The sequence below is a fragment of the Nyctereutes procyonoides genome, unplaced genomic scaffold, assembly GCF_905146905.1.
Source record: "Nyctereutes procyonoides isolate TBG_1078 unplaced genomic scaffold, NYPRO_anot_genome, whole genome shotgun sequence".
Classification (NCBI taxonomy): Eukaryota; Metazoa; Chordata; class Mammalia; order Carnivora; family Canidae; genus Nyctereutes; species Nyctereutes procyonoides.
In genome coordinates, this window is record NW_026575047.1 from 6,242,813 (window position 1) to 6,386,991 (window position 144,179).

General features: G+C 42.0%; 1 protein-coding gene across 1 annotated transcript; it reads right to left on the bottom strand.

The window, feature by feature from the left end:
* Positions 1–32,767: 32,767 nt before the first annotated feature.
* Positions 32,768–92,665, bottom strand: DHX15 (DEAH-box helicase 15). The gene is made up of 14 exons (XM_055326245.1): positions 92,474–92,665; positions 84,462–84,897; positions 80,153–80,346; positions 63,234–63,393; positions 60,660–60,878; positions 55,551–55,718; positions 47,950–48,036; positions 46,746–46,895; positions 46,239–46,347; positions 45,540–45,731; positions 42,503–42,625; positions 37,198–37,388; positions 34,565–34,734; positions 32,768–33,339 (listed from the first exon to the last, which is right to left on the bottom strand). Exons 1-14 carry the CDS (start codon positions 92,542–92,544, stop codon positions 33,222–33,224), a joined length of 2,388 nt encoding a protein of 795 aa, XP_055182220.1. The 5' UTR covers positions 92,545–92,665; the 3' UTR covers positions 32,768–33,221.
* Positions 92,666–144,179: the final 51,514 nt, after the last annotated feature.

The window sequence follows — 144,179 nt, forward strand, 5'->3', positions numbered from 1 at the left end:
GGAAACTGAGGCTCAGACGCCCAACCCCCTCCAACCCACCGCTAGTAAAAGGCAGAGCTGGGTCTTGAACCAGACTTCTGGCTCGGGGCTTCTCTTTTCCTGAAAATTTGTGTCTCCCATCTCCAAACACACAGGGAAACAAATGTTTGGATCCACTGAGCAGGCCCGGGACCCCCGGAGACAGGCGGAGGCGGGCGGGGGTGGGGGCGAGGTAGAAACAGGTGGAAAGAATCTCCTCTGGGCAACAAACAGGAAAACATTTGTATAAATGAAGTCTGGCCTCCAGCCACAAACGTTTGGCTCCCTTCAAATCTCTAGCTCTTCCCCTTTAAACAGGGAAGGCCCAAGGAGGGCCACCTGGATAGACTTCTGATAGGAGGACACCCCCAACCCCCTTTGCCCAGCTCAGTGCTCTCCCAGGGCCGCCCTGTCACCCCAAAAGGCCTCTTCCTCGGTAGGTTTTTGCTCACCTGGCATTAGCACAGTGACGTGGAGGCTTGTTTGCGGAGTTCCCAACAACATAAAAACAAGCCACCCCCCTCCTGCCCCCGCTGGGGCCCAGAACAGATGCAGACAACCCCACGGGAGGCAGAGACAGCCAGAGGCTAGTTGAGGAAAGATCACCCCAGCCACCTCGCCAACTTCTTGCCGGGCAGCGTTCGGAGGTCTGAGGATGGAAACCCGAAGCAAAGCTCTTGATTTCTAAGTCCACGGGGGTTGGTTCTCTCCAGACAAACCAAACTCTTCCGCGTGCAATCCTGTCGTATTGCCACGTCACAATTTGTCACACCAAAAATGTGTGAAGTGTTGAACTGGGATCCTGCCACTAAGGAGGGGAGCCTTTATTCATACACCCTGTCCCCCACCCCAGAAATAAGTCTTGCATTAATCTCGTATTGGAAACGGGTTATAACGGTCCAGACGATGCTCTGGGGTGTCTCCTTGGTTATAAACGAGGAGCATTAACGGTCTCGTCCCACTAGAGTTTCATTTAGCGAATGATGGTGGCTCCGCCCTGCAGATGCGAGAGGCCAAATTGTCGTGGATCGTGTGGATTAAAAAAAAAGTGATCGTTTTGGCTAAAACTGCAGCGAGGAAGCAGATGCGGTACACAGAGGAAGTAGGTTTCATTCAGTCTCCTTCCTTGACGAAAATAAACTCTGCTAATCTGTCTTATTTCTAAAAGCCCCCTGCATCCAAAGGCATGCGTTCCTCCCGAGGCAAAGTGAAAACCAGGGTCCTTCCTGCCTTCAAGAAGGTGCCAGTCCCCACAAACTGTGGTCTGACCTACCCTTTTTCCTACTCGCCAGTTTGTCTCCGGAATTGTCAAAAATCTTCCATCCTCTCCTGGAAAGGAGAGTTGCCCTGGGGAGAGAGGGAAATTAGGAAGTAGTGAGAGGGGGCAGAGGGCAGAGGAATGGCCAGACAGCGAAAAGTGCAGAAAGGCAAGGGCGGAAGGAAGGGGCACAGCCTGGGGGCGACAAGAAACTACAGCAGAGGGACACCTGGGTGGCTCAGTGGTTGGGGTCTGCCTTGGGCTCAGGGAGTGACCCCGGAGTCCCGGGATTAAGTCGTGAATCAGGTTCCCCACAGAGAGCCTGCTTCCCCTCTGCCTGTGTCTCTGCTTCTCTGTGTCTCATAAATAAATAAATAAATAAATCTTTTAAAAAAAAAAGAAAAGAAAAGGGAGGCCTGGGGGGCTCAGTGGTTGAGCGCCTGCCTTCGGCCCAGGGCGTGGTCCTGGAGTCCCAGGATCGAGTCCCGCATTGGGCTCCCTGCACGGGGCCTGCTTCTCCCTCTGCTGTGTCTGGCTCTCTGTGGCAGAGACAAAGAATTTTTAAAAAATAAAAAAAAAGAAAAGAAAAGCTACAGCAGAAAGGAACCAGGAGGTCCTGGTAACAAGCAGGTCCTGCGTGCTGGTGGCACGTCCACCCTGGGGTCGGTGCGGGACACCCTTTCGGGGTGCGGGCTTCCCTGCGACAGGACCGCAGGGCCATGTGTGGGGCAGGGAGCAGTGGCAGGGAAGTTAGAGAAGCGAGAGCAGCGAGCGGTGGGGGTGTGATGGGTGCCACTGTGGGCACCCGGAGCTCAGTACTGCTTGGGAACCCCTGCGAGTGGCAGGGACCGCGCACGACTGTCACCCGGTCAAGGGCCGGGGTGGAGGGGGACGCTGGGTGTTGACCCTCTGGCTCCTCCTCGGCCAAAGGCTGCTCCCGGGCTGTGCTCCCTCTGAACAAGCTGTGGCGGGCACGGACGGAGGGGCCGGGCAGGGGACCCGCAGGCAGAGGGATGCCAAGGCCGGGCTGAGGAGCTGGGGCCGTGGACCTGGAAATGGTTAAGCGCTGTGGGGACAAGGGTGAGGCACCAAAAGCATCTGCTACCCACACATTAACTCATTTCATTCCAAAAAAAAAAAGAAAAAAAAACCTTGTGAAGTGGGAACTATTACATTTCCACTTTCCCCCAGAGAACACAGCCTAGGAGAGTAAGAAGTGGCATCTGTTGTTTGTCCCCAGTTACCATCAGCTCCCTCTTGCTGGAACGCCCCCCCCCTGCTTTTCCTTGGAGAAACATTCCTTCCCCGCCCCCGCCCCTCCAGGCTGTGACCTAACTGCCTCCATCCACGTACCTGCCTGTGACCCGGGCTGTCCCGCTGAGAGCTCTCCCCCAGGCGGCCCCAGGAGCTGTAGGGCAGGAGGCGCGCTCTTCCTGCTGGGAGAGCAAAGCCAGGAAGATGTAAGCCTGCAGCTCTTCCAGGCCGTGTTCCTCCCACGAGAAGGAACCCAACCGCCTGAGCCTGCAGCCAGCCCAGAGGAAAGCCAGCCTGAAGATCCAGCCCCGACAGGAGGCACCACAGGTTCCCGACGTACATCTTTGGAGCAACTGGATCCAGCCCAACCTGAAGCTGGACACCTCCCTGGCCTTTCCAAGTTCATGAGCCAGTAAGCGCCTCTTGAAGCATACGCCAGGTGGAGCTGCGTTCATGGAAGCTAAGCACCTTGGCCAAGATCACGCATCTAACGAGTGTGGAGCAATACTCAAACCCAAGGAACCCTAATTGCATTCGGCGCCACGGCACATGTTCTGAGCCATCACGCTCAACGGAGCATCTGCCACAGGGCAGAGCTCAGAGCCACATCCTCCTTCTCGTTCCTTGACCCTCGCTGGGGGCCTCTTTCCTTCCAGAAGCAGCTGCCGACGATAAGGAAGGGATCGAGGTGCATCTCGGTTTTATTTGAATGGTTTGTCCCATCGAATCGTTAAAAGTGCAGCCTCGTCATAATGACGGTCACTTGCAGAAAGTCTGCAGTAGAAGTGAAAGAAAGTTTTAAAAGAAAAAGAAATAGGGGCACCTGGGTGGCTCCGCGGCTGAGCATCTGCCTTCAGCTCAGGGCATGAGACCCCGGGGTCCCGGGATCGAGCCCCGCATCGGGCTCTCTGCATGGAGCCTGCTTCTCTCTCTGCCTGGGTCTCTGCCTCTCTCTCTGTCTCTCATGAAGAAATAAATACAATCTTTTAAAAAATAAAGAAAGAAAAAGAAATAGAGAATTAGGCCTTCCCTCAGATTTTTGGTGGCTGGTGAGTGTATTTAGGGACAACTGTGTTAGCCAAGCCTTGTGGTTGCAGGGGACAAAAACCCCACTTCCCTGGCTAAAGCAGGAGAGAGAGAGAGAGAGAGAGAGAGGAGAGAGAGAGTCTTGCTGGCTTACGGAACCGAAGAGACCGAGGGTAGGGCCGTCTCCAGGCAATGCTAGATCAATGCAAGGCTCAAACAGCACCAACATTTTCTCGGCTTCGCTTGCCAAGCCTTCTCTCGCTTGACCTTTGTCGGGTCCCACGCAGAGACTCCAGCAGCACCTGGCTCGCCTCTTCCCCTTACCTGCCCACGGATGCCCCTCTCTCCCAACGGCCCTCGCAGAAACCCGGAGGCGGCACATCCCTGGCTCTGCCTGGGTCTTGGGCCATCCTTGCACTGGACAGTGGGATGCCCCGGTCCGACCGGCCAGACTTGAGTCACATGTCGGTGGAGTCAACACTCCCAAAGCAGGTAGACTGTGAGGCGAGAGAAGATGCGGGCCCCCAGAGGAAAATTGGGGCACAATCTGGTAATCGCCTATTTCTGGAAGAGTAACGATTGGCTGTCGAGCAGCCGAAAGTGGCTGTGATCCACACTGATCGACATTACAGGGGACCCCTGACCTCTCCCTTGTCCTTGAAGACCTCGAACCCTGTTCAGGGGAATGTGACGCCCCACAGAGAACAACAGAGAAAATTCACGGTAGCGAATGAACTTGACGGCAGGCTCTCCTTCGCAGGCAGCACCGTTCACTTCAATACTTGCAGCAGATAAGTCTGAGGTAACTTATATAATTACTGGGATGGGCCAGAGAATTGGGTTTAGATGCTACAAATAGGAACAAAGCAGCCAGAAAAAGAAGCTTGCGTGACAGGAGGGAGTGGACACCCCTCGCTCTACCACCCGCTGCCCTGGAAAACCAAGACGGCTTGGCCACCTCGTTGGCCAGACGTGCGCTCGCCCGCTCAGCGGCCCATGCGCTGCTGGCCTCCGCAGGCCCGTGCGGAGCGGCGTGCTCGCTCGGGGGCCTCAGGTGCAGGCGTGACCTTACCTGCCGCGGAGTCCGGGAAGGGTCTTCAGCTTCCTGGCCTCCAAGCCCCGAGGGGTCAGGTAGGAGGTGCTGCGGCGGGCGGTGGGTGCGTTCGTTTACGGTACGGGCCGCAGAGCAGATTAGAGGGGTCCAGGGGGAAGGAGCCCAGAAGGATGGGACTCGGGGTCCAATCACCTGTCACACCCTGGGTCAGGGTGCCCAAGTTTGTCTGACTTGGGCTCTGACTGCAAAGTCAGAGGCTCTAGATGCCAGAGGGCAGGACGTCCACAGGCGCCGGACACTCAGACCCCCGGCGACCCCCGGGGACCCCCGGACTGTAGGGACATTTGAGGGCTTGGTGGCACATGGTGTTTGTCTGGGGGAGCCAATCAGGAGGAAGCCTGCACCACGCTGTGTGAAGAATGACCCTGACACTCCGTCCCCTTCCACACCCACAGGCCGTGTTTCTTTGACTTAAAGACTTCCACTTGTCTCCACTTCCACTCTGTCACCCTAGGCCCGTCCACTGTCCTCTCTCGCCAGGACCTTACAGGAGACTCCTGACAGGTGCGTCTGCATCCATTCTTGCCCTACCCCCACCCCTGCCCCAACCAGCCATCCTTCCCCCCCTGCAAACGGGATCATCTTTCCATTTGCTTCCCCTCGGTGATCGTGGCTTCCCCTCGGTGGCTTCCCTTGCTCGTTGGGTCAAAGCCCAAATCTGTAAAACGACCCTTCCAACTCCCTCCAGCCTAGCCACCCACAGCTGACCCAGGTCTGGCACAGTTTTCTAGGATCTCATGTGGCCTACGAAACCACAAGGCCCATCGGCGTCACCATCCAGTCCTACCATGTACCTCTCCAATGTCATCCTAAGTCACATTCTCCTGGGACGCCTGGGTGGTCCCTGGATCGAGGCCTGCATCCGTTTCCCCGCGGGGAGCCCGCGTCTCCCTCCGCCTGTGTCTCTGCCTCTGTGTGTCTCTCAGGAATAAATAAATTTAAAAAATCCTTTTTAAAAAAATCAAATAAAATAAGTCCTTTTCTCCTCTACTCCTTCTCTCGGTCTCTCAGCACAAACGCCCAAGTGCCACAGACATCAGACTCCTCCACCGGAGTGTCGCTTTGCCCTCCCCGCCCCCACCCCGTTGTTCCATGTGCCTCGAATGCCTTTTCTATCCTTTCTGCCTGGCAAAGACCTTCTCAAAGTCTAGCTTGGAAGTCACCTTTTTGGGAGACAGGCCTTTGTCACAGCCCCAAGAGGAAACGCCCCATGTGTCTCTTCTCCCCGTTTCCACCGTTCCTCCAGTCCATTTCCCACCAGCCAGTCTCATTTGCTTTGATTTCCCCCACCTAGCACAGCACCTGCTCGATAAAAGTTGACTGAACAAGGCAAAATAAACTTAAAAAAAAAAAAGCAATCCCCTACACAGAAAGCAGTAATAAAGAAAATGTGCTCTACTAGCACCTTGAGACCTCAATTAATGTGCTTTTCTCCTCGCGAATCCTTGCTTCCAAGCAAACAGAACCTGACAGCCTGAATTAAATCATTTATCTTTCTAGTTCTCTGCCTTGGCTCTCACGCTGGTGGAAGAGCCCTGATATTTCATAAGAAAATGCCAAAAACAAAGGCTACGGCCCAGCACCTTGGCTTTATCAGCTTGCCAAGCCCGTCCGCAGGCCGACAGGAGAGGGGCTCCTCTCCCCGTCCCTCGCGCACCTAGGCTCATCTCAAAGCCCCATTTCTGTCTTCGGTCAGGTTGGTTTGGGCCCAGGAACCCCAAAGGGGCCGCCTCTGCGAGCGCCCCAGCCCCGCTGCGGGGCCCGTGCAGGGATCACACACCTGCTACTGCCTTCTAGACCGGAGCACGAGTCTTCCGCTGAACGTGATGTTCTGGTGCCTTCTGATGGGCTGTGGTGCCTTGTGATGCAGGGTGACCCACGGGTCCTTAACCTCGGGCCGGTGAGGAAACAAGACTATCTCCACTCGGCGCCCCCTCCCATATAATTAAATACCTGGATGAAGTTTTCTCCGGTTCCGCGTTCGGAGCCAAACAGCGCTTGTTTGCATTCCATCATCATATACAAACACCCGCAGGCCAGGACGGTTTAGCTTGGCCGTGCTGTCGCCAGACCCTTAAATCGGGGCCGCCGGAATGGCATTTACGGCCTCAGAAGGGCCTCCGGTTGTGAAGCCTGCAGTGTTTATTTTTCTTTAAATAACAAAAACACCCTGGTTACCGGCCACCGCCTGGCAAGGGGGAACCCGGCCCCAGCCACTCTGTAGGTGGCTGCTCTAGGGCTCCAGTGTCTTTTCTCTCTGCCCCTTTGTCTCGGAGCAGCTGAGTAGTCGCCAAGACGGGGGCCTGGGGTGGCTTCTATGGGTTCTTCCCACTGAGCTCCTGCCAGGGTTGCCCTCGGGGGACCATGCACAGCGACCACCCGGGGGCCTGGTCACCCGCAGCTCCTGGCCCGCTCCTGGGTGAGGATGAGGCTCCCAGCCCGGGCCCCACAGTTGGTGATGAGGCTCCGGGTTACACAGGCCCAGCTGGGGGGCTGCCTCCTGGGATGCTGGGCCCTCCGGGGGCAGATGACTTGGCCCCTCTGGGCCCTGGATTCCTTACCTGTGCAACCGCGGTGACAACACCTATCTGGCAGGTCTGCCGGAGGATTAAATTGTGTAATTGGTGACAGGGGCTGAGTGTAAAAGTATTCAGTAAGCGTCAACTTAACTGCGACCGGCCCAGAGGCCTCCTGTGCCGAAGCAGGACGGTGACAGGACCGAAACCGAGCCCACCTCCCCCACTCCCTGGAAAGGGTACCTCGTCCACTCTACTGTTTCGCTATTTTTTTGTAATAAACGACTTTTCTTGGTGTTACTGCGTTGCTATGCAAAGTAACGCGTGTTTGCTTAAAGGGTGAAAGAGAGGAAGGGAGGCAGGGGGGCCCCTGGGTGGCTCAGCGGTTGAGCATCTGCCTTCGGCTGAGGGTGTGACCCCGGGGTCCCTGGGTGAGTCCCGCATCGGGCTCCCCGCAGGGAGCTGCTTCTCCCTCTGCCTGTGTCTCTGCTCCTCTCTCTGTGTCTCATGAATAAATAAAATCTTTTTTAAAAACCCAAAAAACAAAAAGCCAAGGAATGGAGGAAAGAAAGAACAAAACAAAATGAGAAAAGTCGCTGTGTCCCCGGGAGATCACGCGGCCCTGTGGTCGGTGTACCTGCAGCCATACATACACACCCACTAGAAACACTGGAATCGTGCTGCACGCATTTTCTGACCTTGTATTTTCAGAAAAATACAAGTGACGTGACACCTCACAGAGACAAGGGGGCCCACACAGAAATAAGCAAAGAGAGCGGCTCTTCCTCATTAGGCTCCTACTGTGTACCACCCCCCCCACCACGTGGTGCCCTAGCTCATTAATTTCCGCAGCACTTTGACACAGACTCTTAACCTGATTCACAGGCGAGGGCCCCGAGCACCGAGCGTGTCATTTACCCGCGTCGCACAGTCAGCATACGGGGATGCGAGGCGGAGAGCCGGCAGCCTGGGAGCGCGGCCTACACACCTCGGGCCTCACGGGTTCATCCTGACACGCCATCCGATGGCCTGACCTTTCCCCCCACTTAGCACATCGGGGATGCCTGTCCGGGCGGTGCATGCCTTAGCCCGGCTTTCCTGGCGGCCTCGTGGCATTCCGCTGTCTACGCTCGCGTCCATCCTGCAGGTGGCAAAGGCGAGGCTTGGGCGCACGGGAGACTGGCAGACGGTCAGGGAACCCACCGCAGCTGCCGGGGCCTGGGCCCTGTGCCCCTGACGAGGCTCCCTCCCAGGGCGACACGGAGCACCTGCCACACGCACACACGTGCTCGTCCCGGGAGGGTGGGAGACCACCTCGTCCGTCCGCCGCGCTGCCCGGCCGGTGGAGCCCAGCGGCAAACGGTAAGCGAACGCGTGACCCAGACCATCCGAGATTTTGATAAGTGACAGAAAAAGAGTTCCAGCCTCTGATCTGAAGACCGGAAGCAGCAGTGAGAATCTAGAAAGACAGGGCGCCTGCGTGGCTCAGGGGATGAGCGTCTGCCCTTGGCTCAGGGCGTGACCCCGGGGTCCCGGGATCGAGTCCCCCATCGGGCTTTCCGCGGGGAGCTGCCTCTCCCTCTGCCTGCGTCTCTGCCTCTCTCTGTGTCTCATAAATAGAATATCAAGGGGAAAAAATTTTAGAAAGACCGAAGAGGTAAGACTGGAGGTGACCCCCGTGACAAGCAGGAGGGAGTCACACCGTCATCTAGTCGGATTTATCTAAATCTCTTCACACAAAACCAAACCCAACCAAACCCCAGGGAACGGGCCCCAGAAGTATGTTTACAAAGTCCCGGGTCCTGGGTGGCGCAGCGGTTTGGCGCCTGCCTTTGGCCTAGGGCACGATCCTGGAGACCCAGGATCGAATCCCACGTCAGGCTCCCAGTGCATGGAGCCTGCTTCTCCCTCTGCCTGTGTCTCTGCCTCTCTCTCTGTGTGTGTGACTATCATAAATAAATAAAAATTAAAAAAAAAAAAAAACAAAGTCCCCATAAAGAACACGGGTGAGAGGGCGTGGAGGCTGGGGGCGATCCTGGCTCTGCCCTCCTGTGGCCTCAGGCAGGCCTCAGTCTCCTGGTCTGCAAAATGGGCTTGGGACACTTCCCTTCAGGCAGGGCTGCTGGGAACAGGAAATGGAATAACCCGGTAGGGGACCTGCCTGACGGGGGAGGGGGGGGAACGGTGGGGCAGAGGGGGAAACCTGGGCCCGGTGGGGACCTGCCTGAGGAGGGGACAGTGGGCCTCATGGGGACCTGCCTGAGGAGGGGACAGTGGGCCTCATGGGGACCTGCCTGGCGGGAGGGGGGACGGTGAGCCCCATGGGGACCTGCCCAAGAGGCGGGGGGACAGTGGGCCCTGTGGGGACCTGGCCAAAGGGGGAAACTGGGCCCCATGGGGACCTACCTGAGGGGAGACAGTGGACCCTGTGGGGACTTGGGCCCTGTGCGGACCTGCCTGAGGGGGAGATGGTGGGCCCCATGGGAACCTTTCTGGGTGGGGGACCTCGGCTCCATGGGAACCTGCCAGAGGTGGGGGACAGCGGGCCCGATGAGGGGGACCTGGGCCCCGTGCGGACCTGCCCGAGGGGGAGATGGTGGGCCCCGTGGGAACCTGTCTGGGGGGGGGAACTGGGCCCCGTGGGAACCTGCCAGAGGTGGGGGACAGTGGGCCTGATGGGGGGGACCTGGGCCCCGCGGGGACCTGCCCGAGGGGACCCTGTAGGGATCGCTGACGTTGACACCCACTGTTAGGAGGCCTGGCTGCTGAGAGGGCCGCGTAGGCGGAGAGCTCAGGGGCTCGGACTCCCATCTCACGATCCGGGAGGTCGGGGAGCCCCAAGGTCAGCAGCTGGTTAAGTGGCCGAGCTGGGTCTGGCCCGAATCCTCACTGCTCCTCCGGCCGCCGGGTCCTTCCCACCCGGGGGGTGAACACCCATGGTCTGGGTGCTCGAGGTGGCACTGGGGTCCCAGGAGCCTCGGCAGGTGCAGGTGCACGGGGCCTGCAGAGTCGCGTCACCTCCCCCACAGTGGCCAGAAACAGGGAGGGCCAGGGGGGGCCTCTGTGGGGGCCAGGTGGGGGGCTCCCACGGGGCCTCCGGCTCCTGGACACAGAAGGCCGCGGGGGGAGCTCCCACCCCTCCAAGGCCCTGGTGTTTCTACCTCCTTCCTCTACTTCCCGGGGCCAGCGATTTCCCGTGAAAGGCCCCGGTGTCTTCCCGAGTCCTCGGAGGGGGGCCCTCCAGCCAGGCCGGCTCCACTCCCCGGCCTTCACCCTCCCGGGCCAACCAAGCCAGCACTTTGTTCGCTGGGATTTTTAAGAGCCTTGCAGACACAGAGATCCTTTTAGCTTTTAACATATTTAATAATTTATCGTTTATCTGAGGTTTCTGTAAACGTGCCCCTCAGATGGGGCCTCTGCACGTCCGGCTTCTAATTTGCAGCTACCTGACGGTTTCTCGGAGGCCGGGCCTGGCCTCGCCTCTGCAGCCCCGGGGCCCCCTGGCCCCGCTCCCCGCTCCCCTGCTCGCCGGCCTGCGCCCCACACGTGCCAGGGACACGCCGTTGCTTTCCCCGGCGCCGGGTCTTTCCTTAAACAGGTTTGCCCTTCAGCCTGCCATTAACCAGTCTCTTCCTCCTTTGAAAAACTCTCTCTTTTAAATTTCATCATTCAGTTTTTTCCTCGGGGATTTTACCCTTTATTAAGAAGTCAAAACCAATTTTGGAGCAATCAGAGATACCAAATAGTCTCATGAATCTTTTGTATCCTTCGCGGCTCCTGGCACGGGGCGGGCACCCGGCGGGGACGCGGCACACGCGTGGGAGCCCGGGCGGTGTGCAAGCTGGGTGCACAGGGGTGGAAGCGGGCTGCACGGCTGGGGTGCGGGCTTCACCCCCCCCCGCCCCGGGAGCTGGGGGGCCTCGCGCGTGCCGCTCCATGCTCTGTGCCTCGGCTTCCTCGGCACGCGTGGGAGGCAGAGTCGTGCCGCTGTCCTCCTACCGGCATCCAAGGCTTCTGGCCAGCAGGTGCTCCCGCACAGGCCGCGCTCTCGGTGAGCGGCGACTTTTGTCATCACCGGCTGCTCTTTGCCTAACTTACGTCCTTCGAGATGAACATCAGCCTGTGAGTTGGGGAATCGCACCGCCCCTCCAGATGAAGACCCACGCGTGACAAAGTTAGGGGGGCGGGCCTGCCCTTGGTTGTCCGCCCAGGCTTTCAGCCGCGTGGCGTGGGGAGGACCCCTCGTGGGCCCCAGAGTCACCCTGTCCCTTCGGCGCCACCTCGAGGGCGGCATCTGTGAAATGGGGACGGTGCTTGGGCGTTTTCTGAGAAAAGAACCCACGGTTCCGTCCTAAAGTCCATCGTCTCCATCCGAGCAGTCTCTCCACTCGTGTCCGTCCAGAGCAAACTGCCACACGCGGCTCACAGCAGCGGCTGCTGCGCCATCGGGTCCCTGAGGGACGGTGGACTCGGGTGGCAGAGGCAGAAAGGCCCGCTGGGGCCAAGTGCGCTGCTCAGTGGTCCCCGTGCTCGGTGTGGGCCCCAGGCCTGGGCAAGGGCCAGCCCACCTCCCCGCCTACTGCCCCCCATAACCTGCCCGCTGCCCCCCTCAAGCAACTGCGTGAGCTCCGCAGTAGCCCCGAGGCACCGAGGCCAGCCTGCCCGGGACCACACACCCGGGACGAGAAACAGAGGGAACCCCATTTTCTCGGACTCTTCCAGGCCGGCCCCAGGTTCCCAGGAGAGGGCAGCACTCAGCTTCGCCTGGCGGAAGGGAAGGCTGCACACACCTGGAACGCAGACACGAACAAGGTGGTGGGTCACGTGCATCTTCCCCCAGAAAGGAGCACAGGTTCGGGCCTCCCTTTCCTAAAGGAGGTCCCAGGTCCTGGGGAGTGCTCTGTAAAAAGACTCGAGAATCACATAGGTCCATGAAACAGGGCCTTCAATTTTCTCTCTGAAATACAAAGTGTGCAGAAACTAAAGGTTCTGAGAAGTCCTGCAGGGAAGAAACCTGTTTGACGCGTTCAGCCCTCTCTGACATCAGGGTCGTCATATGCAGAGCGTGTCTATTAATATTCGCTTTGTTTCTGTAAATAAAGAACATAATGAAAGAGAAAAAAAAATAAAACCTTACGCACTTGAATAAGGAATTGCCACAGATGCCTCAGGACAGAGGAAAATGCGTCCAAGCGAGATACTCACGGCAAGTCTGAGTTACGAAACAACAGAACCCGAACTACAAAGAGCCCCAAAGTCTTTCGGCGTTCAGGGTGACCCCCCCCAAATAATCCAGAGGACAAAACCAAATGGCAACCACGTTGTTTTGCACCGTGGGGCACAAACTGTATTGTATGAGTTCGTGCGCAGAGCTAAGACCTTGAGCACGGGATGCAAGTTTATTCATGAGGTTGCTATGTTCACCAACACGGTCAGAGGTTTTGCTGCAGCTTGACGTTTGAATGACCTAGAAAAGTATAGTCCAGGGGGCGCCTGGGCGGCTCAGTGGCTGAGCGGCTGCCTTCGGCCCAGGGCGTGATCCTGGAGACCCGGGATCGAGTCCCGCGTCGGGGTCCCTGCATGGAGCCTGCATCTCCCTCTGCCTGTGTCTCTGCCTCTCTCTCTCTCTGTGTCTCTCATAAATAAATAAATAAATAAATAAATAAATAAATAAATAAAAATTAAAAGCCCTAGAGAGCTGAAACGCCACCTTCCTGAGCGACGGTCCACCAGCCGCCGCGGCCGGTGCTCTGCTCTGTCCTGGATCTTCAGGAGCCTGGGGAGGGAGGTACTTCAGGTACAGATGGGACAGTGAAGGCGCTGGCCTCGGGAAAGTTAAGAAACTCACCCTAAATAATACAAGAGCTCTGCTCCATCCGTCTCTGACAGCTGTAAGGAGTAGGAAACTTCTTTTTTTGTAAGATTTTATTTATTTGAGGGAGACAGAGAGGACGCACACACGAGCAGGGGCAGAGGGAGAAGCAGGCTGGGCAGGGAGCCCGACGCGGGACTCGATCCCAGGACCCCGGGGCCATGGCCTGAGCCGAAGGCAGACGCTTCGCCGATGGGGCCCGACTAGGAAACTCTTAAACTCTTTAGGGGAAAGGTCCACCAAACGTGCTAGAGATAAAATCGAAAAGAAAATGGAAAGGTGGTTGTGGGGGCAACGGGCCACAGCTCAGATTCTGCCTAAGAGAGAATAAAGGTTGTAGGTTATGGAGAATTTTCATCAAAACGTGCTCTCCCTCTGGCTGCAGTCACGTCACGGCTGCGGCCCGAATAGGAAACAGAGGGAGGGGGCGTCCGGGTGGCTCAGTGCGTTAAGGGGCCTGGATCTCGAGCCCCGCATGCACTCCGCTTGGCCCCCTCCCTGTGCTCCTCCCCCTCCCGGCTCACACTCTCTGTCAAATAAATAAATTAATAACATTTTTAAAAAACAAAACAGTGGTACATGGGGGGCTCAGCGGTTGAGCATCTGCCTTCGGCTCAAGTCGTGATCCCGGGGTCCTGGGATCAAGTCCTGCATCGGGCTCCCTGCGTGGAGCCTGCTTCTCCCTCTGCCTGTGTCTCTGCCTCTCTGTGTGTCTCATGATTAAATAAATAAAATCTTTAAAAAAGAGAGAGAGCATGTTCACAATGCCAAAGACTTTCCCCCATAAGTGAGCACAGCTACCCCCCGACGATGCCCCCGACGTCCGTCACTGGAGGGCACTGATGCCATGGGCTTGGCCCCTGCTAGGGGGCCAGGCAGTGCCGCGGGCACAGCCCTAACATATGTAAGCGCTGTGGGGTTTACAGGCTACGTTTACCCCCATGCTCATTTCATCACGAGCACAGATGCTTTTCCCTGGGGAGCAAACGGGGCCAAATCAATCGATGAGCAATTAATATTTATCAGGCAGCACCGATGTGCGGGGGCATCGGGCCTCCTCGCCGCTCCCCGGGCAGCGCCCCTCGGGGCTGTAGGTCGCCCCTGCACACCAGCAGCCGCGCCGCAGCGCTTGGGCCAACGCGGCAAGCGGCGCCACTGGGGAGGACGGACGGGCGGACAGGGATGGACGGACGGGCTGCAGTTGGTTAGGTGGCGCCGTGCAGGGGACCTGCGGGGTCACCCCCTCCTTGCCCCATCCCGGACACGCGACCGACCGCGGGCCAGGCCGACCTGCCGTGGCTACCAGGGAGTAGGTGACTTGCTGCCGGTTTGTTGAGGGCTGGAGGCGATGTTCACTCCAAAGCAGGAGCTCTGGAGGGCGGAGGGTGGGGGGGCAATTGCAGGGGAGAGGGCCACGGGGAAGGGAGCACCGGGCACGTCGCCAAGGCAGAAAAATGTTGCCAAGGCAGAAAAACAGATGCATCCGAAATCTCACCTGGTCCCCAAGGGACTCAAGGCTACCAGGCCTTTCCCATCGGGCATAAGGTGCGGGTGTGGACAGAAGCGGGGGGTGGGGAGCTGGGGGTTCTGGGGGTTGGTGCGCGGGGTGGGGGCAGGACACCCGCCCTAGACCAGGGACTGGGTGCGGTCACCACAGGCGTGCTGTCATCCGGTAGCCACAGCACACTCCCTGGTGCTGCCCACACTCGTACCCCCACTTCACGGATGAGGGAACAGAACTGAGGTCGCAGGTCACCCGGGATCAAGGCCACGGCTCGCAGACCCCGGGGCAGGCCGTGATCGGCGAACTGCCCGGCTCCACCATGGGGCGCTGGGACGCTGCTGCAGGCCACCCTCCGTGCTGTTGCAGAAGGGCAGAGGTCAACCCTCATTCTGCAGACACGACGTGGGCGCAGCAGGGACGCTTCTCCCAGAATCAGGGCCAGGCCTGATGCCCGCCCCCCCAGCCCATCCCCGGGACACCCGTCGCCGGAGGGGACGGGGGCGACAGGTAAGGGCGCTCTAGGACTCCGCCGTGTTTCCAGGTCGCCCAGCCTCTCCTGAGCTCCTCCCGACACGGCTGCGTAGGGACAGCTCTGGTGCTGTCGGCTTTGTCGTCCTCGCCCATTTGAACTTCTCCGAGGAAAAGTCAAGGGAAGGGGGTTTGGCGTGAAGAAGGGACATCGAGCTCGACGGGTTCACGTAAGGAACCGGCCTCCAGATCCGTAGGCAACGGGTCAGCAAGACACAGGCTCCCGGAGGAGGACCCCCCGATGGGAGAGGACTTGCAAATCCCACCCGACGATAAAACAGGGGCTCGCCTACAGCTCCTCGGGGCTGCGTCCGGAGGGTCCCCCCCAATGGGAGGCTGCAGAAAGGACACTGCCGGGACCCGCTGCTTTGGGAGGCCAGACCCGGTGACGCCCAGTACCGCGTGCATAATGTGGCACAACGGAACGGCATCCCATCACAGTCTCCCGCTCTTCCAGAAAGTTCTACGAGGTGCCTGACCCAGGGGCTTCTACTACGTCGTGGAACGTGACTGCAGAGACGGTGTCCCATCAGGCTCCCGCTCCTCCAGAAGGGGCTACAGTTCACGTTGGCTCTAACCGACTGGTCGGTCAAAGGCAGGCCTGCGAGCCTCCCACGCGCCCCCTCTGCGTGTGCAGCTACTGCCCAAGCGCTGAGCAGCCTCCTCCCCACGACTTCTACGCTGCCCGGTCGAGAAACGTTCAGTCCTCGGTGAGCGGATGGATTATCCACCAAGGGCCACTGCGGAGGCGCCACAGGTGAACCGCGTGACAAGAATCCCGTTGTATTTGGGAGAACCACTGCTGTAAGTTTGAAACACAGGTTTTCAATTCTCCCTGTTTTCTTTGGGTTTTATGGTGTCAAGACTTCCCTCTAAGTCTCTACCCATGTCAAGGTAACCTTTGTGTGTGGTGTAGAGTGAGGGTCCAGCTTCATTCTCTCCTGGGGTTATCCGGTTCTCCCAAGGCCATTCACCGAAGAGATTATTCCTTCCCTAAGTGCGTGTTCTTGGCATCCTTGCCCCAAATCAGCTGACTGTGTACGGGTGTGGGTTTACGTCTAGACTCCGTTCTGTTCCACTGAAGTGGGAGAAAATACCCGCAAAACCGTGATCTGATAAGGGGTTGGTAAATAAAATATAAAGAATCTACACAAGTCAGTAGCAAAAAGAATTAAAAAAAAAAAAAGAAAATCCAACTTAAAAATGGACAAAGGACCTGAATAGATTTTTTTTTTTTTACCAAAGAAGACATACAAATGGCCAATAGGTGCATAAAAAGGTGCTTAGTGTCACTGATCACCAAGGAAATGCACATCAAAGCCAGAACAAGGGACCGCCTCGCACCTGTCAGGACGGCTACTATGAAAAAGACAGGAGGTAACAAATGTCGGCAAGGATGTGGAGAGAGGGGGGCCCTTGGACACTGCTGATGGGCGTGTACGCGGCACAGCCATTATGGGGAACAGAGGTGGCCCCTCAAAGACGGGATCCGGCCATCCTGCGCCCGGGTGTTACCTGAAGGACAGGAAATCGGTATTTCGCAGTGGTCTCCGCAGCCCCCTGTACACCGGGCTTCGTTCACAGCAGCCAAGACACGCAACAGTCGAAGCGCCCTTCCGCGAATGCCTGGACAAAGAATACGTGGTACCGACACACACGCGCACACACAATACACACAAAGGAATAGTGTTCAGGCGTAAAAAAGGAAATTCTACCAATTGTGACAATACGGATGAATCTGGGGAGGATGATGCTCAGTGAAATAAGCCGGAGAAAGCCAAAGGTAAGTATGGTGTCACTTACATGCGGAAACTAAAAAAAAAAAAAAAAAAAATCCTACTTTATAGAAATACAGAATAGAAGGGTGGTTGCCAGGGACCTGGGGGAAGGGAAATGGGGTGACACAGGTCAAAGGCTACAAACTTCAGTTCTTTAATAAATATTTTATTTATTTATTCGTGAGAGACACGCAGAGAGAGGCAGAGACCCAGGCAGAGGGAGAAGCAGGCTCCCCTGGGGAACCCGATGAGGGACTCGATCCCGGGACCCCGGGGTCATGACCTGAGCTGGAGGCAGACGCTCAACCGCGCGGCCACCCGGGCACCCCTCAATGGTTCTGGTCTAAGAGCTAGTTCTCCGGATCTAATGTACATCTTGGTGACTACGGGTGGCCCAGGGAGGTGACCATTTTCAAGAGCCAGCCTTTTCCCAACCGGTCGGTTCCAATCCTGGGAAGGAGTGCTTCTGCTTCTACGGGATCAACGACGTTTGTTCACCTTGTTCCGACAAGGGTGCGCATGTCCTGGGTGCTCCCCTCGTGCCGGGCAATGTGCTCAACTCCTTCAATCCCATAACACTATTCCCATTTTAAAGACAAGGAACAGGTACTGTGGGCTCAGCTGCCGGAGTCACCCCGTGTGATCAGGGTCTGAGGGAGCAGGAACCCCTTCTCCTGCAGTCGCAGAGGCCACCCGCCACCCCGTCTGGACCACAGGGATTGGCTCAGGGGCGGGTACAGGTCCCACGGGTGCAGCCTGAGGCGAGAGCTCCTGGGAAGAACCACTATCTTTACAATGAGGCGGCTGGCCACGAAGTCGGGATCCGGGGGACCCCCAAGGAGAGTGCAAGAGTGCAAAGCCAACAGGGGAAGGCGGGGCGGGGAGAAGGGTCCTGAGTCCCAAAGCCATCATCTGAGCCCTGCCTGAAGTCATTCCCTGTTCTCTTGCGCCCTAGGAGCCACCATATGGCAGTCCCCTCAGACCGTAGGAGTCGGGCTTTCTGTCCTCTACAAAGATGTCTGTAAGTGAATTTCTTACCACAATCCTTTTTTTCTGGATACCTGTCATTGCACTAGTGTTTGATGCGAACCTAGTAGGTGTCTGGGGGCAAGACTGGATTTCTGGGGGAGATGAACAGGTCTGACAGTCCCTGCCCCCCAGGAACTTCCAGCCACACCGGGAGGGATATGCCCACCCTGTGTACCCTGCCTCCACCAAAAGCTGGACAGTCAGAGCTGCCACAGGCGGTGGGTATGCGCCCAGGGCGAAGAGGGCTAGTAGCTGCTGGGGAAGGACCGGGCTGAGCCGTCTGGGGAGGGGAGGACGGGCTGAGGTGGGGAGTGCCATGAGCAGCTGCTCAGATGCCAGGGGAGCACCCGTGGAGTGAACCAACCGGCGAGGGGAGAGCCGAGGGCTGATTTCCAGTTCGAGTTTCCCTAAAAGCAGACCCTGAGATGACCATTCAGTGCGTGGGTTTTATTTGGGATGTGATCCCTGAGGATACTGAGAGGGGCGGGGAAGGGAAGGAAGCCAATACCAGGGCCGCTGGAGGCCTGTCCCGGGAACCACTGCGGGACAGCGTGCAACACGCTTGAGAGGCAGTCACCTGCAAACCTCCCACCGCAGCGACTCAAAGGGGCTTCTGGGGCCACCGCTCAAGCCTGCCCGCCGCCGCCGGGCAGCCACGAAGGCCTTGGGTAGCCAGGCAGGCACCGGAGCTGGTCCCACAGGCCTGCGAGTCACCAATGCAACTGCCTCGGCATCACCCAGGCCAGCCAGGATTTCTCTGCCCCTGGGGGTACCACAAGACCTGTTAAGTGGCCTGCTGAAGGCTGGAAGTTTGAGGCCAGATGGCAACGGGAGAAGGAATGTTCTGAAAGGGGGCACTATTTTCTCAAACTCCAGAGCCCAGGGAATGTTTCCACGGTCCCACGGCCAAGGCAAGGATGATCTCCCCAGCACCCTCCCAGCTCTGATCTCTGAGAGATTAGGATGAAACAAATCTGCTCCTCCTGGGAAGCCCCGGGGAACCACCGGGCTCACCTTTGCCCTCTGCCCAGCACAGTGGCCCGAATCCCCACAATCATGGTTTTAAAAAGCTGCTGGTCTTGGACCAGGCACTTTGTTTTTCTCATTTGCAATGTAGAATTAATGCCAATTTCTTGCTGGCAACCTGCTGTGTGTTTGAAGCATTCTGTCATTTAAGCAGAGTGCCCTCGTTTTATTGAAAGATTTGAGGGAGAAATACACAAACTACACTAGGAATATAGATGAAGTGGGAATACCATTTAGGAAGCCTTTACGTTAGAGGAGTCCTGTCACAAACAACATCTTTCCTTCCTTCACTCAATCAGCAGATATTTCAGGGAGCCCCTGCTTTGTGCAGGTAAAGTGAGTAAAGCCAAGACTCTGCTCTTCTGTATATATGTAAATTAAAGTACGCGTTTATGGTCAGGTTGTGATCAGTGCTATGGAAAAAAAAAATTAAGCAGGGGAAAAGAGAGATACGAGAGCATGTTATTTGAAATAAATAGGTCCCTCTGGGTAGGTGGCATACGAGTACACAGAGACCTAGGAAGGCAAAGATGAGGAAGGAAGCCATGTGGGTATCTGGGGAAGGGCATTTTAGAAAAAGGGAACCAGGGGCGCCTGTGTAGCTCAGTTGGTTAAGCATCTGCCTTGGGCTCAGGTCATCATCCAGGGACCTGAAATCGAGCCTCGTGTCAGGAGTCTGCTTCTCCTGTGCCCCGCCTCCCCCCAACTTGCGATCTCTTGCTCTCTTTCCCTCTCAAATAAATAGGTAATCTTAAAAAAAAAAAAAAAAAAAAAGGAAACCAGAAAGCACGGCCATACTGCCTCTATAACTTCCACATGAAAACACGTGATTCAGGCTGTATTAGTTTCCGACTGCTGCTGTGACAAGCTATTGCAAATTCAGCGGCATAAAACAAAAAACAGATTTATTATCTTACATCTGGAGGTCAGAGGTCCAAGACGGGTCTTAGAGGCTAAAATCATGGTGTCAACACATGTGCATTCCTTCTGTAGGCTCTAGAGGTTCTCCTTGCCTCGTCTAGCTTCTAGAAGCCCCTTGCTGCACCAAATTGATGGGAAGTCACACAGCTGTGCGAGTGGTGGGAGCCAGCACCACAATGCCCACCCTCTCACACTGCACCGTAAGGCCCACATTGGGACCGACGGGCCCAGATAATCATTTATTTGAAATGTGCCTTCACCTTCCCAAGCCCTGAGCCACGTTACCCAAGGGAATATTTTAAGAAGGGAGAAGCAGGCTGGGGACAGCTGGAGGCCGTTAGGGAGGCATAACTGGGGTGGAGGTGCTTCCGTAGCCCAGTGTTTTCATTCCCGAAGTGCTTACCCTGTCCTCGTAAAGGTCCCGGGCTCATTCCTGGTGGCTTATTTAAGGAATGCTCTCTGGCATAACTTACCTGAGGTTTATGGGGAATCTGCGTGGAAGGGCAAGAAAATTAGAACTGGAAGAGGAAACAGGATCCTGGGACTGGACGTGAGAACTTGGGCCAGGTGCTTCTCAAACTTGTGTCGAGGTTGGGTTTGCCTCACTGCGAACGGAAACCCTCTTTTCCGGCTCCACCTGCTACATATAGGTCCTAGTCGTTTACAAATAAAACACAGTAATAATCTTTCGGGAACCTGATCAACCTCGGGACTATGTTCTTTTAAGTACGTTACATACTTTTATACTTGATACACATGGACGAGGTAGATGCTAATACGGTCCCCGTTTTAGACGGCAAAACGAAAAGGGTAAGTAATTTCCTCAGTGGACCCAGGATGGAATGCAAGTCTGTCTGGCCAACAAGAGCCCCGTGATGTTAGGTTAGTGGAAACAGGGCATGACTGAAACATATCCTTGAAGGATCTGGATCTACTTTTTTTTTCCATTATGAGTTCAAAGGAGTTCATGTCATACTTAACTCACAGCTGCGCCTCTACCGTAAGCCTTGATTGGTTTCGGCCTACAGGTCCGACAGCACAGAACCAAGTAAAACTGGGGTGTGTCTCAGTCGGGACAGGCTAAGTCACACCGCAAGGACACGGTCCCCAGACCTCAGAGGCTTCTACGACACAGGGTTATTTCTTGTTCATCTCCAGCTGAGGTCATCCGGGCACTCCGCTCTGGGTCCCCTCGCTCTGGAAGTAAGCTGTGGCCAAGGGAGAGGGCACACGGGAAATGCACACTGGCTGCGCTCTTACTGCCTCCACGCAGGTGTGCCCGTCACCTCTGCTCCACCCCACCAGCTGAAGCAAGTCACATGGCCATACCTAACTTCAAGGGTGAAAAATCGACCACAGGGCTTGAAACCAAAAATGCCCGGAGAACTGCACTCGTGACTACTACAGGGATCTAACAGTTTACAAAGCATCTGTCACCAGTGACTACCCAACTTCATTCTCACCATAACCAAGACAGCAATTAATTAAATGTGATTATTTCAATTATAAGGCATCAACAAAACACCAAAAACAAGACAAAACTGGCGAAAATGCAGTCTAAACAGTTTGGACAACTCTGCCTGCTGCTCGGAGCGCCTGGAGTCTATGGAATAGGAAGTGTGAGCAGACTCAGCTTATCATCTGAAGAGTTGCCTGCCTCTTCAAGTCTGTGCGTCGTCTATAACAAGTGGGATTCTCTCTTGATAGGGATTTTCTGTAAAAAATCTGAATGAAGGCCAACTGTATCAATTCTCAGCTTAAAAATTAGGATCTTCCAATGCTGAAGGTGACAATGGCCATTCCCCCCAATCCCTTGAAATAGCCCAACATGCATAACATCTCCCCTACCTGGGGAGATTTAATTTGAATTATATAGTGATTTTCACCTTAAGGAGTCTGATCCCTGGGTGGAAGACAAGACTGCTTTATCCCTCTCTAAAAGAGGGAATGAAAAGAGGCTCAGCAACCAAGTAACTAGGACAGTGAGCAAGGAAGGAGCTCAGGATCCCCATCTCCTCATGTCAGGCTTCAGGGGGAAAGAAAATAAATAGAGATGGCTTATCAACCGCACTTAATTATGCCAATATAACCCAAGTGAGATTTGCTAAAGGACAGGAAATCGGCTGGCCCAAGTATGTTAATATGTCAGGGAGAGTTTACTAAACTTTCACTCATCTGATTCCATCAATTAATATTTATCTTTTCTACATCTGTACAAATAATTCATTAGGCAGTACAGTGAAGGGACCTCAATCCTTTCTCTTGATTAAAGATGAAGGAGAAGGAGTGGCCAACTTCCACATCCAACAATTCTAGAGACCGATAACCTGAAAGCTTCCTACAACAATACCTGAAAATGTGGAAGACAATAAACATAACAAGAGATTTTATTTATTTACTTAAGTAGGCTGCATGCCCAGTGTGGAGCCCAGTGTGGAACCTGAATTCAACACCTGAGCTGAGATGAAGAGCTGGACCAGAGATCAAGAGTTGGGCGCTGGACTGACTGAGCCCCACCAGGCGCCTCTCACAGGATGTTTCAAAATGCACAGCTGGGCCTATTAGGAAATAGGGGAAATCTCTGGTGTGGAGATGGGAGGACAGGACTGAAGATGATGCTGTGGCTGGGTGCACTCTGACATTTGCTAAACTTGGCAAGACAAGGACAGGAGGGAGGGAGCTAGGAAGGGAAATACTGCTCAACTTCTACATAAAGAAAGCCTGAGCCTTCAAGAGACCATGGCCCGAGTGGCACAGAGATAGGACAACGAAGGTCCACTTCACACTGGCTTGGAGGGGGGTGAGGTGGGTTATGGGGAGAACATGGCTGGAGAGATAGTCAATGGGGCTTTGGGGTCTGCTCCCCTCACCCTTCACCTCCATCACCAAAGTTTAAAACCCAGCTTTCACTAGTCCTAGACCTTGGGCAAGTTACATTAACTTCACAGGGCCTCATTTTCCTTGGCTAGGCTGTCGTGAAAAATGGGTGTAAATTTAGTGCATGTTCAGTGCTTAACTAGCACAGGACCTATACGTGAAAGTTGTGTTCAAAACATGGTAAGGCAAATCCAACTGTATGTGAAATGTTTTTCTTCCAGAGTTCAACACAGTTTTCCTTAAGGAAGTCAAGAAATGGTATGCATTACCCGAAAGTTTAATGAAAAATGAAATAAACTTGATCTTTACTTACAAAGGGCCAAGATCTTATAAGCCATATGAGATCCTAATCAAATGGTTTGGAAGAAACAATTGTATGAAATTAGCAAAGGTTTAAAACTTACTCCATGGTTAAATCACTAAAATAATGCACACACACAAGTTTTGATAACTATTATCCACATTCCCTTAATGCCACCGGCATAATTCAAAAGCCATTCTTGTTTATTTGAGGAAAACAGGAAATCATGTGCAATTAAAAGCCACCATGTCTGCAACTGCATCTGAGGGGAAATGCCCTGACTTGGAATGCAGAGACAAAATAACAAACTGAATGACCTTGAAGAGAATTTGGTTATCTCGGGGCCTTGGTTTTCTTTGAAAATGAGGGTTAAAATCAAGGACTTCTGAGGCCCCTTCCAGCACTTTCTTTGATTCTATGACAGCTGTTGCAATTGCAACAGAAACTAACTACCCATTTGGCCTTCCCATTCCACAGAAACAAAACACAGTATCATTTTAAGAGTCAAAGAGTCAAATTCTTGATTTGAATTTTAAAGTGCTACATGACTGCTAAGGTTAAAACTCCTCTTTCAGAAATCGAAAAGGTTGAATCATCAGAGGATAAAACCCATCACCAATGCAAACCAAAGTGGATTTTCAACCTAGTAGAAAATTTGAATTGACAAAGCATGCAAAAATTAGCTCAAATAGCTGCAGCCTTGCTCTATGAGTATTCAGGCAAATGCTTAGTGGTTTAAGTGTTTATTGTTTATGCTGCAGGAAGCAATGAGGCTGGAAGCGTGAATGTGATATGCCCAGAAACTAGAATCTTCACTCAACAGGGAAGGAGTCTTCTTCAAGGAAAAAATAACACAACTAAAAAATGACAAATTCTTAATCAGAATTGTTTAATTTTTTCCACAAAGGATGGGGGGTGGCAGGGAAGGGGTGATGCGTGGGGGTAAATCTCCAACTGTCAATCACTGTTTGCAAATTTCCAATTTCTTACAGTCACTGGATTTACATACATTTGTTGGTGATGTCTCCTTCTCCGTGTACACAGTGAAAGACATTGTCCAAAATAAATTTTGATATAAAGTGGAACTTAGAAAGAAAAATCACTTAAGAAATCAAATCTTATATAATGGAAATACTTTAAACCACAGCATTCACACATTTGACTGTGGATCCCAAATGCTTATCTACACAGAGGCAACGCAATTAAACTGCCTTCACTCAAAATGGTGTCAGAAGGCAACTACCCTATTTACCAGCCACTGATAAGTTATGACAACACTATTTCATAGCCTGTCACTGTATTGCTTTTAACCCCCCGGCTCTAGGATTCAGGATTTCCTCAACACTAAGGACTTATCTCAAATATTTTAGTGCAGAACAGTAAGAAAAAAAAATCCGGGGGGCAATGCCATATTCAGAAACCAGATAATGACTTGGAAGTAAAAGAGGGATGGGCTCTGGAAGTGATGAACTGCCACTCGTTTCCCTAGGCTTTCTATTTTTTAAATCAAGAGTGAAACTTTGAACACTAACTTAAAAAGATAAATCTAGTAGGCCTAGAGATTGGGTGGGAAATCCTGTAAGCCATGAAAAACTTTTAGGTCATTATTAGTCTTTGTATTATCCAGATCTAACTTAGTAATAATAAACATGAACATATGATTGATGGAGTTTATATCTGCTAGCCAGATAAGTCTGGCAAAAATGCCTAACATTCCCTTCCATAAAGTAAATGAATTTTGAAAAAGTAATTCTCTAGATCTACCTACACAAAAGCTATCAGTATTAAAAGCACTCAGTATTACTTTTTAATACGGAATATATAACAAACGAAGTTCCTTATTTATGCCATTTTTTATTTTCCCCCTCTTATGAGACTGACAAAAATGCTACAGAAGAAAAATAACCGTTAAATGCCAAATAGTTCAAAACTCTTCTGAAGTCTGAACACCTGGCTCTCCTGTCTGCCTACTGGTGCCAAAACCCTTGTCATGAGACTAAAAAGAAAGATCCAAATGAGTACGGCCGTCCCCTGGAAACTTAAACTAGATGTTTAGAGAGTGCATGATGCCAAGTTCATCTTGTAGACCAATAGTTCTTTGGTCATTTATCTGTAATCAAATAACAACTTCAAAAGACTAAAGCACAATTTTTAAAACCCTGTGAACAGACACTACACTCTGCCAATTTGTAATACAATACAAATTATCCATAACAAACTTGTGGTTCCTTTCAATACATTCTTTCTTTTGAATACTTCCTGCAAGCATCCCCTAGAATGTAATCAGGGAAGGAAAACATTCAGGTTACTCAGATCTGCTTGTCTCAGTCACAGCAGTATTGATGTTTATACAGGGCAATCTCTTTCCAAGTGACTTTAAAAACAAGACCAATCTCTGGAAGGAGGTCACAATAACTATTTCAAGTACTAGGTAAAGGATGGACCCACGAAGTACCTATTTAAATCCTATTTTTAACAGTGGAATAGGAAAACCTGTCAATTATGGGCATCCACAGGACCAAATGCTATATATTATTTCATTTAGTGAACCAAACCCTTTGGGCAAATTATTATAATCAAGCCTCTGCTTACAAATGAGGAAGCAGGCTAGGTAAATCACAAATCTACAATCTCACTGCCAGATAAGGGCAGAGAAAGGTTTGAAACCTACTGACTAGAAAAAGAAAAAATAAAATGTGATTGGTCTATTTACAAAATTTGTTACATCACATTCTTGCCCCAGTCCATTGCATACCCTTTTAACAATCTGGTTTTTAGCCTAATGGGTGAAAAAAAAAAACAAAAAAACTAGTAGGGAGTCATAAGTTCTACTACTACCATTAAGAAGGGAACATACAGGGAAACCTGGGTGGCTCAGGGGTTGAGGGTCTGCCTTCTGCTCAGGGTGTGATCTCTCAGGGTCCTAGGACTGAGTCCTACATCAGGCTCCCTGCATGGAGCCTGCTTCTCCCTCGGCCTGTGTCTCTCATGAATAAATAAATCTTTTTAATAAATTAAAAAAAACCACACACACATAAGAAAGCAAACATGAAAGCCACAGCAGTTTTAAGTATATGCTGAAAAGTGATTGCATACCAGGCCTAGGGTTAGATACTAAGGACACAGAGACGTGCAACATAGCTCTAGCCCTTAAGGAACTCTCAGCCTAGCAGAGAAAAACAGCCCCAAATACTTAAACTCAAAGTACAGAAATCAGAAAGATGATCCATCCTCACAATGGCTCCAAGTCTTGGGGAACAGCAGTTTAGTATGAATGAAAGCAGGAGGAAATAACATGATTCGCTTTGGTTTGGAAATATTTTTTTTAAATCTTTTTTTTATTTTTTTTTATTTTTAATTTAATTTTATTTATTTATGATAGTCACAGAGAGAGAGAGAGAGAGAGAGGCAGAGACACAGGCAGAGGGAGAAGCAGGCTCCATGCACCGGGAGCCCGATGTGGGATTCGATCCCGGGTCTCCAGGATCGCGCCCTGGGCCAAAGGCAGGCGCCGAACCGCTGCGCCACCCAGGGATCCCTGGTTTGGAAATATTTCTAATCCCAAAACTCAACAAGTGACTTCTGGATTATTTTCAGACTTCACTTCAGATTATGTTCCCTGATCCATTCTAAAAACACAAGAAACGGTTGCACTGAAAATCCACACTACAATAAACAAGTCGGTCACCAACTACAAGTATCCTCCTCAGACCCTTATAGTACCACTTAAGGAAGATGAGGGATAAAGTTCCCTTCCCATTTTCTTACCAACATTGAACAAAAATGGAAAACTACCCACCTTGGTTACAAATGTGCCTAATACATGATATGGATAATGCTCTAAACTTATGATTCATAAGCATCACAATCTTATGACCATGCGGCCAATCAAGGACTCCGACGAGGCTTTATATATCTTAGCTCCCCAAGCTATACAGCTTGGGGAAAACACTTTTAGTTCAGGGGCCCTCAGGCAAAATGAGGAATAGCCAGTCCTGCTGTTAAGTGGCCATGTGACCTTGGTCCTCGGTTCGCCCCTCACTGCCTTCCAAAAAAGGAAATAGTGAAATATACTGCAGAGTTCTAAGGTTCAGTTCTGATTAAAGGACTCTGAAGATTTCCTAGGAAGCATTTTTAAAAGTTGCTATTGATTGCTTTTCCTTTCCTCCACCAGGCCCCATCATTTCTACTGCCTTTAGTTCTTGATGGAAAACATGACCAAAACTATCCAAGAGCCATCAATTCGTGTCAAAGTCCTCCATACCAAACAATACTTATATACTTCTCCATACTAATAAAACAAAAAAGGGGAAATGTATTCTTACCCAACAAATAAAATTATCTTGTACCAAAACTGACATGAGATCCTGATCATAACACTACTTGAAGGAGACAACTCTAACGTAGTTGGCCATTGCTTTCAGTACAAAGTCCTATGTTTCTCTAAGGTAACTAAATGTCTCCAGAAGGCAAGTGCAGAAAGACATTCAAAGCTTAAAAAAATACCTTTAACAATCATCAGTCCAGCCCCCCTCTTAAATGTAAAAAGGTACATAATAAAACAATTAAATATATTAATTATAGAAAATTTCATTACTATAATTAATCTTGGTTATGAGTGATTACACAAAACAGCCCAATATAAAGCTTTAACGATTTTTAAGTTATTCTACAAAATAGTCCTGTGTGTTTTTATACCAGGGAGAACTGAGACTGTACAACTAAGGAGCAAATATAATAAAGCAGTGTCACAATACACTATCCCGATTCAGAGATGAAATTCTAATCATTTGATACAATTTACTGCAGGAGTTTACCACTCCTTAAAAACTGTGTTTCCCTTTTAAAGAATGTTAGCAACTAGTAAGTAAATCCTCCCTATGAATCAAAGACTAGGTTCTTTGAGAAGACACTAAATAGAACTAGTAATATAAAGCTGAAATACTCCCTATCATCTAACCTTAGTAATTCCACTTCTTTATATAATCTAAAATAAAACACATACCTCTGTAAGCATTAAATTTTCATTCATTAAGGGTTTTAAAATAAGTCACTCCCTGAAATTGAGAGCATGCCTCATTTCACTCTGACCGGGTCTCAGATTTGCCTGGGACAAAATTTCAATTGCTTAACAATTCATAAGAAAAACAAACATGGGGATGCCTGGGTGGCTCAGTGGTTGAGCGTCTGCTCAGGTCCTGATCCTGGAGTCCCGGGGTCGAGTCCCACATCGGGCTCCTTGCAAGGAGCCTGCTTCTCCCTCTGCCTGTGTCTCTGTCTCTCATGAATATTTTTTTTAAATCTTAAAAAAAAAAAACAAAAAAACCCAAAAACGTATGAGCTGAAATGAATGTAATTCTTAGCAAGGACATCACGACTAGTACTGTGTATAGAATATTCACCAATGCTACTAACCAAACATCACAGAGAAGCACAAGGCATGAGGAAAATTCATGGATACTAGATGAATATATAGGGACAGCTATCAAGAATTCATTTTGTTTTTTTAAAGATTTGAGAGACAAAGAGCGCGCGCGCACACGTGCGCATATGCACATGAAGGGCGCATGAGCAGGAGGAAAAAGAGAGAAAGGAAGAATCCCAAGCAGGTGCCATGCTCAGGAAGACAACTAGCAAGAAGCCCGACTCAAGGCTCAATCTCATGACCCTCGGCTCATGACGTGATGCCCAAATCAAGACGGATGCTTAACCAACTGAGCCCCGCAGCAGGCTCCCATCAACCATTCTAATGGCAAGATCTTAAACACTTGACCACTGTTCTCCAGGCCTTTGTTCCCACACTGCAGCAGTGCAGCCTTCTCCGTTTTTCACTCCCAGGGTAGAGACCAGAGGAGGAGCCTGAGAAGTCAAATTCACACAATATACACCTGTCCCTCAGGCCTGAACTTGATCCCCTGCACTCTCCACAAAAGGTCATTTGAATTGAGGCCCCTTGGCTGACCTAATCTAAGGAAATCTCTTCCTCATTTCCAAGGCTAACGTGAATCACCAACCTTGGCCTCAACCCCAGTCTCTTAAAACATTAGTTGAAATTTTGACTAAAAACATGTTAACGCGGTCTCTTTCTTTAAAAAAGTATCCCCTCTCCTTGATCCTAACCATGCAACTTCTTGTAAAAAGTAGCCTGCGAAGTATTTTCTACTTCAAAACCCTCTCAACAACAAAGTTATTTAAATGTGGTTTTCTCAAGTTTATGCCTTCTTGAGTTTCCCAACAGGTTCCATTTACTACAACCTATAATTACAAATGAAGACCCTATAAGTAATAGCAAGCATCTTTTAAATTGTAATAAAAGAGGCCAACATATTAACAAAATAAAATGTAAGACACTTGCCAAACCTAATCAACTCCCAGGTTGAGCTAACTTATTAGCACACAAATGATGACAGAGGTGGCCACAGAGAACAGAACTGCTTTTGCTAAGTGAGGTTCAAATACCCTAGAAATGAGCAATTATCAAGTCCAAGCTAGAGAATTCAGTTCAGCAAAACTGGAAAGTTCCCATCATCTAGCCAGGGTATACCAAGAAAAGTAATTAGAAGTCACCATGGCAACAAATTCCCAATAAATGCATTTGTCTTGGCAATGCAAGATAAACCACTTGACCACTTGTGCAATAGTTTATCTACAGGACCATTTTGTCCATAGGCCCAGTACTAGCACACCACTAAAAATGCCTGGGAACACAATTCCTCCCCTACTTTCTCTAATATAGAAATTGTAAAATTCAAATCCTTGTTTAAATATGTACATACTAAATCTGTCAACTTAAAAACTGCATTTGAAACAATGTGTATGTTAGTTTCACAGTACAAGAATTCTAAAACTATGAGAAAACATGTACTTGAGATACTCCTTTCCCAATTATTTAGGAAACAATTTTTACGTCTAGAATTTTTTATTTTTATTTATTTATTTTTAAAGATTTTATTTATTTATTCATAGAGACACACGGGGGGGGGGGCAGAGGCACAGGCAGAGGGAGAAGCAGGCTCCACGCAGGGAGCCCGATGTGGGACTTGATCCAGGGTCCCCAGGATCAAACCCTGGGCTGCAGGCGGCGCTAAACCACTGCGCCACCGGGGCTGCCCTGTCTAGAATTTTTAAAATGTTATTTAATGGGCGATATAGAGATGCATTTAAAAGCATGAGGTGAGGTCTCCAAAGATGAACATGTCCACGGTGTGAGGGTCTTTCCTCAGCCCTGAGCCACATCCAAAACTATCACCTAATAATTGGATGCCTTAAATTTATGGTAAGATTAATGTGAGCCAAAAGTATGCTGTGGTTATTTGAGTGGTTAATGTAACCATAAGCTGCATTAAAGAAGTGATGTCATGTCTGGTCCCCTGGGAAATACAAGTTCCACCTCACTCTGCCCACTTTAGACCACACTACTTGACTACAAGCCATAGAATCTCCAGCAGAGGTTTATCAGAGATGTCCAGGCTATCTAGAAACCGTATCAAAGAGACGGGTAAGGGACAGGCTATTCAGCCTAAATGGCATTGTGCAGTAAAACAATTATCCTTATTAAACTTTGTTCTAGAAGCGAGAATCAGAAACAATTAGTCACAGAGAAAGAAATTTTAGCTCGGCATTTCTACAACTATTAAAATGTCTTTGAAAGTAATGGTTTTCTTTAAAATATCTGAGCAGAGGGGATGGCCATTAAAATCATTCAGAAGAGAATCTCAGGATATTTGTGTTACCTTATAAACCTGAAATTCTAGGACTAAGCCATATGCTGTTTTGTGGACTGTGGCTAAGTGGGCTGACTGTAGAGTATACTTTACTGTCCCATTCCCCTTGAGTTGTGTTCATTTCCTCAACTTGTAGTGAAAGGCCTTCCTTTCTTATGCTACGTTCACAACAAAAAACAGCTCAACTATTCTAAGAGGTAAGGAGAGGTCTTCAGAAAATCTGTTTTTCTGAATATTAAGGAGAAAATTTTAGGGATCCCTGGGTGGCACAGCGGTTTGGTGCCTGCCTTTGGCCCAGGGCGCGATCCTGGAGACCCGGGATTGAATCCCACGTCGGACTCCCGGTGCATGGAGCCTGCTTCTCCCTCTGTGTCTCTGCCTCTCTGTGTGTGTGTGTGTGTGACTGTCATAAATAAATTAAAAAATTAAAAAATTAAAATAAAAAAAAATTTTAAATTTAGCTTTCTTGTTCTACACCACTGAGGATTCATTTGATAGTTTTAGCCACCTGTGTAAACAAGGGAAATTGTGACCACGTTTTGTATTCTGTTGCCAAACCTGTAACGAAGGGGTGAGGGTACACAAATTACAGAAGCCATATCTTTGCCAATTACATCAATGCTTAAGACTCACAGCTTTGGTCAGATGTGGCCAGCCTTGCAAAAACTAACGGGAGAGTGGGCACAATGACAGTTTGCTCTGCTGTCTGCCATGTAGCCACTCACACTGCACACTCATCACTTACAAGATGGAAAAGTGTACTACTCGCTGTTCCTAGAAACTTGGCCAAATGCCAAACTTCCTCCTTTACATCTTTTTTAAGTTTCTCTTTAAGAAAATCTAATGGTTTAATTTAGGATTTTAAAAAGCACAAGATTAAACAACAAATACGCTAAAATGCGATCTATTTAAAACTAGATAGTCAGAATATAAAAAATATGCAACTGGAAAAAATGCAACATAATACTTTGGCGAAAGCTACCTATTTAGGGGAAACAGTCTGACCAAGTGCCTAGGCTTTCTGAACATACTCTAAAAATATCCTAGCAGACAATTTGCCGATACTGAGAGTAGGATAAATTTTTAACCAACTTAAATGCAACTCAAAATATTATGTCAACATGTAAATTATTCCATAGGAAAAACACTAGGCCCTTACAGAAGTGTATTAACTCCTAAGCCACTAGCATCATTTAATAACACCTATCTTATATTAAAAAGTATACAGCCTGAAAAACTCTTATTAGCCCAATTAACTCCCTTAAACCACATGATAAATGCTTTAATATATTTAAATTCCAACTAAACACACTTACAAATTTCCTTTAACATTTAAATATTTGTAAAAGGAGGGGGGAGTAAAAGAGGGGAGTCCAGACATTTCGGAGTACAGTATTTAGTCTTCAAGTGAAAGGAACTGATTACAGGCCCCTTGCAGGGTCACACCAAACACCTCATTTGCTGTTAAAAAAAAGGGTTTTAACTTGTCTACTGCCTGTTACAGGAAACAGGAAAGTCAAGTTCACATCTTAACATACTTTGCTAATTACTTTGTACACTGGATAAAATATCCCACTGAGAGTTTAGAAAAACTAAGATCTACAATATAACATCATTCCTTACTATTTAATACAAATAAACATTTGTTTCAGAGGGTAGGGTGTTTAGGTTTCTCTAAGCATAATAAAAAGATCTGCTAAAAAAGTGGTAACAAATCAGCCTTACAAAATGAACTTTAAGACAAAGAGAAAACTATTCTACCAGTATTCTGTCCTGAGAGCCAATATTGAATGAAAACTATGCATTTTTATCCCATTAGGTTACACCCTAATTAACCTAACCAAGTGTCCTGCCATGTTCTTAAAAATATTGTTTTAATAACTATTTCATCTAAGGAGTAGCCTTTGTGGAAAGATGTTAAATATGTAATCATAGTATACTTACAATAAAAAAAAAAGCCCCACATTTGGGAAGAAGCCATATTTAAAGAGATTAGAACAAAGATATCAAAGTGCTTTGGCTGAAATTAGTATAAATAGACTTTATTGAAGTCAGTGCCTCTGTACTGAGACAGAAGATTGTGTCTACATAAGCACAAGTTGTAACATTTCACAACTTCTAAAAGGAATGTCAACAATTACAACGATCATGCATACCATGGTCGATAATCACATTTTAGAAGCATTTTCAACCATTTCTAAAGAAATGCTTATAACATTGTTATATATAGAACTACTTTCAATAAACTGCAAAACATTGATCGACTTTTCCAGTATGAGCTACAGTGTCAACACAAAAGGGAGGCATAAATGTTTAATTTATGAAATCAGAATGGAATATTTACTGTAAAGAAAAATTAAAAAGCTTTCAAATAAAGGCCATTATTGAACCAACGTGAAGAGCACAACTTGAACTTTTCAGTTCATTCATCTTTTAAAGCTGTCCTCTGAATAACTTCAGTTCTAAGCACTGAATTCAGTACTGTGAATATTCCTTGGATTGAAGTTTGGCAATGATGCGGTCCAACTGTCTCTTTGCTTCACACTGTGGGAAATTGCTCATGTCATAATATTGAGGGGCAATTTTCACCAACCTGTCCAGAAGGGGGGGAAAAATTACCAAATTAACAATTAAAGACTGGAGTTGCTAATAGGATAAGAATTACTCATTAATATACTGATGAACAAAGGCAAATCTATGAATCCAAATCAACATTACAATTGCAAATGCCTAATCCATATAAACACCGCTTTCAGAAATGCATTAGTTTAGTAAGCTGTAAATTTTCTGATGTTGGACTTTCTGTAACTAAAAAAAAAAAAAACAAAAAAAAACCTTCAAGATAAATTCTTAAAAAAAAAAAAAACCCTTTCTTTACACTAATGTAAAGATATTAAAATAAGGTTATTAATTTCTTTAATGACCCTATTTTGACCAACCTCCCCAAGGTTGTATTAATACAGGTTCTAAGTGAGAAATATCTTTGTATTCAAATGATTGGATCTTCTCATTTTCCAAGTTTAATAACTATAAATATACATCTATACCCCAAAGAATTCACTTGACTGAATCTTTTTAAATGTTTAGCCATAGAATTTTTTCTCCAAAAAGCATTTAAGATAAAATGGTAATGTCCTACACAAGTGTCAAGTCATAAATCTGTGTAGGAAAGAAGCCTCACACTATCTAGCAAGTGACAACAACTAAAATAAGTGCTTTCAGCCCACCATTCTTGGCTGATGTCCCTCATCCTAAGTTACGGAATGGATTTTGGCAAAACCACCACCAACCAACCAACCAAAACAAAAAACAAGACACACAAAAGGGGAGGAGTGGTAATTTTGCTTAAGATAACACAATCAGTTCCAGTAACAATTTGTAAATCAAATATGCTACGACACAAGATGTGTAGCTTTTATGTTTGCTTAACTCTGTCTAAAGCATCAACATATAAAAATAAATAGTTCAGAGCTAATGATAAATGGGACAAATTCATTTCTAGTACAGTACCAGGAGACTTGAGTTGATCACAACAACAAGAGAATAGCTCCAAAGATACTCTTTGATTCTAGTCAACTACAATTTTATATTTGACTTCAAATCCTGCCCATGCCCATACCAACAATCCCACTATCCTCTTAGCAAAGATTTAAAGAGATCAACCATACCATCAGGTCGAAGCCCCATGCCTAAACCCTGGAGCACATATTCTGAGCTGATGATAACATTAACTTCAGGACATGACTACTGAAACAAAATCAGATTCCATTCTGAGCAAAATGTTAACAAAAACCTTTAGAACAAAGGGTGGTGCTTACCATTCTGGCTTGATATCTGTACACGTCCGGATGTAATTCTTTGTCGTAAGAACAAACTCATTATAAAGCACCCATTCAGGCTTGTGGTCAAGAACAGTAGAGGGATGCAACTGAACCACCTGGTTATCTTTCACAGTTAAGTAATGCCCTGTTCGTTCTAAATGTGCCACCTGAAACCAAAACCCAGTAAAATTAATACAATGCTTTTGATGTGCTAGTCATAAAGCAAAAGTGGTATAAAGCTACTATAATTAGGAACAGAGAAGCTTCATCTTTTGCTTTTTATTCAATGGCTACACTTATTTACAACTGCCTGATAAAAGCAGGGATAAGCAAACTCCTGCAGGCCAAATCCAGCTCACTGCTTGTATTTGTTAAAGGCCTGTCAGACAAACATGCTCTATACATCTTTACAGAATGGGGAAGGGGGGGGCGCCTGGCAAAAGAAAAATATCTGGTCACGAGTAAAAATCACGTAATTCAAATGTCAGGGTTCCTAAGTAGAGTTTCACTGGAGGGACACCTCGATGGCTCAGTGGTTAAGTGTCTGCCTTCGGCTCAGCACATGATCCTGGAGTCCTGGGATGAAGTCCCACATCGGGCTCCCTGCATGGAGCCTGCTTCTCCCTCTGCCTGTGTCTCTGCCTCTCTGTGTGTCTCTCATGAATAAATAATAAAAATCTTTAAAAAATAAAGTTTCACTGGAACCCAGGGAGCCCATTTGCCCATGGCCACTTTTGCACTGCAAGGGGAGGCAGAGCTAAGTGGTTTCAGAGTGACTGAATGGGTCCACAGAGCCTTATATATGCACTATCCAGTCCTTCCTGCCTTAGACCATCTAGAGTAGGTTCTTTAGTGCTAGGTGACAAACTGTGTAGTAGATGAACAATTACTAAAACATTCACAATTAAGATAGAAAAAATAAAGCAAAAAGGGGTGAAAAGCAAATGGTAGTCTACGAAAAAATATATAAAAAGAATAGAGGGGACAAAGGTGCACATGCTTCGTGCCTGTATTTCTTCTATCTGTAATCAAATATGTCTACCTAATATTTAATTAGCAAACACTGAAACAGATGATATGCCCTTTCCAATTCTAGAACTAGATAGTAATATGAAGAATGTGTGTCAATGATAGAAATGAGTAACCATTAATAACAGAAAATGAACTCAGTTTCCTTTAAAAAATATTCACTAAGTACCTAATTAATAGGTGCCAGGTACTACAGTGCATGCCCTGTTTCTAACAAATTTAATCTTCAGAGAAGTAGAAATCCATGTTTGAATATGGTTTTGTCAATGTTTTTTGAACTACAAGCAAATTTAAGAATATGTCAAAAAGCCACTATATACTAATACATATTATATATTAAGAATAAAGTGTCTAGAATGAATTTTCATACCTAGCTCTATTATTTTCCTAACTTTAATGAATGAGATCTTATATGAGATGCCATAATAAAAATTCTTACTGTTACTATGATTTCAACTACAGACTATGCACCAATCAATTCTTATTTTGATTTTGAGCATTTGGGTCCGTTCTATTTATTCAGCTCATTTGGCCTTAAGGCAGGCTACATCTTGCTTAAAAGACATAGCCAAAATAGAAAATGAAAAAACAAGCAGGAGATAGAAGAGATAATTAAAATCAATCCAATCCCAAGTAATGGATAGATTGGTTTTCAATTTTTACCAGTAGAGAATGAGTTTAAAACATAATTTAAAATCTCTTAAACACTTTGTTTACCTGACAAGCTATATATACTTCAATTAGCACTGTCCCCACGACAACACACTTAAAACTAAATAAAACATTTTAAATTATTTTTCATCATTATCACTTAAAGGACATTTTTGGCTTTTGCAGTACCCAGGTGTCTGTTATGTATTTCCATGATCATTCTACAGCACTGTGAATGAAATAGTTATCTCAATACTTGATTTTTTTGGGAGTCTTTAGTTGCTATATAAAGACAAAAGTGAACTGCACTTCTTGGATCCACCCAGACAACTGCAATGTTTTAGCACGATTTATAACTGTATCTCTCCAGTTACCACCTAGATTCACAGAAATGTTTCAATATTTTAAAATCAAAAGCCAAAAACTGAAATTTACGCTGAAGAAATAGCTGTTAATCCCACCTGAAAATGGCTAACATATCATTTGGTATAATAAAGACTCTTAATTAAAAAATAACTACAAATTGATTTCTACATAACTGAATTACTAACTTTGTCATTTAATAAATTAATCTGTTACTCATTAGACACATAAAATTAGTATATTATATTAATTCACTTGAGAATCTGGACATAACATATAAAGTCAATATTCAGAGGCATTCTTTCTTTTTTTTTAAATATTTAATTTATTTATTCATGAGAATACACAGGGAGGAGAGAGAGGAGAAAGGCAGAGACACAGGCAGAGGGAGAAGCAGGCTCCATGCAAGGAGCCTGACATGGGATTCGATCCCGGGTCTCCAGCATCAGGCCCTGGGCTGTAGGCGGCGCTAAACTGCTGAGCGACCAGGGCTGCCCTAACTTGTTTTTAAGTAGATTTGAAGGGTTGTTATAGAAAGCAAATATGATGTAAACATTTAATTACACATGCATATGTTATCCACATACCTGCATAAAATACCCAGTAACCAAAGCTTTCCTTATATTAATATAATAGTCCCTGCTTGTAAAGTCAGTACTTCGACGAGGCAAATTAAATCTGTCCATAATTCGCGATAGCTGCTGGCGTACGTTATCTGCTGACATCAGGGACCTGTAGTTAATGAAGTTGTCATAACACCACTGAACCGATTCATGATCTACAAAGTTGGAGGGAGGGGGGAAAAAGAGGGGATATGAATCATCCAAATAGGTATATTATCTAATTAAAAAGAAAAATCATTATTAAGAGTAAAACAACCCAGAAAGAATTATCCACATCAGTGTTATAAAAGAATCACAATGTTATCAACTTTCTTAAAAATCTGTAGTGAAGTTCAAAATCAGAAACAGCACTAAGGTTTCTGGCTACTGGATTTTGTGATTTTGAATAAACTATTTTGAATCAATGAAGTTAGGTTATTACTCATGAAAATCTACATGGATGCTTCTAGTATAGTCTAACAGACAGGGGTGGGTTGAGGCAATTTGATAAAATGCCATGTCTGCCTCATTTTCATAGAAAGTACACCTTAGATTAAGATTACCAAATACAATTTATGAGTTATAAGACTGAACTCAAAGGACTACTGTAATTTTTATTTAATTACTCCTGGGCTAGGGCACCAAACCTGAAGGGTTTAAAGGTTTTACTGCAACCTATGTGTCTCTTAGTGGTGGACGAACAAGACTTAAAATACAAGTGGTTAAGTGCATTCCTTAATCCTCACCTATTTTTTTTTTTAACTCATCCCTCTTCCACCTCCCCTCTGGTAACTATCCATTTGCTCTCTGTAGTTAAGAGTCTTTTTATTGATTTGACCTTATTTTTTTTCCCCTTTGTTGTTTCTTGAATTCTACAAGAGTGAAATCATACGGTGTCTTTCTCTGACTTACTGCACTTGGCATTATACTTTCTAGCTCAGTCCTTTGTCGCAAATGGCAACATTCCACTTTTTTTTATAGCTCAGTAATATTCCATCATATACATACATACACACATTTATACATACACACACCACCTCTTTATTCATTCATCAATTAACAGACACTTGAGTGGCTTCCCCATCTTGGCTATTGTAAAATACTGCTGCTATAAACATAGGGATGCATGTATCCTATTGAATAGTGATGAGCACAGGATGATGTTTGGAAGTGTTGAATTACTATATTGAACATTAATACAACAATTAATACAACACTGTATCTCAACTAACGGGAATTAAAACAAAAAATATCAAATAAAGAGCTATATTATAAAAGTAAAAAACAAAATAAAAAATAAAATACAGGGATCCCTGAGTGGCGCAGCGGTTTGGCGCCTGCCTTTGGCCCAGGGCGCGATCCTGGAGACCCGGGATCGAATCCCATATCGGGCTCCCGGTGCATGGAGCCTTGCTTTTCCCTCTGCCTGTGTCTCTGCCTCTCTCTCTCTCTCTCTCTGTGACTATCATAAATAAATAAATTTAAAAAAATTAAAAAAAAAATAAAATAAAATACAAGTGGCATAGTTTATAGGGATGTCTGGAATCCCCACTCATGTTTAATAAACAAGACTTGCTAATTATTATTAATAAACAAAGCTAACACTTCAAGTAATTTCACTGCATGTATTTATTATCAAAGGGATATTTTTCTCCACTGATGAATAATACTTGCGAAGCTTCCAACCAATCCACTGTGTGCTCATTTAAGCAAAGAGCTCAAACTGCAGCAAAATATAAAATATTATACAATGACATTTTTATGTCCTGGAGAGTCACAATGGAAAACTTCATTATTTACTTCACAGGCCTTTTGATAAATAAACCTAAGAGGGTTATGTGAAATTGGGGGTTGGAGCAGGGGGAGGACCTTAAAATCAGAACGATGTTGATCCTTCCGCAGCTTCTGGAATATACATTGATCTTTGGCACACTCTTTTCGCTTTAGTTCTACGATAATACCAATTATAACATACAACCTTTTCTCACTTGATTTTCAAAGGAATAACAACTGTATTAATAAATGTTTGTCCATTACAAAATGCAGCCACATTTCAGAAAAGGCAAGTGGGTAGGTGAGGTAGTAAAACGGATCTTTAAACTGAAGAACTGATGTGTTCAAGTCAATTAAATAACTGATCTAGAATGAGTAGTAGTATTTAAGACAAAGCACCAAATATCTTCTGGAGATAACTCAAAGAGAAAAAAGTGTGTTTTAGAGGCATCCTCGCTTATGCTGGTGCAATGTACAGAGCTGAAAGGCAATGGAAATGTCCACGCTGAGACAGTAAGAAAGGGGGCCCTTTGAAAAGGGCAGCTGATTTGCAGACTCTGATCTGGAGTATAGCTTTCCTGAGGGTTCTAAATTTCAGAATTCATACCCTAAAGAGTAACAAAATGGCAATTTTAAGTTGTCAAGATAAACAAACACTATCTGGTAGTTCTACTGTATTTTCTAAATTTGTGAGAAATTTGGTAAATGGGAGAAATAAAATCTAAAAATGGAAATATTTTCGTACAAGAAAGCTGGCTATAGATTTCTTACCAATACAGCAAAACTACTTTTAAGATCTAAGGTCAAACCAGTTCAGGGTGAAATCAGGCAGATACACAGAGCAATCAAGGTGTTGCAAAACAACTTAAATATAGCTGTTTCTCAAAGGTGTGATTTCAGGGATGCCTGGGTGGCTCAGTAGGTTGGATATCCGATTCTTGATTTTCAGCTCAGGTCTTGATCTGAGAACGTGAGATTGAGCCCCAAGGTGGATTCCAAGCTGAGTGGGGAGGAGTCTGCTTAAGATTCTCCCTCTCTCTCTGCTCATGCGTGCACGTGTGTGCTCTCTGAAATAAATCCTTCTTTAAAGTGTTATTTCAACATATGAATTTTAGCTTTTCTATGTAATCAACTATTGTCTCTTAATGAAATAGTTCCTCTTGACCAATATCTGAATAAGTTAATTTTTCAAACACATTTAATGTTTCAATTAATAACATAACACAGCATCACTTAAAAATCATTAGTGAAAACATTCCAAATTCAATAAATGGATATTAAATGTCCAAATATTACAGGGAGATCTGGAAGTCTGATACTTTTAAATGACTCCCCTTATTTAAGATGACAGGCAATAATTAAAGGCTAATCCTTTGACTAATGGGGACACTTCTATCAAATGTTCAGTCATTTGATTTCCTTTGACCTTATTTATTACAAGTATATAGAATAAAATAATAAAACATAAGAAGCATGTAGCAGGAAGACAAGGATCAAGCATCTAGGGAATGGATGTTACCACTCTTAACTCACTCTCTCTGCTAGTCCTATTAACACGTGGCTGTGCCATTTATCAAAACTTAAAACAAATTAACACAATCTCCTAATTTACAGAACATTAAAATTTCTTGTGACACATACATGGCAAAAAACCATGCTGATCCTTTAGAAATCTTTAATTCCTACTTAAAACAGTATCTTAAAGATATCAAAGGATTTTAAGAACTAAGATGGACGTGAATCCTTCTCAAGGCCTTCTCCTCTGCAGCCATTCCCACTGTCAGTTAATTATGTGCCTGGTGCTCAGCTCAACCACCACAATACAGTGTGGCACAAATAGGAATATAGCATATTTCTTGGGACAGATCTAACCTATCAGGAATAGTCTTTAACATTATGTGTTATCAATACATTGAACACAAGAGGGATAAAATGTTCTCAAGTAAGCTGTGTAGTGGCCTTTTTGCTTCTTCACCAGATATTTATCAATTCTATTCAACTCATGACACAGTTGATATGTAAGCCACAGACATGCAGCACGCACGCTGGCAGCTATGCCTTTTGTTCCACTCTGCAGTACTTTTGGATTCTGAGATAAATAAATTCATCTCCACCCCAAAAGAGATGTGTTAAAATGACCAGACTATTTTAGGAGTATAAACAAAAGTTTTAGGAGATAACAAATGGCAATGCTATAGTAAATTAGGAAACCATTTTCTTATTGGCAGAAACCATACACTTTACTGACTGTGAACTCCACATTTTTGGTAAAGTGTGATGATGTAAGGCTATCGTTACTTGATTACATATCTAAGAGGTTAACCTACTGATATGTAGAAATCAAACATTTTCAAAACTTGGAATTATTGTTGCAATTATTTCTCCATTTTTTCTTTAATTGAAGTTCTCTCTCATTTAACTTTTATAAATGGTGGATTCCAATAATAGCATCTGGCAATAACTTCATTATGACTGTATTTCCTTATTTTCAAACGACTGGAAAATGTTTTTCATGTCACTAAATATTCTCCAAAAGCATGATTTAAATCTAGAACAGGGCGCCCGGGTGGCTCAGCCAGTTAAGCGTCTGCCTTCAGCTCAGGTCATGATCACAGGGTCCTGGGATGGAGCCTGGAATAGTATTTCATCATGTGGCTATAGCAAAAATTCTAAACCATCTTTTTACTGGTGGGCATTAAGGTAATTCCCTCCCACCCTTTTTTACTATCATAAATAATTCTGGGATGAAATCTTTAATTATATCTGTGTGCACAGGATACTGGAAGATCACAGATTATTCATAGATTATTTCTGAGTCACAGGGTCTGAACTTAACTTTCTCAGTAACATAAAATCTACTGCTTTTCACAAAGACCACATCAATTTATAGTTCCACCTCTCGTGTAGGACTGTTTCACTAAACCCACTCCTACATAGCTAAGGACTACTTTGCCCTAACCTCTGCCAATTTTGTAGGTGAGAAAATGGTACCCCTAGATAATAATGCTCTTGAACTACAAGTAGAGTTGACATTCCTCCTCATGTTTACAGACCACTTGAAGCCTGACTGAGAACACTGATTCACATCTACAGCCCATTTTTCTATTTTCTTAGTTTTATATTTAAGAGCTACTTATTAGTAAAATTACTAAACAGCAAAGATTCTATAAATAATACAAAACTAAACACACAAAACGAATGAAAATAAACAGTGAAACAAAGTATATACAAATCTGTGTATTAGTCGTAAATATTATACTGGTATTTTGTTTTTAATGCTCTCCATTTTCCAGCTTTCTATAATAGGTATTTTCCCCACTGATTATAAGAGTAAACAACTTTGAAAAAGACAGACAATTTCCATTTTAAATGCTAGTCAGGAGTTTTTCCTCAAGTACCTCTGGGTTTCTAATGTAAAGTTGTCACAGATAATAAATGAAAGTGAGATGAAGAAACATCTTATATACTGCAAGTGACATTTAGACAAAAGAGTGCCTTCAATCTAATTTATACTTACTTTGTTTAAAAGCGTGGTAGACATTCAGCAGTGTCAGATGATCTCCATCTATGTGGGCAAATCTCATCTTGGCTTCATCTGCGGCTTTCTTGGCCTCCGTGGGGCGAACAAAACACTGTGGGACTAAACAAGGTTGGTATGGGCCCAACACAAACGCCCATATCGATGAGTCACGCATTCACAGATAGAGGAACAAGGCCTAGCTAGGTCAGTTCACAGAGCATAGGGCAGGGCAGGATGGCCTCCAACTGCATCTTGGACTGTTTACTACCTTGATTTGGTACATCAACACCTAACCACATCTGTAAGACAAGAGGGTTTCAAAGCTACAGAGTACCTGATGATTTTAACTAGATCTAAAAGTAGGCATCAAACAGCTATTCTGAAGGCCATCAAGATACTAGAAATAGAAAGCTCAACTTATTTCAAAAACCAGTGCCGATAGCTCTACCAATAACCAGAATTATGGTGTCAATAGCCTTTAAGCTAAATGTAATTTTTCAAAAGGCCATCCACTGAATCCACTGAATGGCTATGGAAGTTATGAAGCTGTATCTGCCCACTGCAGGGCTAAAAACAACTTTCTAACCAGTCTATTGCCACATTTCTACTGTAATTTTTTCCCTAATACTATGGCTATTACCAACTGGTGGGTATCACTATTAGCACCGGTGAGCAGAAGCATATGGAAACATAAAAAATATCATGAAATGTTGGGTTTTGATGATAGCAGTAGTGGTGGAAGGTTAAACCGCCTTTGAATTAAGAAAATTCAAAAAGGCTGGGGAAATTCAGCCTACTTTTCCAGCATTTTAATAAAAAAGATTAGAAAATGACGTCCCAAGTTTAAAAAAAAAAAAACTGTTATTTGGTTATTTGAATCAAAACCTCAATATAAAAACCAAATCCAATATTTAAAAGTTGACAATTAGTCTGAAACAGTCATTATTTCAAGGGTCATCAAAATATGTAACTACAGTATTTGTTTAGAGCCTCGATGTTAATTCACATAAAATTTTAAGTTGTTACAAAGCGTGCACTACATTTTTAAAATACAACTTTCCTTAATTCACTTTAGCAATTCCATAGTCATAAAAGCAGTATGAAAGTAAAAATACTTAACAGCTTGGGACTTTGTCAACACATTTTTAAAGCTCTTAAAACCTTTTCAATATAAAAAAGTATAAATGAATCAGTCCAGATAGAAGATAATGGGAATAATCAACAACAAGATCAAATACAGTATCAAATTACTTTCCCATACAGTTTCCCCTTTAAAAGATACCAAAGAAGCCAAATAGAGACAATGACACATGATCACAATAAATATTAATTAAATGTCTTGCTTAATGTAATTGAAGCAAGGTAATTCATGAAAGTACAGAAACCTCTCAAAGATACGAAAGTAAAAGTGAACTAGCTCCCAGAATTAACAGTGGGAATAAGTAGCACTCTATAAGGCCCCTGATTTGCACTATTTATATCAGGACCTGAAAATGTCAAAAACTATTTAAATGAAAAACAAAACAGTGTAAGCTTGGCAAACTGTTTTTGTTCCGTGACTTCTTCCTCACCTTTTAATACCTGCCCCCCACAAGTGCCTTGCTTAATAATCACTAAACATAAATGTCCATTCTCTTGATGTGCTAATAAACTCCTGTGTTGTACAGAGCTCCTTATTACAAATAAGAGATATAGGTGGAAGATTTCAACTGCGTCACAATGACCAGTTTTTTAAAGAACTAGTAATATAGACTCAACGATGGTAATTATATAGTATGCCTGATAAGAGAAACTGGAAGAATAAAAACTGAGCAGATAACAAATAAATATGCAATCTGTTAACCCTTGCCCCACACTTTCTCTACAAACTAAAATCTTGGGTAAGTACCAACTGGGAGCATCTAACAAAAACATGTAAGAAAGGCAGACAACAACCTACCACCACCTCCGCAAGTGAGACTACAATTTTATTAAAATGATTCGATACTGCCCTGCCCATCTGCTCTGAGTCTGATCAGTCATAACTCTGCAAAAAAACATTTTTAGCTAGTTCTTAAATAAAAAATTCACACCATTAAAACATATCATACATCTAAACTAAGCCAAAATTTTATATTTATAAAATTTTTCAATTTATCTTTTAATTCCATGTAAGATTTTGAATTATTTGAGGCATTAGGTTATAATTATAGACTAATAAACCACTCTGAAACTGAAGTAATTCTCCCCAGTACTGGAACTAGTAGTATAGTATAGAGTACTTTGGTCATCAGTAAAAATATAAAATGTCTTCTATTTTTTAGCTGTAAGAATCAGTGTAAAGCTCTTAACCATATTTCTTCTTTTTGGAAAATCTAATTTCCAAGTTATAATTCATTGGTGGATACGCTTTACTGCTACTAAAAACAGCATTATTTGTTAACCTTAATGCTCCAATTTCCGAAATCAGCAATATTATCTATTAGGTGTCTTTCACGTATCAAGTGTTTTCTGCCATTGTAAAAGAATTATGAACTGATGAGATTTTAAACCTAAACTTACACATTACTACTTCTATTTATTTGATACTAAGTTTGAAATTCACATTTGCTCAACTGCCACTAGAATATATTATTTATATGTGTAGGAAAAGTTCAATTTAAATGATAGTTTGGGTTTGTCCCAGGCTCACTTAATAGTGCCAAGTACTAGAACAAAGTTCTTCTTGTACTTTCAGTAATAAACCGCACAACTGATGAACCTACCAAAGAACTGTTACAATTGTGTTCAGACTTGTTCTTTTCTTATTGCAATTTTTATTCGCACTCAAGAGAGCCAATGTTTTTACTATATTTTGTGCACAAGCAATTACTTTACTTTTGTAAATACTGTATCTTTATAAATCTATTTACAAGATATTTAGGAAACAAAATGAGCTCCTCAAAACCACCTATAAAATCTACTATCATACTAAATAATAAAAAACAAAACCAAATGTGAAGTCCACCCAAACTGTGAAGAGCTGGGCTTTTTTTAGTTCCTTTCCCTCTATTACCTGACAACATAGCAGTAATAGATAGGACCTCATTAGAACAGTTGTAGTCACAACTTGCAATAACCATTTTAGCGAGCTGTGGATCTAGAGGAAACTCTGCCATCATGGATCCCAATTCAGTCAGATCTCCATCATCATTTAAAGCAGCCAGGTAATTCAAAAGTTCTAAGGCTCTCATCAGAGTTTCAGGAGCTGAGGGAAAAGGCAATCTATTAGACAAACTGCTTTAACAAGCAAAAAGGTGATAAAGTACAAACTATTATAAGCAATCTCATTTTTCATTCTTCAGTGGACCAAACTCAAAACTGTCATCAAATTCAGTTAGAGTTCTAGCAAACAACAATTCATATAAATTTGCAGTATTTTCCTGCACAGTAGTTAAAACTGTCATTTTCCTAAATAAATTAATTCCTAACAAAAAGAAAAATTAGAAATTTCTCATTTTCCTGCTGGGTCAGTAATTCCCAGGATAATTTAGTTACTCTGAGGAAAGATAAAAATTAAAAAAAAACAAAAAACAAAAAAACTTTCTCATATAGTTGTCATTCTTATTAGTTTTAATACTAACATATAGGACTTTTCTTGATGCATACTACAAGAAAAAGTAAAGGGTGTGTGTGTGTGTGTGTGTGTGATAAGATGTAGAGATAGTGAATTTTGGTTAAAAGGCTTGCTAAAATATGGTTTGAGAATTCATACCTGGTGGATCCATAAAGTCAAAATGCACCAAATCATCAATACCAAGCTTCTTCAATTGTAACACAACTGATCCTAAATTAGAACGCAAAATCTCAGGATAGGTGTTATCCTAGCAAAAAACAAAAGTGTTTATTGTTAAACATGCCTTAATCCCCTTGCTCCAGAAAACAAAACATACCTGTTCTCTGCCTCTTTAGCTATTTACTTTGGCATTACTTCTAAACCACTGATCCACAGAAGAATACTGGTGGAATATTCCAGAAAGGAATCAGACACCTTCTGTGAACTATCTTTACAGGGTTGAAAGTGTTACTGCGAACTGTTCACTTCAACTTAAAATTTTAACAGAGACCTGTATTGGTAGATTACACCATAAATCTCACTCAGGGAAAACGTAAGGAGCTTATGGTGCCAAAAGGCAAGATGAAGTAAATAAAGCAATTTTCTTCTGGTTACAAATTCAACTTAACCTTCCAAACACAGGAAGGATACAGCAAAACCTCTTACCTGCATTTCTGTTTTATAAGCTTTCTCTGTATAAAGTCTGAAGCATTTCCCAGGTCTTGTACGCCCAGCTCGACCAGCCCTCTGCTGAGCTGAAGCTTTACTAATGGCTGTTACCAAAAGAGACTCAACTCTGATTCGAGGATTGTACACCTATAAGAATGAAAATAATGTAAGAATTTTTCCTTCAGTTAACCACAAAACTGTAATCTGTATGCAAAGTCCACAGCTAATCTCAAAATAAACAAAGCAGTATATTGATGAAGGCTGCACATCAGAGACAGAAACTGAGAACTGGTTGTGCCTTAACTTTCTTTCAGATATTCTGAAACAATCATTCTGAAGACTCAAGCTAACATGGAAAGGTTATCTATTACACACAAAGCTTACATCATCTTCACTCTTCTTAATTAAAAGCTTACATCATCTTTACTCCTCCTAACTGAAAATTAATTTCAGTTCTACCAGCTTTACCTTGCTTTTTTAGAGTGGATCAACAGTGTTGAAGGCTTTTGCCTGTAAAGAACCTGTCAATTTCGATACCTGATGTTCAGTGTGAACATCAAGAAAAATATTTTGAACTCAGTTCAGAAGTCAGTTACACACTGCCAGTTTAAAGTGAAAAATTTCCATCAGAAACATAAATACTGCATGCAACAAATTCTCCCAATTATACCCATAAAATGTAACCAAATGTAATTTTAAAAATCTGTGAATCATACAACATCACCAGTTATTTCCTGAGTAGTCACTTCCTCTGGCCAAAGTGCTTGGTATTCAGCACTGCTCAACTAGAAGATAATGTTAAAACCTTTTCAGATACTATGCCCAACACATAATAGAAACTCTAATCTTACTGGGTGATCAACTTACAAGAATGACAATCCTGCCCTCTTATTACTACTCTCATACTCCTTAAATGAACACAGAAACCTAAACACTTCCAACTGCTACAGAGAAACAAACCCCAAAGCACCCTTAAAAAAAAAAAAAAGCGCCTAGAATTAAACATTATACATGGGTTTAATACAGGATAGTCAGCTAAGAACAGAAAGGGTTCATATCACCAAAGTCTGAAAACAAAACACAAGACAACAGGAAAATAATTCTAAAAAGTAAATTCTAGTCACTGAACAAGTACACAGTATGTACTCTTAAGCTAACACCAATTTAATAAAGTAAACAACTAAAGTATTAAAGTATGTACCTTTTGTTTTGCAAATCCAGGATCAATCACAAATACCACACCATCTATTGTCAGAGAGGTCTCTGCAATGTTAGTTGAAACAACTACCTGTTAAGAAATAAACAGTATATAAATTATATTATAAATGAAGTAAAATTGAAAAGAACCGTCAGGGTAGCCATGACCTTTCACTAATGAATTTCAAACCAGTAAGTAAACTAGAAATAAGGTTTCATCCTCAATGGCCAATGCAACGCAATACAAATTAATATTTAAGATCTTAATTCAAAATCTCATTTAGTCCATCATATCAAATTCTTTTTTCAAAGAAAGCTATTATTTCAGGTTATCACTCAATCACATATGTTTTCATTACTTAAACAGAAAGATAGCATCAAGAGAAAAATATCGATGAAACAGTATAATAGCTTGCTTTACATGTCTTGCTGACAGAACACTACTTTGGTTATTATCCAAAGTCCACAAAGCACGTATATCTTTTGGTATTTTCTGGCAGTATTTACAAAGGGAACTTTGTATCACCAAAACTAAACATTTAAAACAAAATGGCACAGGAGGGCATAGGGGGACAAAATCTTAAGTTATAATCTAAGAAGCATGGGCACATCATCAGAATCAAATGCAGATGTTTTAGAAAGTATACAATTTCAAAGAAGATGTCACTGCATTCAAAGCAACTGTTAATCATTTGAACCTTTTACTGCCAGGGAAAAACGTTTCAAGTATTTACATACTAATATGATCCCTTGTTTTTTTCTTTACATAAGCGTATGATCTATGTTAGATCTATTTTAGGAAACTGGCTGGGGTTTGAGAATAACATGTCACATAATTTTTCTTATTTAACAATAAGAAAATGGGATTCTTGTTAGATTGTTTTTCCCCCAGAACCTTTGATTTTTCAGGAACAGAAAACTGCCATTAAATGAAAATGCCTGTATATGCAAGCAGAGGACAAAAAAGATGAATCAGATACAGGGCCTGCTCTTGCAGCCTGTGAAGGAAGATTACACACGCATAGTGTAAATGACACCATAGACTCACCCTGAGACTTAAAAAGGGTTTACTTTCACAGTTAAGACCAAGGAAACTTACCATTTAAGTGAGTTGTCTAGAGTAAGGTGAAATCTACCACAAGAGAGAAGGGAACAAGAACACTAGGAGTAGAAGATTCAGCTTAAACTATGACATGTAGGCAAAAAAGCCCATAGGCACATCTGAGAAATGAAAAGGACTCATACCACCAGGAAATCCTGGAGGTTTTGAAAATTTACTAGAGACCTATTGACAGGTTAATATTTTAGAATCATTCACACATCTAAAACCAAAAATCCTTCCTTTTTTGTCTTGTGTAGTTGCAAAGACTGGTAACTAGCAAATGATAAGGAACGCAGGTCATCTGATGTTACTCAAATACAGTTTTCAGTACATTTAGATGGCACGCACATGGCTCAAAAATTAGAACCAAAGCAAACATAAACAAGGCTATGAGGGGATCCCTGGGTGGCTCCGTGGTTTGGCACCTGCCTTCGGCCCAGGGCCTGGAGACCTGGAATCAAGTCCCACATCGGGGTTCCTGCACGGAGCCTGCTTCTCCCTCTGCCTGTGTCTCTGCCTCTCTTTCTCTGTCTCTCAGGAATAAATGAATAAAATCTTAAAAACAAAAAACAAGGCTATGAAATTGACAGGTGAATTTGAATAAATATCCTGAGTTTAATATTCTTCTACAAAGTCAAGTACGTTGACCTGGAAGGAGCAATGAATTTAGAAGTCAGTGACAGAGCCTGGAAGCCAACCTAAGTAGCTAAAGGTTTTAACACTCCCAAATCTCCATTTGCTTTTATAATTCCTGAATATTCATCTAGCTAAGACAAAGCTGTTAACAAAATTAGGCAATAAAGGGAGAAAGTCCTTATAAACCTATTACTGAACCAGTGACATGCTTGTGATTATATAAAAGGTCTTATGGTTTTCTGGAATTCTGGGGTGATATTATAATAGTTTTGGATATAGATTTAGAGCAGTGGAGGAAATAAAAAAATTACATTTCACATGTTTCTTCTAAAACAGAATACAGGGCAGTCCCAGGGGCACAGCAGTTTAAGCGCTGCCTGCAGCCCAGGGCGTGATCCTGGAGACCCTGGATCGAGTCCCATGTCAGGCTCTCTGCATGGAGCCTGCTTCTCCCTCTGTCTATGTCTCTGCCTCTCATTCTCTCTCTGTGTTTCTATGAATAAATAAAATCTTTAAAAAAAAATAAAATAAAAAATAAAACAGAATACAGTTAGTATGGAAAAATTTCTTGTTATGATCAATTCTTCAGAATTTAAAAATAATTTTTTATAAGATTTTATTTGAAAGAAAGAGAGCACAAGCAGGGGAAGTGGCAAAGGGAGAGGAAGAAGCAGGCTCCCCCATGAGCAGGGAATCTGACTCCAGGATCCCCAAATCATGACCTCAGTCGAAGGGAGGCTTTTAATCAACTGAGCCACCCAGGCACCCGTAAAGTAATTTTTCTTTAGAAAATAATTTCACTTGGTGTGCATGCGTCTTTGGCTATGTCTGTGTGGCAAATAATGTAATACTTACAAGAACTGTGGATTTAAGAATCACAGGATTATGCCAAGCTGGCAAACCCCATGTCCTTATCGATAGTCTACTGCCAACCAGAAGTCAAACTCCAAAACAGAAGTGTTTATTAAAAAAAAAAAAAAAAAAAAAAAGACCTTTGAGAAGCTTTCTTCCAAGGACTAAAAGTAAGTTGATTAAAAAGCTTTAAGGTAATAAAAGCTTTTTGAATGGGACTTATCTGCCATACTGATTTATTAAAGTACTATGAAAAAAAAGGCAGGGCTCGTAAACCATGGGAGGTAGGTTTGGGGACAAAAGGGGAAAACTCCTATAACAAACTGTAGGACTTTCAAGGATGCTTCTTCTAATGACTTTACTACTAAAGCTGGAGAGTTAATTCTAGCTATGGCTAAAGAAAACATATATATATAATATATATATGGTTTGGCACCTGCCAATCATATATATGATGCGCAAGAACAAATACATGAGATGATAAAAAGTTATCTAGCTTCCTCGAAACCTTAGTAGTAGACTAATGCAAGCCCTAAGTGTGTTCTAGATGTAGGTTGCATATGATCTAATTAGGAACTGGTCAGAACACAAAGTGATCCTGAATTTGGTCAGGGGATCTACATATGACACATGGGAATATACACAAATGATACAAGCTTTCTAGACTGTAACATGGAAATAAGTGTTCTTAAAAAGTGTTTAAGCTTCATTCACCAAGCAATTATTTCAGGTAAATAATCCCTAAATATAGAATAAATATAGAATATAGAATAAATATAGAATCCCTAAATACCTGTGGAAAAAGTCTGACATCACTACCAATTTTATGTTTTTAAATGTTAAGTGTGTTAAGATTAACTTCGTCTAGATATCCCCTTCCCCCTCAATAACATGCCTTGCAATGAAATCCACTTTGATTGATTTCAATAATTCCACTCAGAACTAGTAGAAGTGAGAGTACCCTAAGTTACTCTATTTGAATTCTATTTGGACACAATAATGCACTTAGGTTCAACTAGTTTGGATTTTCAGTCCCCAGGGAATTCTGTGGGGGTTGCCAATTCAGTAAGGACATTAACTTCTTTATCTGTCCACATCCCAGCAGTACCACACTAAGTTATCTTCAGTTAGTGGATCATTAAGCCTCTCTTTAAAACTATAGAACCATCTCCACAAGGGCCATTTCTCTTTTTTATTGAGCAGTGTATGCTTTGAGCCATGTTAATTAGTAAACTGTAAGATAAGCTACAGAAAAAATCAGCTATTTGTATGGATAAAATTAATGAAACCTAAATAAAATCAAAGAGTAGTTCCTGGATTTTAATAACATCAAATCTATAAAATAGCAATTCTAAGTCTTAGTAAAAAAAAATGCATATGAGTAAATTTATTGAGTAAACTTTAACGCTTATAACAAAAGCATAGCTTGAACTTAAACTCAAATATCTGAATAAATGTCAAGCATGATCAAAACAAGCAAAATAATCTACACTCACAAAAACACATGCATTCTCAACCTTTCTTGATCATTAAAAATTCGAAACTATTCACCAGTAGTGCTGTGTTAGAAGCCCACATAAAAGGAACTCAGTAACTATTTGTAAGAGGAATGCTAGTTGGGATCCCTGGATGGCGCAGCGGTTTAGCGCCTGCCTTTGGCCCAGGGCGCGATCCCAGAGCCTCGGGATCGAATCCCACGTCGGGCTCCGGGCGCATGGAGCCTGCTTCTCCCTCTGCCTGTGTCTCTGCCTCTCTCTCTCTCTCTCTGTGACTATCATAAATAAATTAAAAAAAAAAAAAAAAAAGGAATGCTAGTTAAATCCCCCATGCCCACTAAAACTTTACCCTTAATATAGCCTACATTTTAAAACTTTAATACGAAAAGGTGCTTTTGTTAGTTTTACAACTGTATTAGGCCCTATTTTGCATAAATTAATACAACGAGTAAGACAACAACAAATAAGGCACTACTTTACAAAGGGTGTCCAAATATAAATACAGAATTACACTTATTTTGGTGGAAATTAAAACTCTATTAAATATTCTTTTTGTTTCCAAACGTTTTAACTTCTTACATTCTACTCTATGCTAGCTATTATCCTTGTATTAGAACAAATTTAACAAAAAAATGAATCAAATCCTATTTGGTTTTACACAACTGGAAGCAGACCATAAATCCCTAAATGTTCCTTTGTATTTTTAAATCAATTGTGAATATCAACCAGTGACAGTTTAACACTTGTGAATGAAAGCGCCATTCTAATAACTGGCAGTGAATTCAGGACAGAAGCAGCAAGCCTGGCCTCTAGTCCTTTATTTTATAATATAAACGGGATTTTATCAAAGTTGCAGCATTTAAAAAAAAGACAACAGGAAAATAGCAACTGACTGCCAGTTCTTCCTATTCCAGCAGAGAGCCACTCTCCTTTCACAGGACTTAAATCGTCCCTTCCTCCTTCCACACAGTCTCTCAACCCTTCTGAGGACTCTAACCCAGTCAGTCCGCCTGTAGGTCACCTGCTCCTCTGAAACTACCAGTTAGCGCCTGGCTAGAGTGTATTTTCTGCTCTCTCTGGTCCTATCTTCTTCCAGGCAGCTTCCCTGTTGTCTAGCATCAAAAACTTGAATGGATGAGTGAATCCTGCTCTGTGCACTAGGCTTCATAAAAACGTTCATTTTTCCTTCAACATGCCAGGCTTCAAAGCGTTTTTTTTTTTCGCATAATGAGAATGACACACCAACTGCCAAGGAAGTCCTCCCTCCCTCTCTTTGGGTCACAGGTGCATGTGTGTATGCACGCACGCTAGAGACAGTTCTTCTCAGACTCTAAGATGAAGTTGATTCATGCCAAGAGAGAACATGATTTCCCAGCAAGAGGTCATGTAGTTTTAGCTGAATGAAACACTGTCAATAAAGCAGCACTGTGGCCCTAGGATGGGTTCCCAAGGTAAGCCCTGCCCTGGGAACTCCAGCGGTTCGCTCGTCATCTCTGGCCATCAAGCATACATATATCCAACTATTGCCGAGTCACTCTTTCCAGTAAGACAAAATTCTCGTCAATATTCTTAGGATTTATAAGAACACAAAAAGCAATACAGTTAAATAAATTCTATTCCCCATGGGCTTAAGCTGTAGATTCTACAAAATGTATCACACATTGGACTGGCACCAGACTGAATCTAAATTTCCAATAAACTAATAATTAACAGAGCAAAGAATTCAGATGTGAAATACATTTCAGTAAATTCAGGCCATACTTCTCAAGGAAGCCTAAAAATGGAATGAAAAGAGCTATGTGAAAAGACACAAATATGGAAAATCTTGCTATACGCCAAATTTACTCAATGGTTAAAAAAATCAGCTTAAAATTAAAACAAATGTAGATATCCAAAGTATACATGATTTCAAGAAAAATTATCTGCCTCCACTCTACTCTTTACTATGGAAATGTTTAAGAAATCCACAACTTTATTTACATACATCCACTAATACAGAATTAAGCTAAGAATTCCACAGAAAATCAGAATTCTTCAGTCAACAAATTAACTTTAAAATTGTATACTAAAGCCATCACCTAAAATTTCAACTTTTCTCCAAAGTTCAGAATGCACATAAAGTTAACAGGGGAAAATGTTTTAACACGTTCTAGAGACAACACAGAGACAACACTATGACAAAAATAGTTGGAAAGTCCAACATAATGAAGCTATGACCAAACTGTTTTTGAAAAGTCAAAGTCATACTCACTACTCTTGTTGATCTATGAAATATTCAGAACCTGATTTTTTTTCCCCTATCAATCTCTTGATAATTTATATTCCACTAGGCTGGTGTTGTATATCCCTTCACTAAGCTTCTTCAATTTCAAAAATGTATTTGGTTCATTTAACTTTTACACAGCCATGTAAAGAAATAATTAGCCCTGATATATTTAAGTATCTTTTTATAATGTGTAATTTTTCTATAATCATGATAAACATTAGCAAAAAGATTGAAATAAAAAGCCTAAAAAAGTTGTGAGAGTCTGTTAGTCCTGAATTTAGAAAGAAGAAAGCAATTAATTCTAAATCTGACCAACAAGTAAATCATACATAAGTAATATTTCAAGTAACACTTTTTTTTTTACATGAATATACTCCAGGAACTGATAGTAGTTACCCTGAGGGATTAGTTTATTTTACATATATTAGTACCCTGTACACACAAATCGTGATCCTTGAAGATAATCCCCTAAGGTGATGATGGTAAATTATACCTATTTTTAAAAATCAAAACTTTAAGATTAAGAATCTTACTAAAATTCATATGCAGCTACTATTTAACCTAATGATTGACTCCACTATACTGTTTTTCAAACCTTTTCAGACAGTGTAATTTTATTTTTGAAGATCTAGTAAGAACATTGCTCTTAAAAAAATAGAAGTGTAACTGTTCAGTTTCAAATTACAACTCAGATCCCCTTCCCAGAAGGGAGCCCAGAAACAGGTCTGGAAAACCCTTGTCCCTTCCTATGCCAAGCAGACACCTATACTCATAGAAACCACCTATTTAGGCAACATGATGAGTGCTACTGTTATCAGAGATCTCTGTAGTCAATATTTCATACCTGTAAGACATGACATTTGGTTAGGTCCTTAAGGAAAATTCTAGGCAGAAGCCAAACCACTTTAGAAAGAACACAGTGCTTAGCTTTTGCCAAGTGACTTAATGGAGAGAAAGACAACACTTGGCCATCTCCTGCTTTTCTTGACCCATCATAACCAACCACCCGTTTACTAAGAGGGGCTTCCTGTGGGGACGGGAAACAGTGCATGCTCTTACTTAAGGTCAAAAGATACACAAAATTATACCAAAATATGTTTTCTATTTACTTTTTAAATACAGATTATTTTGTAGTGTGCAACACAGATCGCCATCACACATAACAGTCCTTAATAATTCGATATAGCTTCTTTTCTCATAGACAGTTCTTTCGGTATTAATGCAATGTTTACACAGAATATCTCTAGGCTAACCTTTCTTCCAATTGCTCCATTCTGCTTTTTTGGAGGCGGAGGCTCAAAAATGCGTTGCTGTTGCTGAGGAGGAAGTGTAGAATATAATGGAATGATTTTAATGTCACCAACTTCAGGGCCCAGATCATCAACCTCACGCTTTATTCTCTTACAGGCTTCATCAATTTCCTACAAAATACAAGTCTGAGTGTAAAAACAAAACACATACACACTAAAACATTCAAGTATTTATCATAATCCTAGTTCTATGCAGTTTACTTTGAACTTGGTAAGTCAAAACTCGGTAAACTTCATCGGGATTTCCAAAACTATCATTGAAATTTTTATTTCTGTACTCAAATAAATAGACACAACTAATCTCATTGGCATTCTACACTTTTTCTTCTAGTCAAACGTCCTAATTAATTCTCAACAAATTGTACTAAAATTGAAATTTCTCACCCAGGAATATTTAACTGCACTCATAACCTTTTAAATTTTCACAATCTAAAAGAAATTGATGTGCTAGATATTTTAAATAAGCCAATTAGGCTTTAATGTCACGTATCACTAATGTAATTATATGGAAGATTTGCTTCATTGTGCCTAATGAGAACAAACACCTTTACAGTATCAACATAGATATTTAAGAAGTAGGCTAACCCAAATAACTCAGAGGATCTTCAAAAATTTCCCAACCACAGAAAATAATTCTAACACATTTGCATTCATCTCTAGGTTTTAAAGAGAGGACACACAATGAATACTCAGAGAGTGCAGAAGACAGAGAAAGAGAGGGAGGTGGAGGCTCCAAGGGAAGGGCAAATGGACTCAAAAGGGGGGTAGACAACAAATTTAAAGTTTACTGAAGCATTAATCAGATTAAATTCAGAAGTATGTTAAATGATTTGGCAGTCTGTCCAAAGCATAACTGAATCAGAAGCTATCCTTATCAACTAATTATCTCTTATCTGAAAAATCAGATTGATTAAAGAAAAGCTTATTCAAAAGTCAGAATAATTAAAGAAAAAAATGGGAAAAAGTCTATCAGGTAAATATAGTCTATATTTTTATTATATTAAACTACAGTTATTTTCCTTGAAATTATTTTAAATCAAAGTGTCTGTTTCCATGTTAAAAAATACAAAGCCTTTGGATACCTAAGAACAAAATTTTTTACTCTCTTTTAACCACAGGAGTTCTCTTAAAAACTGAATAAGGGTCTTGAAAATTATCAAGTAGAAAATTACTATTAAGTATTGGATGTTCACAGTTCCCTTTGAGATGACGTTTCTAAAAGAAAATTAAAGAATGGTATTGATTGAAAGAAAGAATATAACAAAACAAATAATTTTAAGGAAAAAAGGCTTTCAAATGCTGTATCTAGATTAGAATGCCCCCTGCTGGTATGCAAATACAAAATTATATCTCTTCCAAATCAAAAAGATTTGAATATAAACCCCAAATTAGACTTCTCTAAAATAAAACAGAAAAACTGATGCCAATATTCAGAGTATTTTTAACTTAGTTAATTTCACCATATATTTGACCAGAAAACAAAGGGTCCAAAAAGTCAACCAAACATCCAGATTTCACAAAGTAGAAAATGCAGTGCCCCAAATTATACACGAGCACATTCCAAATTTTAGCAAGAAGATAATTCCAATTTTACTTGGGACTGCACTATCCAATCTGTCAAATACATCTAAAATGAGATCACTACTGCATGGGCTATAAAGACAACTCTAAAGATGGAAGAAGAAAAAAATCCCACACCACTTGTTTTTTATACAAGCAAGGTTCTAAACACTTAGTTTTAAAACTGCAACAAATTTTTCCCTAAAGTTTACCAAATATCCATAGACAACATTAAGTTCAGAAGAGCACAAAGCTCATTGACATTCAGCAGCATAAAGCAACCATCTGCTAAGAGCTGCTTAGTTATGAGCAATATTGACTACTGAGACAGAAGCTCAGGAGTTTTTAAAGACTTTCAGCTCCAAAAGTATTAATATATGTGAGTAAATAAATTTGGACTGCTAATTTGAGGAGGCTGAATTCACTGCATATGGAAAAGACATTTTACTCAGCAAAATTAAAGATAAAAGAATGTGCTCCTTAAAGAATGGTTTTAACATCTTCATGTAACCCTTGACAATTGATATTTCAATTATAATCATTCTTATCTAATTCAGAAGTGTAGCTCCCCGAAGGACTTCTACTAGGCAACACTTAATTTTAATCATAGCTCCAGATTTTATGCATTAAGATAAAATAAAAAATATTCTAGAATTCAAATCTTTCCCAACCTTTCACCAATCAAGATTAATCTCCTATTCCCAAATTAACTCAGATTACTACAGATGCATTATTGTTTAAGTCAAAATGGTAAAATGCTCTTAAAAATCATTTAAAAATTTCACAGGAAAATTAAATTTTACAGGTGCTATTCATATTTATGAAGACAATAGTGAATTCCAAGAATCTACCACTTAACTGACCATGTAAAAATAACACACGTTCACAGACATGAAAAACAGTAATATTTTATGTATCTTTAATTCAACTCTACTAAAAACAATCAATGAAACAAAATACATTAGGTACTCTGATACTTTCTCCCTGAAGATCTTCAAATTAAAGACTAGTCACCCAACAAAAGGTGATTTAAAAATGTAAGAGGACATATGCAAACCTTATTCACAGTTACAGTTAATAACTTTATTGGAAAACATGGTACTCAAGCACACATTTGAAAACCATGGGGCTTACTCCCTTCCTTTCCCCAACTATGGGATAGCTGCCAAATACAAGAAGTTAAATCACAGAAAAGCCTTTCAGGTTCTCACCATGAGACCGTCTGATATTTCTGATAAAATTCTAATATGCTTAGTAATCTGAACATAATGGCTATTTTAAAAAGTCATTTAAGAAAATATACTACGCAGCACTCTATATGAAGCAAGAAACTAGAGACCAGGCACAAACGGACAAGATGAATACCTCAAATGCCTAAAGCTGCATTATTGCATAAATACCATTTTTATGCCCTCAAAAAAGCATTTGGTACTCTTGCTTCTAAAATTTATAAAAATTCTTCCATTCAAAATGCATAAAAATAAAGACAGGTACCAACAGAGGGTTTATCTGTAAAAGTGAATTTGCAACACATTTTATTTCCCAAAAGAACAAGTATGATTTTGTACTGGGAATGATTTTCTACCCAGGGGACATGTGGCAATGTTTCTGCAAACATTTTTGGTTGTTACAACTGGAGGAGAGAATGTTACCGCATGTAATGGGTAAAGACCAAAGATGCCACAACGCACAGGTTACCCCCCAACAAAAAAAAACTGATAGGCCTACCATGTAGATAGTGAAGTTGAAAAAACCTGCTCTACAGAAAAAGCATTTTGGCCAATGGGGGTACAAATCATAGATCATACAAATACTGAAGAAATTCAAGGACAAAGAAATGTGCAACATTTATAGCTCTTAAAACAACAGCCTTTGCTGGAATATTGTGTGTATCAAGCATTCCTGTAGAAATTGAATATATATAAAATAATTCACATTCCAATGGAGGTAGGCAGTCACAGAAGACCTGTGATTTTTGTATCTGGGAGAATTAGAGCAATTCCCCACAACACTGTTTACAGTTGTGTCATTAATGTACTACAGGAATTATACTGGTTTAAACATTCCTCTGGGACAATGACCTTTAAACCTAGGGAAATATAAAAATGGCCCACAGACCTCATTGAAGATGCAGATAGATTCCTTTTTCGCCTCAGATTTCACCTATCTCAGCAAATCTGGAACAGGACCAAGAACTTGCTTTTAACAAACTCTTCTACTCTTGTCTCCTAAGTAGACTGTCCACTGATCACACTTGAGAAAAAAATGTTCTGGGGCAGGGTTCAGACCTTTTACTTTTACTGTAAAGGGCCAAAACAATTTAGGCTTTGAATGCATACATCATCTCTGTTGCACATTCTTTGCTCTCATTTACAACTGCTTAAAAATGTAAAAACAATTCTTAACTAGTGGGCCATACAAAAACTGAAACTGGAGGAAGGTTGGCACATGTAGCTACTTAAATTAAAATGCTATAAAATTAAAATTTATTCCCTCCTCTCACCAGCCACATTTCAAATCCTCAAAAGCCATACATTCCTGGTGAGTGACATACTGAACAGCAGACAGAACATGTTCAGCACCGACAAAAGGTCTGATAGAACAGCACTACCCCAGAACCTCACCACTCAACCCTGGAGAGCTTCAACATTACTTGGAAGCTTGTTAGGTAGACAGAATCTCAGGCTACACCCGACCTACTGAATCAGAATCAGTAAGTGGAAATTTTCTAAGTGGAACTGCATGTATGTTAGAAAAGTACATTCTATAAAGTTCATAAAGCCTACTGAAGCAGAGGACAAGCTCTAAGAAAACCTCCAGTAAGAGGCTCTCTGAAATGGTCTTCTCCAGATAGCTTTTTCCTGAACTTTAGCTTGAGAATTTCATAGCACACCTATAAACCTACTGTGGAAAACAAGTTTTAAAAAATGCAGCACCAAAAAAAAAAAAATCTGCACCTGAGAATAAAACCTGTTAAAGTGAGGTAAATTCCAACTAAGAAATTTCACTGATTCCTTCTAATCTTCAGTGAACACATGAAGACAAAATCAAAACACAAACATTTGTTTTGATGTTGAATGGGTACCCAAGCCACTCAACTTCACTCACAAGCTGACTAGGACAACCTAATTTCACAGCAGCTGTGTGGTTCAAATTTATGCTTTAGCAAAGCTGCAAATTATCACACCACCACTTACCACTCAGGTATCTCCAAAGTTGAAAACTGCAATTGCTAAATCTTGAAATTCTAAAAGCACTTAACATTCTTAGGATAATTAACAAACAGCAATTGTATAAAAGGGTATTCTTAGAGTACATATATAAAGGGGTTATAATGCTTCATACATAAATACAGTCAAGTTGAAGAAAATCTTTAAACCTTGGGATAAGAAATACATGGTTAATATATACCATGTTCTTAGACTTTAAAAGCTGTTGTATAATTTAACATGCTAAAGGCTAAATAATTAAGCAAATAATGACAATTAATACCTCTTGACCAGTTAAGAAAAGTAGAAGATCTCCTTCCTCCTCCTCACACATATGAATTTGGATCACTGTTCGAATGGCTGCTTCGAGATAATCTCTCTCTGGTTCAGGAGTATAAAAGATCTCAACAGGATGTGTACGTCCAGGAATAGTTAAGAGAGGACAGTTATCAAAGTAAATCTGGAATTTCCCTGCATCTAATGTAGCGCTCATAACTATAACCTGGGGGAAACAAAAAAACACAAAAGTTAATTATTTGAAGCAGTCTTCAAGGATTCTTACATGGTCCTAAGGAAAAAAAGACAAGTAATGTCTATGTTCTATATATATCTCTATTAAAAAACCTACAAAAACGATTAAAAAAATCAAACGCAGGGGCACCTGGGTGACTCAGTCAGATAAGCATCTAATTCTTGGGGCACCTGGGTGGCTCAGTAGTTGCTCAGTAGTTGAGCATCTGCCTTTGGCTCAGGTTGTGATCCCAAGGTCCTGGGATTGAGTCCCACATTAGGCTCCTCACAGGAAGTCTGCTTCTCCTTCTGCCTATGTCTCTGCCTCTCTCTGTGGGTCTCTCATGAATAAATAAATCTTCAAAAGTAAAAATAATAATTATTTTTAAAAAGCATCCAACTCTTGATTTCAGCTCAGTCACGATCTCAAGATCCTGAGAGCAAGTCCCTCATCTCCTCCTCGGGCTAAGCAGGGAGTCTGCTGGAAGGTCTCCTTTCCCCTGTCCCTTGCCTTGCACACACTACCTTTCTCTAAAATAATAAGTAAATAAATCTTAAAAAAAAAAAATCAAATACAGAAATGCTGAACTATGATAAAAGTTACTGACATTTTAAAAAATTAGAAATGAACGCAGTATATAATAAATAAGAAATAACACCTGAAGGCCCAAAGTTCATAAAATGTTTTAACATATTTATGTTTACATAAGATTTATATAATATATAAAAGGGAAGGGTAAAAGACAACATAAATAAATAGCACAATTACTACTGTGTTTATTAAGACAGAACAGGACAACCTTACACACAGGAAAGAGCAGGAAATGCAAAAAGAAAAAAAGAAAAAAATCAGTGGCACAGATATAAATTTTCTCTTTTTCCAAATCACCTTTAATAAGAATGACTTCTTTAGAAAAATTCCTAAACAGGGATTTTCTACACTGTTGTAAAAAGCCAGTCACCAAAAGGCTGTTCCAAATACAGAGCGATGAAGACTGTACAGTTACCCTCTCTCCATGTAACTCAAACATTATAGCACCCATTAAAAATTTACTTAAAAATCGCTTCTTGGCCTTTTGGCTAAGATCAAGTGTAAAAATTTACTTAAAAAGAAGGCTCCCTCATAAAACATTCTACTACAGAGTAAATTCTACTTTGAGTTTCTTTCCAAAAAACCTTAATAGCTCATACCTGATTTCACTTATATATGATATCTAAAAAACAAAAAGTAGAAACAGGCTCATAAATACAAAAAAAAAAAAACCTGGTTGTTGCCAGGGAGGGATGGACAAAATGAATGAAGGAGACTAGGAGTTTCAAAGTTCCAGTTACAGAGTAAGTCAGTAACAGGAATAAAAGGCATAGCATAGGTAATATAGTCAATGGTATTGTAATAGCATTGCATGGTGACAGATGGTAGCTACACTCATGGTGAACACAGCGTAACGGAGTTCTCATTGCCAATCACTACATTGTACATCAGAAACTAACATTATTAATACTGTTGGTCAACTACACTTCAATTAAAACAAAATGAAAATTTCAAAAGCTCATAACATTTAATCAATAATGGTAATACTCCTCATTCTCCAAATACATTCTTTAAAATAATAAATTTAAACAAAAACATACTAAGATAACAATTTTTTAAGACCCAGAATCTTTCTGCCCCCCAGTGTAAAATCCCTCTATAACACATATACTAACAATCAAAGAATGAGTCTAAGTTCCAATAAATGGTGTACATACAACAGCAAAAAGAGGCACTTCATAAACTCTGGGAGGCAGAGAGATCAGAAATTCAGCCCATTTTAGGCCCTTATCAAAAAACAGTAACACTGGCCAGGGCAGTAGTAGTAGGACTGACAGAAAAAAAAAAAAAAAAAAAAAAAACTCAAGCCAACTAGATTAAGTGAACAGAGTTCTGAGGGGTGACTTGCTTGTTCTGGGTATAGTTGTTCCTACTACCCAACATGATGAGTTAGAATGGGTGTGTTTATGTTGGGGCAGGACAAAGATTTGAGGTTTCTGTATTTAATGAAGGGGAGGGTGAGCAGCAGGGATACAAAACTACCATGTTATTAAATCACAAAAAAGTCAGGTGGGTTAGAAATGGAAGAGGTTTGGTCTAAAAATACATACATCACTAGAAAGTGCAATCAAAGTAAAAACACATATGAAGACACAGCTACATATATTAGAAACAAAGAAAAATAACAATGTAGGTACTTACTGTTCCTTATTTTACAATCGATATATTATAGTTGATTTAGTGATTGGCATATGTTGTTTTCTATACATACCCCTTTTTTTAATGAGATGATTATGAAAAAAAAAATTACTTCACCTTTAAGTCTGATCTTTGTCTTACAACTTCCTTCAGAACACCCATGAGGATATCTGTAGCCAATGTTCTTTCATGAGCCTCATCAAGAATTATTACACCATAACGCTCCAGAAGGGGATCATTCATAGCTTCACGAAGTAACATCCCATCAGTCATATACCTATATTCACAGTAAACAAGTTGGTCAAGGTTCGTTTAGGGCATTTGAAAACTAAACTCCATGACATGCAAAGAGATCGGGTAAATCAAAATTAAATTTTTCTCAAAACCAATGTGTTATTGTTTTATGATCAATCGCAAAATTAAGCATCAAGAAAAATTTCTAAGAGTATCAAACGTGTTATACACTATCAAATTCTGTCAAGTGAGACTGTAATACTGAAATGCATTAAGATTGAATCTGATTACTGAATATAATGATCACATGGTTTTACACAAATGCATCACTTAAATGCAAAACAAAATTTAAAAGTTTGACCTACAAAACAAAGAAACCAATTTGTTTTATAACATCATATCACTAAAATGTTACCACATGCAAATGTACATTTCTTTAAAGCCTTAGTAATTCCTCACTTAAGCTAACAATAGGCTTCCCTGGTTCAAAAGGGCTGAGACAGCACAAAAGTCTACCATTTCTTTCCCCCAGCCCCACCCAACCTAATGAAATGATGGCAAAGCACAAAAAGAACAGAATAAGGGATGGCATGTGCAATATAGAGATGTTGATAAATAAGTATGAAGGACAAAAGAAATCCACTAAATCAATGAACCAGAGAGGGAAACCAGGTTGAGAGAAGGCTCAAAATAAACAGCTATGGTGTCAATGGGCCAGGCATCTCCTCCTATCCATTCTATTCTGGCTGCTACTGCCACTAACACAAAACAACTATCCCTAGTTTGGCACAGGTACAAAACAAAGTCGGCCTGCATATGCTAAGGTCACAGTTCATTCAATTCATGATTTTAAAATTTAAAAGCAGTATAAAAATGTAAAGTCATCATTTATGATTTCACTATTTTGGGTCTTTATTTTTCACAAATTAATCTAACCTAATCTTTCATGGACCAACTTGGTATTTCTAGTTAATACCATTTGTTGGAGCAGTTAAGTTCACCAAATTGACAATGTAAAGCAGAAATGAATCCTTCTCCTTACATCCCTTGAATTTAATTCTAAACTTATGAAGGCTTTTGGCAAACGAATCCATCCTTATTCTATATATTGTAGGCTTCTTTCTTCTTTGATCATATTTTTAAAAGTAAACTACATTTCTGGAGTTGACACTGCATTACCTGCAAGATTATTTTATATTAAGACCATGAAAGAAAAAACAGTGCCAATTAAACTATGACTCAATGCCTTAACGACAGTGCGGTGCAGTGCATGAATCAGCTATAGCCTCTAGCTACTTTAAATTATCTCTGATCTATTTGAGAACATTTAGTAATTTCTTCTGACTTCAGCTGCTAATTACTGACATGAGATAGGCAATCCTTTTGCACATCATCTCAGTAGCAAAACATAATACAGTTCCATCTACTTGTGAGTAACTTCCTCAGATCCCACAGACCTCATCTGGTCTTTTGCAGGGGGAAAAAAAAATGAACTAGTGACTCTTCAAATGATAAGTATTTGCTTAAATACTATAAAATTTACACCATGCTATTCAGTTTCCAAGCTTACTCAATTCAACATGGAATCCCACTGTAATCTTTCTGAAAACATTTTAATTAGTAAATAAACCCAGTACACATAGTTTCAACAGTAGCACATTACTTATTTGATGTACAAGTAGATCAAGTTCAAGCATTCACAGGCAATAACCACCACCAAACTGCTACCAGTTTATAAGACTCTCAGATTGTAAAAATGTGCCTCAGTCTCACATATTAAAAATGTGAAAAAGTCACAGAACTGACAAAAGTACCAGGCTTTAACTTGAAAACTCCTTCAAACTCATTTAAAATAAAAAAGCCACTCTTTTTGACCTTTTTCCTCCATACATTCCTTAACCTTCAGACACCACAAGTAGAGAGGCATTCAAAAGCACAGCTAACCCAAATACTCATTCTTTTATATTTTTCTGAGGGGAAATGTTGTAAATGGCAGAAGAGATACTGTACATTAATGAACGACTATTTGCCTTGTTTTATTAGAAACTACGCATAAAATATGTACTATGTTAAATAGTCAACTAAGCCTGACTTCCAGACTCCGGAGATAGACTCATAACAGATGTCTCAATACTTGATTATCACTCAGTGATCCAATTATGAGATGCTACTCTTACCTCTACTGCATCACAAGAGCATAGGAAGCTTGCTGTCTGTGCAACAGAGAGCTTCAGGAAAAATTACACCTGTAGGGACACCTGGGTGGCTCAGTCAGTTAAGTGTCCGACTCTGTTTCAGCTCAGGTCATGATCTCAGGGTCCGGATGAAGCCCCAAGTTGAGTCAGGCTCTGTATTCAGTAGGGAGTCTGCTTAAGATTCTCTCTGCCAACGCTTGCATGCAAGCTCTCTCCTTCTTTCAAATAAATAAAGTTGAAAGGTCTCTTAAAAATACAATCAATAGGGATCCCTGGGTGGCGCAGCGGTTTAGCGCCTGCCTTTGGCCCAGGGCGCGATCCTGGAGACCCAGGATCGAATCCCACATCGGGCTCCCGGTGCATGGAGCCTGCTTCTCCCTCTGCCTGTGTCTCTGCCTCTCTTTCTCTCTCTGTGACTATCATCAATAAATAAAAATTAAAAAAAGAAAAATACAATCAATATTGCTGCTTCTCCAATGTAGGAAATTCACTATTAGTAAACTTTCCCAGGGTCTCAAAACCAGTTAAATAGTTTAAGACTAGGTATCAGCGCACTGATGCCCATTGCTGGGCCCCTCCTACACTAATACAATCTCCTCAAAGTCCGAGAAAAATATACATATAAATACAACAGCAAAAGTTACCTGGTGTGGGAGTGGAGATTGGAAAGGGGGGAGGGGGAGTAGTTTGTAAACACATCTGTGATCTACCGAAAACAGGTTAATATTAAAACAACAGTACTACTCTTCCCTTTCTTTGTCCTCTGAAATGACTGCAGGGGATGCTCTTAGCCATAACTTTTTTTTTTCCCTGATTTAATTGACCTGTTAGATGGCCTTTTGTTTTTTTGTTTTTTTTTAAGATTTTATTTATTTATTCATGAGAGAGAGAGAGAGACAGACAGACGCAGAGACACAGGCAGAGGGAGGAGCAGGTTCCATGCACGGAGCCTGACATGGGACTCCATCCCAGGTCTCCAGGATCACACCCTGGGCAGAAGGTAGGTGCTAAACCGCTGAGCCACCCAGGGATCCTGTTTTTGTTTTTATTTGAGAAAGAGAGCCAGAGAGCACAAGGGGGGGGGGGGGGAGTAGGGGGAGGAAAAGCAGGCCTCCCACTGAGTAAGGGGCCCAAAGCAGGGCTCAATCCCAGGACCCTGAGATCATGACCTGAGCTGAAGGCAGAAGCTTAACTGACTGAACTACTGGCATCCTTTTTTTTTTTAATTAGATAGATGATAGATTGATTAGATAGATTTTACTTACTTACTGAATGATTGAGAGAGAGAGAGAGAGAGAGAATGTCAAACAGACTCCACACTGAGCTTGAAGGACAGGACATCTCATCACAACCCTGAGATGAAATCAACAGTTGGAGGCTTAACCAACTGAGCCACCCAGGCACCCCAGCTGGCTTTTTGTTTTAAATCAGGGCAACAGCTAGACCTCCCAAATACATCTGGATCTTCTATATAGAAATTTTTAGAAAAATCAACCCGTTACCAGATGCAAGTCAGATAAAAAAGTGTTTCCCCAAAACAGTTATGTCCTTTTCCTCCTCCCCATCTTGCTTTATTTCTGGATAATCCTCTCTTTAAGTGTCCCAAAATGAGCAGATTTCTGCCATCTAACATCTTTCTCATGTGTCACCTCAAAAATTCTAATTTTGTCTCTGCTGGTATATCTTATGAACATCTGAGAAACATACATATTTTTATCGGAAAACTAGCTTGTTAGACCTTGAGTTTGGGGACAATTCTTTTGCTGTACATCGCCACAATCATGGACTCCTACCAGCATGCTTTGATTACTAGACTTCAGGCAGTCTTTTCCATTGTATCATATTCATATTCAATTTTTTTGTATGTGCTGTATGTGTGAAGTTTTGAAGTTTTTTTTTTAATTTATTTATTTATGATAGTCACAGAGAGAGAGAGAGAGAGAGAGAGAGAGAGAGAGAGAGGCAGAGACATAGGCAGAGGGAGAAGCAGGCTCCATGCACCGGGAGCCCGATGTGGGATTCGATCCCGGGTCTCCAGGATCGCGCCCTGAGCCAAAGGCAGGCGCCAAACCGCTGCGCCACCCAGGGATCCCAAGTTTTGAAGTTTTAAATAAAAAAGTGTGCCAGTATGAACATAAGCAATTGATTTTAGGAACACTGGTCTTTTCTTAAAGTACATTAAGTGGCTCAAACTATAGACATGCTGTTCACCGGCAAGATAGAGGGGATTAAGACCCAACCAAGTTCAATAGGTCAAATGTCAAAACAACACAGACCAATCAACTGACCTGGCCCATTTCAAGAACAGAGGGGAGGCTGAGAGCAAGAGCACACACCTATCCTCCCCAGGTTTCCCTCCCTCTCTGAATGTCCTTCCATCTAGACTCTCTGGCCCTTGTCACTGTTGTTTACTCATGCTAAAAAAAACAGAAGGAAAGGTCCCATGCTTTGCCTAATTAAGCCACTACCAGATTTACTGGCAACTATGGCACATTATTTGAGGTGATTTTTTTTGTGTTCAGGGTGACTTGATTCTTTCTGTTGTTTTGTATGGAACGAATGTTTACCTGTGTCTTTTACAGTTTTTGCTTGTTTTTTGTTTCCTTTTTAAATTATGCGTGGCATTGTGTGTGTGTGTAATTAAAGCCTTTATTAACCTCAAGAAAAAAGGGAAGCTACCCAATGATTTGCTATACTACTAGATATATGAAGCTCCCCGCTTTAAAAAAAAAAAAAAAAAAGTGACCAAACACCAAGCACAGAAAAAGGCAGAACCAAGTACCGGAGATCCTATAAAAGTCTTAGCCATTTTCCTTTTACGTTTTATACCCTCCATAGTACTAATGGAATATTTAACCAGACTCAGGCATCAGTCACAAAAAATAGTGTCACAATAACAAAACTTGTGATTACCTAATTTTGAAGTTTCAATCACAGACTAAACTGCATAAGAGAGTCAAACTCTACATTTGACTGGATACCCTATTATCCAGTGTTTCTCTGTTTTAAAACAAAGACTCACTAAAAAGTTTTCTGTGTTACCTGTGAACTGGTTAGAAATACAAAACTTGGGTCTCATCCCTGACCTACTTAGAAATTTTGAAGATGAGGCATGGCAATCTGTTCTAACAAGTTTTCATGTATTTGATTCTAATATGCTTGCTAAAGTATTAGAAATCACTAGCCTAAATCAAGTTAAACAAGAGGCAGATTAAGTAGATGCCTAAAGCAGCAAAACATCCCTGAAAAATAAGTCAGAAACAGTTGATATTTTCAACCATGACTACTATCTAATTAATAAAATACACAAAACATTAAAACATGTAAAAAATAATTTTTATGCTGAGTAGTACGAGCTTACATAGCTTGAGTATTTTTTTGCAACAGGCACGTGCAAATGGTATAATACAACTACAAGCCAGCTGCTAGCCCTGATCCTAGCCAATATCATCAATTCCAACATGAACACGGTATGATAAAACATTACAGACTGATTGTTTAGTTTTGTGTTTACATATATTTAGAATTTTTTGAAAAATTCCTCAACTTGCCTGGTTCAAAGAAAAAAGAACCACAAAAAGGTGAAATGGTTTCCTAAAATGCACACCAGAAATTCTAAATTGTTTAATGAACTCTGATCTGTATCAAATTATTTGTAAGTTTAATGAATGTCAAGGACTAATGCTCAAGTTGTAAGTAATGAAAAACTGTCTATAGGGGGAAACAATTCCCAATAACTTAGTATTATGTTCCCTGGTGTAGGAATGTGCTTAGAGACACAGTTGAACCTTCCTAAATCCCTATCTCAAGCCTTATATCTCTCTAAAGAAATTCCATATTGATCCAAGATGTGTAAAACAAAATACTAGAACACATGGATTCATAGAATTATTCAATACACTGAATACATCTTTAATTAAGAACACTTGTATAAAATTCAAGTTTCTGCATGGCATGATGTGTGATAAACAAAGAAACATGGTAAAGTGAGCAAAAATTGGAACTTAAAATTCAGAATGCCAATTTTGTTAAGAAAGTTGCAACTTATATCCAGAATGCTAATTCTGTGAAAGGCTTCTACAGTCGATATAAAAAAGGCCAACTAATCAACCACAGAAAGATGGGCAAAGAATGTGAACAAACACCAAGTTTATTACTCCCGTAATACTGTATATTTTTTTTCAAATTTACCTTCTCTGTGATTGGGATGCATTTTAAAATAGCCCCTTACAAAAATGACTGTCAAGCAAGTAGCAATAATTCTGGAAAGATGAGAAAAGCACTAGTCTCAGATCCAAAAAGAAACACAAATGGCTCAAAAATACATGTAAAGATGCTCAATTTCATACAAAAGAAATGCAAATTAAAACAGTAATATTCCATTTTTCACTTAAAATACTGACAAAGAAAAGTTCCATATTACACTGTTGGCAAGGATACAGAAAGTGACACTCATTTGCTCATTCCTTACTGGTCAGAGTAGATAAATCTCTATAAAAGGCAATCTGGCAATCTAATAAAATTCAAACATACCCTGTGACTCAACCAATTTCATCTGAAGGTAATTCATTTCAAATATATACCTGTGCATTTGCAGAAAAATGTGTACACAAGGTTTTCTAAGAGGGTACTAAGGACAGTGTTTTTAATAGCAAAAACTACAAATCTGAGTGTCCATCAAAAGAATGAAACAATATACAGTCATTAAAAATAATAAAGCATCTTTATATTTACTGTTCTAGAACAATATTAAGTGAAATCAGCAACCATGTCTTGAACCAATCCCTGCTCCAACACTGAAAATCCTAGTTATGTAGTGCTCTTGCAATACTGTTAGGATTTGGTTACCTTTCAAAGTATAGATTTTATTCTAGCGTAACTACACATGCAGATAAATCAAAACTGCATTTCTAAAGAATCCAAAACTTGACTCAGCACGACCCAAAGAAATTTTTGGTAACTGCTTCCAAGTTTATCATAAATGACTAGCATTGTTTAATTTGAGTAGTAAGATTTACTGCTTTCCAAATTACCTAGGAAAGCTTTACAAATACTTAGACATAAGAGAATTACATGGAGATGAGGAATGAGGATGGTGAGGAACAACACTTTGAGTGGTTAAGAATACACCCTTGTGAGCAGCCCGGATGCTCAGTGGTTTAGCACCGCTTTCAGTCCAGGGTGTGATCCTGGAGGCCCGGGATCGAGTCCATGTCAGGCTCCCTGCATGAAGCCTGCTTCTCCCTCTGCCTATGTCTCTGCTACTCACTCTCTTTCTGTGTCTCTCATGAATAAATAAATAAAATCTTAAAAAAAAAAAATGCACCCTTGTTACAAGATAAACCTAAGTTAAAGCCCCTACTTTCTTCTTGGCATTTGATCTTGAACATCAACTTCTCTAAAGCACCATTTGTAAAATGTGAATATGGTGGCTTTTGCTTAAATGAAAGAAAAGAATGTATCAAAGCACCTACTATACCAATTATCTGGCACTTGTTAAATAACTACAAATAGAATTCTATACTAGCTCTTAACTAACCTTTCCCTAATAAATCCTTGGAATAACCTTACTCTCTGTTTAACATACTGTGTTATAGCCACGTGTCTGTCTCTACCAGCTGGGTCAACGTAATTATATTTACATAAAATGACAAGCTCTTAGTGCAGAAAAGAGTTGTATAGATGATTCTTGTTACATGCTTCACAAAAGCTTGAAAAACATGAGTCTCATACACACACGAAACTATCAAATGTATGACATAACTACAAAAGAGTGAAAGGGAGTCTGGAATTTCAGAATTTCTAAAGACAATTCTCTTGAATTCCAGAAAAGTAACACCTGTGTATTTTTCAAGTGTGTGAAGTTTAAATACCACTGTTAAGATCTAGACTTTTTAATTGCATAACTGAATTCCAAACAGCCTATATTCAAGGAAATGGTGATGGTCCTATATTAAAAGACTGATGAATAAACATACAGGTTTTAAATTAAACTTTTTTTTAAAGATTTTATTTATTTATTTATTTATTTTTGTCTTTTTAAAAGATTTTATTTATTTATTCATGAGAAACACATAGAGAGGTTGAGACACAGGCAGAGGGAGGAGAAGCAGGCTCCATGCAGGGAGCCCAAAGAAGGACTCAATCCTGGGAATCCAGAATCACGCCCTAGGCTGAAGGCAGACAACCACTGAGCCACCCAGGCATCCCTTAAATTAAAATTTTAAAAAAGTTTAAGGCATTTTTTTTTTTTTTTTACTATTTACTACTAAAACTTAGATTAACCCACTACAATCCAATCAGGTCGTATGAGTGTCTGCACTAAAAACTACACATATTAAAATGCCTGCACAAAAAGGTATGTAGAATTTTTTAAGTTATACTAGATCAAGACCTCTAAAATAGACCATAACCAAAAAAACATTTATTCACTTTTTTCCTCCCTACCATATAACCTATTTCTGTGTAAAGCCCCTATCCGTAGACGGGGCACCTGGCTGGCTCAGTCGGTAGAGCACACAACTTGAACTCTGAGTTTGAGCCCCACACTGGATACAGAGATCACTTAAAAAAAAAAAATTTTTTTTAAAGTAAAGCAACCTCAGGACACCTGGGGTCTCAGTGGTTGAGTGTCTGCCTTTGGCTCATGGCGTGATCCCAGATTCCCGGGATCGAGTCCCACATTAGGCTCCCCACAGGGAGCCTGCTTCTCCCTCTGCCTGTTTCTCTGCCTCTCTCTGTATCTCTCATGAATAAATACAGAAAATCATTCTAATAAATAAATAAATAAATAAATAAATAAATAAATAATAAATAAATAAATAAATAAATAAAGCAAGCAGCTCCTTGCAGTAGAATACTTTTTGAATGACAACAGTAAAAGAAGAAGAATGACAAAACTAAGACAGCTTGCACTTACCAGGAACTATATCAGAAGAAAAAAACACATATAGAATAGGGACTTTATAAAATACAACTCTTTTCACTACTATAAATACAGTGAGCCTGAATACCGACATCTTACCCATCCTTCACAATGCCAACATTATGGTTAATTACTAACTTTTAAAAATGCTCACAGTGAATCAGGAGCTACTGAGAGTCATCAAATTACCTTCCTCCAACAATTTCTTCCAATATCAAGTTATTTCTATATGCCATAAGTACAAAAATAAAGACAGGATCATCTAAGTATACAGGAGTCAGTTTATTTTATTTTTTTTTTAAAGATTTTATTTATTCATGACAGACACAGAGAGGCAGGGACACAGGCAGAGGGAGAAGCAGGCTTCATGCAGGGAGCCCAATGTGAGACTCGATCCCAGGTCTCCAGGATCACACCCCAGGCTGCAGGCAGCGCCAAACCGCTGCGCCACCGAAGCTGCCCCATACATGAATCAGTTTATTTATTTTTTTTTAAATTTTTATTTATTTATGATAGAGAGAGAGAGAGAGAGAGGCAGAGACACAGGCAGAGGGAGAAGCAGGCTCCATGCACCGGGAGCCCGATGTGGGATTCGATCCTGGGTCTCCAGGATCGCGCCCTGGGCCAAAGGCAGGCACTAAACCACTGCGCCACCCAGGGATCCCCATGAATCAGTTTAAAACAAAGTTATTTACCTCTTTTAGGTGATCTGGCTATTTCTGGATTCACTGTTACCTTTAAAGTCTTCTGTGTCCATAATGCTAGAACACTGTACTTCTCAATATACGTAAGTTCTATGAACTTGTGTTAAAAAAAAAAAAAAAAGCCCTTACGCGGGGGCACATGGTGGCTCAGTGGGTTAAGTGTCTGCCTTTGGCTGAGGTCATTCATTACTCAGGGTCCTGGGATGGAGCCTCACGTCAGGCTCCCTGCTCAAGCAGGGTGTCTGCTTCTCCCTTTCTCTGCCCCTCCTCACTCATGTGCGCTCTCTCTCTGTTCTCTCAAATATATATATAAAATCTTAAAACAAAAACCCTTACAAACCTGATCCATGTGAACACAGCAGTTAAAAAAAATAAGACATTTCGTTGTTCAATATTAAGATTTCCTAAAGGGCAGTTTATGTATAATTCCCTAGCACAGTCCAAGTTTAGATTACTGTAGAACTTTAACATCTATTTATATATCCAGTAAAGAGAAGAGTAAACTACTTCCTTCTTTGGATATAAACAGGTAACTTAACTTGCTACAGTAAGTTGATTAAATTTGTTAAATGAAATCTTATTTCCAGAGAATAATAATTATATTCTTCCCTTATGATTCAAAACAATTTATATTATTGTTTTCCATACTCAACATGTAATGCCATAATACTACTGGCAGAGGTATTTCATTATTCTATATTCCTTTCAAAGATGGTATCTTTGAAAAGCTCAATTTTTGATAGTTGCTCTAATAAAAAGCAAATATTAGGCAGATATCAGTGTAAAACAAACAGTAAATAAAGGTGGCAGTGTCCATCCGACTCTAAAGTTTAAGAAACTGCTGTGCTCAACTGGCAAAGATACCACACTAGTAGATAATGGTGATTAATAATGAAATAAAAAGATTTTTCCTCCAATATATGTGTGGTATTTGTTTAAAGGCTACTAAGTTGTTAGAACATAAATACTTAACTGTGTTTTTAGGACTAAACTAATAAATAAACGGAATTCTGAGTTATTTCTTCAGGACGGGGTACTGTGAAGACTGAGACATTAAGCATGAAACTTTGAACCAAGGTAGCATGGGAACTTCTACTCTACTTAAAACCTAGCTCATCTAGTTAATCTGCCTATCTAAGTCTCTCTACCCTTCTCAGCTCAGATGAAATACCTTCTCCTCTGTGAAATCATCTACACAATTCATATGACTGAGTCAAACTATCTTCTTCATTGCTTCACAGCTTAAGTCCCCAACCAAGAAGTCCCAAGAGAACCAGAGATAATAACACAGTTCCTTTATGTACATGTTTTTTTCATTTGTAAAAGGATAAACATACATTTATATAGGGTCAAGTTCAACTTGATACATTCAAACACTAAACTTACTACAATCACAACCTATATATAGCATTTCTTACAATGAGAACTACTAGAAGTGAACAGTCACATGGAAAGGCACCACACAGTATTTTGAATTTGGAATCTACAATGTTTCAATGCATTTCTACTACCAAAAAATAGACAAAAAGAAAGCAAACAAAACCTCAAACCTCACTTCTATATAAATAGCCTCACAGTTCTGAGATCAGCATTCAAAGCATACAGCTTTATTTGGGCAAACAGCTAAAATACATGTGGTATGTTTCAGTTAGCTATGCAAATCAACAAAAAGAAATGCCTAAGAAATTAACAACAGAAGGCAACTAAATTCTTTTCAAAATACACTGCCCATTCCTCACGTTTTTAAGGAAATGCCTATCATCCTCGCAAAAGAATTTACAGAAAGCTATTATGAATGTATAGGTTCTATTTAATATTTCGTAAGATGTTAGCACTGTAAACAAAGAGCCTTCTATAACTAAACCCTTGCCAAGTACTTAAGCATAAACACAAAGGTCAAATGTAATAATATATGCATACCTTTAGGAAATCAAGTTCGTTTTCATGAATTAACAAAAGCCAAAGAATTCTAACTCTAAGGTGATGATGATGAGTTTTCAGTCTGACAGAAAACATGCAAGTGGTAAACAACCACATTTATTCTTTATTACCGCTCCTCGACTAAAGACTTTGTAAAACTACCTTTATCTAATTCCAATGCTATACTTGAATTAGAATAAAATCTGCCATGTAACAGGTATTCAATAAATTAGTATATAATCAATGTTTATATAATTAATGGTCTTTAAGTACCAGGCCTATTTCTAGGGCTTACCTCTAGCTCTAAAAGAATATTTGGATTTATTCATTCATTTCAGAGACAAGTAACATCAAGTTTTAATTTCAGTTAAAACCCAAATTATAATTCAATTGCTGCACTAAAAGGAACTTTATTAAGTTGTTTTTATTGTCTCTTCTTAATTAACTGGGTTAACTGGTTAAAAGATTCAATAATTTCCCAAACTGAAAATCTACCACCACTATCAGCAGCAACAAAAGTAGAACTGTTGACTTAGCACTTGCTGGGCGACAGGAATTACTCTAAGGGCTGTACACGAATTAACGTTATTTTATCTCAGAACACCGTATGAGGTAGTTATTATCACCTCTATCTTCTGAAAAAGCAATAATCACAGGGAGGTTAATTAACATTGCCAAGATCACAGCTAATAAGTGACAAAGCTGGGACACAACTCCGGCCATGTAATCTTAGTCTGTGGTTTGGGATGTATTTCCTTTTGATTCTCTTTTCAACTCACCCTTATAAGGAGGATACCTTATAGGAAACCCACTGTGGAATCTCTAAGTAGTCTTTTTATGCAGTTAGTGCTTCTAATAACTCTTATTTCCAGGAGCCCAAAGAATCTGCTACAGCAATGCCAGGTAAATCCTTCTTCTCAGTGTCAACCTCAAAGGTACTATACCAGCCAGCTCCTTATTGTAGCTGTGTTTCTACTGGAATCTCCTTACTTATTAAATATTTTTAGATTTTCTTTCATCTTCTTGTCTAGATTGCCTTTTTGAGATTAAAAAATGCATAAAGTTTCTGACACATATTGCATAGAATAGTACTTCTTTGGCTAGTTTTTCAAAACTTTTCTCCCTTCCTTTTTCTCCCTCTCCCTTTTCTCCTTGTAAACAAGGGGTTTATCACACCGTGAGACCCTAAGTTCTGTTCATTCTTATCACTCAATTATAGATTTAAAATACGTCCTGTCCGTAACTTTTCCTGATTTTTCCAGCAGCTTGTCCTGAAGCAATATATACAAACAACTCAGGATAATATAGGTCTCACAAAACACATGTCCTTCAAAGAGTTACAACACTTTCTGCTTCATAAACATTACCCCAGATCAATTCCTTGGCCTGTGACAGATCCCAAAATTGAAATGAATCTGATACCAAAAGCAAAAGATTCAAAAGAGAAGGCAAATTATAAATTATATACACCAAATCACCCTATCATTACACACTCTCCACCAAGAAATCAGGGGAAAATGTCTTTTCATGAAAAAGCTACCCATTTTTCACGATTATGTCAGATTCACCCGCAGTCTACAGTGTAGTGACAAATTTCACTCTCCTCTTTTGTCTTTTCCATCTCAGGGTTTTTTTTTTTTTCCTGAAATTCCATCCACAAGGCAAGTATAAAGATAGAGACACAAACTCTGTTTCCCAAAGAGTTTACGCAAAAAAAGAAATCAATCTTTAGTTATTCATACAGTCCATAAGCCAGTCCTGTAACATCTCAAGTGATCTGGCATGGAAATGCTGACTTAACACAAATCATCTGAATACTTTAAAAAATACACAGACTGCAGTGTCCCTTAAAGTAAAAAATACTTTTTTCCCTTCAGAAAAAAAGTTTTTTATTTTTATTTTTTAAGATTTTATTTATTTATTCATGAGACACAGAGAGAGGCAGAGACACAGGCAGAGGGAGAAGCAGGCTCCCTGTGGGGGTGAGCCTGATTGATACAGGACTCGATCCCAGGATTCCGGGATGACACCCTGAGCCAAAGGCAGATGCTCAACCACTGAGCCACCCAGGTGTCCCCCCCCCCAAATTCTTAAAAATGCTGTTCCATCTGCCAAGAAAGCTTTGCTCCCTGTACCCCAATCCCTACCCTGCTGAACTATCACTTTCAATTCAGGCCTTTATTCCATCTGCTCTTTTCCAATCTAAATTGAATTTTCAAATCATGCTTTCACACAAACCCCAGTATTCTCTTTCAGAAGCCTAATCACAATTTGAAATTGTATTTACTTTATTGGGACAAGAACCAGATTACTTTTTATTTTTTTTTTTTTAATTTTTTTTTAATTTATTTATGATAGTCGCAGAGAGAGAGAGCGAGGCAGAGACACAGGCAGAGGGAGAAGCAGGCTCCCTACAGGAAGCCCGATGCAGGACTGGATTCTGGGACCCCAGGATCACGCCCTGAGCCAAAGTCAGATGCTCAACTGCTGAGCCACCCAGGCGTCCCGATACCTTAGATCCTCAGTGTACACAGAGATTTAAAGATACACTAATTTAAAGTACTCTCAAACAAATTTAATTAGTAAAAAAGTGTATTTACTGTCAATAATGAAATCAGGAAAAGTGTGGTTGAATTCTGAGTCCCTCATACAGAATCTTCGGAAGTTAGTCCTCTTCACCATCCTTCTATGGTGAAAATTAGAAGCTTTTTACCTGACTAAATAATGGATACATGGGCATTTTACATCCACGACTGCCCCTGAACAACACAGGTTTCAACTGCACAAGTCCACTTATACACAGATTTGTTTCAATACAATACAGGACTGTACATGTATTTTCTCTCATGATTTTTCCGTCACCTTATTTTGAGAATATGGTAGATAATACATACATACCTACATAATGTGTTAACTGTTAATAGTGGGGTCACCAGTAGGCTATTAGTAGGTAATTTGTGGCAAAGTCAGAAGTTAAACACAGATTTGTGGGGGGCAGGAGGTGCTCCTACCCTCTCCATGGCTCAAAGGTCAATAGTGTATGAGAAAAGCTCCAGGAGGAGACTGATAGGTGTCGCAGGTATTCACTCTTCCTACCCAACTGATTAATGTTACTGATCCTTAAGTCTTGGGCTGTTTTAACATCTGGGGTTCTCAAAAAAATGAGTTGATAGATAACTATACAAAATATATCTAGGGATTTATACTCCCATTTAGTGAAGCATCCCTATTATCAAAACTATCACTTGCTCCATACTCTTATATTGGATTTAGTATCACATAAAGACAGTATTACATTAGCTTCTATCTCTTCAGATTCTCCAAGATATCCCAGTAAGCTTGCCCTGTCCAGAATTAAGTGGGGATTTTTGCTTGAAGTTTAGTTATAGCCTCTGGGAATCATTCCGTAAGAAAACATCACAATGCCAAAAACAGGTTCATTTTGATCTATCAAATCTATTTTTATGTTACTTGTCATTCCCTATTAACCGAACCAAAATCTTTCACAAGTATACCTTTTGAAAACCTTCCACTTCCTACCCCCCCACACACAGACCCAATATTGCATATAACTTTCCTCTCCCCAATTTCCAAATTCGTTTTCCCTGTTCAACTGTGGTTTGCCAAAAAAATTCAACAGTGAATCAAATGTCAAAATAATTATATCATTTCTCCTAAAGAGGAGTAAAGCCTGCCCTTTATTGTCCTCAAGTCCTTGACATTATATACATTTTAAATTAGTATAAAATCTTAAGTTATGATTTTATGTAATTCTTTCAAAAATTATACAATAAAAAGTGAACAATGTGATAATCACTAAACTAAAAAGATGCTCTCAATGAAACTTAAGATATAAACCAAAAACATACCCTAAAATCATAAAGACAAGCTGATTTAAGTAAATTGTCCAGCTACTATTAAAAACAATATTTAACTCTTTAACCTGAAGTTCTAATAATGCTTATCAAAGAAACTAGAAAAAAACTGACATGAAACTTGAATGACTGGATGTTTGGAATAAGGAGATTTTTAAACCTGTGAATATCGTAACTATATAAGAAACTGTATCTCTGACCTCTGTATTCTGAAATATTTACAGATCAAAGTATAAAACGTCTGATTTGCTTCCAATTATATGGGGCAGGGAAAAAGGTTGGGATATGGATGAAACAAGCTGGGCAATGGTCAAAGATGCATGATAAACACATGGAAGTTCATCATACTATTGTATTTCTGTATACATTTGAAAATTTCTACAATGAAAAAAAAGAAAATTTCTACAATATATAATTTTCCCTATAAGATTACATATATTTTTGCCATCAGTGACTCATCTCACTACCCATGTAACTTTTTTTTTCCAAAATTGTCTTTTAAAAAACCGCAGGGAGATTACATCGTGACAAATCATTTTTTAAAAAATGACTTAGATGTCACATATATACAGAATAAACAGAAGCAACAAAAGGGTAAATTTTTCAAAAGAATTACCATCCAGCAACACAACATTTCCACAACTTAAGCAGAATATAAGTGTAAGATGAAAAAAAATTAGGACAGTTAAAGAAAATATTACAAAAAAGCTCAACATGATAGTCAATCGTGCCCCACAGCTATAAAGGAAGAGGACTTTGGGGAGACTCTATTACACAACAAAAGATTCCTCCTTTTAGCTCATAACATCTGTATGATAATAGCTGTATAATTAACATTAAAAGCCCTATCTCCCAAATAATTTCTATTCCATCCCACACAACATTCTAAAAGAAACTATCATTTACTAAGATCACTTTTCTATCACATTTAAATGATACATTTCACCTAACATACAGCACCAAATAACTAAAATCTGACCTTTGAAGCTGTCTACTGAACAGCTATATACATTACCAGCAAGAAAGAGAATTCGTATTAAAAAGTCACCTGGTAAATCTAAGAAGGTCTACTCTTGGACTATTTTAAATTTGGATGACTTGAGACTCCACTACCTAAGCCCTCTATCTAGTGGCAGAAAACCAGTAGAGAAACAAAATATGCATATTTAAAGATAGTACTTACTTAAGAATGGTTTTTGCACTACTGCAGTCTTCAAATCGAATGGAGTAACCAACTTCCTGGCCCAACATCACATCCATTTCATCAGCAACTCTCTGAGCCACACTCATTGCAGCCACTCTCCTGGGTTGGGTACAGGCAACTCCTCTCTTGGGTCCTGGTAACGATCGCATGTACTCCACACACCACTGTGGAATCTATCAAATAATTTCACATTTAAATTAATTCCACTCTGCCAGCATATCAGGTATATTTTACATGTAGTATTTCATTGCATTCTAATAATATAAAACAAAACTCAATTAGGCACACCACAAATTACTATTTAAGACCCAAACTTATAGCATGAGCTCTCCAAGCCAAGAAGGGGCCATATATAACACTAATCCGACGTAATTGTACTTCTGAGCAGGATAGGTCCACTGAGGCTATGCTCAATATGCTCTACAGTGTCAACTATTCCATCATTAAACATTTCTCTATACACTGGAAAAAAAACTCAACTTATGAAAAATTCTACTTTATAACAAATGTTGAGTCTCCAAAAATATTCTCAGAAATAATAAATTCTTATGCAATTTGAATTACAAAATGCAGGTGAAAATAGAAATCACAAACCCTTATGGTTATAAACCTGTATCTTTTACGTCAATACAAATTAAGTTTGTAAGCTCCTATTCTTCTGCCTTCAAGAGAGGTATGTACAACAGAACACCACCTTAGGTGCCATCTTAAAAGTCAATTTCAATAACTCAATCTCAAATTCAACAGCACCTAGAGAAAAATACCAACAAGCACAAGTTGGTTGGCTGCCAGGACAATGGCACATTTTCTCCTCGTTCCATCAATAGAAACTAACAGAACCTCTAATTTCATGGCTCTTCACTCACTTACCTGGGTAAGAACCATGGGAAAAATCTAAGTGATCACTACATTAAATGGGAGTCCACTGCTATAAAGTCATGATAGGTCTCCAACAAAGCATTCAAAAGCCTGTCAAATACTACAGAAAATGTGTGTGTGTGTGTGTGTGTGGAGGGGGGTTACAGGATTTGTACAAATGCACCTGAAGAATACTGGTTGCTGTACCATTACTACATTTTAGTTAGGTTACTTGTGCACACTGGGGATAAGTGTTTTCACTTACAAATATCTGAAAGGGGAGGGATGACTATGTCGCTTCTCTAAGAATGTAACAATGCCTATCTTTAAAAGGACTTAAAATGAACAGAAATAAATACTACCCTAAAAGAGAAGGATCTCTCTAGGCTTGTAAACCCACAAACCAAAATTTAAAAGATCTTCTAGCGAAGTTTTCATATATAATCTCAGCAAGCTTCTTACAAAGGCAAAACGTACTTTTTAAGACCAAATAAAATGAAATTCAAAGAAACATTTACCATTCAGTTAAAGCTATTTAAAGCTCGTTGGAATGAGCTTGGAATTCTCAAGGCAAGAATGCTCAAATTTTGGAATTCTCAAGGCAAGAATTTGCAAAGTTTTTTAAATTCACTCCAGTGAAACAGATAACTTACTCCCATTTTAAAAGTAAGATATAAACAGTTTTAGCTAATTCAGCAGTTTTTGAACTTTTGATCTCAGGACTTTTATACTCCTAAAATAACCAAGGATGCCAAACAACTAATAGACTTACTGTATGAGGAAATTAAAACTCAAAAGCAGTTACAATATTAATTTCTAACAATAAATACCCATTCTATGCTAACACATTTTCTATGAAAAATTATTACATCTTCCAAGTAAGAAAAAAGAAAACAAAAAATTAGCAAGAAGACTACACTGTTTTGCATTTTTGCATGTCTCTAATGTCTGGCTTAATAGAAGACACTTGGATTCTCTTACTGGTCTCAATTTAAATGTGTTGCACTATTTTTGTTTTGTTGAAGTATACAAAAAATTCCCAGGACCTCTGAAAGAGTTGCAGGAGCCTTCAAGGGTTCCCAGACAATATTTGAAAAATGGCACAGTCAATGCATCTATTCATATTTCTAAGAATAGATTGAAGAAGGGAAGTGGTAACTGAAATACACAGTGTACTGGCCTGTTCAAACCAGGGATGATTCCTTCCTTTCAGCTTCTTCTCTTCCTCCATTTGAAGCTACCTTCCTAAAAACTGATCCTCAGCCCTCTAGTCTTACTTTACACATTATCCTGACTGGTCTTATTTATTCTCCTGATTTCTAATATTACCTATAATACATCTGACAATCCTAACTACGTTTCCCATCCCTAACCTAACGGTCCTTTCCACTTGAGTATCCCAAATTCAGTAAGTTCAAAACCATTTTGCACCTTCCTCCAAATACTTATTAATCCCTCCCACGTCCCCTCACTAAGATTAGTAACTCCAATCTGTTTATTCTATTACCTTATACAGAGTCAAATTTTGCTATGATCTCCTACAAAGCCTGTCGTCCATATACAGAGCATACAAAGCTTTCTCTTTACCAAACCTGTGCCCCCTGTTCACACTGAACTGGCTTTAGTTTCTTATATATGGATATAGTATGAACATACCATATTGCAATGTGGGATCGAGTCCCACATCGGGCTCCCTGCATGGAGCCTGCTTCTCCCTCTGCCTGTGTCTCTGCCTCTCTCATGAGTAAACAAATAAAATCTTTAATAAACAAATAAAATAAAGCTGTTCAGCTTCCCTTTGAACCCAACTGCTCTGCAATCCTAGGTATACAAAAACAAACAAAAAATACCACAAATATTCATCCAAATAATTACAAACCTCTCATTTTGAATTGACTTGACCTTCTGCATTAACTGCTACTAAAGAAACTCATCTCTGAAATAAGGTTAACCACATAAGACCACAGAATAGCAGAATGAAATAAATATAGCATTGGCTATAAACAATAGCCAATAGGACAAAGTTCTTAATGCTGAGCCCACCTAAATCTACTATGCATAACCACAGACAACCCACTAAACCTCTAAGACTCTTATGAATCTAAGGCTCATTTTGTTCATCTGTGAAATGGTGATTAACAACTTCCTTGTAAGGTTGTTGACACACTTAAATAATACATACAAGGGACACAGTGCCTAGCTTTATCCAATAGCTAATTAAATACTATGTAGATAAACTAGTTGAAATAATTCTTTTAAATACTAAATAATTCTTTAAAATAAGTTTAAAGTCCTATCTTTTCACACATTAAACTTCCATAAGGTGATAAAAATAAACCTATCAGTTTCAGTTCCTAACATCAATACTAGATTTTCGTTCAGTTATGAAGAAAAATCATATTCAGTAAGGCTCAGTCTTTAAAAACTTCTTATTCTGGTTGCCACTGTAGCCTTCAAAATGTCTCCATGATATACTCAAATCTAGGTTTGTGGCATATGAAACTTAAATGGTAACTTGCGTATGCAGTACACTCAATTATAAACTTGGATCACAGGTACATAAACATGGAAAATAAGCCAGGAAGAAACACAGTACAATCATAACTTCTACATGGTAAAACAAGTTATTAAATTCATTTCGACACTTTCCAGATTTTCCAAATTTTCTACAATGGCCAAGGACTGCTACTTTTGCAATCTCTTAGAAATTTGTAACTGGTCAGGCTCAAACATATGGGAAATATGGTTAACACCTCACTCATAGCAGGAAACGCAAATTAAAAATTATGCTGATACTATTTTTCACATATCAGATTCGTAAATATTCTAATTCCACAGTATAGTCTAACGGATCTACTTGCTCATGAAAAACAACCATCAGAAGCAGCCTAGAGATCGTTAACATGGGACCAGTAAACAATGGCTCATCCATTTTTGGAAAATACCCTAGATATATTACTAACAAGATAGTGTTTACTTCTAGGGCAAGTGTAACTAGATGGATGTGGAGGTCATGAATAAAGAGACTTTACTCAGCTCTTCCATCTTTTTAAAAAAAGGATAATTTTCACATGGTTCAAAACAAACAAGAACAAAAACAAAACTATCCCAGTGGTTCCAAATTTCTACACTCGGAGCAATAGAAAACAATACTTGTACCTCCAAATTTGTACCACCCCAGAGTCAAAGTGATCAGAATGCATCATTCTGCCATATTTAACATTAACAAAACAGCACTGCTATATTCCCCTAGACTCAGGAAAATAGGCACTCCCTACAGGATTCCCACTCTGTGCACTATAAACATCAAAGTAGCTAGTCTTCAGGATGTTCTAGGAGACAGACAAGGCAGAAGGACTTCCAGAATCAAATAAACAACATTTAGTAAACATTAATACAGCATGTACTGTGGTACACAATAATAACTCACCTGTGTTGTTTTACCAGACCCAGTCTCACCAACCAGTACAAAGGACTGATGCCTAACCAGAATATCTGTAAACCTATCCTTGTATTCCCAAACAGGGAGCTGAAGACGTTTCTTTAGAATATCATAGTATCGAGGAGTATGGGGTAAGTTGGTAAATGGATTAATGCACTGTGGAAGTGATGTGTGTCCTGCATGTCCGGTGTGTGCTGAATGAGCAGAATGTGTCGAATGTGTTGAATGTGCAGAATGAGTTGAGTGAGCTGAATGGGAAGCTTTTAAAGGTGGTAATCCAGCACTGATAAGCATAGCATTAGTCGAAGCTCGCAATTCCTTCTCCTTTTCCTTCTCCCTTTCCCGCTCTCTATCTCCTCTATCACGTTCTCGGTCTCGATCTTTAGACCGATCTTCACGATCCCGGTCACGATCTCGATCCTTCCTAAAAATAAAAATTTAGAATTCAGATTCTGAATTTTACGCAAAATGTTCTTGGCAGTGTTATAGTCACAAAGAACAGGAATGTCTAACCACCAAATGAATAAACCAATGAATTACATAAGTATCAGACATTATGAAAAAGACCTTATAACCAAGAATTCTCCATGCCTCACCCATAAACCTTTTTCTCTCCTTGATGAGACCTCAAATTCTCTTAAGGGACCATCTCTTTCTACACCTTTAGCCACCAGCTGAGGTTACACAAGACTCGGACTTGATTGAGTAAAGTAAAACCCCTTCCTAATACTTACTTAGACAGTAGAAATTAAAGACTGAGAGTAAGGTGGGGGAAAAGGAGGAGTAAATACAGCAAGAGGATATGGGCATCACAATTTTCCCCAGATTCTCCCTAAAGTTACATGAAAAGGTTATTTTTTGCACTGAAAGTATGTTCAAAATTCAAAACTGCTTCTGGACACAAGGCCCATTCTATTTCACATAACAGTAATACAAATATGAGTTAAAAGATTGTAGGTGAGTTCATTTTCAAGTTATGCTTTAAATCGGTTTCCCAATTTTGTTTTATAAGCATGTATTTGTCCCATTTAAAAAAAAAACTAAAATTAAAACACTTCCTTTTGTTTTCATTGTTTTCTCTTGCATGATATCCTTAATAGTAACTGCAAAACTCTGTAAACCTATGTATACTTTGGACATCTATCAAGTGAAATATAACCACTAAAAAAACAAGCTCCACTGAACAATAGTAAGTTGTCTTAAAATGTTAAAATTATGCAGACGGTCACTATACTAAGCCTAGGTCAATTTTAAGTACTCAGTTCTAGTATCTACTTCCAGTTAGCAGGCATGATTCCTAATACAATAATAATTTTTAAATAAGCTTCAGACCAATTCCTATAGCAAACTTCTACAAGGTATTTGGACCCAGACTTGAAATAGTTGAGGCAATATAGAGCTATGAGACAAGCCACTGAACACCTCAATATTCCTTATCCATAAGACACAAAAGACATACAAACTTCCCATGCACCAATTATCAGTAGCTGAGTAGGAAAAACCATCCATTCCCTATAAAAGCACATCAGCAGGACAACAGAAACCCCTTGACAGAATACAGCTAAAATTCTAGAGACAGCAGGAGTTAGGATGGCTCCCCAAATACAGAAATGTTAAGCAGATCAATCTTATTTTCTTTTGTCCTCTCTAAAATATAACTGTATTCCACAGGAATTTAAAGTTATTTCATATATACACATACATACACATTTCATATATATACTTTCATATATCCACATATTCATACTTTTCATACAAATATAAGATACATATATAAAAAGTAATTCTCCTCTCTCCCATCCAAGTGTTCACCCTCTACAGAATCACAGGACATACAAGCTAGGATTGAAACCTTTCAGCCCATCTGATACAAAGAGAAAGGAAATCAAAGGGAAAAAGAACCCAAAGGATAACCTAATAAACAAAATCAACTCTCAGACTATAGCTTCCTGGGCTATCTTTGAAATATGCCGTCAACCATCCTTTGTTTGCTTATCTCATTCTGCCTTTGTTCTAAGGTACTCATTATTTATATTGCCTCAAATGTGAATGAGAAAGTTTACAACAGGGTACACAGAAATGTGGCCCGCAAAGTGAGAAGCATTGTAGCCATGAACATACACGTGGTCACAGAACATAAAAGAACCCTTAAAGAACATCTGGTCTAAAAGCAAAGGATTCATGTGCCTAGTACTTTAGGAGTGGGGCTGGACAGAAGACCATTACATGACCATCAAGAGATGAGACAAAAACATAGTAAGTTTAAGGAGATTCTATACTCTCAGCACAGTACTAGGTACTAACATATGAACCTAACTAACCTTTCAAGACTTTTAAAATACGGGAGGCGGAGAGGGATTAACAAAGTAAATCGTGACACGGGGGACTCCAGGGTAGCTCAGCAGTTGAGCATCTGCCTTTGGCTGAGGGCGTGATCCTGGGTCCAGGGATCATCAGGTTCCCTGCTTTGGTCAGTATGGCTTTTCTTCATTCAGATTACAACACAATTGATTCCGTGACTGTTTTTAGATATATCCTAGGCCCCAGGCAGAAGCATCATCATCTTGATTTCAGTTCCTCCTATACCAAGTCTCCTTGCACCTTTATGACAGGCTGATGCCTCTTGGGGGGAGGGAGGCGTGTCCGCAGGTGCAACTCTAACCTTCTCCCTCATTATTCCTCCAAAATTTTAAAGCACTGAACAGTAGCCCCCAAGCTGAGAAACCGATACACCCAGGGGGCCGAGATCCACAAAAGTCCTAAGAGTCATCGCGCCTCAACAATTTGCTGTGGCTTCAGGGACACCTATTAGGACGTGACTTATCTTCAGCCTCAGTGTCCACATTTACGACACCTGCCGTGCAGCGTTGCCCTAAGAATGAGGACAGAGGTAGGGTTAACACTGTGGAATCACATAATAGGCAAAGGGGGGGGGGGGAGCCGGACAAATTATGCCCTGACTGCCAATTTTCTCTGTTCCAGTATAAAAAACCTCTACAGGTTGAATGCAGGTTGTCCATGCTGGGAACAAAATGGGGGCACCTGGGGTGCTCAGTGGTTGAGCATCTCCCTTTGGCTCAGGTCATGACCCTGGGGGTCCTGGGATCAAATCCCACATCAGGTTCCCCGCAGGAAGCCTGCTTCTTCCTCGCTCTAGGTCTCTCATGAGTAAATAAAATCTTGGAAAAAAGAGTAAATCATAACACCTTACTTTGTTACAGTAATACCTATACAAAGATGTTTTTCAAGGGCCTACTTCATCAAAAACTTCATTACCAAAATAACTACAGCATAGGAAGTATAAAATACATTCTAAGGACACAAAGATTTAACTGCTGCCAGAGAAATGGGGGTAAAAATAAAACGAGTAAAAGGAGCACTGAGATCACAGCTGTATAACCAATAGCAAGGTGTAAGTCTCAATTTACCATCTGCAAAGAAAAAAGTATTAATAAAACAGTTGGGAGCTTAAAATAAGAAAGCAACAGGAAGGATGCAGGCGGCAAATTCAATCATTTTGAAATGTTGCCTATGACTCAAACTATCTACTTTCAATGGGGGAGGGAGGATAAAAATTAAAAAGCAGCCACAGAGGGCTATCTCAAACCTACTGCTTCATAAATAACATGTAAGCTGCCATGTGTATGCATTTTTTTAAAGATTATATTTATCTATCTATTTATTTATTTATGTATTTATTTATTTATGTATTTATTTGAGAGACAAAGCACAGAGCCCTATGCAGGGCTGGATCCCACGACCTTGACATCACCTGAGCCGAAATGAAGGGTGAGGGAGAGGCTTAACCAACTGAGCCACCTAGGTCTCCTGCTTGTTTTCTTTTTTAAAACAAATACTTTCATTATACAGGAGAGTTTTACGATTAAGATTTACTCACTGACATATAACGCTTAAAAACTGAGTAAAAAGTGGTGCTTTATTGATCACACAGCTACAATACAGACAGGTAGACAGTTATGACAGTTGTTAAGCACATGTTTTTTAGTAGTCTCAGCTCAGCCCTAGCTCAGCACTTTGGCTATCTGTATGACCAGTTATTGCTTTCCTTGTCTATAAAATGTGGCTATTCACAGATCTTGTACAGTATTTCAAGAATTAAATGAGTTAATATACGTAATATGCTTAAAGTTGTGCCTGGAATATAGTAAATACCTGATAAATATTGCTTATGACTGAAAGATCTTTTGGTTTAATTTAAAATACCATTTTAAAATTCTACATGGAATAGGCACTACAGTACAGCTAATGACGTAAAAACTGGTTCTCAAAAGCAGAGTATTTTAAATAAGCATTGTTTTGGGGGTGGCGCCTGGATGGCCCAGTGGCTGAGCCTCTGCCTTTAGCTCAGGGCGTGATCCCCGGGTCCAAGGATGGAGTCCCACATGGGGGTCCCTGCATGGAGCCTGCTTCTCTCTCTGCCCGAGTCTCTGCCTCTCTGTCATTCATAAGTAAGTAAATAAATAAATGCTTTTAAAATAAATAAGCATTGCTTTTTATCTGGCAATCTCACTCCCAGAACTTCTCTTAAGGATGTAAGTGTGCAAATTTGTGTACAAAAGGATGTTCTTCATACTTTTCACTTGTAAAATAATAGACATTGGAAAACCACCTAAACACTAAAGAATAGGAAACTGGGTAGATAAGTTATGATCCCCCTTTATACTTAGAATATTATAAAGCCAATGAAAAGGATAATATATATCTATTCTACTTTAGGACACATTTTTTTTTAGCAAATAAAGCACAAAACAACCCATAATGAAACATCCCACTGATATACGTTATATTGGAAACGTATATAGAAACGTATGGAAACGTTATATTGGAAAATATACAGTTTATATTTGTGAATATACATGCAAAGACTGGGGCACCCGAATGGGTCAGTTAAGTGTCTGCTTCCGGCTCAGGTCATGATCTCAGAGTCCCAGGATCCAGCCACATGGGGTTCCCTGCCCAGCCCAACCAGGACTCTGCTTCTCCCTCTGCTTCTCCCCCCACCTCATTTAAATAAATAAGATGTTTTTATAAGACATGCAAAGACTAAAAACAATGTCCATCAAGGGGTAAAAGAGGAGGATGAAGATTTCAGGGACATTGGACATTTTTGCCTTTTATTTATGTATGGACATTTCTTGTATTCCTTGGGGCAAGTTACTTAACCTCACCTATATCACAGGAAGGTAGTGAAAATGTGGTTATACACACACTGCCCCCAGAACAGTTTTGGGAGCACATTATGTACTCTACATATGTTAATATTTGTTTCACTTTCCCACCAATTAAGGAGAAAAGCTCTTATTAGGAAGTAATCTCTGAAACAAACATCAAAATGGAAAATGTCCTCATGTTCCATACTTCAGTTGTCTTTTTGGTAGTAACTTTATAAAGCAAAAATTCTGTGGGATGATGAAAAAAGTAGTAAGGTTAGTATGTAACAGAAACCTTCAACTTCTCTACCTGACCTCCAAATAAAAATACAGCATGATGAGTAAGTAACACCATATACAGTTTGGGAACTTGAATCTAAAAGAAATCTCCCACCAAATTACCTTCCCTCTCAGTATTGGGAAAATGGGCCAGCCAAGCTTAGGAGTGGAGTTCTTAAGACTGACTGTCAAGCTTCTCCCTCAGATAAAAACCACTTGCTAATAACTATCAGGGCTAAAAAAAAAAAAAAAAAAGAAAAAAAAAGAAAAAAAAAAAAACCAACCAACCAAACAACAACTTCAAGATTGCATGGCAGTCAACAAAAGTGACTTAAAATCATTGAGGAGGCAGCACTATTCACAGCTGTAACCCGTTGCTAAAAAATTAATTGTATGAGAAGTGATTAGAAGTATGTATAGAAACTTCTCTGCAGAGTAGCTCAGAACTTGGGCTTTATTCATACCAAACTCCTCCTTCACCAACAGGTAGATATAGAATACCCATGAGAATCAGTAAGGTCACCATCATAAGCCTAAAAAGTCCACATTTTTTTTTTTTTTTTTTTTTTTTTTTTTTTTTTTACTAAGGCTCTCTGTTCCACAAGAGGAAAGGAGCATATATCCATATAAAGTCTAAATGCTTCAGGCCACTAAACCTGAAGCAGTTACCGGTGCGCCTACATACAAATACGAATAAATGAATTCATGGCATCCCAGCATCTTTTGTTCCAACCTGAACTCTTATGAGGGACATGAGCTGCATCTTGGCCAGATGACATGCCAATTTATTTTTACCTCACAGGAAGCAAGAACCAGGCGTTCCCTACTTTGACAACCCATTACAGATGTCATTAAAATAGGCAGCATTGACCAACTACAGCCACAGTCCGTGTTGTAATGAAAAAAAAAAAAAAAAAAAAAAGCAAGAGGCGAGGAGTGAGGATGGAAAGATCAAGGTCTAAATCCCGCTGTAAACCGTGTGCGGTCGTACCAGCCGCCTGGACAACTCTGCAGGCCCACTTCGCCTCCCTGAGTGGGGCCGGTTAGTGACACTCTTCAAAGTGACTTCCAGCTGAGTCTTTAACCCGAAGTGCTAAAGTTTTGCTGGGGTGGGGGGAGGGAGATCCTAAAGAGAGGAAACAGTCCAAAAAGAAAGAAAGCTGACGTCTAGCACCGCGGACCCAGCAACTTCGCAAGACTCTAGCGTCGAACGCAGTCCCGCCTCCCACACCCAGCAGGGGGAGGGTGTCGGAGGCACACGCTACCCTACCCAGGACCCCACTCCGCGAGGCGCTCCGCAGCCAAGTGGAGACCGACCGAACCCGGCAGCCCCGGGCCAACCACCAGACCCAACAGGAGGCACAGGCGGGCCATGGACCACGGACACCCTCTCCACGCACCGTGGCCAGAGCCTCAAGAGCCGCACCTGCACGCTCCAGACACGTGTTCTCTGGCCGGAATCCCCCAAGTAAAAATCTCTGCCACTTCGCGAGTGGAAAAGAAGACAAGGGAGAGACTAGAGAGGACGTGGAGGAGAGCGCGCGGGTCGCGGACTGCTCAGACTCCTCCGCGGCTTGCAGAGCGGGGGGGGGGGGGCTAGGAGAGAGGGGGAAAAGGCGATCGCAAGCGCCCCCGGGGCATTAGACGCTCGGCCCAACCTCCCCACGGGCGACATTTTGCCATAAATACCAAAAATAAATACATGGATCAATTAAATCTAAGAAAATGAAAAATAAAGTAAAACACACACACACACAACCTTTTTGAAAAGTGCGTGTTCCAAAAGCTACTAATGAAGGAGGGATATACTGGCGGAGGCGGGAAAAAAAAGAAGAAAAGAAAAGAAAAGAAAAGAAAAGAAAAGAAAAGAAAAGAAAAGAAAAGAAAAAAAAGAAAGAAAAAAGTGGGCTTGTGGTTCCTACACCCCCGGGCCGCCCCCCACGAACCGCCGTGTGACCCAAGGGCAGGAAACCGGGGAGATGGCGGGAGCGTAGGCCGAGGCGGAAGTTCGCCCCCGGACCTCCTCCGGGGGTTTGAATGGACCGAGGCGCCCGCGCTCGCTCCCGCGCCCGCGCCCGCGCCCGCCGGTGCAGGCGCCCCCGGCAGCCCCCCGGGGACCCCGCGCGTCCGAGCGCCCGTCCCGGCGGCCCCCGCGGCCCGGCGCCCCCGCCGCGCCCTCCCAGCACCCCCCGCGCCCCAGGCCTCCCCCGGGAGCCCGGGCCACGCGGTCCGCGGCCACCTCCCGCCCGCCCCCCTGCAGGCGGCTCCGGCCCGGCCCGGCCCGGCCCGGCCCGCGGAGCAGGCGCCCTCGTGGCCACGCAGCCCCCCCCCCCGCCCCGGCCCGGGCGGCGGCCGCGCCGCACACCTCTCCCCGCGCCCTTGCCCGGCCGAGCCCGGAGCGACACAAAGGGCCCGGGCCTGCGGGGCCTGCGGGGCTCCTCCGGGGCTCCTCCGGGCTCCTGCGGGGCTCCTCGCGGGGTCCCCCCTCCCCCCCGCCCGCCCGCCCAACAAAAGCCCGAGCCGCCGCCTCGCGCCCCCGGCCTGCCTTACCCATCGGTCCCCGCACGCTTCTTGCCGGAGGGGTAATCCTCCCCCAAGTCCAGCCGGTGCCGCTTGGACATCTTCGGGCTCCGCGAGCGGGCGGCAGAAGGAAGGCGCGGCAGAGGAAGCTGGCGGCTGTGTCGGTACTTCACTCCGGAGGACCCCCACCCCTCCCGCCACAACAGCCCACACCGTGCGGCCGGGACCAGGAGCTAAAATGGCGGCGGCGACGAGGGCTGGGCCTGCGCGCGCGCCCCCGCGGCGTGGTCGGCGTGCCGTGCGTGCCGTGCGTGCCGTGCGTGCCGGCGTGCCGGCGTGCGTCGTGCGCGCGCGCGCCGGGGGCGGGGCCTCCCGCCGGCCCCTCCGCGCCCGCGCCCGCTCCCCGGGTCCCGGGCTGGTGCCCTGCGGCCTGCTGCCCGCGCTGATGCCGGACGCGGACGCCGAGGACCGTCAAGTCCCGCTTCAGAAGGTTGATCCGGCTCTGCCGCCGCGGCTTCAGCGGAGTCTGACCCCGGGAGAGTTTGAGAATCTACCCAACACGGGACCGCTGATGCGGCGCCGACGCAGGACTGGAACCCAGAGCTCTGTCCCTGCAAACCCTGAGCTTGTGGCCGCCGACCAGACCTTCCCAGTTGGGCTAAGGAAGCAGCTGAGAAAATGCCGAGGCTGCCCATCATGCATTTTGCCCCTTTTTGGGTTTTGTGTGTGTGTTAAGAGTTGTTTTTTGCTTTTTTTCTTTTTTTTTTTTTTTTAAGATTTTATTTATTTGGGGGCAGCCCCGGTGGCTCAGCGGTTTAGCGCCTGCCTTCAGCCCGGGGTGTGATCCTGGGGTCCCGGGATCGAGTCCCGCATGGGCTCCCTCTGCTTCTCCCTCTGTCTCTCTCTCTGTGTGTTTCTCATAAACAAATAAAATCAATAAAACCTTTTAAAAAGCAAAGACTTGATTTATTTAATCCTGAGAGACGCACATGAGAGAGAGGAAGAAGCAGGCGCCATGCAGGATTCGATCCCAGGACTCCGGGGTCACGATCTGAGCCAAAGGGAGATGCTCAACCACTGAGCCCCCCGGGTGCCCCCATTTTGCTCCCAGCATGGACAACCTGCATTCAACCTGTAGAGGTGTTTTTTTTTTTTTTTTTTTTTTTTTTTTTTTTAGACTGGAACAGAGAAAATTGGCAGTCAGGGCATAATTTGTCCGGCTCCCCCCCCCCCTTTGCCTATTACGTGATTCCACAGTGTTAACCCTACCTCTGTCCTCATTCTTAGGGCAACGCTGCACGGCAGGTGTCGTAAATGTGGACACTGAGGCTGAAGATAAGTCACGTCCTAATAGGTGTCCCTGAAGCCACAGCAAATTGTTGAGGCGCGATGACTCTTAGGACTTTTGTGGATCTCGGCCCCCTGGGTGTATCGGTTTCTCGGCTTGGGGGCTACTGTTCAGTGCTTTAAAATTTTGGAGGAATAATGAGGGAGAAGGTTAGAGTTGCACCTGCGGACACGCCTCCCTCCCCCCAAGAGGCATCAGCCTGTCATAAAGGTGCAAGGAGACTTGGTATAGGAGGAACTGAAACCAAGATGATGATGCTTCTGCCTGGGGCCTAGGATATATCTAAGAAAAAAGAAAAAAAGGATCACGGAATCAATTGTGTTGTAATCTGAATGAAGGAAAGCGGTGCTGACCCAAAGATAGTGGGCTGTCTGGAATCTATAATTAGGAGAACAAAGGGCCAGAAACTACCAGGTTGTTCACACCCCTGGGGAAGAGGGGCAGAGTTCCGGGCCTAGATGATCCACCCTAGATTTTCAGATAGAGCGGCCCTAGAGTAGAGAAGAGCCACCCACCAGGTTCCTACAGCTTCCTGGAAATGCCAGAGAATATTTCCTTTATACCAACTCTTTGTCCACTAGACAACCCTCTGAGCTACTATTTGTCTCTGGCATGAATTTATTACCCTAGGGGGAATGTCTTAGGCAGCTAACCAGCTCCAGGTGTCCGGCCAGCGATGGCTTCCAACCGAAATTTATAAATAATAATGATAAGAGCAGACACATATAGGGAACTCACTGTGCACCAGACGCTTTAACCTACCCGGCCCTTACAACTATTTTTGGCTAGGTTTTATGAGTCAGACTCATTCACAGGTGAGGAAACTGATGGGCAAACAGGGCGAGGACTATGGTCAAGGTGACAATTCTGGGATTCCCAGATGGCCTTTGTGCTTAGGGCTGGTATGCTGCTGCTGCTTCTGCTGCTGATGATGATGATAAAAAAATAGGTATTTTATTCCACATTATTCTAGGGTTTGGTCATTGAGGAAAAGTTCCACCCGTCTGGCAAACTCAATGTGGACCAATAAACTGAACTTCATACCTTGTGCAAGGGGAGGACTCCTTTACAGAGCTTACCATGGACGGACAAGTTAGGATTTGGAAGATTTGAACCCAGCCTGATTACAGAGCCACACTATTAACCACTACGCTTTATCACTATTATCTAAATTTCTTCATTTACTCATTTGCTCAGTGAGTATTTATTAAACACCTAGGTCAGGCATTGAATTTAGTTCTGAAGGGAATAGCCATAGTTCCTGCCTTCATCACACTTATCAGAGGAAGAGAGGCATTCGACAGCTAAATACAAAAAAAAAAAAAAAAAAAAAAAAACAGAAAACCAACAACGTGTCATTTGTTACAGCTCTGATAAGTACTAAAAGGGCCAGACCCACTGTAAATGACAAAGACAATCCTATTACTTGGCAAATTCCAATGGTTTAGAAGTCACCTCCCAGGAACCAGGAACAGAATTATGCAACAGCACCACAGCCCATTTTTTTCACTGTCTGATCCTACTGTCCTCTCTTCCCTTCCACTGCTGTTGATCCTAATATACCCCTTAATAAGCTTCCCGAACATTCATCTTGCTTCAGAATTTACCTTTTATGGAACCCAACCTAAAAGATCTGGTGCCAGGAATGATCCAAGAAAGCAGACACTGTGATTGCATTTTGGGGTTGGCCACTGGTCACCCGGCCACCATGAATCAGTGGTAATGGGTAGAACATAGCTACCACGGGCTATGTAAGCTAGGCAACTAAAAGTTTCACCTGTGGTGTCCTGGGAAAGAGTGTGTAGTGTATAGTGAAAGAACATGCATTGCTATCAAAGTACAGGGGAAATAGTACCTGTAAGCACACAGGATGTCATGACTACCGCCAAATGGAATTGATGGTGGCAAGAGGTAACGAATAATTAGAGTGGTGGATCTGCGATTCACAGTGAAGTGCGAAAGCCAGAAGACCTTCTGGGAGCATATAAAGAGGTTCTCCTCTCCTGCGGTGAGAAGACAGAGAAAACTGAGGACCAGCCCCAGGACTTAAACATAACAGTACGAAAGCCAGGTGGTAACTTGCAAAGACTAAACTCTCCACTTAGGCAGGCGTGATATGTCAGGGTCAGGAACCTAGTCGGGAATGAGTGGGACTGTGACACATGGGATGGGGACATTTAGGTTCAGATACCTGAACAATTTTGAATCCCCAAATCCCCTTCAACTTACTGAGCCTGCCCAAATGCCCCAGTCCTCCCTATTAAAAGCCAGTGTTCCTTGCTTGTGAATTAATGAGAGGCCTCCCCTCTGCAGGATAATAATGCATTTCTCTCAAGACACATCTACACTTCTCTGCTGATTACTAGGCAACAATTAAAGTGAGGTCACAACATAGGATATTCCAGGGACATCCTAGGGCCAATAATACTGGAAAGTGACCCTGCCCCGAAGAAGCTGTAGGACCTAGCTCACAGGTACCAGCAGGACCTGGGAGAGTACACTTGGCAACCACTATATTTACATGTAATTGATAGTTAAAAGAGGAGATAAGATGGAATCACATAAAATACTCAATTAAAACCAGAGAAGGCAGACAAAAGAAAAGGTGAAAAAAGACATAATGAAAAAACTGTAGAAAATAGTTATAAAATCAACCTAGGGAAACAAGAAAAACAACTTACCTAAAAGATGGGTGAAGGATTTGAATGGAGATTTCTCCAAAGAAGATACATAGATGACCTATAAGCACGCATAAAGATGCTCAACATCGCTAATCGTTAGGGAAATGTGAATTTAAAGTGCCACGAGGAGCCACTTTTATACCCATTAGGATGTCTATTAAAATAAACAAAACAAGTATTGGCAAGAATTAGGAGAAATTAGAACTCTTGTGCGTTGCTGTTGGGAATGTAAAATGGGGTAACCACTATAGAAAACAATGATGGTGATTTCTCAAAAAATTAAACATAGAGTGACCATTGGATTCAGCAATTCCGCTTCTGGATATGTACCCAAAAGAACTGAAAGCAGGACTGGAATGGACATTTGTATACTCATGTTCATAGCAGCATTACTCACAATAGCCAAAGGGTGGAAACAACCCAAAAGTCCACTAATAGATGAATGGATAAAGAAAATGTGGTGTATGCATACAATGGAATATTATTTAATTTTAATAAGAAACGAAAACCTGACACATGTACAACACAGATGAACCTTGAAGGCGTTATGCTTAGTGAAATAAGCCAGACACAAAAGTATCGTATCATTCTGCTCATTTGAGGTACCTACAGTGGCCAAATTCATAAAGATGGAAAGTAGAATGGTGGTTGCCAAGGGTTGGGGGAAAGGTAGAAATGGGGATTTCTTGTTTAATGGGTACAGGATTTCCGTTTGAAACATGAAAAAGTTCTAGAAATGAGTACATGCACAACAACGTGAATATACTTAATACCATTGAACTACATACTTTCAAGTGGTTAAAAGGGTCACCATTATGTTGTATATGTTTTACCATACTAAATAAAAATGAGAGAAAGAAAGTAAAAATGGTTGCCTTCCTTAAAGATCTAAAAGATGGATGATGGGTGGTAGTCCCTGTCATACCTCCATTTAATTTACTGGTCAGGCCTCTGCAAAATCCAGACAGATTCTGGAGAAGGGCCACTGACTATCACAAACCTGACTAAATAGCATCCTCAATTGTAGATGCTATGTCAAGTGAGCCATCTTTGCTAGAGCAGATTAGCATGGACCAGCCCCAGATCATTGCTCAAATGATCTGGCAAATTGACTCTTTTTCTACCACTATCCAAAAAAAAAAAAAAAAAAAAAATCAGAAACAATTCACATTCCTTTGGAGCATGCAACAGTATCCATTTATAGATTTGCCCCAGAGCTATGTTAGAACTCTGCTGTCCTCTGTCATAACACAGTCTAAAGAGACATGAACCAGCTGGACCTCCCACATGGGAGGGTCTGAGAAGCTGATGACACATGCTAGCTGGACCAAATAAACGAGTGGCCAGGAGATTGGAGGCCTTGGTAATTCACGTGCACTCTTGAGGGAGACAACCCTTAAAAGATTCAGGAGTGGGTCACCAGGGTGGCTCGGTTGGTTAAGCATCTGGTTCAGGTCATGGTCTCGGGGTCATGAAATCGAGCCCCATGTCAGGCTCCTAGGCATGGAGCCTGCTTAAGAGTCTCCCTCTTCCTCTGTCCCTCCCCACCCCTCTCTGTAAGAAAAAAAAAAGAAAAGAAAAGAAGAAGAAAAGAGAGAGAGAGAGAATGAGATTCAGGAGCCTTCCACATAAGTAATTTTTTAGAGTCTAGTGATCTTGGCTATGCAGGGACATCTCCTTGCCATCACATGCAAGGCAGCAAACTGCCTGCTAAGTAGGTCTCTTCAAGTTCTGTAAGCAATATATTCCCAAACGTACCGCTCTAGCTCGCATAGCAGGTGACACAGATGGATGCCTCTTTTTCAGGGGGCCCATAGCAGGGAAGGACTGCCACAGGTCCAGGCTGGAGGGCCAACAGCTGGCCTCTTGGACCATACAGCCCAGCAGATCCTATAGTGTTAAGGGGTGTCAGTGATGGAAAAAGATGACATGTGGATTTTATATAAGCCTGACTGGAGAATCACAATGTAGATTCATAGGTCCTGGATCAAGGCCACATCAATTGCAGCCCCTTGCAAAAAACAGCTTTTGGAGTATCCTGATTGAGACACGTACCTAGTCACAGAACATCAAGTGACCAACTTCCCCTCACAAGCTAGGTTCCATCACATTCTCAAGCCATAAGGTGAGAAGGGCATGGATGGAAGAGGCACCTCTAGTATCGGACAGCAATAAAACTAGAGAGCACAAGCAAGCTGTGTCAGTGCAGGTAGCATGCATGTAGCTCCACCAACCACCACTGTTACCTGCACCTCTCCCTCAGTTCTAATGGTGTGCTGGAGCCAGTTTGTACCAGCTCATGAGTGCTCATTGTTAAATTTTCAGGAATGTTACCATCCTGTTGACATCATGGGGATAGTTAGAGACTGACCATAGTAGAAGTATTTATACCATGAAAATGAAAGAATGCTACAATCACATATTCTTTCTCCTTTTCAGAAAACTGGTTGTTAAATACTTACCAGTACCGCACTGCTCATCTCACGATCTCAATGATCAGTTGACATAAGAGGGGAAAGCCTGAGATGGAGTCACAAATGACTCGATTTGGTTCGTTGGTGAAAACTAGAAATGAACAGTGACGGCACCACTGTCTTATTCAGCATGATCTTGAAAGATTGGTGGAAAGGGGAAATCCTCCTACTCAGTGAGCTCCTTTGCACGGAAAGAGAAGTGGCCTGAAATGAGAACCCACAGGGACTCATGGGCAATGCTGAATAACTTGGCCATCTGGTCAGGGGTCTGGAAGCAGAAAGCTTGGAAGACTGGAGAACAATGAGGATTAGGGTAAAGCCATGCAGATGAACATTTGGAAGTGGGAACAGAGTGTGATGATCTTTATTTCATATGCTAATGCCCATCAAAGAACATCCATCATAGAAGAGGCACTAATAAACCACATTTCATCAGCCACTCCAGTGCTTGCTTGATGGACACATGACTAGAGTTTTCATGGTAGCAGGGATGGAAGCTATAGGTAGATACAGCAGCATGGGTTCCACTTCACAAGGCTCATCTAGCTACTACCATCACTGCATATCCAACCTTTTCACAACAAAAACCAACATCGAATGCCCAATATGATAAAATCCCTCCAAGAGACCAAGCGACTACTTGATAAGAAGTTAACCACATTGGATACCATCACCCCTGGAAGGGGTAGCCATTCATTTTGACAAGAATAGACACATATTCTAGGTATGGATTTCCTTTTTTCTGTCCAAAATCCTCAGCCAGTACCATTATTCTACCATACGAGTGTTTAATCCTCTGAGATTTCACATATCATGGTGTCAGACGGGATTTCACATATCATGATGACAGACAAAGGGATCTATTTAGCATTAAAAGAAGTGCTTGAACAGACGTATGACCAAGAAAGACACTGTTCATATCACATACTGCACTACCCAGAACTAGCATGATAGACTAAATGTCTCAGAGACCACATCTCATGAAGATGGCATGCCATCCTCCATAACGTGATGCACATTCTAAATAATGACTAAGTGACTTTTGTATGGTGCTGTTTCCCCAATATTCTGGAAATCAGAAGGTGGGAGAAGATGCCCACCTTCCTTCACTTCTAATGGTCCATTTGGGGAATTTGTGCTTCCCATTCCTGAAACTCTGGAGTCTAAAGAATTAAGAGTCCTAAAAGGAGGGACACCTGGATGGCTCAGTGGTTGAGCATCTGCCTTCAGCTCAGGGACTGATCCTGAGATCCCAGGATCAAGTCCCACACTGGGGTCCCCACAGGGAACCTGCTTGCTTCTCCCTCTGTCTATGTCTCTGACTTTCCCTTGTGTCTCTCACGAATGAATAAATAAATAAATGAAATTTATTTATTTATTTATTTATTATTTTAAAGACTCTGTTCATTTACTCATGAGAGACACACAGAGAGAGGCAGAGACAGAGGCAGAGGGAGAATCAGGCTCCATGCAGGGAGCCTGATGTGGGACTCGATCCCAGGACTCCAGGATCATGCCCTGGGTCAAAGGCAGGCGCCAAACCACTGAGCCACCCAGGCGTCCCTATATGAAACTTTCTGACAAGTCATATAGAATCTGTTTGGAAGTTGTTCATATTTAAAATAAGGAGACCAACTCTCTAATATCCCAAATTAGGCTTCTTGGGAAGCAGACTCGGATATTGAGATTAGCTTACAGGAAATTTATGAGGGAGTGCTCCATGGATCAACACCAGTAGAAGGGAAAGGAAGAAAATAGGATTGGATAGAAACAAAAGCGTGCCTGTGATAGTCCTTCAACAGGCCAAAGTCAATCCCAATGAGGACTCCAAAGCTACGATAGCTTTTTCATTTGGGTCCAGATCATAGTGGGTGGACCAAGACATATTCCCATAATAATCGATCATTAGACATAGGCTACCGTGGGTAGGAGGTTACAGATACCAGCACTCAATAGATCTTATTGTTGTAATGAATGCTCATCGCCTCCTTCCTCTATTAGCCATCTATTTTAGCTTCATCCCCAGGTAGCATCTTTGATGCTCCTGATGGCTTACCTGGTAATAAAATCCAGACCTTCAAATCTTAAGGGTCCAAGTCCATGGTCACCTATGCCATTCTCGGGCTGTGGCTACTACATTTGTATATTTATTATCAAAATTAGAAATGAGAGCACCAAGAGGTGCTGAGAGGAAAGCATATTTTTTTGTGTGTAACAGCAGGCTTAATCTCATCCTAGTGACCAAGGCCAATTACCTCTGTTAAGATGATGATTCCTTTTCCTGCCCTCTGGTCCCTTACCATGAGGAGCTTAGAGAGTACAGTTAACAACCATGGTGGAAGTATTTCCTCTTAGGAGTCTCTTAAACAAATTTGTTTTGGGGGGGACGCCTGGGTGGCTCAGTGGTTTGGCGCCTGCCTTTGACCCAGGGCATGATCCTGGAGTCCTGGGTTGGGCATCCTGGTTGAGCATCTGCTTTCAGCTCAGGGCATGATCCTGGGGTCCTGGGATCGAGTCTCTCATCGGTCTCCCCACAGGGAGCCTGCTTCTCTCTCGGCCTATGTCTCTGCCTCTTTCTCCATGTCTCTCATGTACAAATAAATAAAATCTTAAAAAAAAAAAGAAAGTCTCATATTCATTCATTCACCCAACACATATTTACTTAGCATCAACTCTATGTGAAGAACTGTTGTAGATGCTAAGGCTATAGTGATGAACAAAAATAGAAAAGATTCCTGCCCCTGTGACACTTATATTCCAGTGGAGAGTAACAAACAATAAGCAAGAAATTAATAGGATAATTTCAGATATTGATGAGTACTGCAAAAAAAAATACAGGATAGTATGACAGAGAATGACTGGATGTGCTGGAACTGAGAGGGATTCTAGCAAGAAGGTAGTTAAGAAAGTCTTCTCTTTGAAGTTGTATTAAGCAAGACGAGGGCTCCTTGCCATGAGGAGCTTAGGGAGCGCAGAGGACAGCCATGGTGGAAGTATTTCCTCTTAGGACTCTTAACTCTTTAGAATCCAGAGTTTCAGGAATGGGGAGTACAAATTCCCCAAATGGACCATTAGAAGTGAATGAAGGTGGGGATCTCCTTCTCTCATCTTCTGATTCCCAGAACTATGTATTCAACCTATTGGGGAAATAATACTATATAAAAGTCATTTATTTAGAATGTGTGCTGCATTATGGAGCCTTTTTAAGGACTGGAAAAGAGTCTTCCGGGCAGACAAAAGAGCAAGGGTAAGGAAGTAAATTAGTGTGAGTGTGGTGACAATAGGAAAAGACCAGCATGGATGGACATAGTGAGCAAAGGGGAGTGGCCTGAGATGAGGTCATTACGGTAGGCAGGGGCCAGATTGTATAGGACCCATGGGTCATTATAAGGAGTTTGGATCTACTCTAATCTCAGTGGAAATCCATTGGAGAATTTTAAACAAGGGAGCAACATTCTTGTTTTACTTTTTAAAAAGTCACTTTAGCTACAATTGAAGAATCAACTATGGGAGGCAAAGGCAAAAATGGGACCAGGAAACTTGGTACAGAAGCTACTGAAGTAACCCAGATGAGAAGTGATAGTGATTCAATCCAGAGTGATGGCAATAAAGCAAATGTGACAGGATTGGATTTGGGATCTAGTTTTAAGGCAGAGCCAACAGGATTTGCTAATGGATTGTTTCAACAGAAGGCTGGGAAAGGAGAAAGAAAGGAGAAGATTATGGGATATCTGATCAACTGGGTGTATGGTGGAACTATTTATTAAGATGGGTAGGATTGTGATGGGTGGATTGGAGGGGATGAATTAAGAGGTCTTTTCGGGTCATGCTAAGTTTGAGATGCTTGTCAGACATCCAAGTGGAGATATCAAGGAGACAGCTAAACCTACAATTAAAGGTTAAGGCTGGGGATGTAAATCTAGCATCATTAGCAGATGTTATTTAAAAACAGGGAACTAGGGATGCATGGGTGGCTCAGTTGGTTAAGTGTCTGCCTTCAGCTCAGGTCATGATCTCAGGGCCCTGGGATCAAGTCCCACATTGGGCTCCCTGCTCAGCAGATAGCCTGCTTTTCCCTCTGCCCCCACCCCTCTCATGCTCTCTCTCTCTCTCTCTCAAAATAAATAAATAAAATCTTTTTTAAAAATAATAAATAAAAAAACATAGAACTAGATGAAGTCACTTCATCCGTGAGTGAGAACCAGGCCGTGGTATCTGCCAGTGAAGGCAACCGAGAAGAACCGACCATCAAAACCAGGTCCCTTAAACTAAGAACAGTAAATATATCAAGAAAAAAAAGTTCAATGTTTCTAGGAGGCCCAATGTACTAGGCAGGACTTTGGCTCCATGATCTTTATTCTCCGGATAGTTTTCACCTATATCTATTACATTTGCTGATGAAATTAAGCTCACAGGCTTTAAAACAGAGAGATTATCCTGGATTATGCTTGCAGTCCCACTGTAATCAAAGGGCCTTTAAAAAGGAAGAGGAAGAGCACCTGGGTAGCTTAATCAGTTAAACATCTGTCTTTGGCTCAGGTCATGATCCTGGGGTCCTGGGATCAAGTCCTATTTGGGCTCCCTGCTCAGCAGGAGGTCTGCTTCCCTGTCTCCCTCTGCCCCTCCCCCCCACTCGTGTTCTCTCTCTCAAATAAAGTGTTTTTTTTTTTAAATAAAAAATGGAATTAAAAAATGGAAGAGGGAGGCAGATTGATGTGGTAAAAGAAGAGGAAGGAGAGATTCTAAGCATGGAAGGGACCCAAACCTCTGTCGCTGGCTTTGGAAATGGAGGAAGGGGCCAAACCAGCAAAGGAATGAATGTGACCTCTACAAACTGAGAACAACCCTTAGCTGATAACCAGCAAAGCAAACAGTTCTACAACCACAGGAAACCGAACTCTGCAAATAAATCTGAATAAACAAGCGAACAGATTCTTCCCTAGAGCCTCCAGAAAGGAATGTAGTCCTGCTGACACCTTTATTTTAGCCTGGTGAGCTGCCTGTCAAACTTCTGTCATACAGAACTATAAGATAAATTCTGTTGCTTTAAGCTGCTAAGTGTTTAATAATTCGTTACAGCAACAATGGAAAATGAATGCAGGAGTAAGATGGGGCTGGTATCTGACCACTGGATTGGGAACAATGGAGGCCTCTGATAACCTTTATGTGAGCTGTTTCAGAAAAGTGGTGAGGATGAGAACCCAGACAAAGGGGTTGAATGAATGAGAGATGAAAAGATATATAGGAGGAGGAGAGAAGCAGAGACATGATGCACAGGGATAGGTAAAGCCAGGAGTTCCAATACAACATCTAGGCCCCAGAGAAAGCATTCAACCTGGCAAAAAATAATATTGGGTTCCACCAGCAAGAAGTCAGGCCACCTTGGGATTGCCAAACAGGTCTACTGCTAACATTGAAGGGATCTGGGGCAAGGAACACAAATGAATGCTCCCAGCCTGTGGCATAGACATCATCCCTCTCCTCTCTTTAGGGACACCCCAGCCCAATTGTCATGCCAGGTTCCTAGGGACAGGGATTCCAAATGGCCAAAGTCCCTTGGCTCTGCAGACAACTTGCCAAGTGGGTGAATACTGGCTTGAGAAAACCCCCATTGAGTGGCCCAGGACTCAGGGAGTTATGAGAATGGTCATGAAACCTGGGCCATTCAGGGTGTGAGCCCTGTTCCCTGAGTCTGAGAGAGACCCTGTTCTGGCCTCTAGTAGTTTGCAGCAGTATCTCCTCCTCTCATGATAACTTTATAAACAGAGGGGTAGAAAGCTCAGGGTGGCCCCTTACAGGTACTGAGGCAAGTAAGACGAGTGGAAGCCTACAAAGAAAACAGAAAGGAACAGAAAATGAGAAATCAAGACAGAGACTTGAGAAGAGCAGCCACATGCCCCCCAAACTGAATCTGGAGCATAAAGCCAGAACTTACTTGGTGTGTAGGGACAGCTTCTCCTTCCACCCCCAGCTTTATACACTTTTCAAGCAGTCTTCCTCATGGGGAAGGAAGTACATAGGGAGGAATATTACACCATTTCCACTGAGCCAGTGAAAGCCTGACTTCCACTGGTCCATGTTTCTCAGTTGAGTAAGATTTTTTTTTTTAAGATTTTATATATATATTCATGAGAGACACAGAGAGAGAAGCAGGTACATAGGCAGAGGGAGAAACAGGCTCCGTATGGGGAGCCCGATGCAGAACTCAATCCCAAGGCCCCGGGATCATAACCTGAGCCAAAGGCAGATGCTCAACTACTGAGCCACCCAGGTGCCCCTCAGTTGGGTGGGATTAATGAATGAGTCACTGGGTGACCCAGCGTTTTGGTTCTCATTCTTTTGGGTCTGCAAGCCCACAGATGGAGTCCATTCTCTTTCTCCACTCCTCCTCCTCTGTGTGACTTGCCAAAAAAGAACACAACACGCACACTGCTTATGCCTTGGTTTCCCCACCAAGAGGAGGGTGTCTTACAGTTACCCAGCTCTGCTACTTTCATTCCAAGAGTGAAGAGATGTTAGCCCCACTCTCAGTCACAGGTCCACGCTACATTCATGGTCGGTTCTCCCAAAAACACTTTTCTAAAAGCTAATTCTCCAAAGGCTGATATACTGAATGGCTCAGTCTCCAAAATCTCAGTTACTAGAAATTTCATGTGGATCTTTCCTGTATCTTCCATGTCCCTCCTTAACAGACTCATGCCTTCCTCCACCTTCTTAAACTTGGGATTATTCTTTCAGTGCCGTTGTCTACTAATTTTATCATTTGTGTTATTTCCGGGTCTACTTTATTGATTCCTTTTTCTCATTATCATGAGTTACAGTATTCTGCTTCTTTGCATGTCTGGTAAACTTTTATTAGATGCAGATACTATGAATGTTGTCTTGTTCCACACGGGGTATTTTTTGGTTCCTTTAAATATTTTTGGACTTTGCTCGAGGGCAGAATTAAGATACTTGGAAGGCGTTCAATTCTTTCAAAGCTTGTTTTTATGCTTTATTAGTTCAGTCCAGAAGGGCTTTTACCCTAATGCTAGTGGTGGAGATGGTGGAGATTGTTCTCCCTCATTCTTCCTGGTGGTCTTTCTCTCACTTCTTGTGTTTTTTTCATTCACATTGCTGTGGCCTGAATGTCTGAATCCTCCAAATCCATACGCCGAAACCCTAACCCCAACTTGATGGCATTTGAAGGTGAGGCTTTTGGGAAGTAATTAGGTCATGAAGATGGGGCCCCCATGATGGGATTAACACCCTACTAAAAAGAGGAGGAAACATAAGATCTCTCTCCTCTCTGCAACTAGCATTAAGGAAGACCACATGAGAGTATAACCAAGAAGAGAGCCCTCACCAAGAACCTGACCAGGTACCTTGATCTTGGACTTCAGGCCTCCAGAACTATGAAAAATAAATGTTCATCATTTAAGCCACTCAATGTATGGCAGTTGGCTACAGCAGCCTGTTTACTTAGACACATCTTACTGATGAGCACTAGGCTGAAAGCCTCAAAGGGAACCTCTGTAGGTCTTTGGAGCTCTCTCCATGTGGCTCTTGGTTGTCTGGTGGTGTCCCACAGATTCTCGCTTGCCTTGACCTCTTCAGACACTAATTCTGTGCTCAGGTCAGAGGTCACTCTGGGTCCTCCTCCCTGAACTGCAGCTGAGAAATTCAGGGCAGGCAGTAGGTTTAGGCAATCTTAGGGCTCATCTCAGTTGTTTTCCTTCTCTATGTTCCCTGTTGGCCAATGCCTGAAACTGTTATTTTATACATCTTGTCTAGTAATTTCGTTGTGTAAGGAGGAGGTTAAATCTGGGCACTGGTTGTTTCATGGTGGCCTGGAGCAGATATTAATAAACCAAGTCTATACAGTAGACCCTCAGTGCGTATTCAAGCATCTGGTCAGGGAGTCTTTTCTCATTTTTCTTTTTTTTCAAAATTTTCTTTGCCATCTAGGTCCCTTTGTCTTTCCTATGTATGGTATAACTAGCTCCCTAAATTCCCTTTAAAAAGCCTGTTTGGATTTGAATTGCAATTGACTTTAATTTATATTCTAAAATGAGAAATAACTGATACCCTTATACTTGCATATACCTCACCTTTGGATAGGAAAAGGATAGGAAAAACACTTCTCACCTGCTGGATGCTGTTGATGGACTGGCAAGGGAAGATGCATGATATAATGGAAGGGTGCATTTGAAAACCCAGTTGAGGACACGCTGGCCCATTCACAGCTGATAAACTGGGAAGAGTGGGAACTCCATTGTATGAAAATATCAAAATTCTCAGGATTAGGGAGAGAGAGTGATCTTTGGGATAGTTTGTTAAGTGTAAAAAGGTCGAGAGAAGTATATACAGTTTTCCACCATTTAGGAAAGGGGAAATACAGGGACACCTGAGTGGCTCAGTTGGCTAAGTATCTGACTTTTGATTTCAGCTCAGATCATGATCTGTGTCCTGAAATCCAGCCCCATGTCAGGCTTTGCACTCAATTAGGAGTCTCTTTGAGGTTCTGTCTCTTTCTCTATATCCCTCCTCCCACTCAGGCACACACACACTCTCTCTCAAATAAATAAATCTTAAAAAAAGAGGGGGGAGAGCTACACAAAATGCATGTACACATGTGTGTATGTATACACATGTGCATAAATCTACTTAAATTTAAAATTGTAAAGTTGATTAGCTATTACCACAATCTTAAATGACTTGCAGTTACAGGAAGTAGTGAAGGAGCAGGCTCAGAAGCTGGACTTTTCCAAATACATCTTGCTTTTAGATTTGACTTTATTTATTTTTTATTTTTTAAAAGATTTTATTTGTTTATTCATGAGAGACACACAGAGAGAGGCAGAAACACAACCATAAGGAGAAGCAGGCTTCCCACGGGGAGCCCAATGTGGGACTCCATCCCAGGACCCCAGGATCCTGCCCTGAGCCGAAGGCAGATCCTCAACCGCTGAGCCACCCAGGCATCCCAGATTTGACTTTAAAACCATATACAGATTACATAGTTATACATCTAATTTACACTTTTTAAAAAGCAATCTCTTAAAACTGAAAGTAGCCAAATGAATCCAACCCAAATGGAATCAGGTTGCTGCCACAACTACACAGAGAGAGCATATATAAAGTGACTTTTTAAAAAATTTTTTATTTGTTTATGAGAGAGAGAGAGAGAGAGAGAGAGAGGCAGGCAGAGGGAGAAGCAGGCTCCATGCAGGGAGCCCAACGTGGGACTCAATCCTGGGTCTCCAGGATCATGCCCTGGGCCAAAGGCAGGCGCTAAACCGCTGAGCCACCCAGGGATCCCCTAAAGTGACTTTTAAAGCATAGTAACTTGATAGCTTGTCCCTAGTGAGATGTGCCCCAAAGGCAGGAAAAGAATTGCAGAAACTATCTTACACTGCTCTCAGAAATCTCATGTTTTTGAGGCAGCGTGGAGATTGTTATTTTGAGACTGCAGTGTGTGCCAAGTAGCCTAAAGTAAATGAATTCTGTTGGGATTGTCAAAACCCCAGATTTTTCAATATGGCAAAAAGGAGATCGATGAGTTAAGTAAAAATCCTGTAGTCTTTCATTTGATTCCAAACTATTGATATAAAGTCATGATAGGTATAATCTTACAAACAAACACCATTTTCTACTCCATCCCCTGAAAAAGTACAGAAATTGTGACTCAGCCTGCAACATCAAGTATCCAGATGGTGGTCCCATTCCATTTTCCCTAGAAGGCAGCAGGGCCCCTGGGGTTCCCGCCAGGACAGCTCTAGGGAAGGAAACACACTGCCTGCTCTGAGCATCTGAGCTTCCTTTTCTCTGAAATGACCTCAAAGATTCTCAGGGCTGTGTGCAAAGCACTCACCAGCCAAAGCCGAAACATAAAAATAATACCTATAATTGAAATACATCAATATTTTAGGCCTGCTAATTCTTAGCAAGACAAACAAACCAACAAAACTCAGGGGTCACCTTTAGAGGATTCCAGGAAACTAGATCATCTGAAATCAATTCTTTTTCTTGTTATCCTGTATAACCCGCATTCCAAATAGCCAGGTGGTCATAAAGGACATAGCATCTTTGTAGAAAAAACTCCTTTTTTTTTTCCCCAAGGATTTTATTTATATATTCATGAAAGACACAGAGACAGGCAGAGATGCAGGCAGAGGGAGAAGCAGGCTCCCTGCAGGGAGCCTGATGTGGGACTCGATCCCAGGACCCTGGGATGGAACCAAAGGCAGATGCTCAACCCCTGAGCTACTCAGGCGCCCCTAGAAGAAACTTCTAAAGCTGCTCCAGTTAACAATAAAGAAGCAGTGATGGAATGAAAGTATCACCCCTTTGAGAATCCTAACAATTCGATGGATGCAAGAGTGCTGGGCACCAAAGAGAGACAATCAGATATCCTGTACCACCTTCTGTAAAGAGGATTTGCCAGAAAACTGAACCTGAGTCTGACCAAACTTCTCTATCTAACCACCAACATACAGAAACTACAGGAGACAGAAGAATACATCCAATGACACCACAGAGGTGCAATGATCAAAATCCAGCCCAGGAAATTGCTACTAGGCAGTCTGTTTTCTTCAGTAAATTGTAAGACCAAATATGACAGAGGGAGAATCTACAGATTAACAACAACAACAACAACAACAACAACAACAACAAAACCCTAAAAACCAATCACCCTCAACTGCAATTTATGGCTTTATTTTGATCCTGAATCCAGCAAATAAACTAAATAATCATGAGGTAATTGGAGCAATTTAAACAGTGACTAGACATTTCATTACATCAAGAAATCTTTAATTTTTTAAAAAGATTTCATTTATTTATTCATGAGAGACACAGAGAGAGAGGCAGAGACATAGGCAGAGGGAGAAGCAGGCTCCCTGTGGGGAGCCCAATGTGGGACTCGATCCCAGGACCCTGGGATCATGCCCTGGGCTAAAGGCAGGCACTAAACTGCTAAGCCAAGTGTCCCAAAAAATCTTTAATTTTTAATATGTGATCATGCTGTTAGTTTTTTAAAGAAATACTGAAATTGTTACCGATTTTAAAAATATCAGTTCTCCCCCTAAATAGACATAGCACAATTCCATTTATTATCTCAATAGTTCTCTTTTGGAGGGGTGAGGGAGTTGGATAAAATTATATTAAAATCCATAGGGAAATAGAAATGCCTGAATGGCAAAGAAAGCTATGAAAAAGATAAATAATGAGAGACTTGTCTTCAATTGAAAGCCACTATAATAGAAATCACTGTAACACAACCACCATGGTATTGGCATGAGAGTAGACAAATCAGTGGAACACAAGAATGGATCCAAAAATAGATCTCAGTATATATCATAATTTAATATGTGACAAAGGTAGTATTTCAATTCTATGGGAAAGAATGGTTTATTTAATAAATAGTGCTGGCATAACTGGTTGTTCATCTAGAACGAAATGAACTTGTATCCCAATTTTACAACAAGCCCAAAGATAAATTTTGAGTGGATTAAAAACTTAAATGTAAACAATAAATCTTAGAAGAACATTTAGGTGACTGCATGCAAATCTAGGGGACAGAGAACACCTTTTAAACTAAAATCAGAAACATGGAAAGTATAAAAGACAAACATTTGGTTATATAAAAGTTTAAACTTTGATATGGTGAAAGATACCATGAAGTCAAGAGTCAAAATATGCATTTAGAACAATATGTGCAATGAAGGTAACAGATAAAGGGTTAATATTTCTCATACGCAAAAAATTCTTACAAAGCGATAAGAGAAAGATAAGCCCTTCCAAGTTTTAAAAAGGGCAAAAGGTATAAACAGGCAATTTACAGAACAGCAAATCCAAATGGCTAATAAACATATGAAAAGACACCCAAACTCACCAACAGTCAGGGAACTGAATATTAAAATAATAATGAGACATTACTCTCCACCCATCAGACTGGCAAAAAGTTAGAAAGAATGATATTATCTATTGCGATCTCATGCATTGCTTGTGAAAATATGAATTGTTATTGCCTTTTGGGAAAAAAGACAGTCTAGCAGCATCTATCAAAATAAGGAATCCGCATACCCTTTGACCCAAGGATTGAACTGTGAATATGGCCAGTAGAAATAAAGGAACCGGTACAGAAGCCTATATGTAAAATTGTGTACTGCAGAATTACAGTGGCAAAAACTAAAGACAAAGTGAATATGCATCCATACAGAAATGGTTGACTAAATTGTGTGCATTATCTGCATCACAAAATACTATGTAGTTACAGAGGAAGTTACTAAAACTACTCCCTATGGATTAGGAGGATTTCTACAAGATGTTGAGAGAGAAAGGCAAGATGTTGAGAATTGTATACAGTGTGGCTGCCAGTGATCGAGGATGGGTACAAATATATACATTTACACACTACACATGTGTATATTTGTATGCAACCCTCTCTTTATTGATGACTTTGTGAGCTTGGGGAAAAAGCATGGAATATTCTACAAGGGGTTGTTAATAGAGTCTACACCAGGTTGCAGGGAGGGGGATGAGATCTGGGTAGATGTAAGAAGGATAAAAGAAAAAAAAAAAACAACTGATCTAATGTTTTTAAAGCTAACATAATGATATATATACAACACATATCTACACACACATATATGTACAGTGTATGTGTATATATATGACATATATTAAAGGAGAAAACTAGAGTTGAAGCTACATCTACATATTTGCAGGATGTCCGTGATATGCTGTTAAATTTTAAAAAGCTTGTAACGTGTGTGGTATGATTCTGTTTTGTCAAAACAAAGCGCGTGCAGGCAAACCTTTAAAACTGTGGGCTGCCTAAACGCTTGTAATACTGAATGAGCCATGAAAGAGATGTGAAGGGATAAATGCCAGGTTGTTAACATTTGTTATCTCAAAGGGGATTGAGATGGGGATGAAATGGTGATTCACTTATTCTTTATACATCACTGTACTATTTTACTTGTTACAATTGGCTCTCTTGCTTTGTAACGTGACAAACACCAAGCTGAGAAAACAAAGAGAAACTGTGTGTGTGTGTGTGTGTGTGTACACACACACACACACACACACACACAAACAGGAAATCCTGTTTGCTCTACCTTCAAAATATATTCAGAATTGACCACTTTCATCACCTGCACTGCTCTTGTCTTTGGCACCCCCACCCCTAGAACATACACTCCTAGTAGGCAAGAATCTTGTTTTGTTCACTGGTGTGACCCAAATGCCTGGAACAGTGCTTGGCACATAACAGATGCTTCACAGAGAATTGTTGAATGAAAGAACCACTTAGTGAGTTGCATTAGCTGGGAGCATAGAACTCCCCCAAATAATGGTGCAATTCCTATCTTGCATGTGTTTTGAACTGTGATACTCTACTGGATTTTTTCTCCTCTTAAATATGACTCCTTTTGCTTTTCCCATTTTAGAAATAATTCCACATTTCTGGCTCATTAACGAAGCCTCCTATTATTTCCCCACATGGTTACAGATTCATTCTTCTTAAAAGTGCCTCTACAGTGAGTGATTTCATAGAATTTGGTGCAGAAGGAAAGGCAGATGTGTGTGCTCACTCCCACCATCCTCGACCTCAGAGAATTGGTAGTTTGTCAGTGTGAGTCACTGTCTCTGTGTCTGAGAACATCTGATGGACTGGAGTTAACTGGTGACCCCATCAACACAATGTAGCCTTGTAAGGCCTGGCTTGGCCACCAGCTGGACTCCTCTAGGATCTCCAGCTCCAGCCATTGAAATGTAACACTGCTTACATTAACTAGATATTATAAAGTATCTTTTTCCGTTCAGAGAGGAAATGAATTGCATAAATGCTGGATAATAAAAATGAGGTTCTAATGCCTGACACCACATTTCCTTTCTACTAATCAACTCAATCTTAGTATCAAAGATACCCACCCACGTCCTTAGGGAACTCATTGAAAATCTTATGCAGCTGAAGAAATTTCTAATCTCCTTTTGCCATGGCTCTACTAGTCAATTAAAGACTTTTCAAAATGTAAAATATGCGTTTTTTTTGTCTGTTTTTAAAATCACTAAAGACCAGATTTTGACCATTGATTTATATGCTGAATATGCCTGTCCTACGAAAAGAAATTTGGTTAGTTTGAGAGTTTGGGAATGTGCTAAACTATTTTTTTTTTGTGCTAAACTATTTTTATCTAACTTTCCCACCAGCATAGCATTTCTAAACCACAGAAAAAGATGCTTTTGGTTCCCTTATTAAAAAAAAAATATATATATATATGTATATATATATATATATTCTCAATGCTCTTGGTTCTTCGCTTTTTGTGTAATTTCATGAGTATGTTGGATTTGAAGGGAAAAGTGTTCATTGTGAGTCTATTTGTCCAAGGCCAAACATAAATTAATACAGATCACAAAATCACGAGGCTGTGACCAAAATTACTATTTTTAAGAATGTGACTTGACCTTTAACTACTAATATCCACTGATACTGAGAAGAGAATTTGAGCTATCGGCTGAATCAGCACCCCACCTGTCAACACCCCATCTGTCAACTATATAAACCAGTTTTTCCAGATCTTTATGTTCAAACTGATAGTCCCATGCCCTTGGCCCTCCGCCAGCAGCCCTACCTTTCTCTTACTCCAGATAAGAAGTCTTGTTTGTAAATCATTAGTATCAGTGATTTCCATTATCTTGGGAAAAAACTATGCAAACGGAGGTCCTCATCTACTTTGGGATTTTATTCCATTGTTCTAGCAGGTCAGTTCTGCCTTGTGTTCATCCACAATGTATCTACTTTGCTGTAAACTCATTTTCTCTCAATCAAAATTATTGGACATTGAAAATCATTGCTCACATCCTCTGTATTATTCTTGGAGACAATGCACAAGTTCTGTTTTTGGTCTGTCCTATTTACATTTTTACTTGTGAAGAAACAGAAAACTACTTTTCATTTCTCATCATTTCTGGATGCTGTGCAGCAATGCATGGGATTATTAAAATGTGGTGACAATGGGACCCTATTTACAAGATCTTTGCAGAAATGGTAGCTTTTGAAAGACTGAAACAATGGGAAAAATTAAACGGGAAATGACAGATTTAATGGTCTTAAATTTTTGGATATTTTTTACCAGGAAAATTAATAAAGCTGGTGGGGAAAGTATTTGCATCACATATAATGGTTAGAAAGTCACATCTCTATGATCTAAAGAATTCACTCACATACGAAAATCTGTTTATATATAAGTTGCAATTCTTAACAGATACTTTTGCATTTACTTTTTCACTTATTTTGTTATTTTTAACTAAAACAATCTTTTTGAGTAACATCAAGACTCCAGTTGATACATAAATGGACAATATGGTTATTGGCCAATGCTTACTTTTCCTTAATATCTAGTTGACATGTCATGTCTTGGAAGTCCCTAACAAATTACTATAGAAAGTAAGCTTTTCTTCAAACTCTGTGATCCTATAGTCAATGCTATAGCAATATCCCCTATAGCCCTTGTTACAGCAATCACTACAATATTCTGTAATTACTTATATAACTGTCCTCAGTACTAGAAATGACCGCCTGATAAGGTGTCAGAGCAGGGACATGTCTTTACTTCATTATCTTTTTATTATTTAACATGGTGTGTGGTACAGGCAATAGGTGCTTCATACTTGTTTATGGAATGAATTAGTTCATGTTAAAATAAATGTAAATAGTAATTATAGAATCACAGAAAATCTCTCCCTCCTCAAGCTCTTAATCAAAGATATGCAACATAATGAAATATTATTTTGTTCAAGAAAACTTTATTTTTTAAAGATTTTATTTAAATCTTTACTTAATTAAGTAAAAAATCTTTTTTACTTAAACAAAAATCTATCCATTCATGAGAGAGGCAGAGACATTGGCAGAGGGAGAAGCAGGCTCCCTGCAGGGAGCCCGATACAGAACTCAATTCTAGAACCCTGAGATCATGACCTGAATCAAAGGTAGACACTCAACCATGGAGCCACCTAGGTGCCCCTCAAGAAAACTCTAATATATTGATGGATGTGTGTCCTTTTGCCTAGGAATTATAAAGATATGGAGATTATTAAAAAGATATTAAAAGATAGGAATTGTCCTGAAATGAATTTATAAATTTAGTGTGATGCCAGTCAGAACGCAGGGCTTTTAAAACCTTAATGGAATTGTTCTAATGCTCATCTAGATAAACAAACATGAAGAAGAGCCAGAAAAAAAAAATCCGCAGATAAAAAGAAATAAAAGAAAAGAAGGGCAACTGGCTGGATCAGTTGGTGGAGCATGTGACTCTTGATCTTGGAGTTGTCTGTTCAAGCCCTACATTGGAGACAAAGAGTAGATTAAAAAATCTTTAAAAAAAGAAAATAAATAGCCCTATCAAATACTTAAATGTTTCATTAAATTCCAGTAATTAACATGCTATGAACATGGAAACAAAAAGTATCTACTAAGTAAATAGAATTGGAAATTCAGAAATGATTGGAAGCATGTATGATATGCTAACTTTAGCCTCTCAGAAATAGTGGTGAAAGATGGCCTATCCAATGAAGTATGATGTAAAAAAGGGAAAGCCTTTTGACAAAGATCATCTGAATCTCTGCATCCTCTCTTTCAGAAGGAAATTCAAGGTTTAAACTCTTAAAGAAATGCCATAACAACAAAAGCCCTAGAAGAAAACTTGAGTAAATTAGAAAAGAAAGTTTGGGGATGCCTGGGTGGTTTGTCCCTTAAGTGTCTGCTTTTGGCTTAGGTCATGATTGCAAGGTCCTGGGATCCAGCCCAGAGTCATTCTTCCTGCTCAGCCCGGGTAAGGGGTGAGGGGGTGGGTATTTGCTTCTTCCTTCCTCCCCCCTTACTCCCACTTGCTGACTCTCATTATCTCCCTTTCTCTCTTTCTTTCTCTCTCAAATAAATACAATCTTAAAAAAAAAAGGAAAAAAGGAAAAAATAAGTTTGAATGGATAAGACCATACTAAGCTTGACATATTAAGAAACCATTAATGATAAAATTTATTATTTCAATATTTTGCTTAACCCTGGAATTTCCATGCAGCAAGTAAAAGCTCACAAAAACAAGTTAACGAAAATACCTTCCAAAGATAAAAAACAAAAACAAAAACAAAACAGAAAGAAAAGTGTTTGTAATACATGACACATGAAGGATTGACCTCTTAAATATGCAAAGAGTTCATACTGATCCATATGGAGAAAATTAATGATCCAATAGAAAGATGGGCAAAGGATAAGAACATAAAATTCATAGGAAAGCAGTAAAAGGCTAAAAAACCTATAAAAAGATAATAAAAGAGTATCAAAATAAAGCAATGATGTTACATTTTTTACCTATCAGATTAGCAAAAAAAAGTTTTTGAATTGATGGCATACAGTGTTGGCAACAGAGGGAACATAGATTCCATTCCCTCCTGAAACAATTGGTGAAGGATGAAAAGATACATCATATATTTGAGAGGGCAATTTGGCAATATTAATAAAAAAAACTTAAATAAAAATGAATAGGCAAAAATATATTTAGGGAATTTTTGTTATTGTTGTAGCATTGTTTGAAACAATAAATGCTAGATATACCCTGAATGTCTATAAGTAGGGGATTCATTAATCAAATTATGAGAAAGCTACAAATTGGATTCTGCGCAGCTCAAATAGAACGTGCTAGAATAGGAGGATACAGAAATTTGTCTGTTATATCTCTCATAGAAAAGAAAAGCAAGTTGAGAAGTGGTAGGACAGGATCCCATTTGTTTTTCACAGCACATCTATAGTGTGTGTACGTTGTTGCATGCATTTATATCACAGCTATCTGGGAGAGCACATAATTTATTAACAATGGCTACTTCTGGAAACGGGATTGAGAGGGGAAAGATACGAGAGATGTTTACTTTTTACTTCACACTCTTATTTTTTATGAGTATGCAGTATTCTTGTAATCAAATTTTTTTTAAATTTTTATTTATTTATGATAGTCACAGAGAGAGAGAGAGAGAGGCAGAGACATAGGCAGAGGGAGAAGCAGGCTCCATGCACTGGGAGCCCGACATGGGATTCGATCCCGGGTCTCCAGGATCATGCCCTGGGCCAAAGGCAGGCACCAAACAGCTGCGCCACCCAGGGATCCCTCTTGTAATCAAATTTAAAAACATTGTAAAATAATGCTCCTGTTTTACGTAGCAGATATTAGCCGCAAAACCCTCTGACAATCTGGGAACACGTCGTGAGCCGCAGAGCTGGGATTGGTTTGAGGCAAAGGAGGCATTTGTCCTGGGTGCAAAATGTAAGCGAATAGCAAAAACTCAGTAGTCAAGATAAGTGATATTTTAATGCAACATTTAAAAAAGCAATAACACCAACAAAGTGCACCAAAAAATCTATTGGTGAGCAGAATATCAAAAATTTAAATGGAGCCCTAAAATTGCATGAGTGGCCTTACTCACCTCACTGGAATCCCAGTCCCTTTGGATTCTCTCTTTATTTAAAATATTGGAGTGCCTGGGTGGCAATTTGATTAAGCGTTTGACTCTTGGTTTCAGCTCAGGTCATGATCTCAGGGTCGTGAGATCAAGCCTGGAGTTGGACTCTGCCCTCAGTATAGAGTATGCTTGAGACCCTCTCCCTGTCCCTCTGCCCCTACCCACCCCCCCAAATAAATAAATAAATAAATAAATAAATAAATAAATAAATCTTTAAAAAATAAAATAAAATATTGCTATTTTGCTAATCACTGATTTAAAATTCTTTTTAAATAATTATGCATTTACAGGAAATTGCAAAGTTATGCAGTAGTCTCTCTTTATCTGCAGTTCTGCAGTTTCAGTTACTCACGGTCAACTGCGGGCCAGAAGCAGATGATCCCCCTTCTGACATATCATCAGAAGGTCAACGGTGGTAGTAGTAGACTAGCTTACTCAGGGACCACACCAAAAAAAAAAAAAAAAAAAAGAAGAAGAAGAAGAAAGCCAATAGTAGCCTAATGCTACATCACAATGCCTAAGTCCCCCTCACTGCATCTCATCAGGTGGGTGTTTATCATCTCACCACGTAGACACTTTATAAGGTGACATCTAAGAAGGGCTAAGAAGGGTGAGTACGGTACAATAAGATATTTCGAGAGAGACCACATTCCCATAACTTTTATTGCTTTGTAGTTATTATTAATCTCTTACTACGCCTAATTTATAAAATAAACTTTATCATAGTGTTAGGAGTTAGTTGGACAGTTAGGTAGTCAGGGCCAGTGTCCCCAACAAGACAATATGGAGTCTGGGCAGCTAAAGTAAAACAGCACTTTGACATCCTGTTTTGCAGCTTAGACAGGACCGCACTGACATTCTGCTTTGCAGCCTTTGCAGAAATGACTTCTGCAAAATGTCCTAAAATAAGGCAACTAACCGCAAAGCATTTGTCAACATCAAGGGCAAGGGGCAGTTAAGGCCTAAGCCCCCAGATGTCAGCACAAAAAACCATCAGCACCTGGACATTAACCTAGTAGGTTGACAGATGTGTGACCAGAGCCCTGATTGGCGTGACTCAGCACTCCCTGAACACTTTAGAAAGTTCTGCAAAAGAGCTCATTAAAACCCATAAGCTTAGAAACTCTGGGGACAACCCTCTAGGCCCCACCCCCTTCGGGAGCTCTATACTATTGCTCAATAAACTTTGCTTTGCTGCTCAACGCTGTTCGCCTGGTCTACCTCTTCATTCTTGGAAGTGGTGGGAAACCCAGGCACTAAGGGAACACAAGTCCTATAACGATAGGTCTGTATGTAGAGGAAAAATCATTGTATCTACAGGGTTTGGTGCAACAGGTTGAGGCATCCCCTGGGGGTCTTAGGATGCATCCCTGCGGCTCAGGGGGGACTATCCTTCAGTGAGGTCTTGCGTATTCTTTATCTAGTTCCCCACAACAGTTACATTCTACGTAACCAGAGTATAAGGTCAAAAGCAGGGATTTGACATGGATCCAACGTGCGTGTGTAGTTTCGTGCTATTTAATAACACGTGTAGATGGTGTAACCGCCACGAACAAGATGCAGAATGATTCTATTTCCTCAGAGGTCTCCCTTGGGCTACCCTTTACAGTCACACTCATCCATCCCCCGCTCCACCCCCCATCCCCCCCCCCAGTGGAGGTAGCCCCTGGCAAAAACCCAACCTGATTGTCACACCTCTAAGAGCGTCATTTTAAGAATGTCCACAGATGGATTCCCACAGTACGTGACTTGTTGAGATTGGCTTTTTTTCACTCAGCATAATGACCTTTTAAAAATCCCTCCAAACTGTCGCAAGCATCAATTGTGTGTTGATTGCTGAGTATACTCTATGGTATGAACGTGCCAGAGTGTGTTTTACCATTCACCTATTGAGGGACACTTTGGCTGATTCCAGTTTGGGGGCTGTTACAAATAGTGCTGCTATGAAAAGAGGGGCACACAACTTTTGTACAGGGGTAAGTTTTCATCTCTCTGGAATAAAAGCCTCGGCGTGCAATTGCTATGTTACATTGCACGTGTATGTTTAGTTTAGCTTTTTAAAAAACTGGCCAACTATTTTCCGGACGTGGCTCTACCATTTTAGATCCTCACCAGCAAGGCACCCGTTTTCTCTATGACCGCCTCAGCATTTGGTATTTGTTGTAGGTTGAATTGTGTCCCCCCTTCTCCCAACTCATGTTGAATTCCTAACCCCAGTACATCAAAATGTCACTGTATTTGGAGATAGGGTCTTTAGAGAGGTAAATAAGGGTAATGAGCTTATTGGGGTGGGCCTTAAACCAATATGACTGGAGTCCTTATAAAAAGTTTCGGACACAAATAAATACAGAGGGAAGACCGTGGGAAGACACAGGGGGAAGACAGCCAACTATAGCCGAGCAGAGGGGCCTCAGGATGAAATCAACCCTGCCAACACCTTGCTCTGGCCCTTCTGGGCACCAGAACTTTGAGAAAGAAATTGCAGGTGATTCAAGCCACCCAGTCTGCGCTATCTGCTATGGCAGTCCTACTAAATTAATACTACTGTCACTACTTCTTATTTCAGCTGTTCTGACAGGTGAGTAGTAATATCTCATTGTACTGTTAATTTGCATTTCCCTAACGGCCAGTGATGTTGAATAGCCACGCAGATGCTTATTTGCCACTTTGGTAAAATGTTTAATGTTTCTGCATGTCTTTTGCCCACTTTTTAATCAGATATCTGATATCTTGACTTTTAAGTATTCTCTGGGTATTCTAGAAATGAGGCCTTGGGGTTTTGGTTTCTTAAAAAATATTTTATTTATTTATTCATGAGAGGCACAGAGAGAGAGGCAGAGACACAGGCAGAGGGAGAAGCAGGCTCCACGCAGGGAGCCCGATGCGGGACTCGATCCCCAGACTGGGATCACGCCCTGAGCCAAAGGCAGACAGACATTCAGCTCAACTGCTGAGCCACCCAGGCGTTTGCCTTAGGGTGTTTTGTTTTGTTTTGTTTTTAAATATTTCCTCCCAGTCTGTAGCTTGCTTTTTCATCCTCTTAACAGGTCTTTCACAGAGTAAAGTTTTCGTTTTGATGAAGTCTAATTTATCCATTTTTCTTTCTTTTATGGATTGCTGCGCTGAGTCTTTTAATCTGTGTAAGTCGTACTGTATTTTTAATTTTGGCTTCCACATATTCATTGCTAGTGTGTATACAATTGCTAGTATGTACACTAGTATACAATTGATTTTGATATGCTGATCTTATATCCTGCAACTTTGCTGAAGATGCTTATTCATTTTGGTTGTTTTTTGTTTCTTTTGTCTAAGAACTCTTCACTATGTCCTAGGTCCTGAAGACTGCATCATCTTTTAAAAATTTTAGAGTTTTATATTTTACATTTAACTCCGTAATATGTTGAGTTAATTTTTGTATAAGATGTGAGGTTTAAAGCAAGTTCACTCTTTGGTGTTTGGGTGTTGTTTGCTTTTGTTTTGCCTGTGGATATCCAAATTGCTCTGCTGCCATTTATCGAAAAGACTATCCTTCCTCTATTGAATTGCATTTGGCTTTTATCAAAAATAAGTTGACTGTACTTATGTAGAGCTATTTCTGGATCCTCTGTATTGTCCCCCCAATCTATGTGTCTATCTCTCTGCCAGTACCACACAACTGTGATTTTATAGCTATTTAGTAAGTCTTGAAATCAGGTAGAGTGATTTCGTCTATTTTATTCTTTTTTTTTTTTTAAAGGATTTCAGCTATCTTACTTTCGTTGCCGTTCTATATAAATTCTAGAATAAACTTGTCTGTGTTTACAAGAAATCTTGCTGAGATTGTGACAGAAATTGCACTAAAGTTGTATATCTGTTTGGAGAAACATGACATCTTTAATACTCTGAGTCTTTTAATCCATGTAAGTCCTACTATATTTTTAATTTTGGCTTCACATATTCATTGCTAGTGTGTGTACAATTACTAGTATGTACACTAGTATACAATTGATTTTGATATGTTGATCTTATATCCTGCAACTTTGCTAAAGTTGCTTATTCATTTTGGTTGGTTTCTTTCTTTTTTTTTTTTTTTATAGATTCCTTGTGATTTTTTAATGTAAATCAGCATGTCATCTACACACAAAAAGTTTTATTTCTTCCTTTCCAATTGTATCCTTCTTATTTCGTTTTCTTCTCTTACTGCTCTGGCCAGAACATCCAGTGCTACGTTGAGAGCAGTGGTAAGAGTGTACAACATTAACATTGTCTTCTTGATCTTATGAGAAAAGCATGCAGTCTTTCAAATTAAGTTTGATGTTAGCTGTAGTTTTTGTAGATGTTCTTTATGAAGCTGTGGAAGTTCTCCTATGTTCCTTATTTTCTGCTAGTTTTTATTATGAATGGGTGTTAAATTATGTTGAATGTTTTTTCTGTCTCATTTGATATGATTGTGTGGTTTTTCTTCCTTAACCAGTTAATATGGTGGATCACACTGATTGATTTATGAATATGGCTTCCATAAGAAATCAAAAGGAATTTAAAAGGGGAATTTTTTTTCTAAAGACTAAATTCCTGAATTCACCTACTTTTTGTACCTCTTTATCTCCAATAATATACATTTCCTTTGTTTGTCTCTGCTCTGGTCCCATACACAGAATTCAAGAATATGGTGAAGAATGTGGTAATACAGCAGAATGCAACCTTGAGGAGTCACTTCCCTTATCTATTTGCACAGCCACTTACTTGATTGATTCCCTCATTATCTCTCCCCTGAAACAGTAACAGCCTCCACTGGCCTCCCTGCCTCCAGCCTTGTTCTCTTCCCATTCATTTTCTCTGCAGCTATCACAGTTTTTTTTTTTTTGAACACCTACATTTGTCCTTGAGACTTCACTTTTTAAAATTTTTTTTGTGATTTTTTTCACATGTAGAGGATAAAGTGAAACATAAGCCACTTCACATGGTTTTGTCACTTCTGTACTTCTCTCACTATCCTAAACTAAGCTCTATAATCTAGCCACTGAGCTGCTTGGTTTCCTGAATAAGCCAAATATTTTGACTTCATTCATGTTATTTTCCTCTAATTTTAGCTCTCCTTACTCCTGTGACAAAAATCCATCATTAAAGACAACATTTTTAAAAAATACAATTTTAGAAATCCAATTTCTTTCTTCCCTCTCCTATTTCAAAGAAAATAAATATCTTACGTCCCATGGTCCTTTCCTCTATCACCCATGACCTTACCTTCCTGATCAATAAACATAACATATTTTCTGATAAATATACTAATACTGATGAGAATGGACAAATTTTAAATTAAGAGTCCATAGCACATTTGACAATATATTATAATTACAGTATATTGAAATACTCTGTCATCCCCCCATAAACAAATTTGACTGTAAAGTGCAATCACCATTGTTCCTTGATTTGAAGACACTATTGGTTTTAAGCTGGCATATTTATTTAGTAATGACTTTTAAAAACAACCATTAAACTACATCAAATTTTTTTTAATAAATTTTTATTTATTTATGATAGTCACAGAGAGAGAGAGAGAGAGAGAGGCAGAGACACAGGCAGAGGGAGAAGCAGGCTCCATGCACCGGGAGCCCGACGTGGGATTCGATCCCGGGTCTCCAGGATCGCGCCCTGGGCCAAAGGCAGGCGCCAAACCGCTGCGCCACCCAGGGATCCCAAACTACATCAAATTTTTTAAACCACAAAACTGATCCATATCATTATGTTCTACTTTTTTTTGTTTAGTATACAAAGTTTGAGTGTAATATTGAGACTATAAGGGTCCTTCTGAATCATGTCTCAAGACCTGCAGTTTGCCTACTATTGTGGTTTACGTCATGATCATGTTTGTAATCTGAATTGATGACTGTGACCTCTTTAGGACCATGAGGTATTGTAGTATATTAAGGATTATCAGAGTTTTGTCTTTGTTTCTTATTTTGTTCAAGTCAGAGTCTTGATTGCTCCATCGCTGGAAGTTAAATGGCTTCTCTCTAAGTGACAGGAAGCTTAGAACAAAGAAAGTTCTAGAGACTGAGTGACAATTCTTCATGTTGTATAGACTGGTCACACCCATCTCTCCCAGGTTTGGGAAGTTCTATCAGCTATTTCTGAGAGATTTGGGTGTTTGTACTGCCTTTAATTGCATTGCCCGTTGAAGACAGGTTTTTTACTTTGTGTTCAATTTAATTCATTTATTTAATTAAAAGACCATTTTTTAAAAAAAGATTTTATTTATTCCTGAGAGACATAGAGAGAGAGGAAGAAACACAGGCAGAGGGAGAAGCAGGCTCCCTGCGGGGAGCCCAATGTGGGACTTACTCCAGGGACTTCCAGATCACACCCTGAGCCAAAGGCAGATGCTCAATCACTGAGCCACCCAGGTGTCCCTGATTTAAAAATATTTTTATCTATTTACTTTAGAGAGAAAGCATGCGATCAGGGGGAGGGGCAGGTAGAGGGAGGGAGAGAGAGAGAATTTCAAGCAAACTTCGAGATGAGCATAAAGCCCAGCTTGGGGCTTGATCTCACAACCCTGAGATCATGACCTGAGCTGAACTCAAGACTCAGCTTGATTGACTGGGAAAGCTAGGTGCCCCAATATTTATTTAAACATTTTTTTAAATTTTTATTTATTTATTTATTTATGATAGTCACAGAGAGAGAGAGAGAGAGAGAGGCAGAGGGAGAAGCAGGCTCCATGCACTGGGAGCCCTACGTGGGATTCGATCCCGGGTCTCCAGGATCACGCCCTGGGCCAAAGGCAGGCGCTAAACTGCTGCACCACCCAGGGATCCCTATTTAAAATTTTTTTAAAAAAGATTTTACTTTTAAGTAATCTCTACTCTCAATGTGGGGCCAATTTACAACCCTGAGATCAGGAGTCACATGTTCTATTGATTGAGCCATCCAGGCACCTGAATATTATTTTGTTTTAATGCTTCATCATAACATCATCTTCTGGAAGACATTTTAAGCAAAAATTAAAAATCCAAAGTTTAGTTATAATTTCGCCCCCAATGCAAATAACCTGCAGAGGTGAGAAAAGGATAAATACCTTCATTGTTCAGCACTAAATATTTCCAGGCTTGGGCCTTCCCATTTGTGTTATCCCAGGTAGTGACAACTTACTCCTCTGTCTGGCAGCTGGTAGGAAAGTCAGGGTCAACATTGATTGTGAACTGTAAATCCACACTCCAATCCCAGCAATATAAAATATGAAACATTTTGCATTTACAATCACAAAATTAAGATCGTTGCCAAATTGTTTATTTCCTTTGCAAGACTCTACATTCCTTAGTTCTGCTATCTGTTTCTACTTCATCTCTGTACTGCTAGAGTCCAGTATAGTGCTCGGTGTGTATTACATGCACAATAAAAACCGTGGGATAAATGGGTAAATGCAAACTAAAAGCTAGTCAGGTGGGCAGCCCAGGTGGCTCAGTGGTTTGGCGACGCCTTCAGCCCAGGGCGGATCCTGGAGACCCGGGATTGAGTCCCACATCGGGCCCCCTGCATGGAGCCTGCTTCTCCTTCTGCCTGTGTCTCTGCCTCTCTCTCTCTCTGTGTCTCTCATGAATAAATAAATAAAATCTTAAAAAAAAAAGCTATTCAGGTAACTAATGGTACACGTTCATCTATCAGTTGTTTAGCTGGACTGACCCAGGCTTGAAAGAATGGTTGTCAATTTATGCTTCCTTGTTCCACGAATTGTGATGGAGATGCTTTGTTGCTCGATTTGAAGAACACTTTTTCTCAAATTCAGGAGGAAAAGGATCACATAAATGGATAGAATTTGCTCACTTAAATTGTCTATGAATCTTTGAAATTTGCTTCCAGTTCTCTGAAAGGGAACAGTTCACATGTGAATAAACAAATGGCAAATACTAACAGGACATTTTAGAAATATCTGATAGCTCTTATGTCCAGAGACTGATTTTTTTTCAAGGAAATGTGTGCCGAAGGCTATGATTCTTTAATGCATAGCCATATACGTGCAGTGTATAAGCTAGTGAAATTGTACTTGATTGATATGATGAAATTAAATAAGCCAATATTTCATGGTGTTATTCTCAACTGCTCAGGGGTTGGGACTAGGTGCCTTGTCTACCCAGAGGCTCTTTAGAGAGGGAGGCATGAAAAGCCTGGGAATGGGGTGTTTTAGTTGTCCATTGCTACCTAACAAACTATCCCAAACTTATTAGCTTAAACCAGGAGCCCTTTAGTATCTCTTACAATTTAGTGACTAAGGAATTTAGCAAAAGCATCATCTGTGGCATCACCTAAAATCACTGGGCAGCATTCAACTGCGGCCTGAGCTGACCAGAACGATACAAATTGGCCTTACTCACATATCTGGTGGCTTGGCAAGTTGGATGAAAGACTGAGTTCCCCTGGGGCTGTCCACTGGAGTGCCTACATGTGGCTTTTCCAACATGGTGGCCTCGGGGTAATTTGTCTTCTTCCTTGGCAGCCCAAGATTGCACGACTGTTTGGGAGCCAATCTCAGGAGCTCGGAGCGGGGCCTCCGTTATGTTCCATGGGTCCAAACCTGCCCAGATTCAAGAGGCAGGAACATAGACCCCATTTCTCAAAGAAATGAGCATCATGGAATTTGCAGGTTTGTTTTAAAACTGCCATGAGCTGGGTGCCTGGGTGGCTTAGTTGATTAAGCCTCTGACTCCTGATTTCAGTTAGGTCATGATCTCAGGGGTCATGAGATCGAGCCCTGTGTCGGGCTTCTTGTTCAGCAGGGATTCTGCTTGAAATTCTTTCTCCCTCTCCTGCCCCTCCCCCTTCTCTAAAATAAATAAATCTTAAAAAACAAAACAAAACAACAACCTACCATGGGTGTGGAGTTGAGGAGAGTTTAACAGGAAGCCAAATGTATAGGGGGGACGACTGCATGACAATCAAACCTGAAGGGCTTGGTGAGGCTGCAAAGGGGGAGGATGAAAACAAGATCAGAACTGAAGCAGCAGGAGTCAGCAACTGCAGGATTGGAGGAGCACTGGGATCAGGTATTCAGAAGCAGGGCTCTGAACAGCAAGAGAAGCAGAGAGGCCCTTTAGAAGTGGTGCGGGGCCTGAGCGAGCGTGACACAGGGTATTACTGCCCACCGAGGTTGCATCGTTATGCTTGGATATCTGAACTGGTCTGATAATGTCTTTTAAAAAATGTTAAAAAAAAAATATTAGGGGGATTCCTGGGAGTCTCAGCGGTTTAGCACCTGCCTTTGGCCCAGGGCGTGATCCTGGAGAGCTGGGATCGAATCCCACATCGGGCTCCTGGTGCATGGAGCCTGCTTCTCCCTCTGCCTGTGTCTCTGCCTCTCTCTCTCTCTGTGTCTATTATAAATAAATAAAAATTAAAAAAAATATTAGGGACGCCTGGGTGGCTCAGTGGTTGAGCATCTATCTGCCTTTAGCTCAGGTCATGATCCCGGGGTCCCCGGATCAAGTCCCGCATCGGGCTCCCCACAAGCAGCCTGCTTCTCCCTCTGCCTGTGTCTCTGCCTCTCTCTGTGTGTATCTCGTGAATAAACAAATGAAATCTTAAAAAAAAAATGTTGAACTGGTCTGATCATGTGGTCACTGGAATCACCATTTCTTCTCAACAACTCATTCTTTTTTCTGGTCTACAGATCCCATCTATAAACCCTGACCAGGGATCGCTGTGTTCCTGGTCTTTCCTCAGGTACAGGCTTCTGCTCAGTTCCCCAGCCCACCCATTGTTTAATCTCTGGGGGCTCTGGGACAGGGGGCCATGGAGAGGTTCAGGGCCTCCCTGGCTTCATGAAACTGCCAGCAGGACCTCCATCTTCAGCAGCGGATCTCAGATCTGACCCCGGCATCCTGTCTTCCTCTTTAATCCCCCCCACCCCATCTTTGGTCTCTTTCCTTTCCTTCTATTCCCACCTCCAAGTTCTTGTTCCCCCAGAGTCCTCTTGAGGCTTTCCGAGAACCGGTATTTTCACCCCACATTTCCCCACTGGCGATTCTCAGGGTAGCTGCTTGTTGAACTGTCAGGAAATCTGCAGGCTCATTGGCTTCACACGGATAACCTCAACTTGGCCATGGTGGAGCTGCCATGAACCAGCCCTGTCTGCCCCAGAACAGGTTGTCAGACACTTACCAGCACACCGTTCCCCACCTCTTTGTGATTTTATTCTCTGTCCCCTCGCCTCCCTCCCGCTCTATCTGAATTTAACTCAGAAATCACTGTTTCCACTTGCTGTGAGGTCACAGAACATTTGCACTTGAAAATATAAAAGGGTTAAGAGCAAGTGACTTCCCTTCTCTGAGCCCTCATCTCCTGTCTGTAAAGTGGTGACAATGACAACTTCCTTGTAGGTGGTGGTGGGTTGAGGCCTGGTCATGTAGGTCTGTCTTCATCAAATACTCAGGACCTGTTGGCTTATAGCACCCTTCCATGCCCTGCCCCACCCAAACTTGGGTGACTCATGTATTCACAGATATTTTTTGGAGTTGTCATGTTCTGTGAAAAGCTGTCACTAGTGATTCATCAGTGACGTGTGTTTCAAGTTGAGAAAAATCATCTTAATGATGGACAAAGCTCACAACAATCCATCTATACTCACACGTTTATGCTGTGATGAACTGTGAAAACCAGGCCTCTTTCTACAACGCTAGACCCTGGGCAGTTTGTAGGCATTCTGAATACCAACTCTTGGATGTTATCCATGCGGCAGTCTTTTACTTGGATAAAGCTCTTATTCTTCTGGGAACACCTATGCGGCCTCTGTCTACATTTGACGTTACCCTAATTTTGGACGATCAGCTTCTCTATGTGTTGCAGTCATTGTGCATTGAGAGCTGATATGAGTCAGTTGGGCAAAATATGGTTAACGGCCCTTTTCTCTTCTACCCCAGACTCTGAAACACATATATCCCCTTCTATGCAACATCTGATTTGACAATGGTTTTTGCCCAGTGGAATTCCTTTGTGATTATTTTTTATTATTTTTTTTAGAGAGGGAGATAGATGTGGAGAAGGGAGGGCAGGAGAGGGAGAGAGAGAATCCTAAGAGGCTCCGTGCCCAGCATGGAACCCCATGTGGGGCTCGATCTCCCAACCCCGAGATCATGACTTAAGCTGAAATCCAGAGTCGGATGCTTAATCGACTGAGCTATCTGGGCACCCCTCCTAGCTGATTCTTTCTAAAAGGCTGGTTTACTGGTGAAAAGAAATATTTCCTTATGCTGGTGTTAGTTACTATATTTGATAAGATTTATTACCCCCTACTTTTAAAAATGAATTTTTCAATAGCTAGCAAGGACGTCAAGAAATGCATAAAATAAAAATAAACGGAAACATAGAGGTTATTCATTAAACTTTGGGAAGTGCTAAGGTCCTTTTTTCCCTGCACCATGGCTCCCTATGGACAAATTTATTTATTTCTTTATTTATTTAGAAAGACTTTACTTATTAATTTGACAGAGGGAGAAAGAGAGAGAGAGAGAGAGAACAAGCAGGCAGAAGGAGAAGGAGAAGCAGACTCCCCACTGAGCAGAGATCCCAATGTGGGGCTTGATCCCAGGACCCCTGGGATCATGCCCTGGGATCATGCCCTGAGCCAAAGGCAGATGCTTTTTTTTAACTGACTGAGCCACGCAGGCGTCCCTGGACAAATTCATTTTAAGGTCAGGTTAATGCAGCATAATTTACACGCAGTGACATTTATTTACCCATTTCAGTGTACAGTTGTGACTTTTGACAAGCACGTGTGTATAAGTAGAGGACATTTCCAGTCCTCCCCCAGATTCTCTAGGGCCCTCCCTTTGTAGCTGACCCCCTTCTCCCATCTACAAGCCCTGGCAATCACTGACCTGTTTTCCATTCCCATAGTTTTACCTTTTCCAGAAAGTTGGATTATGGAATTGTATGTACTATAGCTTTTTCAGATCTGTCTCCTTTTCCTCAGCTAATGCATTTGAGATGCACCTATGATGCACTTGTCCTGGTGGTTTCTTCTTCATCATCCCCAAACAGTATTCCATTTTGCGCACATGCCACGGTTTGTTTATCCATTCACCAAAGCGAAGGACATTTGGGTTGTTTCTGGGTTTTGGCAATTATGAATCAAGTATACGTATTTGCATACAGACTTATATGAACATAGGTTTTCATCTCCCTTGCGTAAATCCGCGGACCATTTTCTTGGCTCCCCACAACTTCTGTGGCTCCCCTACATCTGTTGCCTGGACCTCAGCACCTGTGCCTGGAGAGCTGAGAGCTGTTCTTCCTTCAAGCAGAGATGCATGACTTCTAGAGTCAGAGAGCAGCTTCAGTATTTAGGTCTCCAGACAGCTGACATACCCTCGACGGAGACAGGAAAATAAATAATAAGCAGAGGAAGAGATGGGCTATAGATGGAGGGAGGAGAAAAGAGGACAGATAAGGCAAGTGAGCATGAGACAGGTCTCCTATGTCAGGTGCTGTAATTAAGGGCTTCTTCTTAATTAGCAGCCCAGCTGCCTATAAAATTGAATTGTGCTTCTCTGCTTATAAACTGGAATCGTGACTCACTGAATTATGACGTGCTTAAATCCACTCTCGCCATTTGTGCGTATGAGCTAATGTATTGCAGCTGATATCTGGACTGAAGGGAAATGATTAGGAAGTCTCTGGCCATCAGAGGTTTTTTTTTTATTAATAATTCTATTTGAAGAACAATAATTGTAGACACTGAGCACTTGCCATGTACCTGCCACTGTCCTAAGGACTTTACATACACGAGCTCATTGAAACCATCACAACCTCAAGAGCTAGAAATAACTTCCCTTTACGGATTTTATGGAGTCTGAGGACCAGGGAGTCTGTCCTTGCTAAGGACAATTAGCAAGTGAACAAGCTAAATACAAACACAGGCCTTCTGGCTCAAGAGCCCAGGCTCAGCCACTAGGCTATCCTGCCCCTACACACCTGCCATTATGAGTCAGACATTTGGTGTCTCTTTGGTCCTCATACTGGTCCAGCAAGGTGACTTCTTATTATCCCTATTTTTCAGATGAGAGAATTGAGACTCAGAGAAATTTAATAACTAGGGCAAGGTCTCCTGGCTGGTGGGTCATGGAGCTGGGAATCGAATCCAAGTTACTCCTCGTGCTCTCTACCACCTTTCCCTGCCTCTAATAAAATTACTTGGTTTGCCTTGGACTTGACCTAAGTTGAGAGGCTGTCGAAGACATGAAATGAAGATGAATTTGTCTGAGTCTCTGTTAACCTGCTGTCCAGGCTCAGCACGTTCTGGCTGCCTGTTCTTGCTAGGATCTTGCTCCATGCAGCCTGCGGGCCCCAGAGAGCGTCTCTATGGGGACCAGGAGGCAAATTGTAAAAATATTCTGAATTTTTACCTGGCCTTTTCTCAAACAATAAACTCCCCCAGGGAAGTTGGTGAAAAAAACAAAAAATAAATACTTAAGAATGTATGTATAATATACATCCTTTTGCATTCATTTGACTCACATTTCTTTAATAGGCCGCTTATTCTGAGCACCATGCTTGCTCTAATTAGTTTTTTCATCACGTGATGCTGGTCTCTGGAGGAAGAGTGAGCTTGAAAGTTTGAACAGCAGCCATGCTATAAAGCCGCCAAATAAGCCCATCATTCCCTTGGCTGAGCTTCCAAGAGGTAGAGGTGACGGCCGGCCGGGTCCTTATCAATCTTGCCCTCCACAAAAATGCTCTGACATGGTGGAGGCTTGGTTTTTATTATTTATTTTATCATTACTGGGCACCTTCTTTGTGCTAAGCCCTGTGTTCAGCACTTTTGGACATTTGCTACCTCTGGTTTGCACAACAGACTTTATGTATACATCTGTCTCTGTCCTGAATTATGGGCTCCTGAGTGTAGGGAAATATGTCATCAAGGATGAATTGGATCTGGTTTTTCTATCACCCAGGAGCCCCTAGTTTAGTAGGAGAAGCTGACACACACACACATATAAATAATCTGAAAGCATGGCAACTATGATAGTGCAATATTATCCCAACAATAATAAACCTTTAAGGAAAGGGTATCATGGTCCTGGCACTGTGCTAAGTCCTGCACATGTTTATAGGCTTCTTTAATCCTTAGTAAAATCGGTGCTGTATCGGTTATCTATTACCATAATCATGCTGTGTAACGACCATAAAACCTCAGTGGCATGCAACAACATTTAATTTCGCTCACAAGTCTGTGCACCAGCTGGGAGCTTCCGCTCGTGGGGCAGCTGGCTGTTGGCTGGGACTCCTCAGCCAGGTTCTCTCCTGCATCCGGGCAGCCAGGGACCGGCCAGTCTGGGAAGATCTCCGACGACACAATTTGCCTCCGTTTTCCTGGGTCTCTCCTCCTCCAGCATTGTCACGATGGAGGCAGGATCCCAAGGAGCATGGAAAGCCCTGGAGGCTGAGACATGAAATCGGCACGCCGTCAACTCTGCTGCATTTGCACTTGCCAACGCGGATTTACAAGGGCAGGCTAGATTCAGGGAATGGGGATGAGAGGAACCGTAGGGTTCGACTGTAAAGAGATGGATACCAGAGGGGCAAAGAGTGGCAGCCCATTTTGCAACCTACCCAGGGACAATTATGCCCATTTCACAGATGGGGGAACCGAGGCGCGAAGAGGTACCCGAGCTCACATAGAAAGTAGTGGCCGCAGGAACAGTGTTGGTGAAGAGAGAGATGGATGCTTTTATAAACGACTGGAAGCTTCTCCGGCAAGGGGATAATTGGAACCGGAACACCGTGGATGTCTAGCCCCCAGTTCATACCACCCTGTCCCCAGTTTGTACCAGGACCACGTGCGGGTTCAGCGGCATCCAGGTGGGCAGTTCCCCAATGCTGACAGCATCTCACCTGGAGGGACTCCCGGCCCGTCGGCTTGACGCTTTCTCCAGCACCATCGATGTTTACCTTCCTGCTTGCAGGGCAGCCTGAAGGTGCCGGACTTGATGCCCCAGAGGAGACCCTCAGCCAAGGTGGGAGCACAGCAGGGAAACCAATACTCAGCCTACACCCCACAAAGGGATACTTCCGAGGCGCGTTGTCCCAAGGTTCCTCAGATGATCCCCCCGGGACTGAAGCCCCAGTTAGGATCCGTAGTAACCTGCTCCTTAAAACACATCTCTCCTCCTTCCTCTTTCAATGGGGCCGCCTGCACCCCAGCCCTCGGCTCTGCTTTTGTAGGAAACCAAGCTAAGAGCCCTTGAAGGATGGATGGGGTATTGGCAGACAGAGGGAGCTGACGCTGTGTTGGAGGTAGAGGATCGTGCTTGAATGAGGCCCCCAAGGGGTTCCAAGCTAGACTATTCTGTTTGTCAAGAAGTGCCTTCCAGAACATAGGACTGATTCTGTAACACGTAGCACACATATTAGCCAACGTGAGGGGTACCGCTCAGCTGGTTATTCATTATGCATGTTCGCATGTTTTTTTTTTAAATTAACTTTACTAGTTAAAAAAGAAATCTGAGCGTATTGTAGAAAAATTGGAAGTGCAGAAGTTAAGTAAAAAAGGAAGAAAAATAGGGACACCTGGGTGTCCTGGTTGAGTGTCTGCCTTTGGCTCAGGTCGTGATCCTAGGGTCCCAGGATCGAGTCCCACATCGGGCTCCCTACAGGGAGCCTGTTTGCCCCTCTGCCTCTCTCTCTGTGTGTGTCTCTTGTGAATAAATAAATAAAATCTTTAAAAAAAAAGGAAGAAAAAATGCATAATCCTCCCACCCAGGCAATTCTTACTAAAATCTTTTTCTAGATTTCTTTTTGGTTTTTCTTATAGATATATTTCAATATATTTCATATATGCTATATATTCAATTTTGTATTCTCATTTCCCCTTAATATCAGAGTAAAAGCATTTTCCACTATTAACAGATCTCCAGAAATCTGACTTCTAATGACTTCTTTATATTATATCCTGTGAAAGTCACATAGTTTTACTTACTCATTTCCCCATTTCTGGGCAGTGAGTCTAAATTTTCTTTGTGCAAACATTGCTACATTTACATCTTTCTGTAATCACAGATTACATGTTAATCTCAGGTATTCCTTTTAGGATTGGTCCCTAGAAATAGAATTAGTAGGTTGCAGGGTTCACAAGCTTTTGGCTGCCAAAATCTTAACTTTAACATTTAGGTTTTTCTGAGCACAGATATCTATCTCAGTGCCCAAAGAGGTTTTAATTAAGAACTGTTTTTGGGGCTTATGGGTGGCTCAGTTGGTTGAGCATCTGCCCTTGGCTCAGGTCATGATCCCAGAGTCCTGGGATCAATCCCCTCATCGGCTTCTTCCTCTCCCTCTGTCTACTACTTCCTCTGTTTGTGCTCTCTTTCTCTGTCAAATAAATAAATTTTTTTTAATTTTTATTTATCTATGATAGTCACAGAGAGAGAGGCACAGAGACACAGGCAGAGGGAGCAGCAGGCTCCATGCACCAGGAGCCCGATGTGGGACCCGATCCCGGGTCTCCAGGACTATGCCCCGGGCCAAAGGCAGGTGCCAAACCGCTGCGCCACCCAGGGATCCCCTCTGTCAAATAAATAAATAAAATCTTAAAAAATAGAACTATTTTCATATTATCAACGTATATTTATTGAGCACCTATTATGTTCAGGCATGATTCTCAGTACTGAAGATACAGCAATGAGCAGAACAGACAAAAATCCCTGACCTGACTAACTCCAAGATGAACCTTGAACATCTTCTGATGCTTAGAGAGGAAGGAGGTACCCCCAAAAAGGATGGAGTGAGCATCACAAGGACACAAATCCTACTCAGAGGGGTTCCCATCAGCAAAATCTGGGACATTTAAGAACCAGATAACTAAAGACAATAATGAATTATAAAAGTCATTAAAAATTAGAAACAGGTGAATCCACTCTAATAATGGGTAAAACAAGAAGGATCTTGCTTATAATAAAATGTCAAGTCCCCACTTTATATTTGCACAGAGTGCTAAAGTTGGAGATTACCCCTTACCAGCATCGCAATAAAGGTTAGCTCAGGCAAAGATCATCAGTGGTTCTAAACCTAGGATGTATTTTCACAGGCACCAGGAGATTTGCATGAGCTTAAGCATCTTTCTAGAGGTTGGTCATCAGTTTTAAGGGAAAGAACAGTAACTATAAGTGCAGAAATTGGACAACACCTTGACCAGATGTTTAAAACTGACATCACCCCTGAAGGGCAGGTGGCTGTTGTGTGTTTCCAGATGTCCTTTATTGAGAAGGACGCATATCACCTATGGTGATCCCTCTCTGGGAATGCATACCCTGAATCTAACCATGAGGACCTATCAGATGAACCCCAAATGAGGAACCCTTCCATTGAGAGAGAGAGAAGCTCTCTAGTCTTCAAAAGTGCTGATGTCATAAAATGCAAAGAAAGGTTAACTAAACTGGGAAGGAGAAATGCTATAAAGGACAGTATTGGGTCGATTGACATTTCGGGTCAATTGACATTATTGGATCAATTGTCAATTGGAATATAGTAAGTAGCCCAAAGTGTTTTGCTAGAGTTAGATGAACCGAAGTTGATAACCGTACTGTGGTTACATAGGAGAATATCCCAATTCTTGGAAAATATACGCTGAAGTTATTAGAAACCATAATATGGTTATGTAATTAGAATAATCATTGGGGCGCCTGCGCGGCTCAGTCGGTTAGGCGTGGGACTCTTGATTTTGGCTCAGGTCATGATCTCAGGGTCATGAGATGGAGCCCCGAGTGGGGCTCTGCACTTAGTGGGGAGTCTGCTTGAGGTTCTCTCTCTCCCTCTGCTCCTCCCCTTGCTCATGCTCTCTCTCTCAAATAAATAAATAATAAAAAAATCTTTTTTAGAGTCACATATATTTTCTACACAAGAAGGAAGGAGTGAATTATAAAGATATGGGTAAAATGCTAAGGAGAGGTGAATCTGGGGAAGGGGTACAGGAATGTTCTTTGTGTTATCTTTATGTTTGCCACTTTTCTGTGTTTGAAATTATTTCTTTTTTTTTTTAAAGATTTTATTTATTTATGAGAAAGAGAGAGAGAGAGAGAGAGAGGCAGAGACACAGGCAGAGGGAGATGCAGGCTCCATGCAGGGAGCCTGACGTGGAACTCGATCCTGGGTCTCCAGGATCACGCCCTGGGCCGAAGGTGGTGCTAAACCCCTGAGCCACCTGGGCTGCCCCTTGAAATCATTTCCAAATAAAAAGTCACACACACACACACACACACACACACACACCAAAAAAAAAAAAAAAACCTCAGACCTCATTGAGCTTACATCCATTAAAATTACAAAAAGCCTGGACAATACCTGAACCCACATACGGGAATGAACGGTGCTTGAACATTTTACTAAATCTGTACTTACGCATATTCAGTTCCAGTGTCTCCTTCCAGTACCCCCTCTCCTGGACAGGATGGGGATCCTCAACCCCGAGGAGTGGAGGTCTCCGTCTGCACCCCACTTCTTCACGGGTCTGTCCGCCTCTCATCCCCCTGTTGTTCCACGTGGTGATATTTCCCATCCCAGGGCTTGGAAGGTGAGGCTCCAAGCAGGACAGTGGGAACCTTCTGGGTATTTAACAGGGAGTTTAATGCAGGAATTGCTTCATCAGGTGAAGGAAGAGTTGGGGGGGGGGGAGGCGAGAGGGAGGTAGCCCAGGGATTTGCAAAGCAGAAGGCCCGGCTACCCCCTTGGAAGGACACAGGGAGAAGGCGGTGCTGCTGGCGCCCAGGAGCTGGTGGCCCACCTGGTCGACGCCAGAACCACCGCACTGGCAGCTCTGGCCCAGCCAAGCTGCTGCAGCCTGGGCTCTCCCTTCCCTGGGTCCCAGTCTTCCACTCCTGCACCCAGTGGGAGCCAGCTCACAGGGCTGCCTGGGGAATGCAGCTGTTCGGGCTCGCCCAATGCACACACCCTGTGGGGTCCAGAGAGAGGAGGGGAAAGGTGGAGAACTGGATCTTAGCACAGCCGCCCCCCACCCCCAGCCCTTATTGTTATTTGCAGATAGGCCTTGGCTTTGCATCCGCGGGGGGGGGGGGGGGTCAAAATACTTTAATGTATGATCTTTAGGAAGGTGTGGCTTCTCTCTTATCTTATAATGTGCACTTTTGGCCTAATTCTTGGGTCCGTGATTCCGTCTCCCTCTGCTAGGTTCTCCCCCTGTTGGCCATTGGCCCTGTCAAGCCGCCCTGGACCAGCTGTGGTTTCCGTGGTGGAGCAGAGCTGTCCCGGAAGGCCTGCCCAGTATTTGTGTTAAGGTTTCTATTGTGGTGGCATCTCTAGGGGCGTTAATCACGTACTTCCTGCCCTCCCGCTGGTCCGGATGCTGTTTCCTGTTTTAACCCCCTTTGGTGGAAAGAGTCTTTTCACTTGGGACCTGGTCTGAAAGCAGAGTTCCCCATCAGGCAGGTCTTTGGCACTGTCCTGTGCCCTATTACTGAAGAGGATCCTAGTGTCACCATTCAGGGATGTTCCTGTCCCAGTCACTTTATGCCCAGTGGGGTTTTTTTTAATCCTCTTCTCTTTTGTGGTCTTGTATACAGAGTGGAAATGATGGGGTTTGGGCTCCCATTTTTCTTGGAAAATGCATTCATTCTTTCCACATCCACACTAAAGATGACCAGAATATTTGAAACAGGCACGTATTGGAAGGAGCACTGGGGGAGGACAGGAGACACTATCTCAGGGTCACTAAATGTCAGCTATCTAGAGGCCCCCAATTCTCCCAGCCTGCGGTCACCATGTCCTTTACGATTTAAAGAAGACAGGGACACCTAGGTGGCTCCGTGGTTGGGCGTCCACCTTCAGCTTAGGCTGTGATCCTGGGGTCCCGGGATCGAGTCCCGCATCGGGCTCCCTGCAGGGAGCCTGCTTCTCCCTCTGCCTGTGTCTCTGCCTCTCTCTCTGTGCCTCTCATGAATAAATAAATAAAATCTTTTGAAAAAAAGATTCAAAGAAGATTAACCTAAGTTCTTATCTCACTTTTGTCCAGAATCAGCATCCCTCCTGAAATCTTTTTCACTCTTCACCTGTGGCTTTAAATTCCTCCTGGCCACCCCTGGTTTCAATTTCCTGCTTCCATATAACTCTCAATGTCTATTCTACATCCTTTTTGGAGGGCAAGCTGTCCCTTTTCCACATCGCCTGATTGATTTCATTCTTAACATGGCGCAGGCCTTAGACCTGGGAGGCCATGTGTTTGAACGCATAGCCACAGAGTGGCTGCCCAGTCCTCATTGGATTGTGACCAGACTGAGAAACAGACATGTGTGGGTCAAGGTTTATCCATTTTGGGTTTCCCTGTTGTCTCAGCTAGCATCGCTTACTCAAATACAGGCACTTCCCTCAAAGTCCATGTAGACACAGGCATAGGAAACTTCTACTGATATTTTGAGAATATGGGGGTTGCTTTTACCGCAGTAGAGCACGTGCACTCGCATGTGTACACAGCCCACCTTAAAAGTAGACATTAAAAGGACGCCCGGGTGGCTTAGGGGTTGAGTGTCAGCCTTTGGCTCAGAGCGTAATCCCGGGGTCCTGGCATCGAATCCCGCATCAGGTTCCCTGCAGGGCGCCTGCTTCTCCTTCTGCCTATGTCTCTGCCTCTCTCTCTGTGTCTCTCACAAATAAATAAATTTTTAAAAAGTAAACATTAAACATTAAAATCCCTATTCTAAATGTCCTTTGGTCTTTCTTGTACCATGAGCCTCTTACTGGCCGGTCTTCCATATAAAACCATGATCTAGCTCCATATTCTGTATTCTTTCCTTTTTCTCATCTCTCCTCACTTTCTTCATTTTAGCAGCCAGTCCCCAAACTGGCACCTGCCAGCTCAGGTGTGTGTAAGGGGGGCGGGGAAGGGGGTGGGAAGGGAGAGCATCATGGGAGGATTGGACGATAGGAGACCCCTGTGAAGAGGGCAACCTAAACATGATCAAAGTTGAGAATAAACTGGAAGATTGTCTGCTCCCCCAAATATCCACCTCATAGCCTGTAATTCTGTGCTTTGTTCTTTTAGATCCTGAAAGCTTTTTGGTCTTCAATAATTCTCTATTAAAATGCAAATACCTACTGGGAGTTGTTAAGCCTTATCAGTTAATAGTTGACTGTTGCAGGAGCATAGGATCCTGCTTTAATGGGGTCAGAATGGCAGAGGGATGGGGTGCTAGTGTGGACAAATAGATTCAGGAAGGAGAGAGGGTATTTATTGAAGGGGTGAGGTTCTTTTGTATTTTTTGTATTTTTTTGGCTCTTTCCTATATTTTGACCAGAATGAACTCTGCTCACCATTATCCATAGCCCTCTCTTTGTCTTCCGAGGGAAAGTAGTTTGAAAATGGTTGGCTTGTTTCTCCTTGACCTGCACAGAAATTGAATTAAGGAGGGATGCTGGAGTGTCTCTGCTTCACCATGCCTAAATTAGAAAGGGTAAAAGTAATCCAAGCAAATTGCTACGATGCATCCCCCTCCAGTCTAATTTTAGCTCCATTTGATAGCATCAGTCCCATGGTACGCAGGTGGCCCTGGTGGCTCAATGGGTTGCAGCAAAGCTCGGGCATGGGGGCATGGCCAGGATGATGAGTGTACTTCCTCTGTGGTAGGAGGCAAGCTGGATTCCTAAAGGTGGACTTGCCAGTGTGAGCCCATTGGGAAGCACCAAAAGAGAGCGCAGATGCATGCTGCCCATTGATCCCAACTCCTGGGAAAACTGCAGAAACCCAGCGGGACCTCCAGAGGAAATGAAGGCATCCATCCATCACCTGAGCCCCCAGTAACCTTCCGGCCCAAGCATTCTCTCCGTCACCTGCGTTCTCTACCACTCCCACCACGCCAGGGAGTGTCTTCAGGGGCCAAATCTCCTTCACGTCCAAGTGCAAGGGCAAAATGCTTGCAGAATAAAGGCACCCGCCAAGAATAAGTGACAGTGGAGGATCATTCCAGAGCAGAGTTGGAAAATAAGAGATGTCTTTGCCACCTTCCCATCCCTTTTCTCCAGAATCCTGTTTCCCTTTTCAGATTGGATATTCAAAATATGTTACGACCAGTAAGGCACCAGCACCAACCAAAGTAGAAACGGCCTTGCTCAGAAACAGAGTCCTGGGCTCACCTGCTGTGCCACATTGACTCCTTAGCTCCTGGAGGATCAGGTTCTGCAGGAGGGACTGCATGGGCGAAGGTGCGCCCAGTTGGTTCAGAATAGCATCTCCTTATCCACCTGTGTGGAAACGTTACAATATTTTAACAATCTATGACTATCCCGGTGTGTCCTGCCTAAGCACCCGCCCTGCCCTTTCCCAAGTACCCTGTTCTCAGCTCCAGAGATGTGGGGAAACAGCCTATGAGAGTCTACCTCGCAGTGGGCCTATGCACGTTGGGGATGGGAGGGCCAGTGAGCTCAGTGCAAGGGGAGATGTGGGAGTTTTATTGAAGAGGCTAAGCACCCGGTGGCTCCAGAAGGCAATGTCTGGCAGGGCAGGCCACAGCGTCTCCTCAGTCCCTATAGGCCATGGTCACTGGCTTGGGTACCCAGGGGACTCCTGTAGCCTACGTGTAGCCGTCCCAGGGAAAGGCCTCCTCTCACGTCGAGGTATCCGCTTTTTGTGCTTTCTCGTTTTTTGCTTAGCTTACTCTCACCACTGAAGAAAAGCCTACTTCTCCCTTCTTTACAACCCACATGCCCCTTTTCAGGAAAAACAAAAACAAAAACTTTAGGCAAACCCACCTCTGCTGCTGCTCGCTGGAGGAAGGAGAGGAACTGTTTCTGTTGTGTGCACATCGGATCTGGCACAGGGCTCATTTTTCCTACCTCTGCCCTCATTCAGGCCTCAAACCTCAGCGTCTCATCCAGGAGGAGGCAACCCTGATGCATACAGGTCTTTACATGTCATCATGGACCTGCTTGGCGGGATGAGGGGTGGGGTGGAAGGAAGTGGGGAGCAGGGAAGTGAGCTGTTTTCAGTTTGTCAAAGATCCAAATGGAAATTCTAGATGAAAACAATACTCTTGTGTGCAACTAGGGAAATTCAACTTGAGCCGGCTTAGGGGGAAAGGAATGGAATGATTGGTTCCTGAAATCCGTCCACAGGAAGAACTAGGGTTTGGTGAGGCTCAGCTGAAATGGGGACCTTAAATGTCACTGGGACATTCTCACATTCTCTAGCTCTACACCTGTGCTCTTTGCTGAGTGTGGGTTTCATTCTGTAGACCCGTGGTTCTCTGCCAGGAAGGGAGAGTGATTTTTACCCCCTGGGCGGCATTTGGCAGTGTCTGAGAGGAGAGTGGCCTCCAGGGGATGGAGGTCAAGGATGCCACTAAACTCACTACGATGCACAGAACAGCCCCTGCAAAACAAAACAAAAAAAAATTATTTGACCCAAAACATCAATGGTAGTTGAGAAACCTGCTCCAAGACCAGCTTCCTCCATGTGGCAGTGCACAGGCCCACTGCCAACAGCCTTGGTGATCCCAGGGGGACCGTGACTTGCTCCTTCTGATCCAAAATGTCAAAAAGCCCATGGAACAAGACAAAAATCTTATAATTTCACTTTTATGTGGAATCTAAAAAACAAGACAGGGATGCCTGGGTGGCTCAGTGATTGAGCATCTGTCTTTGGCTCAGGTCACAATCCCGGGGTCCTGGGGAGCCTGCTTCTCCCTCTGCCTGTGTCTCTGCCGCCTCTCTCTGTGTCTCTCATGAATAAATAAATAAAATCTTAAAAAAAATAAAATAAAGGATAAGAAAACAAATCAACAAACAAAACAGAACAGAAACAGACTCACAGATACAGGAGACAAGCTTGTTGGCTACTAGAGTGGGGAGTGGCTCGGTGGGGCTGGCAAAATAGATGAAGCGGATTAAGTACAAACTTCCAGTTATAAAATAAATAAATCATGGAGATGTCATGTGCAACGCTGTAAGATCTGTATGCTTGACTTTTCAAATGTAAGAGTGATTTGCAAAAATGAGTATTTCAAGGCATTGGCTACTAAAATCTGTGATGTTGCAAAAAATACAGAAAAAGAAAGAATATGGTCAATAATATTATAATAACTTTGTATGATGGCGGATAGTCACTAGACTTATTGGGGGTGATTTTGTAATGGAAGAAAATATTGAGTCACTATGTTGTATACCTGAAACTAATAGGATGTTTCGTCAATTATATTTCCATCGTCATCATCATCATCATCAATCTCAGGGAAGTTCTCTGATTGGTTCGGCTTGGTGTGGGGGGGTTCACTCACAGACTGATCCAGGGGTTCACCCATAGACTTGTCCAGAGGTCTAGAAAGGTGAGATTTCAGAAGATCATGAAAACCCTCTTTAGAACCTCAAGGTTGATATTGGGAAGAGGCATCCTCAGAAGGAAGGTAAAAAGCAGGTGGAGAGAACGTGATGAAGTTACAAATGCTACTGCTAAGCAAATTCAGCTTATTTGGGAGACAACGTCTCTTAAAACTAGAGATAAGGGGGGAAAAAGTAAAGAGAAGCGATCGTTGGTGGAGGGAAGGTTGGGAACCAAATTAATATCACCCTCCACTAATGTGCTGCACAGGCTCGGCCAGTGTCCCATGCTCCAGACCCTTCCCCCCATTCCTGCCACGAAGATGATTCCTTGGGGACCCGTCCCCCCCTGCTCCAATCTATGGGTGGTAAGCGGCTATTCAGATAAACTAATTATCGCTAATGTTTAGCTAGCTAATGAGTTATTTCTTCCAGATGACATAATGCCTAACCCCATTACGATGTGCATATCCTTTAAAAGGTCCTTAAAGGAGAAAATAATGGCAGAAATTTCAGGCAAATGGGAGCTCAGTGGGAAGATATTTTTGCTTTGAAGTCCTTAGCGTTGAGTCACACATTTCAGTAGCAGGTTACAGGGCACCTGAATAAGACACGTTCAAGGTCAACCGTTTCTGAAGTATATTCTATGGAACGCTGAGCCCTTGGGGGTGGCCATAAGTGTTATTGAGAATAAAGATTTCCTGAAGGAGGATGGGGGAAGATGGGGAAGAAAAAAAAAGAAAAGAAAAGAAAAGAAAAGAAAAGAAAAGATTTCATAATCCAGTCGGCTGGGAAATGCTGGGTTTAGATAAAGCCTTGTGGGTTTCTTTACTGTAGGACTCAGAGCTTTTAAAAGGATGGGTACCGGGACCCTCACAAAGGGAACGACAGTAAGCAAACTCTGTGGGCCAAGGAACTCTCTTTGTGGCGACATATTGTACAGAGGCTGTAATTACCTTGTTCCATGACCATTGTCCTTGCAGAATTGCTAAGGGCATCCTCTTTCATGCCCCAAAGTGTACCCGTTGGAGGGTAAATTATATGATCACCTTATTCTAACAGGAACACACTTTAGAAAATGCTTTTCTATTGTCATCTTTATTTGTGGGGAGTCACTTTTTAATACCACCTTGAATCCGCCTTAGGAATTCCTCTCTGATGGCATATTTTCACAATTTAGGCATCGGACTTAGAGTTGATTCACGGTAATTTCCAGATGAGCACAGGATGAGAATGACCTGGAACAATGCCCCCCAAAACCCTTCTAAACTGACCCTGTACCCCCGTCATTGTTAGCATTAGAATGCCAGAATCAAAGCATAGACTGTTTAAAATTGGACAGACCCCAAGGTCATTGCATTGTTAAGGAACTGTTTGGATGTAAGAGACAGAAACTCAATTTGAACAGGGCAAAAAAAAAAAATGTAATTTCAGGAAGAAACTTCTGCAAGCAGAAGACAAACTTCAGAAACCAGAGCACTTTTGGGAACCTTGGGGGCTGAGCTTGCTTTCTTTCTTTCTTTCTTTCTTTCTTTCTTTCTTTCTTTCTTTTTTCTTTCTTTCTTTTTCTTTCTTTCTTTCTTTCTTTTTGTTTCTTTTTCTTTCTTTCTTTCTTTCCTTGATTTTATTTAATTATTCATAAGACACAGAGAGAGGCAGAGACACAGGCAGAGGGAGAAGCAGGCTCCCTGCAGGGAGCCTGATGTGGGACTCGATCCCAGGACCCTGGGGTCACGACCTGAGCCGAAGGCAGATGCTCAACCGCTGAGCCACCCAGGGGCCCCTCTTTCTTCCTTTTTTTTGAGAGACAGAGAGAGACAGAATGAGCAGGAGGGGGGAGAGAAGGGGAAGAGCAGAGAATCCCAAGCAGGCTCCACACTAAGTGCAGAGCCCCATGTGGGGCTCAATCTCATGACCCTGAGATCATGACATGAGCCAAAAATCAAGATTTGGACGCTCAACTAACTGAACCCCCGGGGGGCCTCTGAACCCCATTTCTTGATGTTCCAGGGTTGTCTCATCAATCACAGCTTGTTTCTGGTGTGGCTTCAATGTGTCCCACCACAGACCATGCTGCCTCCAGTTGCTGATGACTTCAGAAGTCAAATCCAAGACCTTGAAGTATTCACATAATAGATATTAGACACAACAGAGACAATTATTTTAAAATTTGAATCACAAGCAAAAATGTTAAACAGCATAGAGTAATTTCAAAGGAGGAGAAGCCCAGAATGATGGGGTTTTATTTTAAAGTCAACAGGAAGGACAAAAAACAATTCTTGTAAAAAATTACCCTTGAAAGTCCCTTAAATCACCTAGAAAGTACAGTATAGGTGGTTTTATGTCCCCGACTCTCAATATATACAAATGACAAAGGCATGCAAAAATGTGCAGAAAATAATGAATAATGTACAGAAAAATAGTAAAAGCCCATATGCAAAATACAATATTCC

Excerpts from the sequence above, each read along its gene's own strand:
- DHX15 (XM_055326245.1), bottom strand. The coding sequence starts at position 92,544 with ATGTCCAAGCGGCACCGGCTGGACTTGGGGGAGGATTACCCCTCCGGC. Across the intron at positions 84,898-92,473 it reads AAGCGTGCGGGGACCGATGG|GAAGGATCGAGATCGTGACC; the intron begins GTAAGGCAGGCC and ends TTTTATTTTTAG. Across the intron at positions 46,896-47,949 it reads CTGGATTTGCAAAACAAAAG|GTGTACAATCCTCGAATCAG; the intron begins GTACATACTTTA and ends TCATTCTTATAG.